This window comes from Heterocephalus glaber, unplaced genomic scaffold, assembly GCF_053883595.1.
Source record: "Heterocephalus glaber isolate CG9 unplaced genomic scaffold, H.glaber_assembly_v1.0 deba00001531, whole genome shotgun sequence".
Taxonomy (NCBI): domain Eukaryota; kingdom Metazoa; phylum Chordata; class Mammalia; order Rodentia; family Bathyergidae; genus Heterocephalus; species Heterocephalus glaber.
In genome coordinates, this window is record NW_028258329.1 from 13,233,910 (window position 1) to 13,377,780 (window position 143,871).

Sequence of the window (143,871 nt, forward strand, 5' to 3'; positions counted from 1 at the left end):
TAGCATCTGAGAACATTGGTTATCTAATCTGTGAAAATGAGGGCATGACAGCACAAAGGGCTTATAGAAAGTGTCTCACACAGGGTTCAGAACACATGGTCTAGCAGAGATAGTGGGAGCACTTCCTGTTCATTTTGTGGGGGTCCTGGTGTTCTTTCCATGAGGTAGGACTCCTCCCTACCTTGGGGGCCAGTGGGGTACAACTCTTCTTCCCAAGCACTCACACATTCATCCTGTTCACACAACAGGAGTCTACCAAATGCCTACTTGGTGGCTGGAAATGTTCCAACAAACATGCCAGTCCAGGCTCCGTCCTCATGTGGCATGGAGGGAGGCAGGCAACATGGCAGACAGGCTTTTCCTCCTGCTGCCAGCATACAACCATTCAGAACAGCAGCAGCAACAAACCTGTCAGGCAGAATAGGGCTAAGCTTGAAATCAAGGAAGGAACCCCTCAGAAGCCAGAAACAAAAGAATGACCTGAAACTGGAGCCCCAGTGGGGCTGCTGTGGAAAAGGTCATGGGGCTCAGGAAGTGGGTCAGGGTTGTGGTTCTCAGCAGTGCTGCACCTGAGTGTCACACTGGAGCTTCTAGAGATACCCTAGCCACACCCAGACCAATCACACTGGGATTCCTAGGGGCAAGACCTAGGCTCCAGAGGTTCCAATGTGCAGCTCAGGTAGTAAAGGTCTTTGGGGTGTGGTGGTGTTTTAATGCCTGGCCAGGCAGGGAAAGAGCCTCCTGTGAAAGGCAAGAGCCATGGCGTCCTCTTGAGTAGGGTCCTCTCCCTGGGACCACCTGTTCACCCAGGACTGGTTCAAAGGTGGTGTGTGCCTCTTGAGAGAGCCAGGAAGTAGTCACGTTATCACCTGTTGCAGTGCCCTAGGCAGACAATGCAATTGCCTTAGAGGAGGACCACTTGGGAAAGAAACCCCTATGGAAAACAAATCCCCCTTGAGCATTCTAGGGCAGCTGACAATAAACAAGGGAGGAATTAAAGCATATTTTTGCAGTTCTACTTATTTTTAGTTATTGTTTATCTCTTGCTGGGTGTAGTTTTTAAATCAAACTTCATCATAGGCATGAATGCATAGGAAATAGCGTTGGTATCATGGATGATTTCAGGCATCCACCGAGGTCTTGGATTTATCCTGCTTGGCTGAGGGAAGACTGTCGTTGGTAAAGACTGCCTACCAGATAATGTGAAATGTGATGGAAAGCGATTAGCTGAGGGAGACCAGGAAGGGACTCCCCGGCAGGTGACATTTGATTTGAAGCTTAAAGGGTGACACAGAGAGAACAAGCAAGGAGTGAGGAAGTGACTTTCTAGCCAGAGGGAAGAGCAAGAGCATAAGGCCATGAGACTAGGATAATTCTGAAAGTTCTTGGAAAGGGAAAAGGCCCGTGTGGCAGGGATATAGTGAGCCAGAGGGGAGGAAGAATCATGGCCCTCTAAGCTGGGTTAGATGCTTGGAGTTCTCTTCCCAGGGTGAAGGAAAACCACTGACAGGGTTAACCAGAGCAATAGCATGACCTGATGGCTGCGCAGAAGCCTGAAGGCTCATAGCTGCAGACCTTTCATTTGCTGTGTAGCACTGAGCCTCCGCTCTCCTCCCCACTCTATTCCCTATGTGACCCCTCCTGGATTTGCATTGTCACAATTACTCCACGCAGGAGATAGCTAGGTGTCTTCTCCACTGGACAGAAAATATCAGAGCTGAGTGGCCTCAACCATGTCCCCTGGGCTCTTGAATGACAGAGTTATCTGGTGTTTGGCCCAGAGCTCTTGCCCTGGTACAGCACTCACATGCACAAAACCCAGCCGAGCAACAGTTGGCCACCCAGCTGTTGTCACAGTGAGTTACATTCTCACTAGTCAGGGCCATTGGAACAAGAAAGCACAACCTGGCTTTCCTGTGCAAAGCAACTTTCCCAGTGTCTTGCCTGCGGCCCCCAACTTCTGGTAAGCAGTTTCTGATGAGCGAGGCATCCACGCCTCCCTTTTTACACTCTCTTTAGCACACGAAGGCACTTTGAGACACACTGGAGGGGCATTTTTCTGCGTCAACCCCAACTTCCCTCACCTCAGTATGCTGCATAAGAATCTGCTCTATCACTTGTGGTTGAGAGGCCCGAAGTGCTAGGGTTCACGAGGCAGTTTTCCCACTTCTTGGCTGTCAGGTCCTCATTTTCTGTTATTTCCCCAAGGATTGGCTGCTTCTAGTTGGTGCTGAGTCAGTTCCGGACAAACCTCCTTAATATTTGAAAATGCCCAGGCTGGGGCATTTGGGGTCTTTATATAATTCTTAGAACTTCTTAGTGACCCCATTTCCCATGCCAGGTCCTAGGAGAAATTGGAATGGGTGAAGAAGTGGTGGGAAAGGTAGAGAAAGGCCTCAAGGGCCCTTTAGTGCCCTGACTAGGTGACTTTATTGGGTTTTGGCTACATACAATGAGGGTGATTATAGACAAACTGTATGATCAGGGCTGGATGGTTCAATGCACCATATGTGAAAAACGGTCCACTGTCTGGGCTATTCTACTGTGAAGAATGGAAATTAATCTACCCTCACAATGAAGCCCAAGGAGATGAAAACATGTTTCTGGACTGTAACTATGGAAACCTCAGGTACCCAGGAGGAAGAGCCGCCTTGTGGCTCTCCTGGCTCACCTTGCCAAGTGGAGGGCTCCAGAGGCAGAGGAGAAAGGATGGGAATGAAGGTGGGAAGAGGTGACATCCAGCAGCACCGGTGAGAGACAGCGGGTGGGGCAGGCTGTAGGTGTCACTGGGGCTGCTATTAAGGGCATCCGTGAGGCAGCACACTCATCTGGAATCCCTTCTGACTGGCATCAATGAATGGCCCTGTTTCATCCAGTCTGGAGGGGGAGCTGTAATTGGGCGTGAAGAGATTCATCAAACAGCAGCCTCTTGGAGCTGTGGCTCTCTCTGCCATCTGGACCGATGATTTCCTACCTGGGACAACAGCAGCAGGCATGGTGGATGAGGTCCTACAGCTCCACCGCCTGGGTCTGAGAAAACCTAAATGGCTTTCTTTTGTCTTCTCCAGGAAGCAGTGAGATTCTGCCTGTGTTGATGGGCACCTATGTTGGGGTTCACGCTGAAGTTTGCCCAGCTCTGGGACAGCCAGGCCTGTGCTCAGGGTCACTTTTCAGTTTATAATGAGCCAACTACACAGACTAACAGCAAAGCCCTGGAGTGAGGATGAGAAGACATAGTGGAAATCCCGCTAGTGAGTCTGGAGGCTTAAGGCAAATTTTTGCCCCAATTTTCTGGCCTACACAAAGGGGATAATCATTTCTGCTTTGGCCCAACTCACACAAGTTTTTGGAAGTTCTTGTGACCTTACAGATACAAAATGGCTTCAGTAATGATAAAGCCCATTAAGGATTGAATCCAACAAACATTTATTGAGCAACTGCTGTGTGTTATGTACCACATCTACTGCTGTGATGGATATGAATGAATAAAACGGACCCTGCCCTTGGCGAGCTTACAGTCTAAGAACAATCATAGGACAAGTGCACAAATAACTATAATACAAGGCAGAATATGGTCAGTGCCATGAGAAAGGTACAAATAAAGTGCTATGGTGGTTCAGTGGAGGGAGAGAGCCCAGTGGTTAGTGGATCAGGGAGGGCTTCGTGAAAGACACAGTCTCTGCGTGGCCTTGGAGGAAACTCAAGAGTATCTAGAGGATGAGAATGAGGAGACCAAAGGCACAGAGACAGGAAGCAAGGGTGCTCCTTCCGGGATTGGCAACACTTGTAGATTGGCTGGTGCAGGGTGTACAGAAAGAATGGGACCTTACTGGGTGGGCTATAATGTCGGGTTAAAGGTTTGTGTATTGGCTGGTGGGCCAGGAGAACTTCGAAAGGCCTGTGAGGAGCAGTAGATATACATCATTATGCATGCTCAGGAGGGCTGGAGGATGTGGAAGCATGCAGAGGAAATCTGGGAGCGGAGGCTGCTCCTAAGCAGTCCAGGGCAGACGTGAAGAGGCGAGGTGGGTGCCGGTGGGAAGATGCAACAGAGGAGGATGTGGAAGAAGAGTTGAAGATGACAGCAGGACCTCAAGTCCTATGGTTGAGAGGATCATGGGTCTTCCAACAGAATAAAGGAGGGCTTGGAGGGGAAGGGGAGATACAGATGGTGCTCTTGGCATTAGAGGCGATCAGTTCATGGTGCTGCTGCCAGAGCAGATAGGGTGTGTCCAACATGCAGTCTGAGCTGGGGGAGGACGGGGATGCAGAGGGGGGTGCAGGGTTTTCCTAGGGAGCTGGTGGCCGGATCTAAGGAAGGAGTGAGCTTGCTGATGGGAGGGTGTACAGGGCTGAGGGGAGGACCCTAGGGAGGACTGTCTACATTGTGGGGCAAGAAGAGAGGGAGAGAATGGGCAAATCTACCTCAGCTCTGAGGTCAACGTAGGAACGTCTATAAATAATGCATAAATACATAAATAAATATATAAATAAGTGGGGAAAAGGGGGAAGGGAAGGGAAACCTATGAGGACATGGTATCCGCGAGAAGAGCCAGGAATGCCCAGGATGAGTCCCTAGAGTTCCTCTTTGAATTGGCAGGATGGAGGGAATGCAGGGCTGGTCCCAGGAATGGGCTAGATGTGGAAGCCACGGCATGATCAGGAGGAAAGGCAGCAGGGGGCGGGCACTGGGGAGCCTGCTCAGGCCCGGGTGCTGGGAGGTGAGTGAAGAGACCATGAGAGCCAGGCTGGGTATGGTCACATTTACTTGTGAGCTGGTTAGAGATGGCAGAGAGGGGCTGAGGGTGTGAGAGGAAATGTACCTGGCTGGAGGAGGAAACTCACTTCCTCAGAAATGGGAGGACGAAGGGGAAGGGAAAGGGGAAGGGGAAAGGAAGAGACCAACAGGTTTTGAGGAAGGACCTCATTTCAGACAGCTCCATCTCTCCAGTGAAGGAGGGGGTTGAGGGTGGGGTCAGAGGGGGGCTTGAGGCAAATGGAGGTGGTCCGAAGGGCTTCCGGCAGGCAGGGCCAGGCACACTGGAGATCTGATGGACAGAGCCTGACATATGCCTAACTGCAGCTACGAGGGGGTGGATCAGAGGGATGAGTGTGGGCTTGACTCCCTGGGAGCCTGGCTCTCAGCCTCCTGACCGTGTGCTCAGGTGGAGGAAGAGGAGCCAAAGCCCAGAGTTCCTGCCATCACAGTGCTGAGAGATTTGGCAGCACGGGACCCGCTGAGTTAGGGAATGGGCAGGTGTGGGTGTCCTGGACGTCCTGCCTTCTTCTGGAGAGAACTTGGAGGCACTTTACAACCGGCCAGAGACCAGGTTCTCCAGAGTGCTGGCCTCTAGCTTTACTGCATGGACAGGGTGCTGTCTGGCAGACAGAACTCAGGCCCAACTCCAAGGCCCGACCTCAGGGCTTGCCTCAGACCTCACCATGGAACATTCTGGCATCCAAGGTCTTGGCTAATCCACCAAGGCCTTGCTGATAATTCTACTTACTCCCCAGGGCACTGCAAGCTTTAGAAATTAAGTGTCTTCTAGGACCTTTGAGCTCCTCAAGATGAAAAGCTCAGGAGACAAGTAAAATATGACACTAATTATTTCCACTGGTCGTGAGGAACCCGGACCACTTGGTTCCCACTGAGGCTATTAGAGCTGTTGCTCTTTTAAAAATTCATTTTATAATAGAAATCCCAAATCTCAGACTTCAGGCAACAACAAGAAAGGGGAAAAATGCGGGGATGTGTTGTCGCCATCCTGGGCTTGGGCTGGGGCATTTGTGTGTGTCTTTAATGGTTCCGGGTTTCCTTCCATTGACTCCTCCTGCTTCCCATCAGATGTTAATTCAGAGCCCACGTTCGGTTCTGAATTGCCATTGATTAATTATGTCTGGTCTCATACACTCAGGAGCAGATCTTGATTACTTTCCTTAACTCTCTTCACCTTCAAGAGAATGGTTTTTTACTTATCTTTCAAATATGTTTTAAAACACTGTTAGTTATCAGGCGAGGGAATACATCTAACAAATCGAGGCGGGTAATGCTTCTCTGCAACTTGAGATTCCAGCCTCTAAGGGACTGGCATTGAGCCCAGGTTTTCCCAGGAGATTATATCCAGTGTTTGTAACTTTGTTTGGCCTTTTATTTCTGCAACAGTCTTAAATATGAACCTTAATAGGGAGGAAAGAAGGATTTTGCAAAATGCAACAATCATTGCTTCTGTGGGCAGGTGGTGGTGGGTGAGCGTGTGGTGGGCACTGGAGCTCAGTGAGGGAGAGTGTGACCATCATGGTGGGAAAGTGACACTGACAGAGCAGTCTGGCTGCAGGGGCCCTGCAGTGTGTAGGATGCAAAACCAAACAGAGCGAGTGGCGGCCAGACCTGGAGCTGGGTGACTGCCATTCTTTCAGGCCTCACACTCTGGGGTTCTGGCGAGGGCGCCCAGAAAGGCAATCATATATATTTTAAAGAGAATGACATTTATCTTGACAGTGCCCTTTAAAGCTTTTGTTGTGTCTCTCCTGGTGGCAGACGGGATAGCAGAGTCCCTCACTGACATTCCAAGAGGGCAGGATGGAGGTGAACATGCAGGGGAAGTCTCAGGGCCTCTTCCTCCTCGGCCGGCTTCAGTTGCTTTAAAGAGCACCCAACACAATGACCACATTTTGGACACTCTTCTGCCTTGTGCTGAGGCGCAGCAGCCCACAGGAGGTCTCAATTGCTCAAAGGCATGATCTAGAACATTCTGCCTCTTTAGGGTTATCCACCTGCCAAGGTTCCCGGTGGTTCTTGTTCACCCGGGATACGGGCTGCCCATTGTTTCTCTTCTAGTCTTCTCTCCACAGCTGTGCAGTCCTATCTGGGACTTGTGCGTCACCTGTGACTCGGGCCATCAAACTGTAAGTTCACGGAGCAAGGCCCTCCGCTCTGCTAAGGCCTTGGTTCCTTGGCTTCTTTGTGCTCCTTTACCCTACTAACCTCTCCAACTTCCCTCTCCTCCACAAACAGCACCTCTGCAGACCCGACCAAGTGTCTTCTCTGGGTCTTGGCCACCCGGAATCCACATATACCAGGGGTTTGGGCAGCTGACACAGGTGGCTCTCCATTCATCCGTGAGCCCAAGGATCCCTCCAACCCCGGAGGCTGCTTGTCGTCCAAAGCCATGGGACCGGCTTCTTTGCCTATCAAGTCCTTCTGCCCCCAAAGATGGACTGAGTCTCAATCTGGTTCAGGTGGGTTCTCCACGCCTTCTTCTTGTGGCTTATCTGCCTAATGCTAGATGAACACCACACAGTTATAAATACTCAGGTCAATATATATATGCAGGTATAGATATATATATTCTGGTCACTGTTTTACACTTTAACAAAGAAAACCACTAGCCTGCTTGTTCTATTGTCTGTGCCACCCTGACTCCCATCTGCCTGTGGTGTAGCTGGCAGGAAATGTGAGCCTTTGAGTCCCACGAGGTGCCCACCTTACGTGGCCCCATCACACTGGCCAACAGTCAGTTTCAACGCCCCCTGCTCATGCAGGTTCTTGAGGGCCTTGAACTCCAAGGGCATGGTGTGGGGGCTGGCCTGAGAGGTGTAGCCATACTTGAGGCTGTCATAGTAGTGGTACTTGACAGGGTTCTGGTTCTGATCCAGCGGAAAGGGCCAGAAGCCGTAGAGGTAGATCTGATTGCAGAAACGTGTGGCCAGTGTGTACATCAGGAGGCCAGTGGTGGGTCTTTTGATGTGGACTTTGTTGGTCAGCCAGTATCTGGAAAACAACAAAGTAAAAGGAGAAACAAAGAAGTAATGTGAGCTTGTGAATCATCCTTCCCAGGAAGAGGGGAAATTTTATCCCGCCCAGAGCAGCCCACCCCCTGCATTCCGGAGACCAACCAAGTTATGAGTCCTGATTCCCTCCTCAGAGGACTGACATCCACCACCAGTTAAGCAGCTGAACCCCTCCTAGGGCTGCTACACATGCATGATTTTATGAAATCACAGAAATCTGTCCTTAGCATAGATGCAGAAATGGGGCTCGGAGACAAAAAGTGACTGGCTGAGGTCACCTAGGTAAAAAGGAGCAGCGCACTGCCTTGAACTCAGGCCTGTGGACAGCAAAAACTGGGGCTGGCAGAGTTTACTTACAAAGGGCCAGATGATTGGTAGTTTTGGCTTTGCAGCTGCATGTTCCAGCAGCAACTACCTGAGCACTGTGTAGGGCAACAAAAAGAACCACCGACAGGTACACATGGGTATAGATGTACTCGGTCCTGACCTCTGATAAAGCACATTTTCTTGCATGGTGCTGGCTGCGCTGCAGACTGTCCTCTGCGCTTTCCTTTTTGCACTGCCATTCCTGCCTACCTTGCTTCTTGGGCATCTGGGGGGGGCTCACTTCCTGCTCCCACTCACAGGTGCCCCTCCGACCTCATGAGAGTCCCCAGAGAGCTGATGGGCTCTGCCTACATGTTCTTTTCCAGAGGCCCTCACTCCTGCTTGGGTTCCCACCTCTGCTAGAGAGTCCCTGCCTCCTGTCTCATGGAACCTGTCAAAGGGTCCCGGGGGGAGCCTGGAAGAGTGGGGAGAGCAGGGTGTCAGACTGAGGGGTCCCTGTGAGGGCTGAGCCCTGTATACGTAGAGGGTCTCTGGGTATCAGCCCAGAGTGTGGTGAGGAAGGGACCATCTCCATTCTACAGGCAAGGAAACAGGCTGAGAGGAGGGAGATATGAAACGGGGAGGGGTTTTGGGGGGGTACCGGGAATCAAACTGGGGATCTTGTGCTTGTGAGGCAGGCGGCAGAACCACGGAGCTAAATCCCCGGCCCTAAATGGGGAGTTTTATCACCAGCAATCTGTGTGCCTTTGGGCAAGTCACTTCTCCCTGCTGGACCTAATTATTCACACTTATGCACTGACAGAGCATGGCCCAGATGACCTCCAAGATACCCTCCAGGTCCCACCAATCCAAGAGAATCTAGAAGTGTCTCCACAAGTGAGAAAATGCCCATTCTGTGTGGTACCACTCTTGCTTTCTAGTGCATGGATTCAGAGCTCACCACGTGTGGCATACGATCCAGCTCCTATTTCTAGTAAAAGCTTCCACTCACTCTAGCCCCGTGTTGGCGAGCCTTTGAGAGACTGAGTGCCCAAACTGCAACCCCACACCCCCTCATTTTTTGCAAAGTGCCAACACTGCAGTTAAACCTGGATATTGAGGCTTGGCCGCTGGGGCAACTTGGCTTGTATGCCAGCAAGTCACGTGGAAAAGGCTCTGTATACCCGCCGTGGCACCCATGCCATGAGTTCGCCACCACCACTCTAGGCTGAATCCCTTCAAAAACAATGCTTGAAGCCTGGTAAAAAGATGCGATTCACAGATTCTGACCACTGTGTCTTCAGACCAGATGTGGTCCATGTTTTTCTGGCCTCAAGCAATCTTCATGGGACCCTATCTCATAGGGTCCCATTGACCACTGTAAGAAACATCCGCTGTCCAACCTAAGTGGAGGCCAGTGTGGTCTCTGGTGACAGGGATGCGTGGGACTTTATAATCAAGCACACCGGTTCAGTTCATGCCAGAAAGTGTGCCAGACAAAAACATTTACATTTTGCCAAAACATGAAACTGTATTGTATTGTTCACAGTGCTTTTAGCTAAAAGGTTGAGGTGGAGGGGGGCAGCCCAAGTACTTCCTTCTTTTTCCAAAAAGATTACTTCTGATGCTCAGAAAGGAAATCCCCAAAACATTGCATAAGTCAGCCTTAAAGCATTTCTTTTCCTTCCTTCCTTCCTTCCTTCCTTCCTTCCTTCCTTCCCTCCTTCCCTCCCTCCCTCCCTCCTTCCTTCCTTCCTCCCTTTCTTCCTTCCTTCGTTCTTCCTTCCTTCTTTTTTCTTGTTTGGAGGAAGCATTAGGCTTTGAGTCAGATGAGGTTAAAGATTCCTAATAATCCATAAAGTTTCAGTGCATATAATATTTGATCAAATACAATGCATTGGGAGGATCCCAACATTCACCCCTCCAACCCAACTATCAGTCCATGTGATTTAAATTTCCCTTCCACACTGCTGATGAAGTGTGTAGTCCCCGAGGCCAGAGCTGGCATGAACCCCATTCTCCTGGGCACACTGGGAGCCTCGTGGGTGGCCTGTAGACAACAGTGGTAACTCTGCAGCCTGTCTCTTGGAGACTCACTTCCTCATACTCCCTCTACTTCATCCTGTCTGGGCCGAGAGACTTCCTCAGCTGCTGAATTTCCCAACAGGAAATCAGAGGGAGGGACAAAGGCAGAGAAGAGGACAATGGCTCATGTGAACCACAAGCACACAGCAACTGAGAAATGATAGGAGCAAGTGTTTGTGGATGCACTGCAGACCTCATTATTTCTTCCTTGCCCTGTTGAGAGGTCTCTACGGTGACAGCCCGACACTGCCATTCACCCTCCACTTCGCAGCCCTCTGGGCTTTTCCTACAGGGACCTTTCCCTGCATCAGATGCAGTCTAGTTCCACAGCGCAAAGCACAAACTCTGTAAGATCTGCCCCACCACCCTATTCCATAGTGCACCTGTCTCCCTGAGAGGAATGGCTGGAGCCCCCCAGGCACTGCGCTGTTCACAGCTCCTTCTCCTACTGACTGCATCAACACTGCCTTTGCTCTTGTGCTCTGGTCTCTGGGTACCTGCGGTCACCTGTGTCCTGGTCTCTTGTGAGTGTTGTAGCCTCATCGAGATGTGGTGTGCATGCCTCGTCCGCTGTCTGTGGGCTCCTAGTGGGGTGTATGTTTTGCTTTCTGGGTTGAGGGGCCCATGAGTGCTGAAGAAGCAAGGGGCCATTTGGAGGGAGAAGGAATGGTCCAGAAGTATGTATGTTTAGTTTTTTCCCCTCTTGTATTTTTGGTCCCACAGGCCCATGGCCAAGTTTCCATGGTTTGGGCATGAGGAGAGGGGTGGGATGCTATTTGTCTACAGAAAAAAGTTCTGGGAATGTGCGGGGCAGCCTATGTGTCTCAGTGGTGTGCAGGCTGGGTCTGGGCCGCTGCTCTGATGATGTCCTTCAATGGCCCAAGGTTTCTGCTCCTTGGGCCCAGGGGGCGGGGAATAGAAGAAACCCAGAAACAGTGCACCTGCTGTTCTCCAGCATGGCTCTGCTTTCCAGAATGCTGACAGGGTTGGCACTGAGGTCCATTTTGCCCTCACTGCCTCTCTCCTCTAAGAGAAGTTTCTCCTGGGCCTCCCAATCCAAGAAGAGAAAGGCTGAATTCACAGAGAACCACACAGGGTTGGCCCAGCGCAGCCAGGTGCTGGGTGGAGAGGGCAGCGGGTATGAGCTGGACCAGCCTCAGACGAGGGAGCTCTGCTGGAACTTTGATGATAGGAGGTCCCAGGCTTCCCAAGGTGCTACAAGTAGATTAGAGCTGCCTGAGCGTTTTCCAGTGGCTGAACTGATCTCTCCACAAGGCAATGGTGCTCTCAGCTCAAGGGAAGGTTTAAGGGCCTGGTTTGAAAGGCCCATTCATACTTGTTTCTTCCTCTCCACGCCTCTTGGCTATACCCCTCCCTCCTGTCACCCCACTGAGGCCTGGCCCTGACCTAGGTAGCCATCCCTCAGGGACTTGTCCTTACCCAGCACTTTGGAGGCCATATATCTCACAGACTGAGGCCCCTGCTGGTGAGGGCTAGAAATGGGGCTCCCCTTCAGGCCCTCTGACTGCAAGCCCATAGTTTTTTCCTTTGGGGTGCAGCCCTGTTAATCATGGGGCAATTGGGAATGTGGCTGGCCTAGTGTGACTGAATCCCAGAAAAGCAGATGCTGATGACTGGATCCTCCCACTCACCCTGGCAAGGTGCTCACACATACCTTGGCTTACACACACCCTGTAACAGGGAGCTCATCCCTGCCAAGCTAGTCCACTGTGTTTCCAGCTTGGATGCAGAGGTTCTCAGCTCAGGCTGCAGGCTGGACCACCTGTAGCTTTAGGAGATGCCTGGGTCCCACTGCCAGGGGCAACCCGGACCCTGGGACTTCAACAATCTCCTTCAGTAACTCGAATGTTTAGTCACAGCTAAGAATTCCTGCTCTGCCAAAAGAACCCAAGAAGGAGATATATTGAGAAACAGGGAAAAAGAGGAAATGCAAGAAGAGCTGTAGGGTTTTAAAGATAATTGAACCTGGAGAGCTCATCTAGCCCAGTGGCATGGCAGGGGCTATAACTGAGTGGGCTGAAGCTGGGACAAGTATAAGGAAAACTCAGACCTGGCCTCATTGAGCCTGGGTGATAGGGAGTGGTGGGAACTGTGGCTTCTCCAGGGGCAGCCAGTTTTACTGTTTACTGTCAATGACAGTGCTGCCAGATGTGATTTTTTTTCAAGAGTAATAGAAATAGAATTTTTATGCAAATCCTCCAAAATTTTAAATGTTGGCAACTATTTTAAAAAGTTGGGGGTTTGGAGGTATAGCTCAGTGGCAGTGTATTTGCTTAGCGTGCACAAGACCCTGGGTTCCACCTCCAGCTCCGTCAAATGTCTTTTTCTTTCAAAAATACCATGGGAGATGTTATTCGGCGGACAAAGAGGCCACGTCTGTGGTTAAGCCAGGGCCTCCTGAACAGAGCTCATTCTCTTCCTTCAGTTTCCAGAGGTAAATGTGGGAGGCCAGAGCGATCATATCGGGAAGCAGCGAGCTTCACATGCCCCGGTTGCACAGAGCTTAGAAAAGGCGTGGGCTTCCCAACCCTTGCTTCTTGGGCATTTTCATCCCATGGCAATTCTGGGAAGCCAGGCTGGGATGGGCTGGGGGCTGCAGCTGATGCTGTCCAGGGTCATAGGAGGCACTGGAGGTGACCCCCACATAAGCATCCTGCTCACTCCTTGTGCAAATCTGAGCCCTGACACCAGCCAAATGCCATCCTGGAGATTTGTGGCTTGTTTAGTTTCTGATAATAATGCCTTATCAGGGGAAGGTTTTCAAAAATGAATTTCTTTTCAGGTCATCAAGGTCATATCCAGAAACGGGGGGAGGAGAATTTAATCAGTGTTGAGACATTCAAATTGCGTGTGGGTCTGAGGTGACAGCACGTGCTGAGAGCTCCCCTGCGCCTTTTCCTATGTGTCCCTCTGATGAACTCTCTCTGCACCCCCCCCACCCCGAAATAAACTCAGCGCGTGTAACACATCTTCCTGGAAATCTCTTTGTTGCACATGCTCCTCCTCAGCTCACACGGTGAGCACCTGGCCCTGATTCCCATGAGCTCCTCTGCTTTTTCTCTTACTGTGCTTAGCAACAGCCAACAGCTCCTTACAGTTGGGGCTGAGTTTGCCTCCCAAACCACTGAGAGCTGCCCAGCCCAGGGGCCATGCCCTACCCTCCTCTGTAGGCTCCAGAGGCTCCAGGCTCAGTGCAGCTGTGTCCAAGCCCTGTGTAGCGACAGACACCACACTTGACAAACACTGCACGCACTCTCCTCCATCTCGCTGCACCCTCGTGATTGGCCTGGGGTCAGTTTTGGCTGAACCAGTATGAACGGATTCTCCTATTTTCTCTTCTCCGGATTGCAGAACCTCCGAGTCTTCTGTGAGGATGGGTCGGCTTGAACAGGACGAGACCCTGATCCTTGAATCACGGCTGTGACGGGAAGCCCTTTGACAGCTCACATCCTACTTGGAGAGAGTGAGAAATCAGCTGCTGCTGAATAAATAAATAAATAAACAAACGGCTGCTAAACCACTGGGCTTTGGAGATTTATTGTTGTAGCACAGCCTGGAATTGATGATCCCCAGTTCTGTTGTGCTCAGCAACTGTCTGACTCAAACGCAACTGTAGTAGAAAAGAAGAAAGAGGAAGCCAGCAGGGCGTGTAGCTTTGTGACTTTGGCCACTGGGGACAGGAATTCCGTCTCCTATCGCTCCAAGGTGGCTCTCAGCTCTCTACCCAGAATGGCTGGCCAGAACTGAGGGCCCAGAAAGGACAGAGCGCTCAGGGGCTCTGGGTGGAGGGACCTCCTTATTTCCTCTTCTGCCTCTAAGGCTAAACAAGAATTCCTTCGCAGTTTGTGGCAGGGGCACAGAGGCGCTGGTTAACGAGCAGCTTGTAACAGAAGCTGCCCAAGCTATGTGGAAACAAATCACCCTGGATTTCCTTTCTGTCTCCCCAGTCACTCTGGCCAATTTAGAGATGTATGCAGCTGACTTGTGGACTATTTCTTCCCTTTGGCTAACAGCTGGGTGTTAAAACACAAACTAATTAATTTTGCCTTCCCAAATAAGGTTAGCTGGGTGCTTCCGGAACGCTGTATTGACGATACACCGTTAATATCCCAGTCTTGAGATTTTAATTAGAAGGCAAAGTAATTTCACAGAAGGCAGTAATTATTTTTCAAATTGGCCACCCCCATTGCCATGACGATTAAGTGTTCTATGTTTTGGGGACAGACCACAATCAGTGAGGACTGCTGGAGTTGTCTACACCACATCCATCGCTTTTCCTGGATCCTCATGTGCAGTATGTGACAAGTCAGTGGCTGCCACTGTTGGAAAATGGGACCAAGAGGGCTTCTCCAAGAAGCTAATAAGAAGTGTGACAGAGCTCATAACCATCTTCAGGAGCAGGACTGCCTCACAGGAGGTGGTCAAAGGACACTCAGTGACACTTTGTGCAAGATCAGTGGAGCTGGGGCCTGAACCCTTGGGCTCTTGCTTTCCAGTCTTCCATATCAGCAGCCTCTGCCTGGATTCAGGGCTCCACAGTCTATGTGGGCCCTTCCTTGGGAGCTTCGCTGAAGGCTCCTGTATGCTGTGAGTATTGCAGGATGCACCTGCCCAGCTTTGCAGTGATGGAAAGCTGCAGCTTTTTTTCAGAATTTGGGGCTGCCATGAAGTCAGTGAAGCCACCAGGGTGCTGGAGGCCGATTTCTGGTCCCCAGGTTTCCATCCTCTCCGATGCCAACCCTCTGGCGCAAGCTCACGAGGCTCACCTCCGATATGACGATATGACCATGCCACTAAAGGCTCCTCCATGACTCCAGGAGTCCCCAGGATAAAACCCAATGGCCTCAAGTGGGCAGAGGATGGCTTTGTGATATGGCCCTGTGATCTTCATCCCAGGGTCACAAGGACTTCTTGGTTTGTTCAGGACACCTCCCATGTGCTGGCCAGCAGCCCCTTCCTATGGGTGCAATGCCACTTCCTGCAGGGAGCCCCTGGGATCTTCCTAGATGGCCTTTGTCCTGTACGTTGTTCTCTGCCATCACAGCACTTACCACCCTACACTCGTTCCTTGTTTATCTGCCTTTCAAAGGTGCAGTTTACTCACACTCTCCCTGCGTGGGGAGACTGCAACTCCTATCAAGGCATCACCTCTGGCCCTAGAAGCCCAGCAAGACCATTTGTTGGGAACTTAAACCTTCTGGTGGATTCTGGAGTTTAAATTGATGCCACTCCAAACAAACAATTACATTCAACCTCATTTGTAATCAAAGGGATCCAATTTCAAACAACAGTCAGATACCATTTCTCACTGGATTGGCAAAGATAGCAAGTGTTGATAATACATCTTCTGGAGAGGGTATGGGAAAGCAGGCATTTTCAGTCATCAGAGGTGAAGACATAAATTGGTACCTGGCTCTAGGGAGGGCAATTTGGTGCTCTCTATAAAAATTAACAATGCGCACATCCATCTGTCATTTCAGTGAAGACACGTCTAACGAACAAGCCTAGAGATGTATATATGCTTGGCAACATCATAAGGGTGATCCATGGGACCTTGATTACTCGAGCAAAGATCAGAGACATCCTTCATACCTATCAATGGTGTCTTCAGTCACAGATTCCCATCCAGACACACCGTGGGCTGCCAGGCAGCTGTACTGGACAAAGAGGTAGTGCGTGTCGATACGGCCTAACTTCCAGAACTTGGCAAAGTGCAATGTGAAACATACTCCCTTATGTGTAAAGAGATATTTCTGGAAGGACACACACACAGAAAGCCAGCTTTACAGATTGTCCTCTGAGGACAGGGTGTCGGGTGTAGCCTGCTTTTCACTTTAAATCCTTTTATATCATTTGGATTTTTCTTTTTTATGTGCATTGATTTTTTTTTTTTTTTTTTTTGGTGCCGGGGATCGAGGGGATTGAACTTGGGTCCCTGCGCTTGCGCAGCAGGCGGCAAAACCACTGAGCTAAATCCCGGGCCCTATGCATTGATATTTTTAAAACACACACATACAAATGAGTATCCGTTAAAAATTAACAAATGCAAAGGGCGAAGACCTTTGCCCCCTCACAGGAGTCAGGGGTCCTTCTTCAGAGGGGGAATATGGCAGATAGGGAGCTTAATTAGATATATTGTAGGCAGTTAGACAGGGCCAGCGCAGGAGGAGCCAACAGGGAGGATAATCAAGACACATTCACAGAAGGCCAGAATTGTAAAAGGAGAGAAACCACGTGCCCTTGTGCTTCCCCTGGGGATAAATAGTGGTGATTGATATTCTAAATAGGTACCAATCACCTGGGTGGGGGGGGTCAGGGTCTTAACCCAGCCTTTCCAGGAAATATCCCTGATCCCCCCTTACTGAAAATCCTCCTAGGTTGCTATGTGACTTGCTCCCCCATTTGACCCCCATTTAATCAATATTGCCTGGGTGACTGTACTGTAATCTTATTGGTTGGTCATGTTTTTGTCCCACCTCATGCCCACCTTGTAAATTTCCAGTGGGTCTTATAGTTTTGTCCCACTTTGTACCCGCCTCACCTCATGGCTTTGCTGTATAAAACATCTTTGCAAAGTGGGGCGAGCGGGCAACCCACTTTCTGGTCCCCCTTCTGTCTCTCTTAGGCTGAAGCTTTCTTTCTCCCAATAAATTTTTCCTACTCTTAAAAAAAAAAATGCCACACACACAAATGCCAGTAGCTGTGTGTTAATATTACAGATATTTCTTCTTTTTAAGTTTTTAAAAAAAATATTTGTGGTACTAAGGATTGAACCCTAGCTCTTCACACTGAGTTATAGCTCCAGTTCTCTTCTGATTTTCATTTTGGGGACAGGGAGGATCTTGCAAAATCACTAAGTTGCTCAGCTTGGGTCTGAACTTGAGATTTACGTACCTCATAGTCCCAGGGTGCTGGGATTACAAGCATGCACCACCAGGCCTGGCTCCTTTTCTTCTTCATGGACCACACTTCCTGAAAGCTGAATCTAGTTCCTCTCACTCTCTGTCTATTGGAGCAGACAGGGACCATCAAGGAGAAGGGCGTGGGGACCCGCCTTTTGGATTGTGAGAGCCTGCCTGGAGGGCAGCCCACCTGCGCGGGTCTCTCCTTAATTCTTTGCACCTTGCTTATACTCCTCCAGGGTCTGCTCTCCTGCCCTCAGGTTTCTGCTCCCAGTACCAGGCAGAAGGGCCTGCTGTGCCAACCCGCCCCTTCCAGCCTTGGCAGACAGAGAGCTGAATCAGTGCCATCCTAAGGCTGAAGCTCAGCACTCCCAATTAGATGCCAATTCATAGTCCTTTTCCGCACTGGGCCAGTGAGCTGCTGTCCTGCCCAAGGGGCGGTTCTCTCTCTGGGCCACAGCCTCCCTCCTTGCTGTAATTAAATTAGAGCTATTCACTAGCAGCTGCTGACCAGCTCCCCACATCCCGTGCCACACACAGTTGCCCTGCCTCCTCCTCTCTGCTGCTCCCCTCCCTTGCCAACAGCCGGCCTGGGCCCTGGGCCACTCAGCAGGCTGCAGAGCCAAGACCCCGGAGAGCTGCCCAGTCTGGGGCTTCATGGGCACCAGAAGCTAAGCCCCACCAGCTGCCAGGTTCCGCACCCTGCAATTCCTGGGTCACAGCTTCAGATGGGCCAGAACCTTTAAGTACCCTGCTGAATCAAGGACTCCAAGTGGGAAGGGAGTCTGTCTAACCCATCTGTCCTGGGTTGTTATTTGACTTTATTTGTAGACAGGGTCTTCAGAGAGGTAACCACGTTAAAATTAGACCACTAGGGTGAGCCTTAATCCAAAATGACTGATGTCCTTATGAATGGGAAGTGTGGAGAGAGGTGGGCATACAGGCAGAATGCCATGTGAACATGAGGATGGCCACATACAGGACAAGGGGACAGGCCTGGGACAAACCCTTGCCTCACATGCCTCAAAGGGATGGACCCTGCTGTCTTAATTTTGGGCTTCCAGCTCCGGAACTGTGAGACAAGACATTTCTGTAGTTTAAGCCACCTGAGCTGGTTTCTTGTTATGACAGTCTGACTAATATGACAACTCTGTCCGTATGACACGCATGTCCCTCTCCATCATTCCAGTAAGGGGCTTCGCTGCTGCCATCATCCCCAAGGATGCTGAATTCCCCACCTGCCCTGCTGAAGGAAGACAGGCTCGGTTCAGAGGATCTTATGTGTTGGGCCATTCTTGCCAGTGTCCACATGGAACCTGGCTTCCTATAGATCCTCTCCCAAATCTAGTTCTACATCTAAAGCTTCATAGGTCAACTCTGCGCTCAAGAGCAGGGACTGTGTCTTACTGATTTCTGTATTTCACCAGCATGGAACACCCAGGGGCCTTCAGGTACCCAAAAGAGTTTTTGCTGAACAAAGGAAGATGGCGCTCATGCTCTGTGGAGCCTTCTTCTCGCTCCAAACCTTTCAACTTTCCAATTTCTCTGCCAGTGTGGCTCCTCTCCAGTCTGGTACCCAAAAGTAAATGTGACTCTCCAAGTGCAATTTGATCAGGTAGAAAAATCAAAGGCTGCCCTGACCTCCTTTTCTCTCAAAGATGCTTCACAACCCCGATGGTCACCTAAGACCACACTGTCCTGTGGGGCAGCTACACATCCACTGTTGGCCAGTACTTTTCATGTTAAACTTGTACCATTATTTTGTCCTTAAGTATTGAAATTGGAATTAATATGTATTAAATTTCTTTCTCTCAGATTGATTTATAGTTAACTTTGAGACACTGAATATTGAGAATTCCTCAAAACTCATGTCACTGGTGAATTTGCTAAGAAGACCAATGATGTCCTCATTTAAGTCACTGGCAAAAAAGGGGTTAGGGACTGAGCCTGGTGGCAGGTTCCTAGAGATCTCCATGAGGTGAAAATTAATCTAATTAATTAGTACTTTGGGCATCAGTGGTGAACAGATAGTGGTCAGTCTACCTGTCAGGATATGAAAAGGGGTGGCAAGGGGAAAAGCAGAGATCTTTGGAGCTTATACATTGGATTCCAATCCCAGCAACTTCTTCCTTCTCATCTGAATGACCTGGGACAATGTACTTAACATTTCTGTGCCTTAGTTTTCTTATGAGAGAAAGGGATGAAATCATCCTCTTCTTTTCCCTGAATTATCAATTGGGTCACTGTCACCCACAGAATACTTTGCCAAAGTAGTTGACTTAGGTCTAGATATAAAATGAGCACACAGATCCCAGCTCACCTGTCTGCCCCCTTGTAAAGGGACACTACTTTTTGAGTGTGCCCTGCTATTTCTCAGTGAGCACATTCTGCTCATGATGTTTACTGCTCCATCTTTAGGTATTCATGAGCCATTGAACTGATAACTTTTTAAAACTCTGGCTTGAGGTTGATGTCAAGCTCATGAGGGTCCACGGTGTCCCCATGTTTAGAAACTGGGGCAGCTTGCCTTCCTGGATTGCCCCTGATGGATAGCACCATCAGGAGTAGGTCATGGCCAGCTGCTCAGTGGTCTGATTGCAAATTTTTCCTGGAATGTTAATTAGTCCTGATTTTGTTAACGGCAGTGTTTCTCCAACATATGCCATGCACCAGAATCATCTGGAAGACCTATTAGGACACAGATCTCAGGGCCCCAGCCTGAGAGTTCCTGATTTCGTATGTCAGTGGGGGGCAGGAGAATCTGCACCTCCAGCAAGCACAAAGGAGAGGCCAAGCTTGGTGGTACAGGGATCATGTTAAGAAACACTGGCTTAAAGCAATGAGTTGGGATTAGAGATACAAAGACCTCCTTACCCCACCCAGGTAAAAGACGCATCCCTTTTGCTAAGAGAAAAAAAAAACACAGAACAAGAGCTGAGGCATTGGTTTCACCTCTGTCCTTTGTAACCTCATTACTCCCTTCTCCTGTCTTTTTGGGTTCGTCTTACCTGAAATATAATAAACATTTTTTTTCATGGCGCTGGGGACTGAAGCCAGGGCCCTACATGTTAGGGAAGTGCTCTGCCGCCGAGCCACAACTGCAGCCCTCTTTTATTTTTCTTAATATTTTCCTAAATTCAAACTTGTTTTGGCTTGGCCTTCCTGATGTCATTCTCCTAGGTCCCATCACTAATTCCTGGTTAAGTGAAAGAGAGGCAAACAGGTGGTGATAAGGAACAACGGGGAAGCTTGGAATCTGTTCCTTACCTGTCATAGGACTTTAAGCAAGTGACTCCCTAAGGTTCAGTTTTTCTCTCTTTAAAATGGAGATAATAGTGGTAGTTCTCGCATTACTTGAGGTAACACTTAGCACAGTATTGGGCACATAAGCTTCAGCTAGGATGATGTGTGCCCCTCATCTAATTTTCCTACATGTGCTACTTCAAACCCTCCACCGTAGCATTCAGAACAGGTGAATGCCATCTGAGCATGACTGCATTTTTTCTAAAAGATTCCTCAGATGAAAGAAAAAGAGATTCCTTGGATGCAAAGGAATAGCCAAGCAAGTCTGGGAGGGCTATGACAATCGTCTGTCTGGACAAGGGGCAAAAGGGTTTCGTTCAACAAGGTGGTGTTAAACCCAGGTGTTCTGTTCTTTTGGCTTTTTCCACCTGGTGGGAAAGCTGTCTCATACTCTGAGTAGCTACAGTGCGTATGTAGCGTCTCAAAGGACTGGTAACCAATGTGGTAACTCCCAGCCTACACAGCTCCCATTTCTCCTTTCCACTCCCCACCAACCCAGAAGTGGGTTTGTGCAAATTTCTGCTCCATCTGGTGCACTGCATGAGAGTCAAAAAATGTGGGTCTGTTCCTGGTTGTGCCACTTGATGGGTGGGAGACCTTGAATAAGCATGGAGTTCCTCATTTTCTCTAGCCCTTGTTTTTGCTGTTGATATGTAGGAGTTCTTCATATATCTTGGATGCCAATCCTTTAACAGATATATCACTTGTAAACATTTTCTCCTATTCTCTAGGGTTTTTTTTTTTTTTTACAATAACAAGATTTTATTATACACTCATTAGGGAGATGAAGTTAAAAGTTTTTAAAAGAACAGATGTCAGCTTAGGTGTGAATCAGTTAGACATTTCGAATACTGCTAATGTGAATGCAAAATGATTAAACCATTTTGGAAAATAATGTAGAAATTACTTGTATTACTGTTAAGAACCAATAGTTCTGTTCTTAAGTTTTTACTTAAGAGGAATGGAAACACATGGTCACAATAGATTTGTACATACAAGTGACTATCCCTTATCTGAAGTTCTTGGGAACAGAAATGTTTCAGATTTTGGTTTGAAATCCACTTGATGGGCAAAGACGATAGCTATTCCTGCTTTTTCTCGGGTTCCTGTCCCATGGAGTATTGTTTTCCACCCTTTAACTTTCAGTCTATGAGCGTTTTTGAATTAAGTGTGTTTCTTGTATGCAGCATATTGTTGGATCTTGCTTCTTGACCCATTCTGCCAGTGTATTTCTTTTGAATGGTGAATTGAGACCATTAACATTGATGGTTATAACTGATACGTATTGACTTATCATTGTCATCACTTTTTCTTTTTGTTGGGTTCTCCCCCTTTGCATTTAATTTCTTGTCACACCCAATGGATTCATTCTGCTGGGTTTCCTGGGGTTGTGATTCTTGTTGTGTTTTCCTAGGATATTGTCTAAAATTCTTTGGAGTGCTGGTTTGGTATTCATGAAGTTCCTAAGGTGCTCTTTGTCATGAAAGTATCTTATTTCTCCATCCATTTTGAAAGATAGTTTTGCAGGGTACATCAATCTGGATTGGAGGCTGTTTTCTTTTAGGGCTTGAAATACATCACTCCAAGCTCTTCTTGCCTTGAGGGTTTGCACTGAGAAGTCTGCTGTGATTCTGATGGGCTTTCCTTTGTATGTGATTTGTTTCTTTTCTCTTACTGCTTGTAGAACTTTGTTCTTCTGTTGGGTTTCTGGAATCTTAACAATTATATGCCTATGTGTAGATTTTTTTGATCAAGGCTATTTGGAGTCCTATATGCCTCACTTATCTGTATGTCAAGTTCTTTTCCCCTTCTTGGGAAGTTTTCTGCCATCACTTCTGTGAAGTATTTTTTATGTTATCTGCACTCTTTCCTGTTTCTTCATCGACTCCGATCAGTCTTATGTTAATCTTCTTTGCATCGTCTAGCAGCTGGTGGATTGATTTCTCGTGGTTCCTTGCAATTTTAAAGCAATTTTTCTTTTCCTGGTCACTAATTGCAATCTTATGTTATATATCTGAAATTCTGTCCTCACATTGGCTCATTCTGCTGTGTAAGCTTTCAATGGAGTTTTTAATTTCCTGGAAACCTGTTTGCATCTGTTTTATGGATTCCATTTGTTTCCTATGTTGGGATTCCATCATGTTCCTCAGCTCCTCTATTTTTTTTTTATCTGTGTCCTGTCTAGATTTATTAATCATGTCTTGCACTATGGGCACAATCTCTGCTGTTATCTGAGAAATTATTTCTGATTTCATTTTTTTCCAGATCCTCTTTTGTTGCCAGTTGAGGGAGTCCAGGTGGTTGAGTACCAGATTGTTCCATGTTGTTTCCCTTTGGGGTTGGTTGCTGTAGGTGATCTGGAAATCTGGTTTTGAGGCTTGTTTATGTGTCTTCTCATTTTTACCTGGGTGACGGGAGGGGTATGTGCTCTTGGCGCCTGCACGGCTCACCTCCTCTGTGCTGGGAGTGGTGCTATGGCGGCCTCTAGGTTTTTTTTTTAAACTCCCTTCAGAGATCATCTTTTATGTAAAATGCTTTCAATTGTATTCTAAGACTGAAATTTTTATAAATGGAATCTACCTCTAAAATTATTAAAATGGTGGAGCTGGGGATTTAGCTCAGTGGTTCTGCCACCTGCTTTGCAAGTGGAAGGTCCCGAGTTTGATCCCCAGTATCAAAAAAAATTATTAAAATGGTAAATTTAATTTTATGCATATTTTATGGCAAAAGTTTATCCTTCCACACATACCCTATCCATGGGGTTTCGTAGGCAATGGATTTTTAAATGAAGAAACAATATTTGTCTACAAGCTACAGGCCATGATTTAGGCTCCAAAGTGAAGAACTCATGACTAGTGTGATTTAGTCCACCGCTCTGACTCCTGTAGAGTCCTATAGTCTGGTACATTTTTCCTTGTGTGTCCACTTCTGCTCTAGAGTTACCTTTGTGAGTTATAGGACAAGTCTAACCACTTTCCCACATGGTGGCTGTCCAGGTACTTGGTGGCAGCAGCCATGGTAGCACCACTGACTGATCCCTCAGACTCCTTAGGTAGCATGAGACACATGATCTAAAACAGATAGGGTTCGTTAGGGAGAAGACAAAGAAAGCAGAACTTGGGGGCAGGGAGACACACAATGCAACCAAGCAAGTAATGGAGCTGGGATCTAAACCTTCAGAGGTGTCCATATTTTGGATACAAGGCCACATTGTCCCTGACCAGGTTCCAGCTTCCTCTTCTGCCTTCTCCACAATTCCTTGGTTTTCCCCATGTGACTTCCTTCTGCATCCCTCACCAGCCTGTTCCTTCCTTGCAGGGCACACCAAGTTGGTCTCACCAAGGCAGAAGCAAGCAAGTCCTTCCTCTCACTATGCATGCTCCCCATTTTTAACAGATACTCTGTTGAACACAGTGCTGTAAGGCCCAGTGGCCCCATGAAGAGAAAGAACATTAGCGGAAACACATTCCAAGGCCCCCCTTCTTCCCACCTCCTCCCCTTGCTGAAAGCAGGGCCAGCCCATCCATCTCTCCTGCAGTCTTTCTTCCCTGGAGCTCCTGCAAAGGAAGATGCCACAGTCTCAGGATTAACAGCCTGTTTGTTTAAAGGGCTTATTACTGGTGCTTAATGCTATTTTGACAGGTGAAAGTAAGTCAATTATAGCTAAAAATAGCTCTGGCTGTGTAAGTTTCTTCCAGGTAGTTGCCCATTCCCTGTCCATGGGACTTTTTCTTTGGTTACCAAAGGGCAGTATTTTCCTTCTGTTATCCCTTTGCACCCCAAAACTATCTCAAGAGTTTCTTCTGTCTAGGAAGAAACAACATTTAAAAACTAGAGCCTAAATCCATGAGATGAGGGCCACTGTGGCTGTCCCCTTCTGTGACAGGCATGAAGTGAAAAGATGTCAAAGGGAGCCTGACAGGTCAACCGATGTGGTCCAGGGAGGCATGTCCAGACAGATGTCATTCTAACTACATCAGCCATGAATGTGGCTGTCCCTTACTTAATTTCTTGTTAGGTATTTTTTGGGGACAGTGGGTTTCCTGTGTTTATACCCACCAAAATGGGTCCAGTATTGGTCCTAGGCTTGGGTACAGCAGAGTCATCTTTATGGGCACAAAAGTCCTCTGTGGGTGGCTCAAAGGGCTTCCTATTGTTAACAGGAGGCCCAGGGAGAGCATCCCAATGCCCCTCGGTTGGTGAGGCGTTGGTACACTGGGCTTTCCCACATCCCTGGGGCAGGGCTGTGGTCTGCCATGCGGTTGGATGGACAAGTAGGTACTTGGTGAAAGCGGCGGAGTTGAAGCATGGTGTATATTTGTAGCAGGCATCTCAAACTTATGCCCAAGAAAGAACTCTCTCCCTCAGTGCCCCGAACACACAGGCTTCTCTAGGCTCTCCTATCACAAGGCACAGCTCCACCACCCACCTGTTTGCTCACATTCTAGCCCTGACTCATTCTCGGTTTTTCTCTTTTCTCACATGTTATGCACCTTCTGTAGCCCTGTCAGCAAACCCTGCTGCTGCCCCTCTGCACTGTAGAGCAGATCTGACCAAGCTGTGATGCAGCCCACATCCCCATCCTTATTTTAGTCACAATTATTTCCTGTCTGTGCTATTGCAGCAGCTCCCCAGCCCCTATCCTCATTCTCATTCTTACCACAGGGTCTTCTGAAGACGTAAGTTCAGTCTTCCTGACTTCCATGACTGCCCCTCAAACCTACAATCAGATCGTACTCCTTACTGCAGTCCACGAGGCTGAGTGTATAAAGTCTCTGCCTCTTGCCAGCAGCTCCTCCTGTCTTTTTCCCTTGCTCACTCTGCTTCAAGCACATGTGTCTCTGCTGATCTCTGAGGACACCCTTCCACCTTGGTGGTCTTTGTACTTGAGCTTTCTCTCACCTGGAAAGCTCTTCCCCCAGTTCTGTGCAGGGCTGCAGCCTTCTCATTCCTCAAGTCTTAGTTCATACCAACTTATTTCCACAGACCAGCCTGACAGCACTCTCTGAAAGCCTCTTATTTTTTGTTGACTTATAGTTTGTCTTCCCCTACCAGAAAATTTAACTTCTAATGAGATCAGGGACTTACTTCATTCACTACTGAGACACAGAGTCTAGAATAGGATCTAGCACATGCTAATCACTCCATAAATATTTGTTAAATGAATGTGTGCAGGTGTTAAACCATGATGATTACTTGTTTGGTATTCTCCTATTGAGAAGTGGGATCTACATCCATTCCCCTAGACTCTAAGCCACCTTAGTGACTGGCCATTAGATTATATTAGAAGCGACACTTCTGCTTTGGTGCTGGGACCATGTCAGCAGCCTAACTGCCCTTAGGACACCATGCCACCATTTGACTAACCCAAATCTAGTCCATGCCAGAAAGACCACTTGGAGAAGCCCCAAGAGAACAGAGGAGAGGTACGGTTCATTCCAGCTGCTCCAGGCCCTGCTGTCCTACCGGCAGTCACTATCCGACTGCAACTGTAGGAGACCCTGACCATAGACCACCCAGGAGAACCACTCCTGAATTCCTAATCAACAGAAATTGTGAGAAATAACAAAATGATTGTTGTTCTCCCAAGTCATTAAGTTTGGGGAGACTTAATTCACTGTAACAGATACTGGAGCATGGTGAAAGAAAACTGAACACCCAACTGTTCTCTGGTGGCTGCTCTAGGGAGCATGGGGCTATTCCGGGACCATTCCAGAGTGGTCCAAGTGCCTGGGGGGTCTCTACTAGGTCTCAGGGATGGGAGGAAGTAAACAGGAAACTGGGAAGGAGCACTTGTTTGGCTCGGGCTATTGAAGGGCCTTATCTATTCGATAGGAATAGGCAGCACCTCCTCAACATCCTTCCCTTAATTTTGAGACACCTTTCTGGAATCAGAGACCCAGGCTTACCTAGGAGAACCTTCTCAAAGAGAGTGGGTTCCATTGCTTTAATTCTATTTCTTTCCTTTTCCTCGTGAAGTTTCCCCTCCATCTTAGGGAGAAGCCTTCTGGACAAAAACATATCCCACTCTGGAGTTCTCTTAGTTCCACTCGCGAGGTGTATTTCGCAGTAGAGAGCATTATACTGGGAAGAGGAGTTGATGGTGGTGACATCGATGATGGTGGTAACCCTGAGTGTCTCTCCTGACACTTCCCTCACTGTGCTAGGCATTTCCCACACTGTTGTCTCATTTAGTCTCCACATTGCCGAGCTCTTACCCTTTCTATTCCTATTTTACTGATGCAGAAATGCAAGGCTGGAGAGATTAAGGTGACGTATTTGAAGCCAATCCCCCTGATGCTGATTTCTTAGTAATCACCTACCTGGGATGGCCGATAGGTGACAGTGGCCGCCGTCTGCCCTCCCCCCTCCCAGCCTCTGTTCTGTCCCAGTGAGCCTGGATACCGCCGCAGGATCATTCTTCACACAGCCTTCCAGGCAGGCCAGGAAGCCTATCTGCCAGCTCCCTTCATTTCTCCAGAAACAGGCGCCCAGGAAGGGCAGGTGACTTGCTGAGGTCACCACAGCTGGGTTGGAAAGGTGGCAGGGACGGGAGGAGGAGTGCTGCCCACCCGCAGCCCACCCGGGCCCGGCTCACCCGCGGACCGCGTGCAGCAGGCGCAGTGAGGGGTAGGCGGTGCGGACGTTGACGTGGTGCTTCAGGATGAGCTCGTTGACCCAGTCCACGCGCTGCTTGCCACCGCGGGCCATGAAGGCGGGGATCCACAGGATGCTGCCATTCAGGCCGTGCAGCCGCTGCAGCAGCTTCTCCCGCCACGTGGCGTTGACCAGGTCCTCGAAGGCACGCTGGATGACGGAGGGGTTCATGGTCACCAGGTCTGTCTTGAGCCCCACATCCTGGGCGTACTCCTGCACCGGGGCCAGGTTGCACCTGCAGGAGACAAAGGCAGCGCGGTCCTGGTGAGGGCCGCTGGGCCGCTCTGTGAATGAACTCGGCGCTTCCCTCTTCTGCTTCCTCCTCCTCACCAAAGAAACCAGGGCACCTTCCCAGATCTCTCCTGTCGACCCTCCTCCCCCTGCTGCTGAAATGCTCACTGAGCCCCTACCATCCTAGACTAGGCCTTGGGGACACAAAACGCCTCCCTTCTGGAGTTTAGGATCTAGGAGAGGGGAAGGGGGCAGGAGGACCAGTTAGCAGCTCAAGATGACAGACGACCGACGACGCTGTTGACAGGTGTGACCTGGGCCCTTCAGTGACAGAGCCGGGCTCCGAAGGCACATTCCCAGGTCCAGCTCAGCTCTGACCCTCTCTACCTGTGTGATTCTGCTCCGTCTCTCTTTCCCAAGCTCTCCAGTTACTCTGGCTGTGATCCACGGGGGTCACGGGAGCCAGGAACACTGAGCTCAGAGTGGGCGGGGCAGGGTCAGAGCTGACAGATGATGAGTGCTGACTCATTCCTATGGGAAGGAGCAGCAGGTGCTGACCACGGAGGGACCTCTAGGGGGTGGGTGGATGAGTGGAAGTCCATTGGCGGCTAAGGCACAGGCAGAGCAGCTGCTTCCAGAGTCCCCTTGGGTACTGGTTAAAAATGCAGATTCCCTGGGTCCCTCACCTGGTGGAGGTCCAGCTGCAGTAGGATTCAGAGGTCAAGAATTTGTATGTGTGTGTATATATTTAATAATATATTTTTTGTTTTACAAGCTCTTCCTCTTCAGGCATGAAGCAGTTCAAGAACACCATACCATGCCATGGAGTATTGAACACTAGAAATGTACATAAGGACAGAGGCGAGAAACAGCCACGGGTGCTTAGAGGAAGGCAAGTGACTTGGTTTGCCTAGGGCTCATCCTGTGGGGGAGATGGGACTACAGAAACACCCCAGATAAGATATCAAAGGGCCTGTGTGTCAGGGACTTGGTTCTGAGGGTGATAGAGAGCTACTGAAGGTTCCTATACAGGACAGTAGTGTGGGAAGTTTTCATTTTAGGTAACAGACAATAAGGTGGAGTGGTAGGGGATTCACTCTGCTATTTAAGTGGCGGGCTGGCTTGTGGGAACTTGGCTGCCTCCAAGGGTCTGGGCCTGGGTTTGCACACCCAGGCTCCCTGCCCCTACTGAGGGCTGCTGGGGGGCAGTTGGAAGTAGGGAGTAGGAGCCTGGGTAAGTCACTGGACCTGAGGAAAGAAGTGTGAGAATTTAGAGTGTGTGCAGAGCAGAGATGGGAGACATAGGGACCAGCGCCACCCGCCATCACCAGGGGATGAAATGTGGGAAGACACCAGCCACCTTTGTCTGTGACATAATAAGCAAGGACATTCCGTCTTTAACTGGGGAGAAGCGGAATAATCAGAAGAAAGCTAACCTCGTGGAGCCCCTGAGATGTGCCACATCTTGCCGTCCTTTAACACAGGTTAGCTCATTTTATTATGACCCAGTGTCAAGCATATTCTCTTTATAGATGAGGAAAATGAGGCCGAGAGTGTGGGAAGCAATTTGTCCTGGAGCTACTAAGGAATCTGCCAGGATTCAAGCTCACGGGTGTCTGATTCAAAAGCCTGTTAACCATTTCCAATGGAACCCCCAAATATCCCTCACTATTCCTATCTCCAGGCCTTGCCATCTCTGACCTTGACCCAATACTGTAAGGTGACAGAACTGCCTGGGGACACCTTCAGGGGCCCCTGCCACAGGCTGTGGAGATTGGATGTCACTGTCAGTAACTGGCCAGTATGCGGCTGCTGAGGTCGCAGTTACCAACTGCCCCAAGCGAGGCTGAGCCAGACTCCCACAGTAGGCTTCAGGGTGGTCGGGAGGGCTGTGGGGACCAGGCCCTGCACACTCCTTGGTGGGGGCTTCATTCAGCACAGGACTTGGGCCTCAGTGGACGCTCCATGCCTGCAAGAGCACAGGAAGGAGCTGGAGAGGCAGGCAGAGTCCAAGATTTCCAGACTGTCTCAATAAGGATGCTGAGGGCGTTTGGGGGGGCAGCTGTGGTCACATTCCTTCCACACTAGATGAGAACTCCTTCATTTAGGGAGGACCGGAGGGCTGAGGTGGGTGGGGTAGAGGCACAGGGGGGACAGAGAAGTAACAATGTGCCGCTGCACCGTGGGACATGTGGCCTGGGTGTGTCCATGTACGCCATAGGTCTCTTTTAAGGCTCTCCGTATCACACTCCACTCCTCTGGCTGGAAATGCAGTCAGAGTGAGCCAGGTGATGCGTGAGCTGCTTCCCAACCCCCCCGGGGCAGGATGTAATGGCATGGCTAGCTCCTGCTGAAACTCACTCCTTGAAGGAGCAAGGCCTGGTCTGTATGTGTGACACTGTCAGGAAGGCTATCCTCAATGCTGCCTGGAAGCCAGGAGGTGACCTGAGCCCCCAGGAGGAGTCATTTGCCCTGCACCCTCATTTTTAATATCCACCCCACCTGGCCCTCACTCCTCACTTAGGATCCTGTGAACCTGCCTCACTGAAGGACTTGGAAAAATGGGGACTGAGCCATTGGCTCTGCCAGCCCCAGAGAGACCTGGCCAAAGCTAAGAACAGAAGCAGCTTTGGCTGCGCGCTTTGGGAGCTCTCCAGCCCCAGGGGACGCAAGAGTAATGCTCTGGGTTTCTTCCCATGTCCTTAGGTTCGGAGAGCTCTGTGATCAGGCTGCTTCCCAAAGCCCCAGAACAAGCGGCTCTTTGCTTCAGGACGGTCCCAGTAGAAACGTGAGCCGGGGTATGCAGTTCTACTGGGACTGGGAGCTGTGTGGGATGAAACTTGAGGCTCCAGGTGCCTAACTTTGCTTGTTTCTGAGTCTGTGTGGGGCCAGGAGTCAGGGCTGTGGGTAACTGCGTTCAGATGTGCCCCGTGACTGAAAAGTGAAAGCTGATATTTTAGAGAAAATGAAGGTCAAGTACAAGACTCAGGTTTTTCTTCGCTCCCTCACTCCCAGGTTTGGATTACCGGATAATGAAGTAGGTAGTAGAGCCCCACCTTCCAGGACTCTGGAATGAGCCCTGCAAACTTAAGACTAACAATTGGCCACCACGGGGGATTTTCTTAGCAACTTTCTGCACTGAGCTCTGTCTTAGAGTCAGGAAACTTCTGGAAAGGGCCAAAATCATGAACATTTCCAGCTTTGCAGACAGGGTGTTCTGTGTGTTGCTTTAGCAAAAGTGCTTTTCAACTCTGCCAGTCACTCTATTCTGCACTGTGGCTAGAAACCAGCCACTGACAGTATGCAAATTAGCCAATGGCTGTGTTCCAATAAAACTTCATTTACAAAAACAGGCTGAGGGCCATAGTCCACCTGTGTCTGCTCTGCATCCATGACTCTCGACCTCAGCTGTACATCAGAATCATCTGAACACCTCAGGTTACATAGGTCCTGCCCTCCCTCTGTCCCCCAGATGATTAACTTGGCTGCAAGTAGAGTCTAGACAAAACTCTCCAAGAGAACAGGTGCTCCGGGACACAGCACCTGCATGTGTGGTTACCTTATGACAAAGCTGTGCATGTCGATCTCCTGCCCGCAGCCACTGTTCAGCAAGACCCCTGAGTTGCCCACGATGGCACAAGTCCGGAAATGCTTGTTCTTCAGGGGTGAGGTTCTGGGCAGGAGTTCGTAGAGGTTCTGGGACACGTTCATTGTGCTGTCTCGGTCAAAGATGTAATGAATTATGTCTCCAGGCTTCAGAGTCCCCTTGAGGACGGAAATATCCTTCTCAGCATCCAGGAACTTTAAGATTTGTTTCCTATGAAAACAAATGCATGCGGAGAGACTTTTTCCAGATAGTCTTTGGCAACCCAGATTTTCCTGTCCTATGTTACCCTGCTGGGAGGCAGCAGCCCTGCAAAGAGGCCAAGAGTTTAAAAGCCCTGGGGAATGGATCCCAGGCCTCACAGAGGGGCCATAAGGAAGGGGACCTCACAGACAGGTGGCCTACTACCCTTGGTGCCTGGGTGTAGAACTGGATGTCTCCTGTCCAGGAAACCATTTAGTCTCCCCGCCCCTGGTACCATACCTGCTCTCTTAGCAGGATTCAGGGCCACCATCTGCTAGGGAGACCTGACCAGAATCAGCCAGCCAGGATGCCACATATCCTCATTTGTCAGTGGTTTATCTTCTTCAGGGAGGGTGCCTCTGGATGAGGGGCTACCAGAGAGGGTGAAGGGGAGCATGGCACTGAGGGGACAGCACATCCACCTCTGAGACATTAAGGGGCTGGTCCAGTCTGTGGGGCTGGTGCCCCCCCCCCCCAAGTTGCTTCCCAGTATGGGGTTTATGAATCTCAGAGTCTCCCTGGTCCTGTAGAAAAATGCTCCTTTGTTGTGTTGTTTCTGAAGAAAGGTGATCAAAGGACAGCTCGCTGGGCTCCAGGGCAATTTAACTTTGATTGAGGGGGAAAGTTTTGGAATCATCTAGCAAAGTAGAGAGAAGCAATGAAGTCATGGCAGGAAAGGGATCGGTGTTGTCTCGGAATCACCAGGGGAGTTTTATCCAAAGCTCTAAGCCAGGCCCCAGGAGCCTGAGCATCCCAGCTGGGGTTCTACTTAAAGGACTGCCTCAGTTACCCAAAAGATCTTTAGAAGTGATTCAAGTCATAAAGACCAAGGAAGTGGGTATCCAGATCAACCGGAATTAGTTTCACTTCCTGCAGTGATCCCCAACCCAGAGCTGACAATAGGACTCTGGTCTTCCTGTCCACAGAGCCTGAAGCCCAGCATCTGCACACACTTCACGTGTGGAAGAATCTGTGGGTCAGCTGCCCCATTGTACACCTGGCACGCTGGTGTCCAGGAGGCTGCTGCGCTTGACATGCACATTTCCCAGGGCGCTGCACATCCGATCCTGGGGAACTGTGAGGAACTCAGAAGCTGCGGCTGACATCTGAGACATTCCTGACTCAGGAGCTCCAGGTCAGGTGACTCTGATGTGTGCCTAGCGATGGAGGCTGTGGCACAGCTGTGGGGCCATTAGGACCCTCGGCAGAAAGTGGCACTCTCTGCCCACTTGTCTTTGCACACAAGTGAGCTGGATCTCTTGCTATGGTACAGGAGAAATCAATTTGTACCTCTTGGTGGAAAACAGAGGTGTTATTTTATTTACTCTGCTTTCCTAAGAATTATACAATGCGACACACTAATATAGCTTAGAAATTGCTAAAACCCTTGCAATTACTTATGCCAAAGTATTTAAAAGCAAAAAAAAAAAAAGGGCCCCTAGAAAGCCCATAAGTACATACTGTACTTTTGTGAGGGAATTAATTTCTAACTAATTATGAGAAATTACTATCAATTATTAAACATCATTCCAAATCATTTGCAAGATCTTTTGTCATGAATAATTTTGGTGATTAATTGACTGAGTGGAGGGACATTCCTTTTCCCTCTGGGTAAATGCACAGTGTTCTTGCCAAGATGGCTGGATATTTGCAAGCTCCTTATAGTGTTTTTCAAAAGCAAGGTGTGTGTGTACATGTGCATGTGCATGTGCGTACACTGCTCACTGTTGGAGGAAGGGTGAGTAGGCTGCAGGTGGCCTTGTGTTGGCAGGAGGATGTCATTCACAGGTAGGCACATGGTGACTGCACCTCCCAACCTCAGGAAGCTGTGAATGTGACCTTATTTGGACACAGCGTCTTTGCAGATGTAATTAAATTACAGATCTTGAGGTGAGCTCATCTCATTCCACGGGTGGGCCCTAAATCCAGTAACGGTGTCCTTAGGAGAGACGGAAGAGCAGATGGCACAGACCCAGGGGAGAAGAAGGCATTGTGCAGCAGGAAGAGACTAGGGGAGGAGGGCGTGCTCAGAATTTTGGCCTCCACATGATGACTGAGTAATCTGTGTTGTTTCAACCACCAAGATGGTGCTTATTTCTTATAGTAGTCCAAGGGGAAAATGGCAGTGGTCTCACTGACTTCACAGTGCCCCTCATGAAAGGGGGCAGCTGTCAAGGTGGCATGATAATGGTGGGGCCCCACCCAGTGGCCTTGGAAGAGTTGCTGAGTAAGGATTGGGGTGACAGATAGTGGCGCCCACAGACAGCTCCTGTAGATGGTTTCTAGGCCACCTGATCCCTAGGCCCACACCTCTCTCTTCCCATTCTGGACCCTTCATGTCCCCAAACCAAACCTCAAACTGCGTAGGGGCTTCCATGTCAACAGGGAGTCTTCCTGGGGACTCAACTCCCGTGTGGTCACACTGTCATCGGGTCTTCTCTCCATCCCTATGCTGATGGCTTTCCTCTCTGGAGCTGGCTGACCCCCAACCTTACCCCATGTCCCCATGGCCCCTCCTTCTTTGTGTTCCCGCAGCACTGGGCACATAACCAGATGTTAGGCTCTGCATGCAGGACACAGCTTTACATACCCGGGAAGCTTCTAAGTATCCTTCAAAACCCAATGTTCTGGGCTAGCCTTCCCTGACAGCCCTCTTAGACCCCTTACAGAGTGAATGACTCTCTCCTCAGTACAACCTCCTTATTTCCACTTTGTGTATAAATGGAATGCCACCTAATGTGTATCGCTTACCGCCTTGTCCTGTCTTTATATCTGGGTTTCCCTGCCTAACAGTTTTCACTCATGTTAGCCCTCTGGACCCGCAGCACAATGCCTGGAAATGAATATAGCTAGATTATACTGACTGATATTTGTTGGGTCAATCCTGGCTACATCAAAGCTGAGTGTCCAACATGGTGAAGTTGTTAATTCCTCCTCTATTTTCCCTGTTGCTCCTACCTCAGGATGATGGCAGCCTGAAAGCTGCTCTCTGTGAAGGTCAGGACAAGGGCTGTCTGGGTTCAGCTGTCAACTCAGATCCTGTATCTCCCATCTCTGGGTGCTCATTCACATGTAGGGGAGAGACAGCATGTCAAGCTACCAGGACGGTGGGACAGGGCAGCACTCCATGGACAAACTGGAGGACCGTCACAGAACCGGGAGAGGAATGCCAAGCAAGCCCAAACACAGAATGACTCCTTATGCCCAGGACGGAGAGGCCCCTGTGGCCTCTGTCTGTCACCAGGTGCTGTCTGCCCCTGACCTTCCGCAGGGGTTCCACCCCCTCCCCTGCCTGAGCGGCTCTGTCCACCTGCCGGGCCGCTTGGCTGGCCCTAGGTCTTCTTCCCACTGGATCACTTACAGATGAAACCTGCCTCTGTGGGAGGTAAACGTTTTATTTCTATCCTGCTTCCATAGATGATGGAGAGTGGCAATTTGCCGGCTTGTGCTGAAGAAGGCCAGGTCTGGCTCTTGTCCTACAGGTAATTACCAGTACCTGATCCTCAGAGAGAGCGTCTGGTTGTGTCTCCATTTGGACGAGGTCGGCTGGATGTTGTGCTTAATGCTTTCATTACTTCTGTCAACAACAGCTGGCAATGAGGAGCCATTTATTACCACTTCAGCTCTGGAAGGGGGAAAGAAAGATGAAGGTAGACACGATCTGCTAGCATACCAACGACAAGTCTAATAGTTTTGTTTTTGCTCAGGCTTGAATGTAAACTTCAGCAGAGCAAAATTGCAGTTATTACCTGAGAAGGGAAGGAAGTCTATTTATCTTCTAGAATGTACAAACTCTCTCCCTTAGGTATAACCAACATACATTCTTGGAGACAGGAAGGGTGATAAAACTATTTTTCTCTCTCTCCACCTTCAACGTTTCCTCCCAGTGAAACCTGGCAGTTACTACCAGAATAATAATATTTTCCATTTAAACGATTGATAAGAAACTCATAGGTAGCAGCTCTATTTGTGGCAAAGTATCCTATGATAGCTTGCAAACCTAATAACGAGAAAACAAAACCTCATCCCAGGACAATGTCCTTGCAGCCTGTGGGTTCTATCTCCTGTCCTCTATTCCCATCATTCTTGTTGACATAAGAAACCTCCACCTGTGACAGAATAATCCATGCTATGTCTCTCTCTCCTATGAGACTGCAAGCAGGGGCATCTCCCTCCCTCATTCCTACATTCCCGAATGGTCTAGTATAGCAGGTGCTCAATAAACAAGTGTTCATTGAATTTGACATTGAAATTGATCCCAGGGGAGCCTGGAGTGGATGAAGGAGCTGGTTGGCTTTGTACCCTGGGGCAGATCACAATTCTGGGTATAAACCATCCATCCACCTGACTCTGGTACACCAGACATTAGAGGAATCACTTGAATTCAGAGGCTTTAAATCTATGCTAGTAGGTTTCTAAGAAACTAGGCTACAATTATATTTTTAAAAGCAGTGCAAGAGCCAGGCTGCCTTCTGTCAGATGCAGGCACACACACGTGGGTCACATCCTGAGTTCCTTTTGTTTGTTCTGACAGCAGATTCTCTTGGTTAGAATGATAAGTGGATTTATGATGGCAAGTTCTGGAGCTTTAAAGAGTTTAAACCAAACATCTCTGTCCTTTGAATTTATCTTGCAATGGCCCAGTTAAGAAAGATGAAATCCTGTTAGCGAGGTCTAAACCCAATGCTCTATTTTGCTTTTTTTTCAGGTAGAGAAGAAATTAATGTAGGGGTATACCCTGTCTTTCATGAACCTCCCATCTCCATTCCAAAAATATTCCTGACTCCTCTGCTGATATCACTTGTTTTGGATTCAAATATACTATATATAACTGTACAGAGAAACAAAAGGGTTTTGAGTAAGGCAGATGGACTTCTCCTGACAGGCAGGCTGAGAGAAGAAGAAACAGAAAACTTGGCCCTTTAGGATTGCTACTATTTTCATGAAAGGAAGCAGAAGAGGAGGGGAAAGTTTTCCTAAGATGTGTGACTATGGCTACATCACTTTACCTCTCTGAGCTACAGTTTCCCTATGTATAGGAAGAGGGTGTAGAAGAGGAAGATATCTGGCTCGAGCTTCTAGAGTCCTAAAAGGACTGCTGATGTTTCTTGCATCTACTACTGGCTGCTGTCTTGTGAGTGCCAGGAAGAGCCGACAGATTGCATTCCCTTGGTACTGTCTACTTCTGCATGGCCCTGGGCAGGAACTTTGACCCAGGACCAGCTGTCACACACAAGACCCCAAGCTTCACTGCAGTGTACATCAGTAGGTGCATGTGATGGAAATGCTTTAATGCTTGTGATGAGGACTTGAATTCCGAACACGCTGGTTGGTGCTCTCATTAGTAACCAGTGACTGGTGCTTGTGTCTCATGCCTTCAGGTAGATTCAGCCCTCAGGGGCACTCCCCAGAGTGGGGCAGCCCCAGACTCACTCAGGAAATAGCTGCAGGGCTGGGCTCTCTGGAAGCTTGTAGAGGGGCTTGGGCAGAAGCCTCTGGACGTGGGTTCCAGAATTCTCTCAGACACAAGGTAGTGGAAGTGGGAAATGGAATGAGATAAATGCTGGCATGGACAGGAGTTAAGTTTTACCTTGGTCCTATTTGCACCACCATCTCTGATCTTACTGGACTTAACTCTGGCTCCTTGCTGTCTGGCTGGGAGCCTTGGGAAAGTCGCCTTGGCTTTCTGGCCTTGGCCTTCTTGTTTGGATGGATTCCATATCCCCAGGGACTGCCTCTGTTTACAGGTTTTACATGCTCCATGTTGCACAGAGACAGCTGGACTACAGAGGTGAGATTCTTCTCTTCGGTCACTGAACTCCTGGACTCAGTACTCTTCTTGCATCTCTCAAGTGATTCTACAGGTGTGTTAAGCGGCATTGTCTCCCAAGTCCTGAACTTTATCCTCAGTCACACCTGATGCCACAAATACATCCTTGGTGACAGTGACAAGCATGAGCAGTGTCTTGATCGTCTCAGATGCTAGGCTAGATAGACTCTGACATTCAGTAGTTCTAATCCCTCTAAGAAGCCACTGCTTATTATTCTCACCAAATGGAAACTGAGGCTCAAAGGGTGAAATTGCTCGCCTGAGGCCCCAACTAAGAAGCTCAGGAGCTGAAACCCGGACTGACCAGCACCCAAGACTGGCCTCACTTCTCATGGTCAATAAGACTGCACCATGGAAACAGGGGGGCTTGAGCTTGAGAGGTAGTGTCCTCTTTTTTCAAGAAAGAGCCTCTTTCCACAGTAGACCGGAGAGGAACTGAGGGATATATGGCATTCGCCTTCATTTCTACCATTTTTGCATTTGAGCCACAAGATAAGCTTCATACATAGGTCTGAGCAGGTCAGATGCCATTAAAGATCTAGAAGCAATGATGTCTAGGACAGAGGGGTTACCTTCTCAAGTCAGTCATGCGGGGCCAGGAACATACTTGACAGGTCTCATATGGTCAATAGACCTAAAAAATTATAGGAGGGCAAATGACAAACAGTCCTTTGAGTATTATGGGCCTCTCACTTACAGCATGACCAAAAGAAGATATGTAATAAAGCAAAACAAGGACTTCATTTTGACGAGTGGACTTGTCCGTATCAAGTGACTTGGCTCTTGTCCTCACTACTCCTGAACGTGGGCTTGGGAGACAGAAGGTCAGAAGTATGGGACACTCATTGTTGATCGGGAGTGGGGACTTGCAGGCATGGTGTGGCCGCAGCCAGTGGCAAGCCTGGGTCTGCCAGCTTGCAAAGTATTTGCATGCTCCCTTGCCCCAATCTGTCCCCTAGCCAGGATTGTCCCAAAGGCTTCCAGTGTAGCAGTGTCATGTTACATAAGATGCACATCTAATGATCAGGGTTAACATTACTGAGTTGACTCCCTATGTGTTCCAAGAGGCCTTAGCAAAAATTTTGAGTACTTTATTTTCATTTTAACCTCCTGGACCAGCCATTTACCACAGTGAAATTGGGTGAAAGTTTTGGCTTCCTTCAGGGCCTCCATGGCTCAGCAAAAGTGCAAGTTCTAAGCAAGTTTGTTGGTGGCCCATGCTTTACAAAGTGGGTGGGATCTTTTCCAGAAAGTAATTCCTACCCATTTGTGTTTTTCATCTCAGCAGCTTCTAGACCTTGGACTATTTCATGTGATCTTTCATTGATAGCTTCCCCAAAAAGTGATTCGGGAAATGCAAAATCAAAGTGAAACAAAACAGATCTATTTACTAAGTAAGAAGGGCATCATCCAGCAAAGAGGAGAAGCAGATTAATAGCTGCCTTACAGCAAAAACAAATGAACACAAAATGTAATTTACAAACCTATTAGATTTGCTATGTAAGCTGTTCACAGCTGATCTGATTGTACCTCTGCCTCCAGAATTCCTGCAAGACAAAGAAAATGCATTATTTATAAACCCGGTTCTTCCTTGCAAAGCCATCTTCAATCACCAAGAGACCCCACAGCTCATCTGGAGGACTATAGAGGGAGCAGGAGCTCTCAGTCTGGACTCTTCAGAATGGGCAATGCTCTGGTCCCAGCCATAGCCCAAGCATTTTACAGGGAAGTGGGCCTCCAGGATCCTCTCCTGCCTCCCACTTGAACACTTTCAATTAGCACCAAGGCTCCCACTTGTGACTCCCATTTGGGTCTGGAGATAAACCCCTTTGGGATTAGTCTCCCCTGGTTAACATTGCATGATAGCATAATTCAGCATGACTCAGCATCTGCCCTAGTGTGACTCAGCGTTTGCTCTAGTATGACTTAGTGTCTATTCTAGAGCCACTCAGCATGACTCAGATCCGCCTTAGCATTATTCAGCACTTGCATTAGCATGACTCAGCACCTGCTGACTGGCTTCTCTTGCATCCATCCATAGGTGGTGAGATGTCCATCACATTATTTCCAACTTTGAGACACCAGAAGTTCAACAGAGGCAGCAAGGCTAATTCAATCATATCTCTAAGCAAATGTAATTAACAGTTTGCTTTTTAGTGACAGGATAAATAATATTAATGGTGTTATTTTGTAGGAGCTGGGCAGGAGGCAGGTGGTAATAGGGTTCCATATTCCTTTCCCTGGAGCATATGCTTTTGGAGTAAAAGTGTTCTAAGGTCCTTTTCAAGCCCATCTTCTATGCAGTTCTGCCAAACTCTATTGTCTAGCCACAAAGTCCCATCCTGTTTTGCTATCACACAGGCTAGGGGATGAATGAATATATGTGGCCCTGGTACCCCACTTTGTGACCTGCATGTGTTTTAGAAAAGCTACAAATGAGATGACTATTTTCATTAATTAAAAAATTCTCACCCACTGATTTATAAAGTGTGTGGTGTGGGGAAGTACTCTACTTGTTTTTAAAAATTCAGTCTTTCAGTCAAGGTGCTGGTGCACTCCAAAGAAACAATTTAAATCACTGGGGAAGCTATGCATTTGAGGGAACCCTGTCATTTAATGAGAATTCCTTGGGGGAAAGGCTTATCTGCATAGTAGTTTTAAGTGTGGATTCTTTACCTGCTTTCCTTAGTATCAGTGTTCTTACATATGTAACATTGTGTGTATGTGTGTTTATATGTACATGTCCTGAAATACTGAAATGTTTTTCCAACAATTTGCCAATAGACAATTTTCTCCCACTTCATGGGCAGATGACTGGACCATCGGTAAGGCGTCAGGGCTCACCCAGTGTCTCACCTCAAGGGTCCCCTTAAGTCTCAAATGTTAGCCCTGCGAGTCTAGTTCTTCATGGCACAGAGTATCAGAGTTCTCATTTTAATTTCATGCCTGTACTCATTTATTTATTTTGTCTTTCTCCATTTCCCTTTGGAGGCAGAGCTCTTGAACTGCCCGCTTGCAATCTGAGAACATCCTGCCAGCTCCAGTCCTATAACTATAGCCCTCTGCAGCCCAAGGGGTTAGCAGGGTGCACTGCTCCCCACATATCACTGTCCTTTCACACCCCTACCCCGACCCAGCCCTCAAAATCAGCCTTCCTGTGGGACGGGAAGGCCCGCTGGGCCAGATATTAAGTCAAGCACAGTAATTAAAAGCACAGTAATAACTCAAGACTAATGAAAGATGAATGAGACAAAAAGGACCTTCTGGCATATGAGAACTGATGCATGATTTAAAAAAATCATTATCAAGGAGAAATGTATAAATGATTTGGAGTGGTTGGTTAACAATCTGGTGGTGTGATGGGAGGAAATCAGGTGAGTATCCTACCCTAGACAGCAAAATAAATTTCAAATGGATTTAACCAGAGTCTCCCAAAATTTAATCATCCTCAAATCCCTATCACCAGTTTTCCATATCTATTATGCAAAACCATCTAAATTTTAAAGTGGACTCATGTTTAAACAATTCTAAACAATACCATCTGGAAAATACAGTTTCGATGTTATGGTTACATATTCATTTAAAAACTCATCAAACCATTAATACAACAATGTTTACCAATGGAATTCCTAAAAACATCTTACATGATTATTGCACCAGCCTCTGGGAAAGACTGGATTAAACAGGTAAATATGTAAAGGCTGCAAACCATAAGAAATTAGTTTTTAAAAAGGAAGAGAATGTTTACCAAATTCTTGATAAGGACTCCAGAGTGTATTTGAGGGGCTTTTTAAATTCAGAAGGATAAGAAGAAGAAATCATAGAGAAGGTAGACAGATTTGACTTCATAAAAATCTAAAACCCTACTTATTCAAAAAGCAAACCTTAAAAAACCATCTCAGTGCATTTCATCAAATTTATGAGGGCTCCCGGTGAGGATAGCACATCATCTAATTTAATTTTCAAAAATCATTCGTTCAACAAAAATGTATTGCTAATATATTTGGGGGCTCTGTCAAAGCTGACACATGTGATTCCTGCCCCAACAGAGTACAGTTTAACAGATGGTACAAAGATTCATCCCTTTTCTTTTTGAGTCTTTCATCTCCTACCCACTTCATTAAGGTATAATTGTCAGATGGAAATTATGTGTACATTTAGCCCTCTGTATTTGTGGGCTTCAGATCCACAGGCTTAATCAACTTCAGATCAAAAATATTTTTTAGGAATGTCATTAGTACTGAATATGTACACACTTTTACTCTTGTCATTATTCCCTGAACAATACAATATAACAACTACTCACATAGTGTTTCTGTTGTATTAGGTATTATAGGTAGAGAGGATCACTACTTTACATGAGGGGCTTCAGCATCTGTAGATTTGGGGGGTTTCTGTGGCTTGTGTGTCCTGTAATCAGTCATCCACAGATACTCAGGACCAACTGTGTTTAGGAGATACAATGTGATGTTGTGATATATGCATACACTATGAGATGGCTGAGTTAATCTAATTAACATATCCATCACCTCCCATACTTGTCTTTTTTACGATGAGAACAATGAAGATCTACTTGGCAGCAATTTCCAAGTATACAACACAGCATGATTAACAGTAGTCACTATACTGTACAATGGATCTTCAGAACTTACTCACTCTGTCTGATTGACACTCAGTACCCTCAGACCCATGTTTCCTCTCCTTTTCCTCCAGCCTGACAGCAAGGTTTAGAGGGGACTACATGGGTTGCAAACAGCTGGCTCCCTGTCCTTCTTTCTTTCTGGCTAATATCCTGGTGAATATTAGGTCCTTCTGACTTGGGGGATCAAGTATTAGAAGATGTTTTCATATAGAAGAATGATGTTTTCATAACCATCGTTTTCTCTGAGGTTTCCGGCCTTGGCACTATTGGCATTTAGATGGGAACATTTCTTTGCTGGTGAGATTGGAGGCGGGAGCTCTCAGTGTGCTGTCGGATGTTGGCAACATCTCTGACTTCTATCCACTGCATACCAGCAGGACTCCCTCTGTCCTCCAAGATGACAACCAAAAATGTGTCCAAACATTGCCAGTGTCCCCTGGGGTAGGGGAGAAGAAGCGCTCTAATTCCTTTCTGTTTGGAGCCTCTCAGAAGATGAACAATCCACCCGCTACCCCATTACCATCAGCAGCCTGCTTATTCCTGTGACGGTTCTGTGCCAATCCCTAAACCCAACATCTGGGCCTCCTTCCGAACCAGCCTGATTTTCAGTTTTCTTCCACCTTTTCCTTTTCCTCCCAGAGCACTAGGTTCTGCTACAACATTTGCCACCTTCCTCTTGTATTTAATCGTTTCATGGAAGCACAGGTGAGGGGATCTACAGAAATCTCATGCTTTACACAGTCTACGGTCTCTTACAGTTGAGAGCCTGAGGCTTGGGCTTGTGGTCCAGTTCCAGCTTCCTTGGCTTCTTCCTCTCCTGCAGTGTAAGCCCCTGGAGGGTGAGATTAACCATGCACTTTATCTTCTGTGTTCTGACATTTTGACATCTGGGGTCCTGCTGGGTCTAGGGGCAGTGCCCCTCCCAGGGTTAACCAATTCCTGGAGATAGTAAAGCACTCACTTGGGAGTGTTTCCGTCAAATGCTTACCTAGCCAGAGCCAACATCCCACAACCTCATTTATTGGGCTCTTACTTGGGGCCGTTACTGCTTTACCCTCATTGTCCCAAGCCAGATACCAGACAACTAGGGACTGGTAGGGGCCTGTACCCCACAGTGCACAGAATTTAATCATGCTAGCCAAACAAGTCTGCTCACCATCCCCCGCCCAGTCCCTCACCTGGGAACCACCGTGCGGGGTTCTGCTGGCAACCCTCCCTCTGACTCCTGACCCTCCCAGGATTCCCTGGGTAGGCCCCCATGGTATAGCATGGTGTGCCCCATCCTCTGGACCCTATGAGTATGGCGAACAATCTTTTCCATGGCAGTTATCTGATCTGTTGGCCTCCCATACCTAAGTAACAAAACATACATTATGACAAGTGGGACCCTGTCTTGTTCACTTTCTTGGCCTTCCATCTGCCAATGAGGGCTCAGGGAAGCTGAACTTCAGCATTACATGAGATTTTTCTTCTAGACTCCTCCCTGAAGTTTGCATCCCTGGTCATATATATTCATTATGTCTGTACAAGACATCAATTGGCCTCTCTGTTATCCCGAGGATGGAGCAGATCATCATTTAAAGAAAGACTGCAGATGTTTGGCTCTAGAATGAATCTCATGTATTGATAAAGGATTTTTTTTTCTCATTAGGCTTTGTCTCAAATGTTACTCAAATAAGCTGGTGGTACCTGCTTGGTTGAGTGTCAGGAGAAGATGACTGGGTGAGAAAATTTTGCTAAAGATAATTCACAAAGTGCTGAAATCATAGAATCATAGATGCTTAGATCATACAGATGAGAGCAAATATGGGCAAGCATTTGGCACCCTATAAAGCAGTCTGTCAAACAAGGTCTAAGATTAGTAATAACGACTGTCCACTTGACCCCTCTGCAAGATTCTCAGCCACAGTGATGACAGAGGGTGACCACTTTAAGGATCGACATTTTAGAACACCAATTTATTTCCCACTGTGGACAGAATATTCCCTCCTACTTGAGTGTGTATAATAAACTAAGACAATAAAGAAAGATGGTTTGTTAACAAAACATGACAAAACCATGCACAGTTGGATCTGTTGAGTGAAAAGCAATTAGCAAATCTGAGAACTGCACTTGCATTTAGTCTCTTCATCCAAGCCCAGTTCTTCTTAAAACTTTTATTATTAATTTTTTTTTGTCAGTACTAGGGATTGAACCCAGGGAGTGCTAAGCTACATCCCCAGCTCTGTTTTTTCTTAAAATATAATTTTGTTTTGAGACAAGAGTCTTGCTAGTTTCTTATGCTGGCCTCAAATTTGTGATCCTCCTGCCTCGGCCTCCTGACAACTAGGATTATAGGTGTGTACCACCACACCTCACTTATTATTATTAATTGACAAGTCATAAATGTATACAAATGTGTTGTTCTGGTACATATACACCAAGCCCGATCTTTTATAGGCAAGGTCATACCACTGTCTAGCTTCGTTAGAATTTCTCACATCTGCAGGTTTTCACTGGAGATTCAGGCTCAGAAAATGAACTTTCGGGAGCTGACAACTTTAATTAAGAATCTGGACTCAAGCAGTTGATTAGTCTTGAGAGTAGAAGATTAAATGAAAGCACAATTCATGAATTTAGAGATGGCTTTTCCTTCACGTGCTTTTCTTCATTTTGTGCATAAAAACCCCTGGAGTGCCTGCCCACTGACACCCTAGGGACACACTGTAAGCAGGAGGCACCTTGAGCACACGGAGGGAGGGAGGGGAGGAAGAGGATAGTTTGGAATGAGTCACATGAACAGAACTAGGGCTTCCAACAGGGTCAAAAGTTTTGTTTCAAGGAGTTTCCCCCGCATTTTTTATTATGGAGAAACAGACACACAAGTCACCATCTTAACCACTTTAAGCGTACAGTCTGCAGTGAGTAAATGCATTCACAGCATTGTGCAATCATCATTGCTATCCGTTTCCAGAACTGCTTCATCACCCAAACAGAAACTGGAATCACTACGTACCCCCCGCCCCCATGCCCTCTCCTGTAGCCCTGACTCCACTACTCCATGGATTTGCCTCTTCTGGATATTGTATGGGATTGGAACCACACCATATTTGTCTTTTTTGCATCTGGCTCCTTATTTAGTGTCATCTTCAAGGTTCACCTGAGTGGCAGCATGTACTGGGAGCCTGGCATTTGAGGAGGCCAGCATCTCAGAGATGTTCTTTGGGGGGAGACTGCTCCTCTGCCCCCAGTGTTGGTGTCCAGAGCTGAGTGAGTATGACCCTAACAGGAGCAGAGGGCCTATGAGCTGACCAGCATGTGATGGTGCAGGGGCTCCCTACCCAGATCTTATGTGGGTAGGAGATTTCTGAGTTTGCTGCCAGCCAGTTGAGCTCTGTTGCCCATTTCCTCCTCCCTTGGAGTAACTGCCTTGCTTGCTCAGAGGAACAAGGAGCTTAGCTTGAGGGATCCAGCATAGATCATGAGGCTAACAGTGCTCATTTCACTGCCAACTGTGAGCGGGTGGCAGGAGTATGAGTCTAGCTATAATATTTGCAGTGCATTTTGGGTTGGTCACAGTGAGACCATCACCTGCCACCTGGATATGACAGTGGAGACTGGGTCCCAAGTCTCCCAAGGCATCTGATCCAAAGCATCTTCCATAGTCACCACTAAGGAGCCCTTGATGAATGACTTGTATTTTGTCCACCAGAGAGACAGTGGTGCTGTGACCGCTGGGGTCATCAGGAGACCTGAAGTTCGAGGTCAGACTTCCTAAACTCTGTGACCTGGCACGTCTCTGCCATTCATTACCTTCAGTTTTCCCAGCCACATTCCACAGTACCTCCAAGGTTCTGCACCCTCCAGGGTACCACTTGGCTCCCTTTTCCAGACAGCAAGTAATTCAGGCTTCATGAGCCAAGAGGAAAAATTGAAGCTATTATGCACATTCTTAAGTAACAAGAGAGAAAAATTTCCACAAATGTTTTATTGATGAAATTAAAATATAATAATTCAGAACATTTTTTTTGGTACTTAAAAATTTCATTAGATCTATAATGAGAAGAATGTAACTCTTTTTGGGGACTAAGAATTTGCTTAATTGGGTTCAAAATTAGTATTCTTGTCATAATGATGGAAAGGTGGCCCCATGTTCCTACCAAGCCTTCCCTCGACTCTCTGAGACATGTTATCTCCCCTCCTATGAACTCACTAGAACACAACACCCAAATCTCACCCTCTACCCTCACAGTGATAGAGAACTTTTCATATGGGGAAGCAGGTTCAGAGAGCAAGCTCTGGGAAAGATCCCTGGGTCTGGATTCTAGCTGAACTAATCATTAGGTGTTTGATCTTAGAATATTACTTAACTTATCTGGAAGTGTCCAATTTGTTTCCTCAAGTATAGAATGAGAATAGTGTGGACTTCACAGCATTGTTGGATAGATTAAATGAGCCATGAAATGCAAAGACTCAGAACAGTGCACAGCATATCGTAAATTGTTCTACATTAATGTTATTCTTTGATTTTTTCCCCAGTCTTGGTTGGAGGGCCACATGATAATAAGGGGCTGGCTAGATTTGACCAGAGAGCAACAGAACATTGCTGACTCCTGTTCTAGGGTTGAGAAGCAAGACACCTCTTGTTCCCCACTTGGAGGCTTATTTGCTGTATTTCCCCTTGAGGTCATCCTGTGGCTGAGCATGGATTTCTTCAACTCACAGCTTCAACAGGGAGGACCAAGCCCTCCTGCATGGCCAGCTCATTCCCAGGGTGAAAACCACCATGGGCCACACTGAAAGCTGGGACAGGTTGGTCACTTGTGGACTGCCAGCCAGGACCCAGGGTGACAACACAGGGGCCCATATAATAGCTTCAGTTTTGCAGGGAGCAAGCAACCCTTTTCCTATGGTATTTGCACCAAGTTTAGACTTATTCTTTGTGCCACCCATGCCAACTATTGGTCTCTTTTCTCCAGTTCCACACACACACACCTTCTTGCCCATCTAGTCAGGCCTAACAGCTTTACTGATATGCTCATCAGCATTTGGGATGTCTTTGCTATGCAGAACATCTTACCCTTGAGCCAAAAGCTTTGATCATCATAGCCACCGAGGCACCATTGAGCACAATAGCTCTGGAGACGCATGGAGGTTTCCGCCTTGCCAGTGGTGTCTCCGTGGCACTTAAGCTCTCTGGCTCTGGGCTCGGCAGTGCTGCAGTGGTGAATCAGCAGGCTCGCGGTCCTCTTTCTGTCAGCCCCTGATCTTTCATTATTGACTGCACTGCACTTTTCTTGCCACCTCTTCTTCTTTTGCTTTAAGTAGTAGCTTGATTTGATTTATCCATTTGCTTTGATTTTAGCAAACTTTTGCTTGTTAATCAGCTTTCATCGGTGTGCAGAAAGGTACCAGCGCACTCCTGCCTCTCCCCTTTGCTCAGCTTCAAAAAATATCTCCACGAACCCAGGGCTTTGATTATGTTCCAGCCAATTTTCCTAGCCTTTATATATAAGTACTTATAGGCATCTGCACATCAAAATGCAAGTAAACAAGTCACTCGGATGCCAAGAATTTCCCACCATGCTTATTCTCTTTCTCATCATGAAACTGTGGGTCACCTCCAACCAGAGGGGAGACAATATAACTTATCATCCAAACCAGAGCACTTTCAGAGCAAATGGAGAGGCACAAACTAGAGACGAGGCATGAACTGGGGCCACCAATTTATGTGGGACTTGTCCTCCAAGCTACCAATCTTTTTCCCCCCCAATTTTTCCTTAGTATATTATTGAGATCTATGGTAAATACATTCATTGTGGGGGAACTGATACGTACATGGATCCCATCTTAATCCTTTTTACTTCCCCTTCCTCTCTCCTCCCTCCCATCTTCCTCAGCCCCAGGTCCCCTTCTCATCCTTTCAAAGATCAGACTCTTTGATTCACTGATCCTTTGTATTGTTTTTTAGTCTGAATTATATATGGATGTTTAAGATAATGCTGCTTTATAAAATCTCTACCACTCAAAGACCCAGAAACCAAAGCATCCAAGTCTACATATTTATGCTGTTGGCTGGGCTGGAGCTGGTGAAAAGCTGGTAGAGAAGACTTCTATGAGGTGTTCATGGCCTTAGAGTCCCTTTTGGGCTTCTTGCATCCATTCTGCAGCCCATGCTCCACAGTGTGCCAGGGCCTCTTGTTCTGCTTTTGTGTCCTGGTCACACCTGCAACAGGGTGCTCCCTACCCCCAGCTACTATTGCTGCCCCGTGCATGTGCATTCAGCATCACCACTGATGTCCCCAGACCATGCCCATGTCCCAGCCACTCAGTATCGGGACAGGGGACACATTCCTTGCACATGCAGGGAGCTCTAGAGAGGACTGCTGAGTGAAGAGTCAAAATAGTTGAAGGTGGCTCCCTTGGTAGAGAAGAAGATTCAGTGTCCTCAAGGTGAAGCATTGCTTGGACAGGAAGGAGGGAAACCCAGTCTCGCTCCCACGGCCCATCCACCCACATCCATCGAGCACAGGCAGGGCCAAGGCTTTGTGCCAGGTGCTCCTGCTCCCGGGACGGTTTGTGCCATGGATATTCCCAGGGGACTCTTCCTTTCCTTCAAATCTTTGTGCAAATAGCATCTTTGTAGAGAGATCTTCCCTGAGGATCCATTTAAAATATCATCTACTGTCTCCCATGCCCTCGCTGTGGCTCTCCTCACCCCCACCTTCGGAACCCCCAGCTCTTAAACCTTTTCATCACCACGCTCATTTATTAAATGAATTGTCTGACTCTGCCACCAGAAGGTCAGCTTCATGATGGAAGCATGTGACAGTCTTGTTGCTGCCATCCCCAGTGTCAGGCACGGTGCCTCTGGGGGGGTCAGTAAATATTTGTTAATAGAAGGACTCAGCCTCCCTTCCATCTTCCTCTTATTAAAAGAGAGCAGCCAGCCACCTTCTTATCCAAACCCAGTGGCTCCACCTGCATCTGAAATGCATCCCTTCCTGCTTCCTGAGACTTTCTCCTCCATGAATTCAATAGCTCCCTTTAGCTGCATAATAATTTCTGATATTACCCATGGGCCTAATTTAGGTTGGGCTCTGTTCTATTGCATTAGTTTATTTGCACCTCACGATAGCCCTGCGAGGGAGGAATGATTATCCATTCTGCATGAGAAGAAACTGAGATACAGAGCAGGTGAAAGTCTTGCCTGGGGCCACTGGCAGCTACCGAGGAGGGACAACAGGACTGAGCCCAGTATGCTGGCTGAAGAGTCCAGCTTGTAATTGACATGCCATGCTGCTGGCTCACACCTGGTAGCATTTAAATACGTGCTTGCTTAATCTTACCTTAATCTTGGACAACCCTACTTCAATTCTGTATTCCCCTCAGCCTTGTCTCTCTTGTTAGGACTTTAGCAACTTTTTCCACACTCATCTATACCAGCTGTTTCCACACCCTGCCCTCTGCTTGTTTTACACCAATATGGTTCATGGACCCATTATCCTCTCAACAGCGTTCTTGCATGACCACTTCGCAATGCTCTTTGTCAGTCACTCTCTTACTCCAACTCCATTAGTGCTTGACAGTGGCGGCCATGTCCTTCTTCCTGGAGGAAGTGTCCAGGGTTTCCTAGGTCTGGTCCATACCTTCTCTGGGTTATTGGGTGACCCTGGACAGATCTTCTTGTCTTTAGGAAGGGGGAGGCAAATGCCCCTGTACACACCTTCTAAAGGAAATGTGCCATTGGGAGGAGACGTGATGGATGATCCCAGGGAAGGGATGGGACAGAGTCCACAGGGGGCATCTTCAAGATTCCTTCTGGCTCAGAAATCTATTATTTTAAATCATCTCCTGCCAACCCTTTAAGGTTCCCTTTACAATGACATGAAATCTCTCCATGATTCTTACTGTACTCCAATTAAAAGTCTTGCTTTTGGGCTGGGAATTTAGCTCAGTGGTTTTTGCTGCCTGCTTCGCAAGCACAAGGACCTGAGTTCGATCCCTGGTACCAAAAAAAAAAGTCTCACTTTTTCTCTATATTCACACACAGTAGGATTTTATTCTACATTACTTTCTATAGCTTTCTTACAAAATGATAATTTTACAAAATTCCTATATAAAATTTTGTTATGTAATACACATATTTTTTTCTTTTTTTTTCAAACGAAACATCCTCTCACTCCCCACCAAATTTACTCCTTTAGAATGATGCCTCTGTATCCCAGGTGAAATTTTTGTCTCAGTCATTACATGAGCTAAGTGTTACCTGGAAGGACATGCAGATTCAAGAAGACCAATCAAAAATATAACGACTTTATTCACTTGAGTCTTACTATAGGCCAGGCATCGTTATCAGGGCATTTCACTTTCTTATTTCTCTCTCATCTTTAGAAATAAGCCACCTACTGCTAAAAAAAGGAAAGCCATGGGATTTGCCCAGGATCACCTATCCAGGTGGACTGCTCAGAGCAGGGATTCAGATCCTGGTCCACATGTGGCCAAACCTCGTGTGCCTGCAGAACGCAGCCCCTGCACCTGCTAAGTCTTCAACTCCCAGTAGAGGAGGTACTGGAGGAGTCAGAGAGGCAAAGGCTGCTTAACAAATAGTTGTACAACATCTGGCTAATTGGGAAAATAGTGCAGTTAGTCTCCACTTACCCCACACTAATAAAGTGTGACCCAGCCATTAAAAGGATTGCTTGGGGATGGCTTCATATGAAAATTTAGTTGACCTTCCATGGCTCAGTATTTTAGGATCCAGTCTCGACGATCACTGGGCCTTGTGCTGCAGACACAGCATTAACCTCACCTGTCACTTCCCTATTTTTTATTGTAGAAGAAATATGCTACCACAAAACCTCAATGGAAAGGTTGGCAGCCCTGGAATCTTCTCATTTCATTCATGTTGCATGGTATGGATAAGTTCATGCTCTTTAAAGAGAAGCAGAATGCCTGTCGGACATGCCATGCTTTGCTCTTGAACCTGCCTGACAGGGACTTGAAAGGCTTCTGCCCTCCACCTGGCTTTCTTCCCTCCCTTTTGTTCCCTTCTTGATGGACCCACATTCAGTCACAGCATCCCTATTAATGCCAGCTTCTGGCTTTTCATGAGAAAATTCCCGGGGGTCACCTAGGCTGGGGAAGACTTTGAAGTTGGTTTTCTTCTGGGTGTTTGATGTGCCTCCTTCCTGACCCTCCCTGGACCTAGGGAAATGGCAACTCCCTCTGCTCCAGCAGCTGTCATGGTTGCTGCTCGGGAAGCCCCAGGAGCAGATGGAAGCAGGACAGGTGGGACTGTCAGTTGGGGGACCAGAGTTCTCTTTCCCAGTGTCCTCTGGTTTTGCAGCCCTGGATGCCTCTTGCCCTTGACATCCTTTTCTGTAAATCGAGGTCTTGCAGGACCTTGAGAAACCCTGAACAGATGTCCATGCTGTTGAAGGTAATGACCACTGCTCTTTGGAACAGAATAAACCAGCTGCTTCTGTGGAGCCTGGCAGTCCCCTTGGAGCTATGTCCTTGGAGAGTTTGCTGCTCAACAGTGCAGTCAGTTAGGGAGACAGTAAAAGCCATGGAAGAAAATGGTGAGTTAACTGTACTGGAATTGTGTTTCCTGAAGGGTTGCTGGTTTCTTAGGCACTGTGGCAGGGGCTGGTCCATAGAGGTCTGCCTGAGGTTAATCCTGTGCATTTCTCTTCTTCGAAGGAGAAGCACATCTGAAAGTGGCATGAATGGCTGAGAGCTGGGCGCGGTGTGCCCATGGTCCATGGGGCTGTGCATGATGGAACCCCAAGGAGACCTTGTGTGGAGACCCTTGCAGTGTGACCAGGTCCTTCCCTGAGAGGGTCCAATCATGCACTGGGCGCAGGCCAAGTCTCTTCTCTCTTCTCTGTCCAGTGAACTGAGCGAGATGCTAAAGTATCCTGTGGGCATAGACTGCCTCCTCCTCCATCCTGCAGTGACCCTTTTCCAGGCTTTTGTTGTTTCTCTCCAGTTTCACTGTCATCCATTCCCCTAGTATCTTAATCACTTTCTTGTTGCTGGGACACAATACCTGATACCCAGGTATTATTTGGCCTCACGGTATCTAGGGATTCAGTCCATGGTCTGTTGGCTCCATGGCCATGGAGGAGCATGGTAGGAGGGTCTGGCAGAGTAAAGTTGTTTATGTCATGGCAGCCAGGAAGCAGAGAGAGAAGGGAGGAGCTGGAGAGGAGATGCAGCCTTCTAGGCCAAGCCCCCAGTGGCCTGCCTCTCCCAACCAGGCCTTATCTCCAGACAGCTCTGGATTCATCTGTGGTTTAATTCACTGATGAGTATAGATCCCACCAAGATCCAATCACCTTCCAAAGCCCACCTCTGAACACATGAGACTTTTGGGAACACTCTTGATCCAAACCATAACACCTGGATATTGGAGCTGCTCAGAGCACAACTTTAACTTAGTCCATGTGCTGAACCCCATCCTCCACTACTGATCAACAAGCTGGTGACACCCAGATTTGCGCTTGTATGCCTCACGCGTGGCTCCAGACTCAGCGTGTCCTGTCTATATCCACACAGGCCACACACCCCACTTTCTCTCAGTGTTCCTTTGGAGAATGCCCCTTGAGATTATCCATTTACAACCAGGACAGTGTCTACCCTCCACACTTACCCTTACCACGCTTCTCCTTCGAGGGTCTCCTGTCTTGTTCCCACCTGGGGACAGCAGGTGCCAGTGCCCATCCCTCACCCTGGGTCACTGCTGTGACTCCCACCTTCTCACCCTGTGTGCACAGGCTGTCTGCCAGCCCCTCCCACAAAGGACTTCCCTTCTGCAATCCAGAGTGCAGCATGTCCTTCCCTACTATACACTCTTCGGCTTTCCTCATAGGTCCCCTGAGCTTTCAAAATCAAGTTCAGATTCTGTAGCACAGCACAGATGACCCTCTCTGAGCTGGGCCCCTCTAACCTGCTCTTCTTTTCTACCCATCTCCCTTCCAACTCTGCCAAGCCATGGAAGCTTCTAGGATGTGCCAGCCAGTTCCCAAGGTTGTGTCTCTAAATATTGAGCTGTTTTTCTAGAATCCCTTCTTCTCTTTTTCATCCACTGAATTTAGGGAATAAACAGGCAGCCTGAGGTCATATATGGATTAAATATATGCTGGAGAGCCTGCATCATGCTAAACCTTTTAAAAATCAGAGACCAATATTTGACTGGTTATCGGAAAACATTTTAACTTCTGGCTTCCAGGTGATCTGGCAACACTGGGCCATAGTAATTGCTGGGGCTGAGAAGCAGCGGAATTGCTTTGCTGGGGGCTCTGTGCTACCACCCCACTGTCTCCCATGTGACTGCGAGCTGCACTGCTTAACCAGGTGGCCTGGCTGGACCCGGAAGGCATTTGCAATAGACATCCCTGAGCTACCTCCTGTCAAGCAGTGAAACTCAGCCCTTGTCACTTTCTGCATCAACTTCTGTGACTCAGAAGCCCATCTCATGCCAGGTACAGCAGGCCTGCAGGACCTGAGGATGTGTTGGGGGTCCCTTCTCAGTGACAGCAGACAAGATGCCCACTGATGAACTCAAGCGTGTGCACGAGGAGGAACACCCGGGGCACTGTCTTTTTCCTTGTAACGGTCAGAAAACAGAAGGGCTGGAAACGAAATTGGAGGAGATCTATGCTCCTTGACTGCGAAGGTCTGTCTTGCTGGGCTTGCTGGCAGGCCACCTAATAGCACAGGAAGAGGAAGCTGGCCCTGGGCTCTGGAAGGACGCTCAGCCGAAGGTGTCTTCCGATTTGGGACCCATCTCCACCTCTCCCACCCCGTGCTCTGCAGGACCCCAAGGCTCCAGAAGGAACTGTTGGAGAGGGCTTCTGCTCTGAAGGTCCTCTCTGGAAACGGCACCCTGGCTGCCTTGGAGGAAAAGCCTAGAGCAAGGAAAAGGACTTTGCACAGCCAATGTCACTATAGCTGGCAGAGAGGATGGGGACCCCCAAGGCTGCGGGCACGCTGATGTTAGAACCAAGTGTCTGAGTGGGGACTTTGCTTGGATGGACGGTGTGGAGAAGAGCGACAGACTCCCTGCTGCCCAAGCCCTTCCCACGAGGCATTCTTCCTGTAGATTCATTCCTCCATGCTTCCAGCAACCATGGGAGGTGGGCATTTTTATGACTCCTGCTTCGCTGAGAGATGCTACGCATCGTATTCAAGGACCTACATGGAAGAGGGGGCTGCTGGAGGCAAGATTTGAACCCGGCTCTCCCCGACAGGTTGTCTCCAAGTGGGTAACTAGGTGCAAAGGTGGTGATGGTGGTATAGGTAGTCAGAACCAGAGCAGAGTCAAAACTGAGAGAAGCAACCCTAGCAGGGAACCAGAGGGCAGGGCAAGGCAATCCACAAACCTGGATCCCTTCAGCTGGTTCCATGCAAATGTGAGAAGCATCACCATCCAGCATGAATGGAAGAGGAGGGGTAGGAAGCCATGTCAGGGCAGGGGCAGTGGGCAGGGACGTGGGGTTGTCCCCTCTGAATTATGCCTACGGCCTCCTTCTGGGAGGTTCTGACCCTGTGCTTTGAAAGTTTCCAGCAGATTCAGACAGGAAGTTCAGCTCGCAGCAGAAGCTGGGAGGTTGCTTTCTGTCCTAAACACCCACAGGTGAGAGCCACAAAGATGGAAGGAACAGGAAGGAGCCCCCCCTTGGCTTTTCTTGTTGCCCTGAGTGTCAGCACAGACCCCTAGGCTGGGCGGGCCCGGAGGGGACAATGGCAGAGAGGCCTGTTGGGCCCCAGGGAGGAGGGGAGAGTGGGAGCTCTAGGTGGTGCCCGGGGACGACGGATCAAATATCATTGAAGGCGTCACACGAGCAGCTGCCTCAGAGCCTCCGCCCCTTCTCCCATCTCCCGCTATCAATTGCCTGTTTAAAATCTCAAGAAAGAAGACATGAGGTGAGCCCGGAGTGCGGGTGTGGGGAGCCTTTCTTTGGGGTTCAGAATCATCCGGAGCTAAAGAGAAGTCTTGACCTGCTGAGTTCCCCACGTGACCGCAGTGGGTGGGGGAGATTTGACCATATTTTCCTGGACAGATCGAATGCTGTGGTAGAACGTGCCAGTGCCTGAGGGGCTTCACTGGGGCACATGTGGAACTGACAGAGCTTTGGGTAGAGGATGCCCAGGAACTTCTGCCCCCTGACCAGGGTGCGAAGAGAGAGGATCCAGGCTCCCTGCTCTCCTGACACAAATCTGTCAAGAAATGAGGTCACAGAAGAGAACACGCGCTTTGGTGTGATCTCTAGTGCCACCTTAAGTAGCGGAGTTTGCAAAGCGAAGTTTCCCCATTCCTTAAAATGAGTAAACTGTGAAGATGGAGAGAGATGATGAACACAGATATGCAGCTTGGCAGATGCTGTTCTTATTTTAATTTTATTTTTATTATTGTTCTTATTAAATCGCTTCTGAGAAGCAAGTAGGTTATAGCTGTGCTCCTCTCTCTCCACCTTCTTTTTGTTCCAGTTAGCAGGCATTTATTGAGTACCTACTATGTGACAGGCTCTGAACTGGGCTCTGGGGTCACAGTGGAAAAGCAGACACATAGTGCTCAATTTGAAGGTGACTGAAATCTAATTTGGAGACAGATCACACACACACACACACACACACACACACACACACACACACTGATTCCAGCAAGGAAAAGAGTTACAAATACCTACCCATGCCTTGGGTGGTACTGAGAAGAAAACACATGAGAAGCAGAGAACATGCTAAGGGTGTCCTCAGGAGCAGGCAGGGACAGGCTGTCTTAGGGGTAGCATTTATCAGAACCATAAAGGATGAGGGGGCATCGTCCTCGCAAAGCACTGTGGGAAGAGTCTCAGGCAGAGCTTCGAGCGGCCATGATGGGCGAGTGGATCCCAGCTCGTCTTTCTTTAAAACTCATGAAGTCCCGGGCCACCTTCCCCAAAACATAGTCTCTGAACCTTCATCTAATCTCGTCCCCTCCCCTTGGTCCTATTTCCCTTCGAGGCTGTGGCTTTTTCCCAGAGCTTCTCCCCCTCTCCTGGTCTCTCCTCATTTCTTTCTCTCCTTTTTAGAAATTCACTCTTTTGTTTGTAGAATATTCTCCATCTGCCTGCCTCCACCCTGGCCTGCTTCAGGTCTCTATTTGAACCTGTGGCAAGGCCAGTGTCTTTTCTTCAGAATCTCACTCCACCTTACTCTTCTAAGAAAGGGGTCATGTGACTGTCACCAGGAACCTGCTGACGACCAAGCCCACGGGCCTTGAGTGTCCTTGTCCCAAAGGGCCCACTTGCCAGCAGTACTTGCCTACTCTCCTCTCAGCCCTTTGACCATCCTTCTCCATAGCTTTTGTTAATACTTCCAACTCCGAGTGAAGACAGAGACGAAGGCTTTTACTGTTGGGATCTTTGCTACTATGGGAGGTTCCTCTCTACTGACAGCTTCAGGTCTGTTAGTGGCTTCAGGTCTCCATCTCCAGCCCTGACTTCTCTCCTACTTTATTCTCTTAGGAATCGGTCCCCAGTTGCCCACCACCTGGGTGACCATGGAGCTGCTACTTCTCAGCCCTAGTCTTGGTTGCTGTACCTGTAAAATAAAAGGGGAGCGGGCCAGCTGACCTCTTAGGTCCCCATTGACTCCAGCAGTTGGTGACTCAATGATTTTGAAAGATCTTCATTTCCACACAGCCAAACTCATTTCTTAAAGTCATCATGCTTAAAATGAAACTCACCCAACAACCCTAAAACACAGCTGTCCCTCTGGATCCCTATGGTATCTTCCCAGACGTTACTGATGGCCCCCCGAGGACTGCAGTGGTGTCCTCCCTTTTCTGTAACCACAACTCCCCACTCATTCTGCTTTTCCATCAACCCCATCCCAGCCCAGACCCTCAACGCTGCCCCTGTGAGTATGGGTGGTCTTCCCGGCCCTGCTGCCTGCAAGACTCTTGCTCCTCGTCTGTACACAGTTTGTTCAAGCACTTCGAGGGGCCCAACTAGGCCGATGGACCTCATGTGTAAGAGGTTTGTTGGTGATAATGATTCATCCTGGTAGCCCAAAAAGAAGGCTTCCGAAGTCACCAGACAGCTGTGTTTGATAATAGCTGTTCTACATCTTGTTACATGCACAGGTGTTTTTCTAAGACATGGTCTATGGAGCACAGTTTATCCAGAGCAGCCACCCATCTTGTTACAATTCGGCGATTCTCTAAGTGGCACTGGGTGGTGGGGACTGACGATGCTGCTGACCCCATCTTGCCAGTTTATCGAGTGGTTTCGGTGAGATGCGGAAGTGTCCAGCGCAGTGCCTGGAATGAGCAGACACTGAGCGTGTCGGTCTATCTTCCTCTTCCTTTATACTAGACCCTTTTCTCTTTTCATGTAGAGCAGGTGGTAGGGGAAAATAGAGCCGCACCTATGTATTGCTTTGCTCTGAAGTTGCAGGGTGAGAAATTTAGAAGCACAGCAAAAGGATTAGCTATTTCCGGGGAGTCTAAACTCTACTCAACAGCAAGATGTGCTGGGACAGTTGCCCAGTTCCGAGGCCTCAGAGCTAGAGATGGCCAATGGGTTCATCCAGACTGCTCTTTGCAGGTGGGAAACTGAGGCACAGAGGGTTATGTGCCTGCCCTTAGGGCAATGGCACACTGGTGGCAAGTCCACAACAAGAGTCCAGGCTGCCATGCTCTCACCTGCAGACACATTTCTCATTGTCACACAAGAACTCTGTCTCCCCCCAGACCAGTCTCCTCGAGCACTTCTCTGAGCTGTGTCCAGCTTTGCAGGCCAACAGCATGTAGCACAGAACCGGTGAGCACTGGTGTAAAGTGAATCCCACAGCTGTGCGAAGAGACAAAATGCTCCCTGTTACAGGCACCAGGAACCGGGACCAGGGAGTCCTCCTGACACTTGCCCCCAGGGGAAGAGTTGGGCTTTCCCAGCAGACTGGCTCAGGGCACACCGTTTGTGCTGGTTTCACCGAAACGCAGCATTTGAGCGCTGTGTGCTGGGTATACAGAGACGAACAGACAGAAATGGATCCTTCCCCCATGGAGGACCATCAAGTGGAAGATGAAAAAAGGGAATGAGAACAAAAATATGCGGCTACCTCATCCAGACAGAATGAGGCTAAACTCTACCTATTTCTGAGACAGAAAATAAAAACAGCACCACACAATGGGACTCTGATGAAGACTAAGAATCTAAAAGTCAACACATCTTATTCTATTTCGTCTCAATTGATCTCAACTCCCAAATGTTTGAGCTTCAAAAGGTAAGATTAGGTATCATTAAGCCAGCCTGGCCAGCATTGATTAAAAAACCCTCTCCCATGCTCCAGGATCCAGGAGGCGGCAGACCCTCATTAATCTCCTTGTTATCAGGGAGATCTCAGTCTGCCAGCAGCCAGCTCACCTGATTCCCAAGTCTGGCCACATCTCTCTGGTCTTCCTGTGTGGTAGGAGCCATGAATCAGCCTGCTAAGAACACTGACTTAAACAGTGGTGCATTAATCACCTTTCCATTGCTGGGATAAAGTATTTGACGCATACCACTAAAAGGAGAAAGAGTCTATTTTGGTTCATGCTTGAGTTTAGGTTTCCATCCATGGTTGTCTGGTTCCAAGGCAGGAACGTGGTGGAGGGGAATGAGAAAGGGGATGTTCACTCCATTAGCTGCTAGAAGCTGACTGAGCTAGGAAGAGCCAGAGAGGAAGGCACCAGGACCAGATACAGTCCTCAAGGCCATGCCCTTATGACCCACCCAGACACAGGCAGAAGTGCACTCTACTAATCTCCTAGGCATCTCTCAAACCAGCCACACTGACAATCACGAGTAACCACCCCAGGTGGGCCAGTCTTTCTTTATGCAATAGGGGAGAGGCGCAGGAGGGAAATGGGCTTTATCTATGAATGACATAGAAGTCAATGGATTCCAAATCAGACAACTGCAGGAAGGTATCCAACACCTTTCCACGTCTCTCTGTGTTGGTCATGGAGAGAAATGTGTAAATGATTCCAGAATATAGATGACAAGGGACTTTCTGAGCCTCCTTCAAGAAATGAACTCCCTCCCCTTCCTTCCCGGCCTTCCTTTCTCGGTTCTCCTGAGAAGCATCCACTCTGCCAGGAACTGCGCAAGGAGTGGCACTAATGTGGCCAGTGTGGCCCAAGTCTCAAGGGGTCCTGGCTCTTGGTGAGGCACCATCTGCAGGCAGGAAAGATACACAGCGGGGCAGAAGGCCCTCTCGGACCTACATCACTTTTCCTCTCCCAGAGACATGTTGTGCACGTCATTTAAATCATCCACAAGATTGTTTCATTGAAGGCTTTTTATTGAAGTGCCCTGAGCAATTTTCCAAATACGGTAGTGAATTGTTTCTGGAACTCGTTACCTTCTGGGGGATGAACTCATTCATCCTCTGCAGAGGCTCCGCAAGTCGCGTTGGCTTTGTTACCTTCAGGGTAGATAACAGCCTTGGCCAAGGAGTAGAGCTGGCTTTTCCTTTCACAAACTTCATGCATTTTCCGTGTCTACCTTCGTATGTTTTGCTAACTTGACTTTATTGACTTAATATTTGTATTTAAATTGACTCAGTTAAAAGCTTAAATGAATTTATCACTAAAGCCATCTTTCTATCACTACCCTAAATAGAATACCAATATCCCTTGCCCCAAATAGAAGGTAACAGCAAGAATAAATACAATTAGGTTCTTGGCTGCCAGCCTGCCCAAAGGCCGTCTTTATGTGTAAGAGCAGACGGGTTTTAAAAGGTTCCCCCAAACTTGCTCCCTGTTTTCCCCAGAGGCCTCCCCTCTTGATTTCTCCACTTTGTAGAACTGATGGGGGCCTTTGGAGTGAGACTGCAGCAGGGGAGATCTGCTCAGGAATCCCCGGACTCAGGGAACTGTTTCTGTCTGTGCCAACTGTGAAGGGAGGCCGTTTGCCGTGTGCATGGTCACAGCCTCGCCAGGCTCGAGAGGGGGCTCACTGACACAGCTGAGGAGAGCTCTGCTGTCCAGCCTCCCCAGAAACATCCACAAGGTGCGGCAGGCCCGCATCAACGTGCTTTCTGGTCGCACTGCAGCCTCACTGGATTTAGCCCTCGGTTAACACTTCTCCTTGCTTCACGTCATGGACGCTCATGACCTTATCCTGAAGGACAAAGGAAGGGAAGCCGGCTGGTCCACATGGCTAAACTCCCGGCACCCGAGAACATGGCTGGCTAGACCTGAAAATCTTCGAGTCCTTTTTCTGTGTTTATGAAGCAGTTATTCTATTGGAGTCTCAGTTTACCTGTCCATAGAATTTTTTTTGGCTTTTAATATAATGTATAAATTAATACAGTATTTGAAGAGCTTCTGGTGCACACTTGGGCATTCTACAAGTGTCTTTAATAGGAGTTATTATTCATTTTTTGTTTGAGACCATTTAAAGGTCTGAGCTGGACAATGGAGATGTATGGGCAAGTTTCCCCTGGTGAGAAGGGCCAGGGACGCTCCTGGGCCAGGGCCAATGCAGAAGCCAGGGAAAATTATTACAGGTATGTGTCAGTCATTTAACGATGGGCTATGTTCTGAGAAGCATACCGCTGGGCAATCTGGTTGTGTGAACATCACAGAGTGTGTTTCCCCACCTTGACGGTGTAGCCTGCTACACACAGATGTCATACGCTGCAGCCTGCTGCACCCAGGCCACCAGCCCGGACAGCACATTAGTGAATTCTGTAAGCAGTGGCGCGCAGGGGGAAGTGTTCGAACATCAAAACACAGAAAAGGTACAGTAGAAATACTAAGTAATAAGCATTTCTCAGCACCATTGTCATCTTAGGGGCCACTGGGTCAGTGTGCAGTCATGGGATTGGCTGAAGTGTCCTTACTCAAGTACACAGGGGTGCTTCCCCCAGCAGCCTGTGCTTGCTCACTGCCTGGGTCTCGTTATCATGCATGTTTAGACTGCACGGGCTGAGGCTCAGCATGTCTACCAAAGCTTCGATGATGCCTATGTTGCTGGTCTGAGGACCGCACTTTGAGTATGGAGACTCCAGCCCAGTGGTTCTCAAAGTGTGGCTGTCAGAAGGCCTAGCAGTATCAGTCTCACCAGGAACTTGTCCAAGTGGTAAATTCTCAGGCCCCAGAGCACTCTGGGGTGGGGCCCACAGTCTGTATTTAACAAGCCTGGGAGGTGATTCTGAGGCTCTTTCAGGTTTGAGAGCCATGTTAGGGACGCCTGCCAGCTGCCACAGCACCTGCTCATCCCTGCTCTCTTGCATGCTGTGGGGCTGGGGCCTGGCTTTGCCTGGCTGTGCCAGAACCCGCTTTGGGGATCAGGATTTTGAGACTGTCCTTCTGGGTTCACCCTTGAGCCCCAAACGCAGTTTGGTTTTGAGGCTTCTGCTCTGCAGGCAATGAGGAAAGGGACAGTGGGAAGCTGGACTTGCATCCTCCCTCTTCCCTATCACTCTGTGCTTTCCACAGCGAAGGTGGCTGAGACCTTGCAGGGCCTTTCCTGAGTGCAGACAACATGGCCACAAAGAAAGTACGCGTTTGCACTTTGCACAGTGCAAAATCCCAGGTGTCGAGTGTCTGGGCCACTTCTAGCAAGTGTATCCAAACAGATTGGCAGCAAAGAAATGCCTTATCTCCCGCATTCCCTCCCTCCCATGCTTTTTGGCACCATATTATTTCTTAAATGAAATAATACTCACTTTGATGCTGCTTTGTTAAAAGCACAACTGTGCTCTTAAAATAAATCAACGCGTCTTGAGCACCTGCCAGGCATTCTTCTGGCTGCTTTCATTTGTGTGTGTATTCAAAAAATTGTGGCAAAATACACATATCGTAAAACCTACTATCTTAAATATTTTTCAGTGTGCTCTTCAAGGATGTTAAGTGCACTCACATGGTGCAGCCATCCCCAGAACCCATTCATCCCACAAAGCCAAAACTTCGTATGCACTACTTCCCCATCCCCCATTTCTCTGTGGATTGATGGCTCTCAGTACCACGTGCACCCAGCGTCTTACATCATCTATCCTTTTGTGACTGGTTCATCTTACTTAGCATCATATCCTCAGGTTTGCCCGTGTTGTAGCATGTGCCAGAATTTCCTTCCTTTTTAAGGCTGGATACTATTCCACTGTATGTATAGACCACACGGTGTTTATCCAGTCACCTGCCAAGGCACACGCTGATGTGACTATCATGAACAATGCTGCTTCAAGCATGGTTATAAACTATGTGGTCCGAGTCCCTGCTTTCTAACTTACTGGATATATACCCAGAAGTGAGATGTCTAGATAACTGGTGATTCATTCTATGCTAGATTTTCTGAAGAACTATCTTACTGTTTTCTGCAGTAGCTGCACCACTTTACATTCCTATCATTTGTGTGTAATCCTCAGAACACCATGAGTTGGAGACCATGAACCCATTCTACAGATCAGGAAACTGAGGCCCTGCAAGGTGAGGGTACCTGCCCGAGGTCCCACAGGTCCTATTTGTCTGCAGAGACCATGCAGGCAGTATCTGCAGCTTCTCCAGATAGCCTGTGTCCTGCAGCCTGCACAGTGAGTGGAGCTCAGGGATGTCTTAGTCCTTATGTGTAGAGGTAGGGCAGCCGGGAAGAGGTATGTGGAGTCATTCTGGTACTGCTGGGGTCAGAGCCAGGGAGGGAGAGCACTGGGAGGCTTCAGACAGGCCTGCTTTACCACTAAGCCTGGCCTTGCTGGCCTTTCCCTTGGGGACAGCTGATAGTACACACAGTCTCCAACGGAGTTTCTTTCTTTGCTTCTGCTAGGCACTAAACATTTGGATTAGGGCACAGTTTGGACACCATCCAGAATTCATCCGAGTCAAGTCCTAAATTTGGGGAACCTCAGAGGTGCAATAGGAAGGCCTTTGCTACTCACAGGACCACGGCAAACACAAGTCGCCAGCCCGATGTATCACTTTACCAACTCATTTACTGCAGGCATCTTCTGCCTTCATGATTTAAGCTAGGCTGGCGTTTACCAAGAAAGGTATGAACCAGCGCTGGTATCACTTCTCTCACTGCAGCCGATGTTCTTTTCTAGAAACCAGAGATGGAGAAACCCAATAGTGCGTGCTCACGCCTCATGGGCACAGTCCAGGTGCGCCTGTCCCTTCCTCAGTGTCATGGAAATGTGGCATCCAGTGACAATGGCTGCCACTGTGCTGGGTGGCTGTGCTCCTCTGGAGTCTTTTCTGTGCCTCGAAAGTTCCTATCACCTCTTTCCAGTGCCCCTGCATGGCACAGAAAGTGGAACAGAGTGGAGGGAGCAGGTGGGCAACAGGATGGAAAACTTTGGTAGCAACACAGCCCAGACTGGTGGGCTGGGGCCAGGCAAACCTGGTTGCAATCCCAGCTCTTCCTTTGCTAGCTGGGTGACCTTGGCAAGTGCTGGGTCCTCGCTGAGCCTCCATTTCCTCTTCTGCAAATGGGGAAAGAGCGTGGTCAGGAGGATTGAGTGAGGTGACAGGTGTGGGCTCTCAGCAGGCAGTTCAGCGCCCGGGAAATGGGGCTCCCTGGGGTGAACCATCTCCCGGCATGAGGCCTGTCTCCTTCAGCAGGCTTGCCTGGCTCCCTCTTCTCCCCTCTTGTCTCCTCTCTCTCTCCTTCCTTCTCTCTCTCTCTCCTTCCTTCCTTCCTTCCTTCCCTGGCCAGCCTCCACCAGCCAAGGGAAGCAGATAGTGCCAGGCCTTCTGTCTTTCCCCAGAAGAAAACACCTCCAGGCCTTAGTCATGTGTGTTGTTTTTCCCTTCTCTCAGTGTGTATGTGTCTTTCTCATAATGAGTTGGTCAAACAACTGCCATGCTCCAGAGCCTTAGCTGGCAGGAGGGACAGAGGGAGGCAGAGGCAGTGTCCTCACCCTACATTAAGGTGTTTTGGACCTGACATCTGCAAATTGTATCGATCTGTTCAGCTGCCACAACCCACTGTGGCCTGGGCTCTGACATGCTGTCCCCGAGTGTCCCTCAGCTTTGCTGCCTCCTAGGTTTCCCCCACAGACCCCTGCATTTATTTCCCAGGTTTGTCCCTGGGAGATACGAGCCTATGTATTTTCTTCACTGGGTATCATTTAATATGCCATTTCTGGATTGTTCTCCCTGTTCTCTGGCGCCTACATTCAAATCCCAGCCCTGCACCTTCTGAGCCAGTGTAACTTCAGCTGTGCTGTTTAACTGCTCTGTGCCTCAGTTTCCTCATCTGCAGTACAGGGACGATAACAACCTGGACCTCATCAGATTGCAGGGAGGCCTGCAGGGGTGAAGTCAGCGAACGTGCTGAATATCATGGGTTGCATGAGGGTGCCCTTGCTGCTATTCTCTGTGGGCAGCAGGCTCCATGGGGCAGGAACTGTGTGAGGGGCATGCTCTGCTTTCTAAGTCATCCCTCAGTGTACTTTGGGCCGGACCCCAGACGGTTGGTGACATTTCCAAAGCCTTGGGGAGGGGCAGCATCGGTTACCAACCTCTTCACCCAAGGAAGAGCATTACAGGCACCATCTGCCACCACTCTCTGCCTTAATAGGAAGGACATCTTAGTCTTTAAAAGGAAAGAGAACATTACTTCCGAACTAGAAGAGTTCTCAAGTAATTATAGCTGGCAACTTTAACTAACCAGTCTTGGCTTGGTGTGCTTCTTCTCCTTGTCTTTCTTTGCTTTTCCCTTCCGGATTGACACCTCTCTGCACATCAGTAGTGGGGGACCACAGACCTGGTGATTGTTTCAACCTCCAGCTACTGACTACGAGGCAACAGGAGGAGGAATGGCAGCCTTGAACTTCCAAAAGGGACCAGGAAGCAGAGCTCTGGGTTCTTCCACTAACAAAGCACTGGGGAAACCACCTGACAGGGAGAGGGTCACTCTACCAGGGGCACGTTTGGAACTCAGACAAGCACAGGCCTTCGTAGCAAGGCAGATGCTGGGCTTCCACGGGGCACGAATCAGGACCCCAGGGGCTTATGAGAGTGTCTGGGAGAAGCCAGGGCTGCCAACGTGCAGTACAGACCTGTGTCAGGTCTGGATCGCTGCTCTTCCGGCTGGAGCCGTGCTTCACATCACTGCGAACTCAAGTCAGTGACAGCTGAGGGTGAGCAAATGCTGGGACTAACAGGTCCCGTCAGGACACCGGGCAGCTTCTGAGCCGGTGACGAGTTGCAGGCGACTGGGGAGAATTTAAAACCAGCCCAGCTGCCAGCCAGGGGAGTGGCTAATCTCAACGCTTAAGGACAAAGCCCAGCACCAGGGAGACAGCAAGCTGGCCCCAGACCGGCAGTCAGCCAGCCACAGGGGACAGCGGCTCCCTGCAGCAGGAGACGGCCGCCTGACTCACCCGGGCAGTGGCGTGCATGCTCCTGTGCGTCCAGCCATCCGTCTGTCTGCCTCACGTTTGCTAGAAGCAGTGGAGAGAGCTGCTTCTGAGCTAACCTAGGGCCCACACGGCTATCCCTGTCTGGACAGGGGATGGCCAGCGTCTCAAACTAAAAATGCCACTTTGGATGCCCCATGAGGGACGTCCTGGGGCTGTACACACTTCGAGGGGCCCTCACAGTTCTCACGTTCACTGTGCCTCCAACACTCCCCTTCCCACACCCTTTCTGGGGACCGGGGCCCTTGGCAGCAAACAGCTGGCCCAGGTCCCAGCTTTCCTCTGTGTTGGTACGGAGGTCCCTGGGGTGGCAGTGACAGAGCAGGACAGGGCAGCACAGCCACAGTGGCACTCTAGGCAGTGCCAGGGCGAGCAGAAGTTCCGAGTCCAGACTGCGCATCTTTGCTTTTTATTTGAGCTGGCAGCGACCAAACACACCCTGAATCCTCCTGTTTCACAAACTGGAGTGGGGCTTTCATTCCCATTGGCCTGCTTCCAACACTGTGAGCCAGTGAACAGTGTCACAGCCAGGATGTCCCTTCCATGTTGGACACGGGAAAAGTGGTGGCTTCTGGGTCAAGCCAGGGATGTTTACTGTTATTTGAAGAGCACTGGGTTTTGGGGAGCAGAAAGATTCAGTGCTTATTTTTGCTATGCCCTAGCCCAAGTTTATGCATCCAGAAAATACTCTATGGGCTTCACTGTGTAAACTGTGTACTTATCAACAGGCGCCAGGGTTGAGGGATAAATAAAGCATAATTACGGACTCCATCTCCATAGGATGTTAGCCTGATGGGACACTAAGTGTGCACATGGAGGGGCAACTAACCCACACTGAGAAGAGCGTAGGATCTGGGAATGCTGCGCACGAGTGATAATACCAGACTTCAGCCTTGAAGGAGGAGATATAGCAACCAGAGGAAAGGACTGGAGACACGGCAGGGGCAGCAGGAAGGAGACTTTGTGTTGGGGCCTGGGGGGGAGACGGTTGTTCCAGAAAAGAGAACCAGCACGTGCAAAGGGACTGAGGTAAGAAATCATGGTACAATTTACAGAACCCTGAGCAACACAATGGTTGGAGCCCACAGAGGCAGGAGAGAGAGGCAAAGGCCAGGTGCAAGTCTTTGTATGCCTCGCTAAAAGCAAAGAAAGCCTTTAGAATTGCACTCTCTCTGAGAAATATTTATAATTTGCAATTTACAACACTCCCAATTTGTAAAACCTAAACAATTTTAAAACCTAGCAACCCTGCTTTACGAGGGGGAAAGACGCCCTGAGTTCTGAATTGGTTTCTAGGATGTATATCTATTTACAATTTAAATTCGATGCTAGGAACAGTTGGCAAGTGAGCGAGTGAGTTAAAACCAGACCTTCACTCTCTATTTTATCCTCTTATTGTGTTTATACTTGAGTGACGTGTATCAAGACGAGGGAAGAAAATGGGCTTTTTCCAAATTAAAAAACAACAACTTGTATCACCTTGAGCAAACATATATTCTCCCTACAAAGTGCCAAGACTGCAACTGCTCAGGGCCACCTTCTTTCATACCCACCTGTTCTCACCCACCTTGCCTCCCTCCCGGCTGGGGGCTGTAGCTGCTGCCTGCTCACCGATCTGGCGGTGGCTGACGGTTAGAGCTAGCCCCTCTCCACTTCTTACTTTTCCACACAAGGCTTGCCGAGTGGCAGGGTCCTGGCCATCAATGCTGACTGGTCAGATGTCCACTCTAACAGACTGGAGCCAGACAGGGACCAGCTATTGAATAGCTGTACGATCACCCTCGCTCCAGAGGCCTGGATGCCCAACTGCATGGCGCAGAGAAGCAAGGACGTTCCACTCAACTGACTTGGGAATCAGCTTTGCAACGGGATGGGAGCTTCCCCTCCTCCAGAAGATTTAGGCCAAAGCTCGGCCCGAGAGCCTGGGATGCTCACCCTCCTGGCAGGCTGGGGTTAGCATGGCACTGAACTTGGGCGGACCAGAGGGACATCTTGGGGGAAGAGTCCTGAGTCTCTCTTCAGCCCACTTCATTCACCTTTTCTCATTCTAAGTCACTGGGAGAAATGAGCCCTTGACCATCCTGCTAGCTTGCCAGGTCCTCTGGATCATTCCTTCCTGGACTGCTTAATTCTTTTTCCACAGTCAAGAGAATGGGTTTTGGCCTCTGTAGGGGTGGGGTCAAGGACTTCCACATTCCATGAGCTCTTTGAGCCTCTGTTTCCTTATCAATGAACTGGGGATAGCAACAGTACCCAGCTTGGGGGTTTGGTGAGGACTCAGTGAAGTAGTGCTATGAGTAATTAGCACAGTACCTGGCACACAGGGCTCAAGAGATAGTAGCTCTTGGTGGCCCTGGTATGTGGCCATTGGGTTGCAGCAAGAAGGAACAAGCTAATGTCTCCCAGGATCTTGGGGTAGCGCTCGGCTCTCAGCAGGCACTCAGTTCATGCTAACCATCACTGTCATTATCATCATTGTCACGAGTGCTATTATTATCACTGGCTGCTTATTTCTTCTTTAACCAGAGCTCTGTAGCTCTTTGATGATGACAATAGTTCATTTGGGCACGAGGGGATTGGGTTACAAAAGAGGAGGCCTGTCCAATCTGTCCTGCTTGTCTCCAGCCAGGGCGTGAGCTTGGATAAGTGATGTTATGTCTCAGAGTAAAGCAACCCAAATGGATAACAGAAGGGGAGATTTCTACAGCAGGAACCCTTTCTGTCCTAGGGTTTATGAGTCTCACTTTGCCTGAAGATGCAACGTATGACCAGTGTGAGTGAGACACAGGAGGGATACTCATCTTAAACATTTTTTTCCAGTACTGGGAATTAAACCCAGGGGCCCTGAGCTATGTCCTCAGCCCTTTAAAAAAATCTTTATTTTGAGACAGGTCTCTCACTAAGTTGCCCAGGGTGGCCTTGAACTCGAGGTCTTCCTGCTTCAGCCTCCTGAGGAGCTGGGATTCCAGGCATACACCATCATGGCCAGCCCAACAGACCTTTATTGAATGCATTCTGTGTTGTGTCCATTCTGGGAACACAACAACCACGCTGCACACGTGCCTCACGGAGCTGACATTCCAGACTAAAGCTCAGGGGACAACCAGAAGAGTTCAGCCTACATCCGGGGCCCTACTGGTTTTAAAACTTGGGAGGTTGCATGGATTGAGCATGGCATTCACACAAAGCCCCCTCCAATTTCTGGTTGGATTTCAACATGCTCCTTGACTGCCAGGCAGGCCTCTCAGGTGTTCCGCAGAGAATTTGTCTTTGTACATTTCTTTTCCACAGTCTGAGCTGTACAGAAGCAAAAGAGTCAGAAATGGAGCTCTGAAAATAATAGCTTAGGTAAAGAGATGTGTCTTGAGCAAAGCCCTCAAAGAAAGCCTGGGCCTGGCCACACAATGTATGATTCCTTGGGCAGGACAGGACCTCTGAGGCCAGCACATCAAAAGCCTCATTTTCTAAGAAAGGGAATCAAGAGCTTCAGAAAAGTGGACCTCAGTTTTATTCCTGCAGACAAACATGTGTAATTTGCTTTCTTCTTTCACTTTTTATTCCCTAATCTTGCCAACATTTACCCCAAAAGTGGTCCCTCCATCTTTCCTTTCTACCTCGAAGATCACAGGGTCCCTCTGTCCATTGTCCCCCAGACACAGCCATCCTTTTACCGAAGGAAGCATTGTTCTCTCCCAGGGTGACACTGGCAGGTAATCTGGGATCCTGCCTAGCACAGGCTGGAGCAGGTAGAGAAGGGTGGGTAGGGTGGGCGTGAGCACCAGGGTTCAGGGTTTCCCAGGAAGGCAGACAGGCAGGAGGACAGCCCTCTTGACAGCTCTCGATGGCCTCTATGACAGGAACTTACTGGCACCAGGCCTGGCTATTCTGAGTTGGGGTGGCTCCAGGGCTTAAGTGACTATGCTAAACCTTACTTGTAAGTGGCTAGAAGGTGCTGGAGGGATTCTCCTCTGCCCCATCCATCTTTCCTCTCCCAGCCATGGCGAGTCCTAGGCGAATTTCCTTTCCTCTGGGTCAGAGAGAGGTGGGGCCCACTTGGGGTGGGACTGGAGCATTGGTCCTGATCTATCCCATGGCATTTAGGGTACTGGCCCAAAGCTGCCACATCGGCCTGGAAGAAGGTGGTGTCTCAGGCCTGGGTGGTGACAGGCCAAGCCCAGGGTCAGCCTGAAGACCAGAGGCAACTGAGGGAAGACAGATGCCAAATGTCACCTGCTTGGCAGTGTTTTCCTAGGATCCGCCCAGGCAGGGGCAGCATAAAAAGAACCCTCCCCCAACTCTGGGGCCCAAGTGAAACAGGTCTCAGGGGATGCACTCAGAGCAGCAGGGTCCTGGGTGTTCCATATGTACTCTGACTGGAAATGCCCTTCTCTGCTCAGGCCCTGGAGTTCTTTCCTCTATACCCTGCTGGAAAGGCTTGATGTGGGGAGTGGAGGTTTCAAAAGCATGTGCATCAGGTGCAGTGATCTCCTGATTGCACTTCAGAATTCAAAGTCCCTGGGATGTGGAAGGTATTCAGGAAAAGTTCAGGGAAGGGATGAGCCAGGGATGCCTGCATGAAAGGGGCCTTACAATTTTATAGCAGAACAATAGGCAGCTGCTGGTCCCGCCCCCTCACACCCGGAAGGTCAGCAAGTGATGGGGACCAGGCGTAGCCCACACTGGGGAAGACCACCAGGCACAGCACCGACTGTCTTGCCAACCCCCGGGCTTGCCTTCCCTTCTCCTCTCTGACCCACGAGTTCCAGGCGAGGGGCAGGAAAAAGTAGCTCGTTTCTCCGGCTCTGCGTGGGAACCGGTGGCACTTTGCATATTAACTCTCCAACATTTCGGAAAGTTTTCCGAGCTTTTGGGGAAACCGAGGACAGAGAGGAGGAAGCGGCAGACAGAAGGATTCTCCAGGCACTATGGGGCCCACAGAAGGAATTGTGAGGTCGCGGAGATGGGCGGGGGCAGGGAGAGAAGGAGAGAAGTGGCACCTGCCCCAGGTCAGAGTCCTTAGGGCCTTGGCATCATGGACTCAGGACGGCGTCTCCTTTTCTGGGGACTTGACAGAGTGGCGGGGCCTCAGTGCGCATCGATAGCGAATGAAATGGCACGCGGGACAAAGGAGGGGCGCACGAGGCGCGGGACTCTCAGGCGTTCAGCGCCACGCTGTCCCACAGAGGAAGGGGAGGAAGCTCCGCGCGGCTTCGGAGACGTCACTCTCGGATCCTCAGGCCGCCCCAGCACCCTCGCGGCCTCCCCACACCTGTCCACCGCCCTCGGGAGGCTCCAGAGGGGGGCCGGGCTCGGCTGTCAGGCTGCGGGTGGGGCACTGAATCAGCCTCTCGGACTCCGGGCGGGCGAGAGCGTCCCGCGCCGCAAGTGCGCGCCCGGGGAAGTCCCGAGCGGGAGCAGCTGGGGGTCGCGGTGCCGCCCCGCCTCTGGAGAGGTCGGGAGAGCCTGGGGGACTACCGCGCTCCTGGGGCCCCCAGAGCCCACCCGGCGGCCGTACACACTTTCCCCAAACGTCTCCGCGCAACGAACGCGCGGCAACCCCGGGGTTGCTCGGGACGACGCCGGGTTGGCCGAGCGTCCAAACCTGGGGGAGGGTGGGGGGCTCCCTCCAGCTCGGCGCGCCCTGCATCCCGCGGAGCCGGTCCCACACCCGAGGGCGGGCGGCGCGTGTGCCGGGTGCCGAGTGCCGCGTGGGGGACACTCCCCTTCCCCGGAGCTCGTGCACAGTCCCCGTCCTCCGCTCCGGCTCGGGCATCCCCTCCCCCGCTCCGAGATCCCCGCGCGGCCCCTGCCCACTTTGCCAAGGCGAGAAAGCGGCCGAGCCAGAGACAAAGAAACTCCGGCTTCCCTCCACGCTCGGCCCCTCCGCCCGCCGAGACACTCCCCGGCGCCCTCCCTCGACCCGGCGATACTGTACTCGGACCCCCGGGGAAGGGGTCGGGCGGGCGAGTCAGGTCCCCGGCGCGGGGCGGCTGGAGGCTGCGGAGCACCCCGCCCAGGGATACCCACGGCAGCCGCGCCCCCATCACCTGCTCCCCAAACCGTCCCAGGTCCCTAGCATCGCCACCCCCAGCCCAAGGCGTCCCCCACCTCTCCACGAAGGGGCCGGGGGGCGCGGCGCACACAAAGCGCGGGGGGGGGGGGCAGAGCAAGGGTGCAAAGGGGGATCCCGGCAGGGCTCCTGGCCGGAGCCCAGGAGGGCGCAGCTATTTACCCGATTTCTTCTTCGATCTCCGAGATGTCTGCGAAGATGAGGAAGACCACCAGCAGCGTGAGCGCGGCCAGCATCCAGCTCCGGAACTGCAGCTGCATGGTGGGCTGGAGCCCGCCGGGACCGGCGCGGGCCGGCGGAGGAGCGGGGCTGGAGGGCGCGGCGGCGGGCGCGGAGCCTCGCGGGCCACGCGGAGCCCGGCGGACCCTGCGCTCCTGCGAGTCTGGGCCGGCAGCAGCGGCGGCGGCGGCGGCGGCGGCGGCGGCGACAGACCCGCGTTGCTCCGGCGCTGCGCTCCCTCCGGGCTCCTGCCCGCCCCGCCCCTCTCGTCCCCTCCCTTCCCCCCGCCCCGCGCCCGGCTCCGCGCGCAGTTTGACCGCTTTGCACCGCGCCTCTCTTCGCCTCCTCCCACCAACTCCAGCGTCCAGCCGCCAGCCTAGGCTGCGCCCGCCTGGCTTCTTTCAGCTCCGGAGGGCGCGGGGAGGCAGCCGCTCCCGGCCGAGGAGGGCTGGGCTCAGCGCCCCGAGCGCGACCCGGGAGCGGGCGGGCTGAGCGAGGGAAGCGCGCGCTGTGCTAGGCGCGCCCCGCAGGTTGGCAAACGCCCTCCTCGCCCGCTCTTTGTCCAGCGCCCTCGCTTCCTCTCAAAGTTTTCCTGACACAAAAGACCAACACCCGGGGACAGCCCCTAGCGCGCGGCAGGAAGGCGGTTTCCGCCAGGCAGACGTTTCAGCAGTTGGCGAATTAGGAGAGGGGGAAGAAACGCCAGAAACAGGCCAACTTCGGTGGGGCTGCTGACTGCAATTTGTGAGCGAGGGGCTGACAGAACCCGCGAAAACCTCCTCCTCCAGGCAGTCGTCTTGCGCCGTTTATAGCCCGAGACTAGGATCTTGAGCTCTGAGTTAGCAAAGGGGTCGAAGTCCTGGTTAGGAACCTGGGGGCCCCTGGACTGGCGGTGGTACCTACAGTGGCAGATTCAGTGCCCACCCTGCCTCTGTCCTGAGGGTGCTGACTCTGGATGGGCTTTATTCCCGCCCCCAGCAAAATCAGTACCTCCTTCCTATCTTGATCAAAGGCCTTCCAGAAAAATATGGCTCCCACAAAGGGTGATGTCCCCGTGCAGAACATTTTATTCTTCTCCAACCTCAGACACTTTAGCTCAAATTACATTTTGCACCAACCACTAGCCTGGGGTGGGAAGGGCCCCATTAAGTTTTACTGGAATTGGATAATTACCTTTAAAAAATTTTTTTTCCCCTGGCTCCAGTTGTAACAATTCCTGAAATCAAGGAATGTAACTTTCCAGAAATGATGATTTGGTTTATGAAAGGGTCCTAGAGGTTTGTTGCGGGGAGGACAGTCTTAGTGGAGAAGCTATACGAATGTCCTAACTGCCTGGCCAGCTCCAGCAGGTGAGCGGGAGTAACAGGTTGGTGGTGTCCAAGACAACGCAGAGGGATTCTGGCTGGTAGCAGCCAAGTCTAGCCAGGGCTACATGGAGACATAAGAGGGCTTTTCCCACTTCCCACCGAAGTGCTGCCTGTGCTCAGGGTGCTTCTGCCTCTGTGTACGAAGGGGAAGCAGAGGGAGGCTTCCCAGCTGGGGTGAGCTGGGCTTTGCAGGCACTGGGCTGGGAGGGAGGATGAGCTCACCTCTGCAGGAGGTGGGACCAGGAGCAGGGCACAGAGGGGTGAGGCGCTTCTGCATCAGCTTCCAGACGAGACAAGAGCAGATGCCTTGTTGGAACCCCCAGCTTGCAGCACAGCACTTCCTTTCCTTCCCAGCCCTCTGCAGAGCCCATGCATCTTTGCTCCTTATTGCATCTGGGGGTAAGACTCACGTTGCACTCAGTGTTGGACATCACTCTCCCTGCCAGTGAGAGGCAAGGGCAAAACATCAAAGAGGGTTTCCCATCAGTGTGGCTGCCCATGTGGTCTGGCCAGCCTGTCTCCAAGTTTTCTAAGCTAGTTCTTTCCCGCTATCTTGCTTGACCTGTGGCCCAGGAGGTGTGAGCTGTTATCATTTTGTGCTGCTTTTCTGAGATGAGTGGCTGGATAGCTGACAGGGAGGGGTAAGAATGGAATAACTTGTTCCAGCAGGTCACCACCTCAGCCACTCCATCCCTCCATAATGCTTATTGTGCATCTCCCTTGTGCCAGATTCTGCACTAGGGGCTAGAGATACCAAGAGATACCTCATTTCCTGCCCCCTAGTGGCTCACAGTTCAGGAGGAAGATAGTCAAGTAACCAATTATAACATGGGGTGTGAGCTACAGCAGAGCCAGGTTCCCCTGACTAGCTTGTAATTGCTTAGTAAGATCACCCTAAAGAGCCAGAAGAAACCCACTGGCATCTTTTTTCCCTGCTCTCTGCCTTTCAATCGGCTACATTCTTGGTATACAGGATGTCATCAAGGTATTGCCATGATCCTATATTCACCAGGTCAGACAAACTTCATCGATACAATGCAAAAGAAACCATTTCAGTTTTCTATTAGGTGCCTCATGTTCTCATCCTTGGTGTTCAGTATCCCTTGCATCCACCAGGGGAGAGTCAGTATGAGTGGACAGGGAAGGGTTAAACTTGTTTTTCCTTTATGGAGAAATCCTTGTAACCGGGCCCTCAGAGCACTGTCCGTCTAGTGTACCTGCTGGGAATCGAACTAGCAAAGTAACATTGAGGCTCTTCTTGCAGTGGGAGCCATTGAGAAGGTGATGGGGACTTTGTGTTGACCATAGCTACTGTCTTTAAGCCCTTACCTTGGAATCCTCTTGGGCCAGATACTTTGACAGTGATCTTTGCTATCTCTGAAAAATGTGTTTGTTCCTGGAATATGGAAAGAGGAATAATCATCACCCAGACTGGCAGCAAATGTTAGGCTGGTGATGCAAACTGCCACATGGGCCCCACAGAGCCTCTTCTTCCTCCCAAGCCCTCTGCTTATGCAAATCCCTTTTCTGGATTAGATTTCCAAAGAAATGGGGAGTCCACCATAACCATTTCTTTAGACGAAGTCATTGAATGCTTGGGTTAAAATGTAGGAGTTCATATGGGAGTGGCAACAAACTAAAAGTCATTACTACCCATTAACATTTTAACTGGAATTAATAGAGTATATTAGCTATTCAGGCAACTAATAAAAGACCTGGGAAGTTTGTATTAATGAGGACTAGGGGAGCAGGGGCCCTGCAGAAGCCGGAAAGGGCCCAATGGGGTCAAATAGAGCAGTAGGATGGCCCTCCTCTGTCTCTGCCACTGGGTTGTCCTGCCATCTGCCAGCTTTAGGGGTGGAATCCCACCCAGAGCCTGAGTGCATGAGAACCCTAAAACTTTACTGCCATTTACATATCTAACTAAACTCCTCCAACCCCACTTCAGCCATGTAGAATTTCCAGCTGAGCCTTCTTGCGAACAATGAGATCTAGAGTGATAACAACACGTTTGAGTTACAGGCTGGGGAGAAAAGGCAAGTCCAAAGTGCATGGAGGGCTGGCATATGTGAGCACACACAATGGTAAGGCACCAACTGGGGCTATTTCTTTTATTTAGTCCTCATGGCGATCCGTTCATATAGATTCCATCATCATTTTGCATTGGAGCAAACTGAGGCTCAAAGAGGCTAAATTGCCCAAGGTGGCTCAGATGGTAGAGAGGGAATTCCAATTCTCATGGCTTCCCCTGGGCCTCAGCAACTTGTGGGATCCTGGGATTGCCAAGATCCCCTCCAGCAAGCTGGGTGATTCGAAGCCAGTTTGCAAACAGGCACCGCCTTTGATTCTTATTATATCCCTTTAGTTCTGGTATGTCAGGATTCAGGGAGCCAGTCTATCTCTCCTCGCTGCACACCCTTCATCATTTGTGAGATCATAATCATCAATCTCCATTCTCATCTCTCCATGTGGAAAAGGCTAGTCCTTTCAGTCAATGCCATCTTTTTCAAAAAATTCAACAAGAAATAATAATTATCTGAAATTCTGACCTACTACCTGACACCTTGAACTCTCTCAGAGAGCAATTTAGAATGTTAAGAAACTACAAAGAGATGATGGTTTTGCTTTTCCAGTATCTCTGAAGAAGAAGCTGTTTGTGTGTATGGGGAGTACAGGATGCAAGGATTGTGGAAAGAAGTAGATCATAGGTGGGATAGTTTCCTAAGCTACTGTATTTCTGCACCTTCAGTAACTCAGAGAACCCCTTTTTCTTTTCAATTTTACATTAAATTTGAGTGTTCTCGCAGATGCAACATTTCCCCCTTCCAAATCAGAACGAGAGTGGTGACAATATGGAAAAGTAAAGGGGCACATTTGCATTCCATTTGTTAACTTTCATAAATAGCAAAATTGTAGTTTAGCCAAAGAAAGAAATTATACCCAGGCGGTAGCTGTAAGTGTTTCTGGAATTATCAGCAAGAGATGTTGGGAGGGATGTGGGAGCGAGCTCCACAGTGAGTTGGAGGTGACAGAGGAGAGAGTGGTGGCTTCATTTTTGGCTGTGATTTTGACAATCTCATCAGCTGGGATGAAAGGCAGTTTAGACCCCAACTGCAAAGTCAGGTACCAGACAGCAGAGAAGGATGACTATCATTTTGAGCTCTGAATCAGACTTCTAGGCTTGCCCAACTTTATCCAGTCCACCACGATGCCCTCTTCATGTGGCATCTGAGGAAGCCGGCCCATTCTATCCATCCCTGGCACGCAGTCTTTACTACCTCTCGGCCTTGGTTCAGATGACGGACCTCTACTTTCCAAAAGTTGGTGGACATCATGTTTTTCCTGCCCATTCATTCCTTTGACAAGTATTGCTTTGTCACCTCTCGTGTGATGAAGTCTGTGTGGTTGTACATCATGCCTTCCCAGCTCCCTGTTATATTTCTGGGACTATGGTAGAGGGCTGGAATGTAGTGGTGAATGAAGTAGGAAGAGTCCTCCCTTGGAGGAGTTTGGGATCCAGTGGGATTTTTCAGATAAAGAACCTATGTCCAAGAATTTAAGAGATTTACCCATGGTCCTACTGCAGATTTCAAATCTGAGAACAGATTCTGGCTATCCTGCCTTTGAACTGAGTTTCATGTTAGTTCTTCCACAGATACACATTTTTATTTCACTTCTCATGACATTGCAGTGAAATTGGAAATTCCTAAGGGATAAAGAACTTTATTCCTTTTTCAGCCCTACATTGTCTATCACTGTAGAAACTCAACCAATACCTGTCCCCACTGTGGCCACATTTAAGACATCACCATCAGGGGCTGGGGATTTAACTCAGTGGTGCCGCCACCTGCCTCGCAAGCACAAGGTCCTGAGTTCAATCCCCCATACCAAAAAAAAAAAAAAAAAAAAAGACATCACCATCATCCTGCTGAAAGCAGAGTCAGGGAGGGATGTGAATGACACACTGTAATAGACCATTTCAGCTACATAGGCACAAGAAATGAAAAAAATCTCAAGAGCATAATGATGGTAGAAGATAAAAAACAAAATCAGGAACTGATGAGTTCTCAGTATATATTTTATTGCTTTTGTTTCTGGTACAATTCACTAAATTGTAGTTTATATATTTGAATATTTCACATTTTAATTTTTAGAATATATTTTCAAATTTTTTGGTATTGGGGATCAAACTCAGGACCTTGTGTTTGCACAGCAGGCACTGGAACCACTGAGCCAAATTCCCGGTAATATTTTCATTTTTAATAATGACTGTTGAATAAGTGATATGGGTCATCTCCAGTACAACACCAGTGTAGCCAAGGGCAGTAGGAAATGGCCACAGTCACAAAAACTTGGCCACAGTCACAGAACCTTGGCAGATGTGCTTAGTGAAAGACTACGTGTAATGCAAACGCCGGATGGGTTAATCCCCAAAGGCAAGACAGGATTCACTAGAATGTTGACCTGCAGGTTTGTTAGCCCAAATACTGGACAATTGAGAGAGCTTGTTGGCTCCAAGTCAGTTTCTTGTAAAGTGTCCCTATGCGGGTTCTTGTCCACCTTTCCTGCTTCAGACGGAGTCTGTGTGCCTATATAAACTCTTCCCAGGCTCCCCACCAGGCTTGACAAAGCAGACCCAGGAGAACTGCAAAAAGACCAAGGGACCAGTACTTTTGGTTGCAGGGGCATATTAGTTTGAGTTATGTTTGAATGGAAGGAACAATAAACCCAAAATACAGTGGCTTATTTGAAACAGTGTCTCTTGTTCTTATGCAAGTTCAAGCAGGCAGCCAGTGCTATTTTAGTTGTGGTTAACCCCTAAAGTCCTTAGAAATTCAGGTCATTCTATATTTCTCCTTTACCATTCGTAAGGTGAAAGCCTTTCTTTCCTGGCCTATCACATCCAGGTTCCAAGAAATAGATTAGAGAAGAGATAAAGAAGAAAGAGTAAAGTTCATGAAAGCTGCCCCATGATGCTTCTGCTCACATTCCTTTGTCAGAATGCTGTCAAGTGGCAACAGAGCTGCAAGGGAAGCAGAAAACACCTGCTTATTCTGGGCTCCTATGTGCTCAGTTGAGACTCTATTATGGAAAAAGGGCAAATGAGGGACAGCTGGTAGGGTCTGCCACAGTGTGAATGGAAAAGACCATCAGAGGTTTGTTGTGTTCCATCTCTAGCTCTGCATGGCACATCTTCATTAGTTCTGCTTATGACTGTGTGGAGCAAAGATTGCCAAAATCACTGGTCACAAATGAGTGAGTTCATGGTAACAAAGCTAATCATGGAGCTGAACTTCATACCATTGTGTCTTCCTATCTCTTTTCACTCTACTTTGCTACATTTGTTTCATTGTTTCCATTCTAGGGAAACAGCATAGTGGTTTAGAGAAAAGCTCCTGAAGCTCTTTCTGGAGAAGGACCAGACTTTTTCCCCCCAAAACTTCCAATAGCCTGCAGACCAGCACATGTCCTCCTGCATGTCTGGTATGCAATTCACACCACATACAACTCACATGCAACTTTGACACCCCAAACCCTCTCCACTGATAGGGATCACTGATTATGTACATGACTATATGAAATTGCTTCAAAGGTTTCTAAATTCTTGTCTTCAATTTCTGTGTTTATCATAGCATGGACCAGAAATATACAGTTCATGGACCAAGCACTGGGCCAAAGACCACTCTGAGTAGCTTTGGTTTGGAGTTGGTTTTGAGATGATGTATGTCAGGGCTCAGAACTTAGCTTTCTCTATGGTTATTTATGTGCTTTTGGTCTCTCTAAGCTTCAGTTTCCTTGGTATTAAATGGAGATAATAATAAGACTTAACTCTTGGTTTTTAGTAAGAATGAACTAAAATAATATATCTGAAGTACTTAGAATACTAGCTGAAACTAAGTGCATATTACATACATACCTTTATTATTTAGGATAATGCAAAAATAGAAAGGATACACACACACACACACATATATAAAATTGTGGCTATCTCTGGGTAGTGAAATTTGGGTTGATCTTGATTTTTCCTCATACTTTTGTCAATTTTCTACAACATTTATAAATTACTCTGTAATCAGGAAAAAAAGCCATTAAAATTTGTTATGCCTATTTTCTCTGCACTGATTTTTTTTGGGCTGAGTTTAATATTCTTTCTCAATAACCTAATATAAACACACATATTTAGTAAAATTGGTTTTGCAAACAATTTTCAAGTTTCCTTTGATGTTTTAGAAGTGTCTACCTCATCATCTTCATATTGCAATTTCCAATGGAAGAAAACTGTCTATAAAACCTTTCCCCACTCAGGTAGGAAGCCCTGGAGATGCTAGAGTACTTCTGTCCTCCACCCTCCCCACCTGAGGCAGCCTCATCATCACCCTGCCTGGACTTCTCTGTTCATTGCTATGAGGCACAGAGAAGCTCCACCTTTTGGAGAGAGGGAGTGATTCAGGGAGAGAAGGTGCCCCAGTTCCACTGGCAAACACAGGCAGTGGGACTGTGTCCCCATGGCTGATGTTCAACTGCTGGCGATGGTATAGATGATGGTTCAGAGGATGCATTAGACTGAGGGTGGAGAAGTGGGGACAGAAACATCAAGCTCATAACCAAGATATCTTCCTTCCAAATCTTTACAAATAAAGTCCTCCCTAAAACTTCCAAGTCCTTACACGTTGCACAGCTGTCTTTAAGAAGAATAATCCTCACCTTGAATGCAGCTTTTGGAGACCACTACATACTTAGAAATAAGTTCTTTTTTCTTTTTGGCTAGGAAGAAATTTATTGAGATGAAAAAGACAGTAATTTAAGTTTCCCTGGATACCTTTTAAAAAGATTTGTAAAATCCAAATTGTCTCAAACTCTTCCAAATTGTAAGAGGGCATTATGATAACTTAACATTTATTATCATTAGTATTTGTTTGGAATGACTATCTTTATGACCTAATAGTATCGTGTGCTTTTGTGTTACAAATATTCTTTAGGGGACATTGGAATTCCATGTATAACCGAAGCTTGGAGTAAATGTTTACTAACAGGGAGATAATTTTGGCAATTCTAAATGATTATAGAGATTTGTGGCTGTGTATCTGCCTTTATGTCAACATGTTACTGGTAATAGCTATGATTTATTCACTTCCAAGTCCTTGGTCAGTAACAGAAGCTCCAGTGATAGCTTTAATCCAATGGGGGAAATGTAGTCCATTTTATAGTTTTCTGGAAATTCACTGAGATGATGAGAGAGTTCTGGGTGCTCTTTTGTTCTGAAAGCAGTTTAGTAAATTTTTCTGAGTGGCTCTGAGATAAGCTGGGGTCTTGAGCCATCCATCTCCCTCCCTGGGGTAGATTGGGTACATGGTAGCAGCCCTGTGAGCATCTAAGTTTTTCTCATACTGAGTCACAGAAAGAGGTGTAATCTCAATATAGTAGAAATGGGTCTGAGAGCAATGAGGAGGGTCAGAGCCATGGTCTGGACCAGCATTCCCCAAAGGTGCATGTGTTAAAGACTTGGTGGCCCGGGTGATGGTATGGGAAGATGCTATGGACTTTTAGGAGGTGGGGCTTAGTGGGAGGTCCTCAGGTCATTGGTTTTGTGGACTGTGGGCCCTGGTCCTCTCTATCTCTATTCCCCTCTCTGTCTCTATTCCCCCCTTCTCTTTCTTGGCTTTTGTTGTGAGGAGAATGCTCTTATACCAGCTCCCTGCCATTGCCATTTGGGCCAAAGCAATGAGGACACCCATCTTGGACTGGAACATCCTGAACCATGAGCTGAATAAACCCTTTCTCTTCATAAGTTAATTGCCTCAGCTATTTTTGTCGTGTAATACAAAGCTGAGTGATATAGTCGGCTTTAGCTTTTTGTTTTCTTCCAAAGGAAAAAGGCTGGGGGCCTCAGAGACAGAAAGGCTGTATAGGGGGGGCATTTATACCCATCTAAGTTCCCATAAGATCTTCAGCCAGACTCTCTGAATTTTTCCCGAGAGACTCACTTGCTCAAGTCCATTAATTCAGCTCTTGGTGTGAATTGAGGTTCTTAGTTGTATGAGAAGAGGTCAGAAGGAATGGAAATCTAGCAATAGCTGTAGAACTTAAAGACTTTCTTGACCAATATCCTCCCTTTCCCTTTTTCTTCACGTGAATAATTCCTATTTGGGGTATTTAGACAAGTTTGACAATACAGTGGTTCCAAATCTGTGGATTTGATCAATTGCAGATAAAAATGTTTGCAAAGAATTGTGTGCATTGGACTTAACAACTATTCACACTGTATTTACATTGTATTAGGTATAAATAATCTAGACATAGTTTTAAGTATATGGGGGATGTGCATAGTTTTTGTGCAAATACTATACCATTCTGTATAAGAAGCTTGTATATGCTCAGATTGTGGTATCTGTGGAGGTCCTTGAAGCATTCCCCCAAGAATATCAAGGCACAGTTGCATTTATTTTCAAGTTTCTGTGGTCTAAGCATTTCATCTGGCATTTTATAAAGATCTCCTAGGTTTCCAGCATTTTCTTTCTACCTTTCCAACTGGATCGTTAACTTTCTAGCTCCCTCGGATTTTATAAAGCTTTTATTTTCTGTAGTGCAGTTCATTTCAAAGGATGATACTCAGCAGTGGTTGAGGCCTGGTGAAAGGGAATACATCCTCCCTCCTCTTCCTTCCCTTCTGCTTTCTGGCCTCTGAGAGGGGCAAGTCCTGCCTGCAAGACCATAAGTACCCTGCGGCTGGCGCCACAGCTGGCCTCTGGCAGAGGTGTGCCAACACAGGGAGAAAACAAAAGCAGAGCTGCATTCATTTCAAGCTCCATTAGGGGCATGTGTTGGGCAAGGAAATCAATGGGAAAAATGAAGCTGGCAGCAAAAGAACTTCTTTTTCTCTGTTCCTAGAATGGCACTGACCATAAATAATGATAGGGTGGAAATCACTGAGCACCACCCATTTAAAAAAACAGAAAAATTTTCAAAGATTACATCTAACAACATCAACAAAAAATTGTTTTGGTCATTTCCGAAGCACAGCTAAAAAAGATAATTGTTACTTTATTCCTTTATTCAATGCATGGCACAATACCAGTTTGGACCCAGGATTACAGTACACAGCTAGCCATTGTGAGAGCCAGATGCTTTGAATGAAGTGGGAATTATCATTCTGAATTTGCTACAGTCATTTGAAAGAATAAACTCTTAAGTGTCAGTTGTATTGATGATTCATCATAATTTCCAAGCTAGTGGAAGAGCATTTTACAGTTTTGCTTTCAGAACCCAGTAAAGAGAGGGCTTCCCTGACAAAATACAATATAATAGGTATTTTGAGGAAAGATGTGGACAAGTATATATGGTTTTCATTTCTGAAAATAGTCTTGGAAGAATGGATTCTTTCTCTGTTTTCATAAAATCTGTGAATTTATAGCAAGTTCCACAAAAGAGAAGTTTATTTTTCTTTTTATCAGCCATTTGATTTCCTTTTATGGTTAATCATTTCCTCTGATTTTGGAACCTGTTCCTCTTTTTGTTGTCCTGATGTAATAGCTTAGGGGAGCCACCAGGTGGCACCGTGCTAGTGAAGGGCCCAGGAATGAAGTAGATTCTCTGGGGCTGATCCCGTGTTAGGTAAATTCTGCGCCAGAGGAGGGTCAAAGGAGAAGGTAGGAGAGTGAGGGTACGGATTGCAAGAGGATGCCACGGCCCGGAGGGCAAGAATCTTGCGTCTTGTTTAGTGACCGATCTGTATTAGACCATGTAAGACACAAAGCTGGCAAGGGGTGTGTGGAAATCAGTATTCAAGGCAAACAAATCAAGGGGAGATGTGCATGGATTACCAAATATTGGTTGGAAAATCCAGGTAATCTTTGCAGAGAAGTCCTTTCATTTACAGTCCTTCTAGCTTGGTGAAGAAATTAAAATGTGAGCACTTCTTCAAATAATCAGTAATGAAAAGCAGTAACAGATCAACACCTTGCACTAGCCCTGATTTGGGCTCAACCAGAGTAAGTGTGCTGTTTTGATTTAAAAGTTTAAAAATATAAATTGTCTCCACTCTGGTCAGTTATCCCGATACATATTTAAGTCAAGAATCATTTTCTTAATCCCCCTCTCTGATATAAAGCAGCGGATCCACGTCCTCAGGCGAGGAGGGCAGTGTGATTTGGCACCTGTGGCACCTGTGTCCTCAAAGTTTGTGCATGGGGTAGCTCTGACAGACCTCCCCTGCTGTGCCTAGTTAAGAAACTGAAGCCATAGCTCTCCCCAGGGCCTTTTGCAAAACATTCCTGACTCACTTCTGAGGTGGTACTTGTCACATGGTGCACAGAGATAGCTGTGCCCAGCCCCTCATCACCTTAATGGATTCTTGTAGTCAGTTCTCCGGGGATGAGGAGTCGAAGCTCTGAGACTCGAGGGAAGGGTGGGTGTATTTATAAATGTGTCTCCCATTACTCGTAGGTTTGAAAGCCAGGGAGTGCTGCTCCTGACGCACCCACAGAGAAAGCGAGCACCGTGTTGAGGAGCTGTCTTTGTTCATTCATTTATGTTCTTATAACACCTAGTTTTGTTCCCGAGAAGAGAGAGCTGATTAACTGCTGAGCCCTGTGTCCATCCTGCATTCCTGCTGGCTCCGTGACTCTGACTTTTGTAGCAAAGAACAACTGCTTTCAGGTCCCCAGTATAGGGCAGTTGTCTTTGCTTAGGGGAAACTTCTGCATGTTCAAAGGCAATGACTCTATTTTTACCAGCTGTCTCTCAAGAATAATCGCAGATTATAAATGCCCAGTTCAAGTTTAGTCTGAGCCACAAAAATATTTTCTTGGGGCAGCAAAGTGTTAAAAGTGTTGTTGAATCTGAAAGTCATTTGTGGGTCAACGATATTCCACTCCTCAGCCGTGTCGGCTGCACGTGATTCACATGCCTGTGGTTTCTGTGCCGCTCCAGGGGCACCTAAGAAATGGATCAGTATGAACCCCAGGGGTCTGTAATCCAGAGAATGAGGAGCAAACTCCTCTGGCTCAGCCCATGTGCCTGGCCACAGCAGAGGGTTTTCCTATGATGAGGGGTGCAGGGCTCTGGCTACACTACAAGGGCGATCAAAAGACACAGTGAACATTTAAATGAAAAAAATGATTATAGCAAAAGACACTGCCACCACCCCCCCTCAAAATACTTGGCCTCACTTATCCTGTCGTTCTTGCCACTTTCTGAAGCAGTTCTGGAAGTGCCCCTCTGTGAGGGTCTTTACAAGGTGTGACTGAAAATGCTGAGGCCTGCAGCCACTTGACACCAACCAGAAGGCAGGCTCACAAAACATCACAGTGTGTCCTCACCGTGTGAGGACTTCTGGCTCTTCCCCAAACCGAAATGACCGTGGAAGGTCAACGTTTTGATCCATTCAAGACATTGAGGAAGACACGGTAATTCAACTAAAGACAGAAAGAGCTTCTGCTTCAGAAAGTGGCAAGAACAATGGGACAAATGTGTCGGAAGGCAGGGGTCATATTTTGAGGGAAATTAATGATGATGTGTCTTTTATTGTAACAAATTTTTAAAAATTGTAAACATTCATCATGTGTTTTGATCACACCTCATAACAAAACCGTTAAATGGAGGAAGATTGAAAGCATTTCAAAAAATAACAAAGGTCTTTTACAAGGACATATCCTGCAACCCAACAATTCTCCCATGTCTAGGAACCGCCCCCCCAAATCTGTATATCTATATCTATATCTCTATCTATCTTTCTATCTATCTATCTATATTTGAATGTGCAGGTGTTTGGATACAAGGGCATCCATAACAGCACCATTTATAAGAATGAAAATTCAAATAGCCTAGTGTCTAACAATAAGGCTCTGTGGATCAATTATATGAAAGCTATACAGTGGAATACTACACAGTCATTAACACTGACATACAGATGATTCTAGGGATATAGAAGTCCATTTGCACTTTAGTTAGCTGAAGATTTTATAACAGCAGTGGCACCCAGTGATGTCTGCTCCTGGAGTTCATAGCCTTGAGTGATTTGTTTCTAACCAGTAGAATACAGCAAGACTGAGGAGAGGCCAACTTCAGGACTGGTTAAAAATTCTGTGATTTCTGCCTTGCTGTCAGAGTATCTCTCTTGCCTTCTTGGTTGCCTAATTGATGAAGCCAGTCTCCATGTTGGAAAAGGCCCCATGGCAACGAACTGAGGGTGGTCTCCAGGGAACAATCGTGGGGAAACTGAGGCTCTCAGATCCTGCCAATAATTACGGAGCAGGCTTGGAGGTTGATTTGCCATGTGTGTGTATTCAGGTGAGACCCCATTTCTAGCCCGTGCCTTGATTGAATGCATGCGAGAGACCTTCATGACAAGAATTCAAGCTGGGCACATGCCTGTAATTCCAGGACTCTGGGAAGCTGAGTCAGGAAGATCGTGATTTTGAGCCTAGCCTGGGCAACTTAGCAAGACCTTATGTCAGAACAGAAAGTAAACAGGGGTTGAAGATGTAGCTCACTGTGAAGGCCCTGGGTTCAACCCCAATACAAAAGAATAATGAGAAGGAAGAGGAGGAGGAGGAGGAGAGGAAGAGGAGAAGGAGGAAGAGGGCAAGAAGAAAAAGAGAAAGAAAAAGAAGAATTCAATTTAGTCATGCCCTGATACCCACCCCAAGAAGCTATGAGATAATCAGTGGCTTGTTTTAAGATGCTAAATTTGCAGTAATTGGTTACATAGTAAGAGAAACTAATAGCCAAGGTTAGAGTTCTTGAAGCCTATCTACTACAAAATATCGGGTGTCTTTAGGTCTGGATGGCATAAATGTAGCATTCTAAAATGTTTGAGGAATACAGATCACTTAAATGTGGTACTGGCAGACTTTTCTATTTATTCTGATGAAAAAATGGAGATTTTGACACTGTCATTGAATAAACAGAAGGGTGACTTAACAGTTTACAATTTATTTGGCTGATTTCATATACTTACGGCAGAGCTGTCTTGTCTCCAAGGCACATTCTACATTTATGGTGTGTAGGGAGGATGTTGTGATTTAAGGTGACTTTAATTCACATTTTTTTCTTTCTCTTTATTGCAGGTCAGGTTCTCTGGGAGCATTGGAGTTTGGATTTCAAGATGCTTACTGTTGTAGCACTGGGGATGGAGCCAAGGCCTTCACACTGAGCTACAGGACCTCATTAAGTTGCTCAGGGTGGGCTAAAACTCACCGTTGTCCTGCCTCAGCCTCATAGAGTGCTGGGATTAGAGGCCTGAGCCGGGGGCCTGGCTCAACACAGTGTCTTAAGTGGCCAAGCTCTGGTAGCCCTGCCTTGCTCAGCCCCAGGACCTGGGCTGCCCCAGGAAGGAAGGGGTTTCTGTCAGCAGCTGGAGGTTGCCTGCTCACCATACCACTGCACCAGGCAGCATTTCCCTTGTGGAATGGGGTTGTGAGAAGCTCACGTCTGCAGGAACCAGAGCAGAAGGGAAGGAACGAAAGCTGGGCTGGGCTGAGGGAGGAGTTGAGTTGCTCTGCGGCTGTAACGAAAGCTCACCTGACTACACAGGGAAGTCCCGAGGATATTTGACCCATTGAAGTTTTCCCTCATTGGGAGGAAAGGACCAGATTTTCATGCCCCTCTGTGATGGGTTCCTGTTTCTGCATTGGCTAAGGGAGGGCAAGCTCTTGGGTGAGATCTCTCTGCATGGCCAGGGCCAACCTGAAGGAGCAGATGGCTAGCACTCAACACCTGCAACAAGAATCCTTCCTCCCATGGGGACCTGGGCGGATGTCTTTGTGCCCACCACCCACTACTTGAACCTCTTGGATCCTCTTCTTTGTGTGCATCCTGGGATCAGCTTTGGTGAGATTCCAGGGAGCCTTCTCCATTCCCAAGGGAAACAGAAGAGAAAAGTTCCTGAGAGGAACTAAAGCCCAAACACTATCACCCATCTCCATACATTTCCTGTGGTCCAGTCTCCTCGAATGCCCCTCACACCCTGATCCTCCTTATGATAAATTCTGGTCACAGCTTCCTATTGCCTTCAGTAAGCCTTGTTTTGGACCAGTTCCTCCTCCATCAGCCCTGGCTTGCAGAGGATGGCCCCCTCTGGACATTTTAGTGACACTGGTGCCCTAAAGCCTGGCCTTAGGAAATGGTGTCTTGTTTGACTCTTCCTTAGAACATCTGTTAAACATTAGAACATCCGTTGACTCTGCAGGTGTCCCATGGTATATCCTCTCCAGCAGGCCCAGTTCTCAAAGCCTATAAACCCATTCGGTGGCATTTTCCCTAGCAGTTCTAGCAACTTTGCTTACTTAGCATGAAATGTCACTTTTGTTCTATGCCTCCTGGTGTCATCTTAGTTGTAACTTTGCATCATTGCTTGAGGTCCCCAAAAGAGAATATTTTGGGAGAGAGCTCCCAAATCAAATTCTACCTGATCCAATCTTATGTTCTGTACCCTTGATCAGTGCCCATGAATAGCTTCTGACTCCTATGAGCATTAACCGGCTAGGGCTTAAGGCCTCTTTGCGGTAGAACTCCTTTTCTCCCTTACCTGGTATTCTGATTTAGACTAAAATGTCCCTCCACTTCCAAAATCTTTTGTATTCAGAGTGGGATTTTGGGAGGTGATTGGATCACAGAGGTGCAATATTCATCAGTGCACCATGAATAAGTTCATGGTTGAATGAGCTGTTAGGAGGCGGGGCCTGGTTGGAAGTGGGTCACTGAGGCCATGATCTGGAACGGTTTATTCTTGTCCGCAACTCCTCCCTCCTCTCTCTCTTTCTTGGGTGCCATGAGAGAGAGCTTTCCTCATTCAAATTGGCCAACCATAGACTGAACCCACTGGAAACTGTGAGCCAAATGATCCTCTCTTCCTTTACGTTGTGAGTATCAGATATTTTGTCCCAGTGACAGGAAAGTGACTGATATACCAGGTCCAGTATGTCCACAGTAGGGTTATGACTTAACCCTACTAATAGTCTTAATGGCAGTAAAGAGGGGGAGGTGGATCCTGAATGTGGTATATGTTGTATGGTGGAGAAATAGCTTCTGCATTGGACTTTACAAGGGAGGGTTAAGATTTTGCTGTAGGCTGAGAAGTTTCAGAAGCATCTGGGAATGAAAATCCCAGAGGCATCTGTCTAAATATCTCCAACTGGGCCTGATTTTTTTTTTTTTAACCTATCTGGGATCCTGACTTTGACATTGCAAAGCTGCACTGGTTGGGAGTTGAACATCTCTGGAGCTTGCCTGCTCCTACCATGAAGACCTGAGCCCCAGCCTCTTCTTTCTCTGCCCTCCTGTTCCAGGAGGTGAAGGCCTCTTTACTGGATATTAGCAAAGCCTTCTCACTTTCACACTTGCCTTCAATTGCTAGCTTTTCATAACTCTTTCTTAGAGTCTCAATGGTACTAACAATAGTCACTCAATCCATTGTCACTGTAATAACTATCCCCCTCACCCCAATGGACACTTCTGATTACGGCACCAGCTAACACTTTCCCTTTCCACTGCACCATCCCAAACACACTGGCAATGAGAATTTTAATAAGGTTTGTACCTTGTGCCAGAAGCCATCTGCATCCACTTACCAGTAATGGAGACCACATTGACAGCTGGCAGCCAATGAGCATGCCTCAAACTCCATCCCAATTCTCTTTCCTGGAACACTTGCTGTCCTGTTATCCGTGTTGGGGTCTCCAGAAACAGGCATTACATTGCCAATGCCTGTAAAAGGGAAGGGGAGGCAAAGGATTGTTCAAAGGAAGGAGTAAGATGATGCAGATTTGACAAAGGCTTGGCTCAACTCCTGGGGAGCTCTGAAGGATGCATGGCTCTTCAGAATATTCCTCAGGGCTGAAATGGCCTCACATCAGTGCCGGGTCACTGCACATGGGCTCCCCTGGGAAGGGCTTGCTCTGGGTCGAGTGACTCAGGAACCAGACAAATGCTAAAGAAACCGACAGCTGGAGCCATTTGCTGGCTCCATCTCCAGCAGTGGAGACAACAGGCCTTTCCATAAATGATACTGTGGTCTGCATGTGGTTTATTCCTGCCAAAATGCATGTGGAAATTTGATTCCCACGGTAGCACTACTGGGAGGTCATTTAAAGGTGATGAGGTCATTAAGAGGGATTAATGAAGTTCTACTTGCTTTCAAGGGACTGTATTAGTGGCCATGAGAGCTGGGTGTTCTAAAGCTAGTTCAGCTTTTTTGGCTTGCTGTCTTGCCGTGAGATTTCTTGGGCACACACTCACTTGTCTTCTGTAACCCTACCTCGGCAGAAGCCAACCAATGCCAGCGTCCTGCGCTTTGACCTCCAGAACTGTTCAGTAAATAAAACTCTTTTCTTTATAAATTACATAGCCTCAAGTATCTTGCTATAGCAACAAAAAATAGACTAAGACAAATGGGAACCTGGATGATGCATCGCCATGCCCACTGCACTACTGAAATGTAATTTCTCATCTTTTCTACAATGTCCATGTGTCATTTTTCTAAGTAAATAAAGAAAATAAAAATGTGTATTTTATTTCACAGTGAAGTTCAAAGCAGATTACCCTTCCTTAGTTTATTTGTTTCATGAAAAGATTGATTTGGTTCTAATTTCCAGCATATAAGGTAGCATGTATGTGTGTGTGATGATTCCAAGCATCTAGTAAGAAAGAGGACAAATTCAGTCAAACCAGTTCAATAGTAGATAATTTTAACACCTTCACGGAAACCACTGATGTTTTTCAGCCTCTTTTGGGTTGATTGAGTCAAATACACCTCTTTTTTTTTTTTGGTACCGGGGATTGAACTTGGGACCTTGCGCTTGCGAGGGAGGCAGCGGAACCACTGAGCTAAATCCCCGGCCAAATGTACCTCATTTTCACCCAGGCTGAGTCTACACTTCTTGGCCAGTCAGATGGCCTAGGTCCTAGGAAGGTAGTGCCATTATGAGAGTGACACTTAGAGACAGTGAGTGGCAGGAGGTCATGTTGTTGTCCCAGTGCACTGTTGACTTGCCCACATTGCGATCATTTTTGGAGTTATCTTTTTTAGCTGCCTCAGATCCATGTAGGCCCTGGAGTTGTTCCATTTACACAGTCACATTTATTAACTTGAAACAATCAGAGGGAAAGGGTGTCAATCTTTTTTATCCTGCTTATCTCTGAAAGTTTTCCTTCTGTGAAAGTGCTCACAAGAGGGGATTAGTGGAAGGCATTTGCTTTTGAAGATGTAAAGACCAGCCTCAGGCTTCATCATAGCTCTGTCTAATAGCAGCTCTTTTCCAATAAGAAAAGTTACCTTTGACAAGAGGCTTTGAGAAGTAACTAGAGAATTTAATTTCTTTCCAATAATTACGAGAAAACAAACCCGATAAAAGAACAACTTGAAAAATTGTGGAAGGCCTGTCTGGGGGAAGGAGCTAGAATAAGATGTGGTGGCAGTCACCCTCAGCAGTAAATGGGTTGAAACGCCACCTCTTCATATGAGACCTTGGTCAGGTTATATATAAACTCTCTGAAATTCATTTTCTTCCTCTAAATAGCCCAAATCTTGGCTATGGCTCTTTTTCCTGTCCTACTTCATACCAAAAGTCCTTGGATGGGCCATCGTGTCCTATCTGTACTTCCTTCATGGTCATTCATTCCTCAGTCTGAGACAGTTGACCCTCATTCCTCCAAAGTGGCTCCCACTGACCTTGATACTGGCCTCCATCTTGTCAGATAATGGGTCCATTTTACTGTCTTTATCTTAGAACTCCCAGGAGCACCTAACTTGGCCAGACAGTGCCCTCTCTCGGTGGCCCCTTCTCTGGGTTCTTGACTGCCTGTTCCCTCTCTGGCCAACCAGGGGCCAGAACTGAGTGTCTCTTCTCTAGCTCCACACTCCCTCTGGTAATGTTACCTGGGGGTTCTAAGGCTTTCAATGCCGTCTATCAGCTGAGGATTTCTGCACTGAGATCTCCAACCTCAACGCTGGGCCCGAATTCCAGTCTCAGATGGTCACCTGCCTACCTCACATCTCCACTTGAATGAGCCACATGCACCTCAAACATAGCTCTGACATTTTTCCTGACTGCTAGAAGATCTGTCAATACCATTCTTCCTTTTATTCTCTTTTTCCTGCCACAGGGACTAGGAATTATGTTTTCGAGAACCCCTATGGGTATCCAGTTAAATTCCACCAACAAGCTGTACTCGTATAAGATTTGGAGAGCAGAGGAGCAACAGAAGTCAAATGATTGCTATTCCTGGACTTTAGCAAGTGATAGGCTTTGCAGTGGCCTCCAGCAAGTTCCTATGACTCATCTACCTTTGAAGCTGAAACTATCCCAAGAGGTTTTGTGACACCCTGCAACTTCCATCCTCTCTGAAAGGAAAGGAATGAGCTAGTAGGGGCACCTCTTCTGCCTCTGCTCCTTTCCTCTTTCAAAGGCGTTATAAGCACCTACTACCTTCCCTACTTAAAACTCTCAGAATCGTTTCACCTTTGGACATTATCCTCTAAATCACTGGTCCTCAAACATTTCCCTGTTTCAGAAATGGAAGTCTGTTAAAAGAGACTGCTGTACTCACCCCAGAGTTTCAGAGTCAGTAGCTCTAAGGCAGGACCAAGCGGTGCTCATGACATGGGCCCAGGGGCCTCACTTTGGGAACCACTGATTTAAACTTTTGCCAACTCAGCTAATGGTCTCATCATCTATGTAGTTTCTTGGATCAAACACTCAGGAGTTCCTCGTGACTCTTCTCTTTCCTTCATGGCCCTGGCCAAGATCTTGGTTATTTAAACAAAGAAGCAGAATTTCAGAGAATTTAGGTAGCTTGACCAAGGTGTCATACTAGTAGGTGACATGTCAACCCATTTTTACCCCTAAGGCTGACTGTCACCAGACCCTGTGCCAGCTTTCCCTGATAGGCAATGTTTTAGTTGGAAAAATGACATTGTATGTGCATCTCTTTTTCAATGAAGCTTAAAGAAAGATCTCCAGCTGAGAGAAGTCAGAGGCTTAACAAGTGAGGGATTGGGAGGTTGCCTTTCATCAGCAAGCTATCAGATTAGGGAAGCGAGATAGAGAGGTTGGGCAGGGTTGAGATACCTGTTTTGAGATTTGTGCTCACAAGTTAAAATGGGTCTAATCTGCACAGATGTGGGATTTTTCTCCAGCAGTGTTTACATGGGCCGTAGTAGCTCTGGGATAAAGTCCCAGGGACAATGTACACTTTACATTACAGTGGCCGGTGTCAAAAAGCTATGCCAAGATGCTCTCCCATCCCAAATGTTTGTCCGTAATTACTAATACAGAATAATATCAAACGTGTTCTTCTTTGCCGTCTGCTAGGTGGGAAAAGATGGTATTTTGTCATTTTTAAATGGAAATTATTTCATTATGCGTGAGAGTGAGTATCTTTTCCTGTGTCTCTTCTGTGAACTTTCTGTTCATGATGGGGACTTCTTATAAATTTTAGGATAGTCAGACTAAAGGGAAATACATATTTTGTCCAAGATACTGAGAAAAAAAATAGAAAATGTTGAGGAGGAGATCTGAATCCCCGGGGCTAGGGTTTAAACACTGGCATCAGAGGAGTGGCTTTTTGGAAAAGAAGAATTCCGCTGTCATGGCTGCAATCATCATATTGGGACCATCACTCTACACAGAAACCCCCCCATCCCACCCCATCCCACTGCCCAACCTGTGCCCTGTGCCCGGAGTCCCAATCCCACCCCTGCAATCTCATATCGAATCATGAACGAAATTTTGCCTGTGGCACAGTCCTGGGGAAATGCTGAAAAGAAAGGAAAAGCAATGAATAAAAATGAAATGATAAAATAAATCCTTTTGTTTATAGGTTCAGAGAGAACTGTGCATCAGAATTATGCATTTGGCAGCCTGGAAATGATACTAATGAACACAAAACTTATGAATCACAGACTTTTCCACCTACAGTACAATGCCTCAGGAGAAAGAAAGACTCCTAAATCTAGTAAATTTGTCTAAACTGAGACCCACAGTGCGTGCATGCACCAGTCCACACTTACCCACCCACCTGCCCACGCACACATTGTACTGTTCCAAATTTTTAACCTTGAGTGTGAAAGAAATAAATCTTTCGGATTTTTGAGGCGGTAGCATACACACAAGATCTGTGGAAAGAGGTCTCAGGAAACAGTCAAATGCCATACTTGGACTGCTGGGTATGGTACCAATGCTGGAGAGAGAACATAGGGCATTAGGATAAGATGCTGGTGCGGAGACAAAGAGAACTGTTCTGAGTGTGTGCATTTGACCCAAGGAGTCTGGGCTTGCCAGAGGTGTGATAGTGTCTCCATGTGTGACTGGATGCCTATTTTATCCTCAGGGTTCTTGAAAGGAGAATGGGAATGTCACCCAGCAGGTACAGTGGTGTGGTAGCAGATGCTTGGTGTTTAAATGGTGCTTTGTGGAGCCCTGGCTGCTGGTGAGGTAGGTGAGATCCAACTGGAAAGGTACCCTCAGCAGAGCAGTTTTTCTGTCATTACTAATGTAGGTTGTGGTTCTGTCTATGAAGAAAAGTGATTTGCGCCAAAAGCTGTTCTGAGGCACCTCCTACATGTACTATGTTGAGGCGCTTGTATTTAACCTCATTCATCCTTGACAGATATGTGAAAATCTCCCTCTATTTCAGATGACAAAATTGTGGCTTCCCCATTGCTCTAGCTAGTGAGCAGCAAAGCTGGGTGTTGTGGCCTGAATGCTTGCGCGAATTCACATGTTAAAGCCAGACCCTCAGTGTGACGGTATTGGGGGAGCAGCTCTGGGAGATGATTGAGTTTAGATGGGGTCAGGAGAGTGGATGACTGACTTTAGAAGCCGAGGCACCACAGAGCTGGCTTCTCTCCACCTTGTTAGGGCGTGTCCAGAAGGTGGCTCTCTGGAAGCCAGAACCAGACACCGTGGCACGCTGATCTCAGACTCCAGAACAGTGGCAGAATAAATCCTTCCTAAGTCTCCCCAGTCAGTGAATCTCACGTGGCATGGTGTGACAGCTTGGGCTAAGACACGGGGTGATTAGACAGCAGCACCTCTGCTCCTTCTGGGTCCCACGTCATTTCTCCAGGACAGTCTGTGATTCCACCATGCTGCTCTGCTAAGATGTCACACAATAATGGTAAAGTGACTGGCAATGAAGCCCATGCAAATTTCCCTGATAAATCCGCAATGTTTTCGGGTACTATGTTTGGAATTTAAACTTGTTACAAGGGTCTTGTTCAAAATGAGACATCTAATTCCCTTCCTTTGAAAGATCAGAGCTCATGGTCCATGAATCCATCATCCCCAGAATTTCACTGTGGCACTGTGGTCCTGGGTTCTGCAAAACTCTGTTTCTTAGAAATGATAACATCCTCCACAGTAGGAATTTCCTCATACAGAGAAGCCGCTCTTTCACCATTTGCCAATTTTTGCCTTTGAGAAATAGACTTGGTTGAAAGTGCACACAAGGCTTGTTCTAGCTGATCACACATTTGTTGAACACCTAGAGACTAAGCCATATTGAGAGCTTCTCGGGAATATATCAGCTATGAAACATCTACTGACAAAAGGAAATTGCTCCTGATTCTTTCCCTTGTGGGTAAAAGAGGACCAAGTGCCAAGTTCACTTTTTGCCTTCCTTCTGGAGTGGCCTTGGTTTGAGACCCTTGTCTCCTGGTGGCCCATCTTTGGGCTCTAACTCAAGGTAGTCTGGCCACAGAGGCCTCTGGACTTTAATAGTGAAACACCACCTTATTTTTGGTGCTAGCTACGACACTTGCCAACCCTCCTAAACTGTCTCTGCTCAGCACCTTCATGCTTGGAGGACTTTGTTTTCTGCCCCAGTGTAGCCCTCCAGGCATTGAAGAACCCAGTGAAGTTAAAGATCTCAGGGGCTTTCTCTCTATAGGTAAAAGAGGTAACTTTCCCTTTGAACAAGCATATTGATTTTTAAAAAGCACCAAACATTTGTAAATTGTTTTTAAGGTATATTTAAAGTTATTTAAAAATCTATCACTCAATTCAATCACTATGTCACTTTGGTTTAGATGAATGCTTTTAAGAAAAATGTAAATATTAATTAAGTACACTTGCAAATTTGTATTCTGATTTTTATGAAACATGACAACATGGTATTTTCCAGGTTTTAAGGGGAACTTCATATTCTGTTTCTCAATCACTGCACAGCCAATGAATCGAGGCAAGTTGCTTTCGAGGGAAGACTAAACCCTTTATAGCCAGAGTTGTCTTCAAATGTCTGCAGTCATTTTGCAGTTGATTTAGTTTCTTTTCTCTCTTTGTGCCTCTGTTTCCTCCTTTCTGAAGTGAAGTAATATCATCTACCTCTGATAGCTATGGTGAGAGTTAAATAAGAAATTAAATCAGCTCCCTATGCCTGGCTGCCATTTTTATTATGATTAAAGCATGGCTGTGTGGTTCTTAGTTATCCTCGCCTTCTTGAGGATGCTGTACCTCTTCTCTTTAGATTCATGTTAGCAGGACCAATGTTTCTGCATGAAATTTTGCTGGAAATCTGTTTGCTGTCTGAGCCACTGTACCTCTCAACAGCTGGTGTTGCTGTTAAACAGATAATGATGAGAGCAAAGGTCTAAGCTCTTGGGACTCAAAGACCAGCTGGCTTTTTGAAATGTTCTGGGACATTTCAAAGGTGGACAGCAATGCTTGATTCCTACCTGTGACCCAAAGAGAAAGGACATTAATTCAGTTTGCCAAAAATCAGTGCAACAGGAAATGTTTACAGAACACCTTCTACGTGGCAGGCTTTACCATGAATGGGGAACAAGACTAGGTTCCCGATCTCCACATAGATGGAGGAAACTGACAATAACTACATCTCACAGAAGTTCAGCATTAGTAAGTGATAAAAAGTGAAAAGGAACTGGGGTGAGTATGTTTTGGAGGTGGTCAGAGAAGGCCTCTGTAAGGTCATCATGGAGTAGAGACAGAAGGCCATGAGACTGGCCCTGAGAACATGTAGGACTGCAGGCTGGCCAATCCTCACCTGTTTTGCCCACAACTGAGGGATTTTCTGGGAAGAAGGTCTTTCATTTCTAAAACCAGGACAGTTTCAGGCAAAGTGGGAGTAGTCAGTCACTCTGGTTAGAGTGCCAGGCAGAGGAAACAGAAATTATACAATAAGAGGTGTGTTTTGGGGTTGTCTAGGAGGCTAACACCATGCCATATGGCCCAGTAGAAGAGAAGGAAGGAGTCCAGGACAGAGAGGGAGGCTGAATCAGGCCACATAGGGACTTGCTGGCCAAGGTAAGGGCAGGTGATGAATGATCTGCCCCCCCAAGTGTTCAGGTGCAGAGAGATAAGATAATGAGGGTAGGCAGTGAAGGAAGGTACCCACACAGGCAGGGTTCTGCTGCCTGAGGGAGACAGGCCGGTGAGTCCTGAAGTTCTGCTGTGGTATGGGCACACAGCTGTGCCCTAGATGATCCAGAAGACTGGTTGTGTTAATGCTTTTCCTTTTTGTCTCCATGACAGGGAGAGTGCTGTTACTAGATTGTTCTATTACCAACAGCAAGCAGTTGTTTTTTCTGGGGCTGGGAGGGCCTTCACCTGAGCCTGTCATGAGCACACTTGGGGAAATTGTCACCTGAGCTCTCCTGGCTATGACAGAGCTTCTCTGGGGGCCACTCTCATACCTGCAAAACCCCATACTCACCAATGTCAGGTCTGGAGGGCCAGGCTGACCTCAGACTCTGCTTTTTGCACAAGAAGAAGCTAGGACTGAGAGAGGATAAGTCGATTTTGTCCAACAGAGCTTGGGGAGTCCAAGGCAGAGTTGGGAGAAGACCCTAAAGGAGAGCAACTGGCTGAGATTGCCTTCGACTGGAACTGGGGTGGCTGTACCTGCCCTGGGTGGACTGGTCTGTCCCCTTCCTGGTGGCTTCACTTGGGCTGCATGAGCAGGAATTTGTTGTTAAGGACAAGGGGAGAGCTGTCTGATTTTGTTCCTCTCAAACTGAGGCCATAGAGGGAGCACTGTGGGACATTGTGGAGGACTCAGATTTAAGAGGCACAGGTCAAGAGGTATAGAGTACACTGGGATAAAAGTGCAGAGGGTGAGAATTAAAAATGCCTTGTGAACAAGGATCAGAGAATCTGACAGTGGAAAGATCAGAAAAGGAGTTTGGGTCAGCGGTATAGAACATGATCCCTGAGTCCAAACATTTGAAGGGTGACACCCACTAATAATATGCTTTGCTGGATCTTTATGATTTTTCTCTACCATTAAATTAGTCATACTTTGGCCACCATGTTTCTTCTCCTTTTTTTCCCCTAAATACAGCACTTTAATTCTTTCACATGGGGCTGAGTGTTTATGGGCCTGGGGCCCGAGTCACCTTTAGAAGGAAGAGTTTCAACCTTAGCTGTACATTAGGGGGGCTTTATCATTGTTTGGAGCCTGCCCCAGAAATTTTGATTTAATTTGTCTGCAGTGGAGCCTATAATAGTTTGGACCATTGAGCAGAGTATTTTTTTTCTATCCTGTTGATACTGGGCTTGGCCTCATGACTTTCTTTGGCCAGTAGGATATTCCTGGACATGATGTGAGCAGAAGCCCTAAATGTGCTCTGTTTGTCTTGTCCTTTGCACTCTAGTGGTCCATCCTGAGAATATCATGCCTTGCGAAGCTAACATTCTAGGAGAATGAAATATAGTAAGTCCTTGACTTACAAACGAGTTATGTTCTGGGAGAATATTGGTGAGTTGCATTTGTTCCTAAGTCTGACAAACTGAGTTTTATACAGTACACCTGTGAAAGTTGACAACTCGAATATTCATAAGTTGGGGACTTACTGTATATGTGAAGCTGACTTGAATCCAACCTACAATCTTGAGCAAAGCCACCCCCTGAGCCAGCTTAGAGCAGTCCAGCTCTAATTACTCACAGACCTATCAGTGGAGAATAAATACCGGGTCTTGAGATATTTGTTACACAGCACTGTTGCAGCAATATCTAACTACTACAAGGCCTCTGTCCAAAGAGATCTCAATTCAGTTGGTTTGGGCTAAGGCTCAGTGCTGGGGTCTGAATGTCTGTGTGTCCTCCAAATTTGTATGTTGAAACCTAAGCACCAATGTGATGGCATTGGGAGAAAGGGCCATTGGGAAATGATTAGGTCCTGAGTGTGGAGTCCTCATGAGTGGCACGAGTAGTTTTATGGAAGGAGGCTCAGAGATCTGCCTTGCTTCTCATACCATGCAAGGGGCTGGTGAGAAGATGCTTTCTATGGACAAGGAATGAGCCCTCACCAGACACCAAGTGTGCTGGCACCTTGATCTGGAATTCCCAATCACCAGCATTTTGAGAAATGACTTTCTGTGGTTTGGAAGTCTACACATCTGTAATGTTTTATTATAGTAGCCCAAATGGTCCAAGACACTCAGGCATTAGTATTTCTTAAAAATCCTTTCCAGATGATTCTAATGTGCAGCCAGGGTTGATTACTGCCAATTGGCAATATTGCTTCCTTGGTCCAAGAATCAAGCAATGATACCACTGCTTGAACTTGTGTTTCTTAAAACCTGGCTCTGGAACTGTCTATATCCAAATCTCTGTCAAGATGGGGCACTTCACTTGTTAAAAATTCTTGGGTCCTACTCAGACCTTCAGAATCAGGCTTTCTGGAGTCTGTCTGGGTCAAGGAATCTGCATTTTAACACATTCTCCCTCTGGCAGCTTTCAAGTAAATTAAAATTTGGGAAAGGCCAAGTGAGGGATTATTTCCCATTTCCCATCACTCCACAGTAAGACAGTTGATGATAACTGAAACTTTCTTACTAAAATTTGAAGCCACTTCTGCTTGCCTTTAGGAACATTCGAGTTTGAGTCTCTTAGTCTTGATAGCGAAGATCTGGAGGAGGAGAATTACATCTTGATCTGATTTCATATAATGCAGGAGGTTGGACTAAGTTATTTCCAGCTCTAACATTGTGATTTTACACCATTATATCTGTCATTATAATCTATGCAGCACCAGTATGAAATGACTCAAACTCTAGCTACTGCAGACCAAAGGGTGGATAATCACCTTAACAGGAAGTTGGTGCTGCCTCAGGCACTGAATCACACTGACCAGTGGAGCTCCAGATGCCTTTGGCCTTTAATTCTGAGCTGGGGCCCACCAGGCCACGGAATATGCAGCAGCCACTGTAGATCCTGTGGCTCTTTTCTTTTTTCTTTTTAGTTCTGTGCCCCCTTTCTGCCACGTTTTATTCTCTTGGGATCAAGTCTAGACTTCAGTCTCATTGTTGGTCCTTTGGACTTGAGGTTCTGAGAGTGAATCTCAACTTCTTCTGATGGACCCTGGCTTGGCTCAGCTCTTGGCCCACTGGTTCTCTCTCACCTGAAGGACTTGAAACAACCCCAAATCAGGCTGCTTCCTGATAATCCCATCAGAACCTCCCATCAGAGGTGCCAGGTTTTTCACACGCTTTTCAGGGGATTCCAGTGGGCAACCAAGGTTGACAACCATTCCCTGGCAGAAACCACACTTCCCTGTAGTCACTGTTACCCTTCTCCCCACAGCCCGGATTAGACATGTGGTACTGGAGTGCTGCTTCCACCAAGAGAATTCAAACATGGTAACCATATTTCTATGCAATAGAAGAGCCTTTTTATGTCTGTCCCAAGACAGTAGTTACTCCCTACCCTCCAGGAGTACAGTTTGAAATATGCTACCGATCAACAAGATGCAGGCTGAGAGTGTAGGTAGCTGGCCAAAGAAAACAGAGTACTCACTGGAGAGAGGCACAGACAGAAGGCTGCAGGGCCATAGAAAGTAGGGAAAGAAGCCATTCCCCATAATGAGTAACCAGTGGCAGGCGCTTTGCAGAGCAATACAGTTGATAAATTCTCTGTACTTAAAGTGAACTTTGAACAGATGCATAAACAGAGATTGAATGTTTTTTGCAAATAAAAGCAAGCATCGGCTTGATACAAAGAAGCCATGTCCCAGACTGAAGAGGACCAAGAATGGAGTTGGAGACAATGGAAGTCAATGAGCAGAACATAGGCAGTAAAATACACTTCCAAAAATCCTCATGAATCAGATGGTGGGCAAGCTTCTAGTGACACTAAAGAGGGGGGCACCATAGTTCTTAGTGAGAAGAAATTGGAAATGTATATCGGAATCTCACTGTGTGGTATTTATAGTTTTCCGCATGCATCACCGTTTAAACTGACTATATAATAAACACTTTATCATTTTCATTCCAGAGGGTGGGTTCATCATTTTCAATTAATTTTTTTGTTCTTGCCAAGAAGTCTTGGCTAAAAATGCTATCAAGTTCTTTTACAGAGACATAGAGTGAGAGGTTGAGGGCCCAGTTTGACAGCAGAGCAAGTGAGTAGAACTCCCTAGGGAGTGGGACTTGAGCACTGGAATTTTTCTCTATGAATCCTACAAGCGATGTTAGCACCATCAGGCCCTGAAATGGAATCGATAGCAGTCACGAGAAGGAGGAATGGAAAAACTCTGGAAAGATGTGGTTGGGACATTCTTTAATGAGATGGGGCCAGAAGGATCTGGAAGGAACACCAGTTGTCAAACTGGCAAGGTTGGGAGAGTCAAGCAGAGTGTTTCAAAGTGGCCATGCTTTGCTTTTCATCAAGATGCAAAACCAGATGTGTTTTTCCCTCATGCCGAGTGCCAGTGTCCACACGCTCAATATGGAGCCCAGGCTCACTCGCCCATGGGGTCCAATGGATATGTGTGGGTGAGAACAGGGCCAGACTCTCTTCATCTGCCAGGACTGGATATTGATTTGAGTTTCTAATGGAAATAGACTTTGGTTTTCTCAGTGATTTAAACAGATCTGCGTTAGAAAGAAAAACAAGGCTGAAAGTCAAACGCTTTGAATGGACTTATTCACTCAGCCTTCGTGTCTTTCCCTTTCCTCCCTGGTCTGCCAGGGTTGCAGCTCTCAGCCATGCTACTCCCGTGACTCTCTGTGGAAGAACTCATGGAAACTCAGCTGAGGAGGGGTTAAACCACATTGTCACTGAGAACAGATTAAAAGTGAATGATTACTTGGAGCTGAGCTGAGACTGAGCCCAGCCCTGGCAATATGCTCCTGGTAACAGGATGCAGTTCCATGGAAGGTCTCCTTAGATTTCCTCAGAAAAGGGTAGATTAAAAGGAAACAAAGGGATGAAAAGCCCAAACCTTAAATAGCTAGAGAGAAGCTGAGTGGTAGGAAAAACCTTTGCCAAGTCCTGTCTCTTGGGGTCTTCGGGAAAAATCCCATTTCACACAGATTTAATGGAGGATTCCTCTGAAAGTCCAAATCTGTCCACTGCCTTTGAACATCTTCCTTTAAGATGGTGTTAATGAGCTTGGCATCTTCAGGACCACAAGGTCTCAGAGCTGCCCCTACAGGGTTGGTGGCTACCTGGGGTCTGCTGCTGGAATTCTCTCATCTAGAGATTCAGTTTCACCACTGATTTTTCCCCTATTCCTTTATCTGAGAAGAAAGGAATATTTAGACATTCAATTGGCACATAACAAGATAACTATAACAAGTTAATTAGCTCTCAATTAAGTTGGATTTACCGTACTTCCCGAATGTGTTCTTAGCAATTAGGGACATCTGATGAGCTTGGAGTACCACTTGGCTTCCCACAGAAAATAGGAAGACAAGAACACCTCTCTTTGTGGCAGAGGCAGAATGGCATTGTTTTCTTGAAAGCCAGCATCAGGGTATGCATCCAACCTGTCTAAAGAGCAATTGCATGTAGCAGCTGGTCAATTAGGTGAAATGGTAGGCTGAATCAGTTATGTGGTGCAGAAGCAAAGAGTCATAGAATTAGTACCATGTAAAGAGCTTTGTATTTGGAGTCCAGTGGATATGGGTTCAGTGCTAGCTAATGATTTCTAGTTATGTGAGCAGCTTAGTCTATTTTGTGTTGCTATAACTGAATATCTGAGGCTGGGTAATTTACAAAGGACAGAGATTTATTTAGGTCATAGTTCTGGAGATGAAGTCCAAGAGCATGGCACCAATATCTAATGAGTGGCTTCATGCTGTACCATAATATGGCTGAGGGCATCAGTGGTGAGCCAGTAGGCAGCCAGAGAGAGATGCTTTTATAAGAGAGCCACTCTTGACATAACTCAACAATTTATTCCTCCATTAATCCACAAATGGATTAATTCACTTATGAGAGCAGAGTCCCCATGATCCAATCACCTACACATACTGTCAGCATATCAATTTTGGAACTAAGTTCTCAACATATGCAACTTTGGGGACGCATTCAAATCAGAGCAATGACTTTGGACAAGAACCTAAAATTTCCAAGCTTCAGTTTCCCTGCTGCTGGGACAAAATACCTGACACCCATACCTTCAAGGAGAAGAGGTTTATTATAACTCATGGTTTTCAAAGGATTCAGTGCATAGTTGTTTGGATCCAAGGCTAAAACAGTATGGCAGAAGGGCCTGGTGGAGGACAACTGCTCATATGGTAGCCAGGAAGGAGAGCGAGGGAGAGAGAGAGAGAGAGAGAGAGAGAGATTTGCTAGGGACAAGAATATGTATACAATTCTAGGTCATTCCCTCAATAGCCCACCTCCAACCAGGTCCCACCTCTTAACAACACATTGACCTACTGAACTCATCAATGGAAAAGTCCACTGATGAGAATAGCACCTCATGATCTAATCACCTTCTACAAACATGAGGCATGATAGCTAGTAACAATACAGACCTCCTTAGGGTTGTTGTATAGACTGTGGAGAGAATGAAGGGTAAAACCCTATGGTTTCCCTACACAGTAGACATGGTTATTAGTTGATAAATGTGCATCTGTGGTCTCTGTCATCTGGAAGGATTTGGTAGAGGAGTCATCTGGCTAAGCTCTTGGGGGGTTAGTTGTCATTTGAAGTCATTGCAGACTCCCCTAATTCAATTTTATTGCTTTGTTAGTGGTGAAATCCTCACGAAGACACTATCAGAATATTACAGCATGTCTAGGGAGTATAGAAGGGTAAGGTTAGCTATTCATTTTACCTTGTTGTTTCCCTTAAGATCACATCATTCAGTGTGCCTGAAATCAGAGAAATGATTGCGTTTATCAGAAGAATGAGTATGAAACTGGCCCCCAATGGGGAGAAAATGGAGCTCTGCTGGGGTGAAGAAGGGGTGAAGGCTTCCCTGGGAGCTTGCACCCCACTGTGAGAGAAGGCCTCCCAGGTTCTGGCTCCATCCCTTTCTTTCCAAGGGCTCACCTCTCCTTCAGCACCAGCTATGATTAAAAAGCCACGTTGAAGAATCATCAGAAAGTGGGAAAAAATTTACAAACTAATTTGCATTTTAATGAATTTTTAGTTGAACCAAAATCTGTTGTTTCTGTTTAAAGATGCAGCACTGACTCTGTGGTCTCTGCGGCTGAGGGCCAAGTGGGAACTTGATGTGATAACAACAATGATAATGCTAAGCTTAATTAGGTTTGAAAACTTGTCTGAAAAGGCTGGGAGGAGTCTGGAAATGGTGAGCATTTGCTAGCAGTAGACTAAGAAGCTGGATTGCCTTGGTAGATGCTTTCTCCCCAAAACCAAGAACACAGCCCAAATCAGCCAGGTTCTCAATGATGGTGACTTTGGGCTTATTTGGCACCGGTGCCTGCTAAGCCTAGACAGGGGTAACTGGCTTTGGTGTTTTGTTGCCACAGTTCCTCTTCTTCCTTAAATTACTGAGCAGGGTCTTAGTGGAAGTCACGTGTGGCTAAAATACACAGAGTGGTTAAGGTGATTGATGGGCCTTTCTGTAGAAGGCATGGAGAAACCTCCATTGAAAAGAAATGTCAACAGTGTTAGTTTTATTGTACTTGGTAAAATGGTGTGAGTTTTTTCTGCACCATTCTACCCAGGTCAGAGATAATGGACCTTATTAGTCACAGCAAAATCTATAACCAGAGTTTCATGATCTTACTGGTTCCCCATGACCCATGGGGACTGGGGGAAGTGACATCGGTTGACCTAGATGGATTTCTGCACAAGCAGTAGCTTATGTTACAGGAGAAGAGCCCTGAGCTTGGAGGATTCATCATCTTCTTAGGAAGGGGGTGAAAGCCAATCCTTTGTCTGAGGAAAGAGAGATACAGGAAGTGGCCCAGATAAAGATCAGACTCTTGTACATTCCTGGCACACCCAGCAGGGTCCATTCTCACAGTCCACAGCAGTTTCTTCTCCCAGAAAATGTGGCCATGTGCCACTTTCAAAGAAAACGTCTCAGCTGATTGTGTTGTTGTCTGTGTAGCAGGTACGTTGGGAAAGTGATTTGTTCGACTGGAAAGAAGTAAGATATTTATTGAAATCACTGCTCTATTCTGGAATATTTGTGTGTTGGTGCTGGGAACTCTAGTAAGTACTTCCTTCCCTCAATTGCTTACTGTTGAAGTTAGGGTGGTGGAGTTTTAGCTTGATGAACTTTGGGCTCTGCCAAAGGGATTGGTGAAGTGCACTGCTAGGTATGTCTGGGTGGGTCATGGAGGCATGGCCTTGGGGTCCATATCTGGCCCTGGGCTCACTCCCCACTGGCACTCTTCCCCTGCTTTGCGTCCTTGCCACCATGAACTAAGCGGCTTTTCTTTGTTGCATCCTTCTGCCTTGTCCCTGCCTTAGAGCCTTTTGATAAGAGACCAAACGCTAAGCAAACTAAGCCTCTCCTCCTTTATGCTGTGAGTGTTGGGTCTTGTGTTTCAGTGATTAGACTTGTCAAGGCCTGTTTACCATTCTTCCATTTTCCCACGTCTGTGCTTCTGTCCTCCTCCACCCTGGCAGTCTGATGTGAGCCTACTTCCTCCCAAGACAAATACCACGGCAGAACTGGAAGAGAAGAGACATTGCATACTTAGTTTTACAAATCAAAAAGTCACTTCTCAGAAATGTGGCTGAAGAACTCTGAAAGATTATTTGCTGAGCAGATGTTTTACTTCTGTAAACACAAATTAAATAAAAATCCTGCAGGCTGAGAGGAGAAGAGAATAGTCAGAAATTAAGAAGTGATCTGTCCCCGCAGGCTGAGTCAGGAATGTCTACTTGGGATAAAAGTTCTAGATAGATGTGAAGATAAACTCCAATGGGAGAAAAATGATAGCCTGAAAATGTGGCAGGGAGAATCTGAGGCACCCACGAAATTTTTTATGGTGTGCAAGAATAGCTGGATCTTCCCCATGTCCCAAGGGCAACAGCTGTGGGCCACCTGGACATCAGTTTTGACACAGGGGTCCAGTCCTTCTAGTGGGCTCCAGCTTGCCTTTGCTGTTTCTCATAGTGCATCTGTCTTCCCTTCCCAATTGTCTGCCTCGAAGGCTTCAAGTCCAACATCAGATGTGAAGACAACAGCAATATAGCTTAATATAGTTGTGTAAGGGCAAATCTCTGTTTGATAAACAAGTCTGTTTATTTATCCATCCATCTACCCACCCACCCATCCATCTATCCACCCATTCATCCATCCTAGTGGTTTTGTTTCTTGTGGCTCAGAAGGGTTGCTTTGGTTACGTGGAGGAGGAAACTCCTGGAAGGTGGTGAGTCTGTGAGCATGGACAGAAGAGAAAGCATTTAAGAGAAATTCCACCTCTGGTCTCTCTTTAATTACTGGACTCTTCTCTTTGCAAGTCCTTTGGAATTCTCAGTCCTTTCACCCCATGCAGTTCTAACAGAAAAAAGAGAAACCAGGCCATTTTCATCATTGCCCAAACCAGGGGGCCAGGGCAAGGCTACAGGGCCAGAGGCTCCTGTCAGGGACAGGATTTTGTCCCAAGCAGGGGAGGCTGAGCAGCCTTTCTGATCTGACAACTCTCTGAATACATCTCTTATGATAATGACCCTGACGCATATGGATCATGTCGAACAAACCTAATTTCGTCTAGCAGTTCTTTCTTTCTAAAAGTGATAGAATAAATTTCTATAATGGCCTTTTCTAAGGGTCCACTAAGAATTTTCAAGGATAGGTGTAGAAAATATCCATCTTTTAAAAATAACTAAATTAGAATTCAATTTAGGGAAGGAAAAAATCTAAAGATTTGCCAGATGAGGTCTGAACACTTTGCTAAGATGAGATCTTGGCTGTCTGTAAATAGTAGTTGGTCACCTACTTATCAAAATGACTATAAAACATCCCCAAATGAGGTACACTTGTAAGTAACTTTTGTTCTTTCACAAGTGATGAAGCTTTTCTTTCATTTTGTTTAAGGATCATGAACACAATAAAACCAACATTAAATTCAGAAAATTATTCTGATGAGGTACAGAATCTTTGCTGTCTAGGACGATTACACAGACAGTAGAGGATATGACAAGGAAGCTGGACTTGGAAAACTGAGAGAACTTTGACAGAATGTTAACATGTTTCATGCTTTTTCAATTCAGGTATTATTAATTGAGGAAAATAAATTCATTTTCCATTTTACATACCCTCTTTCATGTTCTGGAACAGGTTTGCTTGAAAGAAACAAAAGCACATGAGCTTTTATATTTCTCCAGACTCCTACCATATTCTCAACCATTCATATTAATTGACTTTTAACTAAATTGACTAACTTCTATTTCACAGAGAAAATTAGGGAGTAGATAATTGGGAACTGTGTGAAATACATAAACATTTTAACAGACTAACAAAGCTTGTGATGCATACAATACAATTTCTTTCAGCAACAGACATTACTTTTACACTTCAAAATCAATATGTTCATTAACATGACCCAACATACAGCCACATAGAATATAAATGTAAGAAGCAAAAGCACATAAATTTAAAATTATTTGTAGTAACCAGTGTTTTGTTATTCTTAGAAAATACCTAAGGATCTAAGATCTATTACAGGTATTCCTTGTTTAACAACCTCCCTGTTTAATGACTGTTTGGACTTATGATGGAGATGCACTGTTCCGACTTATGACCCACTGCTCTGACTTAAAACCTGCATTTGGATTTACGATGTAGGAGTATGAGTGGCAGTGTGGCCTTATGGTGGCTTCTTCTACAGAACAGTACTGTAATTTTTGGTGATTGTACTGTACAGTGCAGTATGGTACATAGTTTTATGTTCTGTTATACATTACAGTACTCATGTAAGAGTTATGCAAATCAAAAGCAAAGTCATCAAGTTGGAGTTTCTTTTGATTATTTTTTTGTTCTTACCATTGTAGATGTACATACTACATGCAATTCCACAGTTAATGACCAATTCATTTAACGACCTAGCCCCAGGAACAGAACTTGGTTGGTGTCCAGTTGTTAAACTAGGAATGTCTGTAATGAACTCAACTTAATATTTATCCAAGGTCTTAATTTACTTAAAGATTCTAGAAATTATATCTGAACTGGTCCAATATAAGATATAGTTACTACCTATATGAAAAGTTTGTTGGAATAATAACAATTGAACACAAATTTCATAATCTTAAACATAATGTAGGAATAATGTTGGCTTACTTGATTGGTAAATCTGTATACATCCAGGAGATCTGATTACTTATTTTTTCTTGAAAAAACAAACCAACATAAAATAAAATAAAATTCACTATTGTGTTATACTTAGCATACACATCAGAAAAATACATAGCTAGTTTTTCTGAAACTATTGTAATTGGTCAAAATTTATTTTAATATGCGAACTTGATTCTTAAAATGTTTTTGATCTAACAGTTTGTGCAAGGAGGAATTTTTCCTGATCTTGCATATTAAAGTATCATATATTCAGTGCTTTTACTTTCTGGAAATTTTAGGAATGTGCTATTTATATGAGTATGTATGTATCATTATAAACTAGAACAGAGCTCCTTAATTTAAGAAACATTATAATACAGTTTATTAATACCCTCCGAAGGTAAGAAAATTTTTTATATACCTACAATGAGAAGTCAAGACCTTTCTCAAAGACAAGCAGAGAATTTGTAATCTCGGTTATTCAGAAGTCAAAAGTAGACACAGAAATCCAAAAGTCTACTGGTCCAGATTCAGAGTTAATCTTTTTTCCTTATTGGCGTGGAATTCTTAGTTAACTTGAGCACAAAATAGACAAATAGACCAAGCAATAAGAAAGAGTAACTTCTTACCAATGCTCACCCAACAGAGACTAGGTCTCTAGCATCCCTTTACAGAGATTACCAAATTGTCAGTGTGTTAGTCAGCTTTTCATTATTATAACAAATACCCAAGACAATCAATTTATAAAGAGAAAAGGTTTACTTTAGCTCATAGTTTCAGAGGTTCCAGCCCATGGTCTATTGACCCTGTTGCTTTTGGGTCTGTGATGAGCAGTATATTATAGAAGAGAAAGTGAAAGAGAGGAGGAGGAAGAGGAGGAAGTGGAAGGGGCCAGGGTATCACTATTTCCTTTAAGGCCACAACTTTAACGATCCAAAGAGCTCCCACAAAGCCCCACCTCCTAAGGCTCTAGTCCCTCCCATAATGTCATGCTGGGACTCAAGCCTTGAACCTATGAGCCTTTGGGCGATACTTAAGATATGAACTATAGCAACCTGACTACAAAACCAAATTAATAATTATTATTGCCCCTTGGGAGATAAGTTTATTGGTTGCATGTGAACCAGAGGCAAAACCAAAAATACCAAACCTATAGAGCTGAAACTACTTCTCTCTGCCTTTTTCTCAACTGGCCCTGCTATTCAGAGAAGCTTCCTGCTGCCAAGGTGCAGGTGGCCCAGGCAGCCCTGGGGCGTGCAGATGGCCCAGCGTGCCTCTTCACTGATGAAGGCAACACAGCCGGGCGACGGTCCTACAGTGACATGGAAGACACAACCTGGGAGCTAATTAACACATGTCTGGGACTTGAGGCAATGGAGAGAGCTGCACCATTTCCCACAAATTTTAAGTTAGAAGGAGGCTTAACTGTCTGCCACCCAGTGCCCTCATTCCTGGAAGGGAAACCAAGTCTCTTGGAAGGCAAGACTCTTGCACTGGGCTCTACAGTGAGTTACAGGTAGAGCTAGGACCAGAAAATGTGGGCTTCTGTATTCCAGTTTCACAATCAGTGATGTTTATGGAAAGTTCTGTCTTGTAGCTGAGGATTTTGTTTTGGTTGTTTTTGGGGTTTTTTGGGTTTGGTTTTTGTTTTGATGCTGCAAACCTATGAAAGTCTTCATTCGGATTCAGCATCCTAGTCAGTTATTGCACTGCTTTTGTCATGTTGATGGCTTTAATCTGTTACTGCAGAAGTTTCAGAGAAAAGTCAGGCACTACATGATCAGAGTGCCACTGTTTTGGATCAAGTTAAGGCAAGTCAGAGATTTGGAACACAGCTATGCTCATAAATATTCATTTAAAAGATACCATTGGTTTATCAGGCCCATTGGACCAGTCAGTTCAATATCCCTTGAGCCCCTGATGCACGCTGGTTTATGTGCGTAGATCTGTGATGGTGTACAGGGGATGATGAAGTGGGTGACAAAGCCAACTCCAATACTGGACACTTTACAGGTTGGCACCTCATACCCTCATAGCAATTCTACCAGAAACCTCATTCCAACCTGTAGACAGGGGACAGATGTTTTTCCAGTGTCACAAAGCTAGCCTGGGGGGAGGGGTGTTCAAACCTGCTTGGCTGCAGAGTCTGAGCTCATCACAGTGCACCAGGGGGCTTCCTCAAGCCTCTCAGAGGGGTCAATGGTGTGGATGCAGGAGTCACACTGTGAGGGATCAGGTTGCCCTGTGGATGTTGAAACTGATATGGGAGGAATTTGAAGGACAGGCCCTAGTTCTCTCAGTTGGGAGGGGTGAAGAGATGCCAGGGAGGCTGAATGTGGTAGCTGCCCTTTCCTGGTGCACTGAATAATGAAGAGTTTGGATGTATGGAGATGGGAAAGAAAGGCTGTGCCACAGGAACGTGCTTGGAAACTTGGACCCCTTGGGCAATATTTGGGAAAAGGCAAGAAGATTGATTGGAGTGAGGCATAGGGTTTTGGAAAGGGACTTTAAAGATAATCATAGTGACAGAAATTTAATTCATTGAGTCCTTTCTTGTAGGCTACATACTCTACTATGGGCCTTGTGTTCTATAATTCATGTAAGTCTTTAACAATAACCCTTCAAGGTAGGCACAGTGACTGCCCCTCGTAGATAAGGAGCCTGTGGTACAGAATCAGGTGGTCACTAGGCCAAGGTTATACACTATTACATGCCAGTGCTGAGATTTGAACTTGGATGGAGCCTGGCCTTTAAACTATTGGAGAAGAATAATAGATGAAGATTTTGGGAGGTTTTGAAGAGTTTGGACAATAGCTTCTCCAGAGTGCATCCTACAAGATCTCATCTTTAGATTTTAGTAAATGTTTCAAAGAGCAAAGAAGATATATTCCTGTAGTCCAAGAGAAGACCAAAGAAACACAGGAAACAATTCTACATACTCCCAGTAATAGTCTAGTGTGTTGTGAACTGCAAAGAGGGGATCTGGTTTGCAGCATTTCCTAAACTTTCCATGTTCCCATGCTCAGAAATCCATCCATAAACAAAGCACACCAGGCTGAAGTGAAGATCTTCAGACAGTTCTGAGCAGCAGGCTGCATCACGGCCAGGTCAGGTCTGTGTTTATGAAGGAATCACAGGCTAAGGACAGACACAGTAGTGTAAGTTTTGAGAGAGGGAGAACAGTTAAAGAGGGGCTGATCCTACGGGGTGGGGGGTAGATATTACTCATTCACTGCTACCGAACATTCTGAGCTCCAGGGAGCCAGATTGCTAGAGTGTCTTCAAATCCTCATTCAATTAGAAAAAACTATTGAGCTTGGGCAGTCTTGTAATGCAAAGCGTAGGACTTGAGGTTGTGTAGTCGTCATGCAAGAGAAATGGGGAATCTAGAACTCTACACGAGCACAGTTTCTGGTAAGAAAGACGTATTAACACTTGGAAACTCAAACCATGTACATGAAATTTTCAGATGAGAAAAAGGAGACAAGTTAAAGTTTTGGTGTCTTTGGGTTCGGGCAGGGGACAGTGGAGAAAGGAAAAAGAGAGTGGTGAGACAAGAAAGATAAACAAGTGGTGGATAGACTCCTTTCTGGTATAACGAAGAATGGGAAAGGGCAGTTGTAAACAAGGAGACTGGATATGAAGCAGTGCTTGGCAGTGAAGCCATTTAGATTCAAACAGGTCTGGATTCCAGTTCCGGCTCTGCTTAAGAGCTCCATCACCTTGTCAGGTTCTTCACCTCTCTGTACCTCAATTTCTTCTTCTATAAAATGCACATGAAAATGCCTAGTTCATGGGACTCCTGATAGGATTAAATAAGTACATTTATCTGAAAGCCTGACCTAGGCAGCTCTTACCAGCTCATGAGAACTAATCATGTACTTTTTTCTTAACTCCATGATCAATCCTCTCATGAGAGTTTCCAACCTTAGTGGAAGTATTTGCACCATGAAATTGGCAAATGCTACCAATCAGGACTAGCTTTTCTTGGAGAGCCAACAGTTATGCATATTTACCAGCATACCGCTGCATAGACAGCATAGTCATGGAAGAGTGTCTTACATGAGTTTGAGAGCAGGAAATCCAGGATCTCTCTGACATGAGCTGAGGTCTTTTTTTTCCCCACAGGAAATGGACATCTTTCAAATTCTTACAACTTTACCTGAGACTGACCTTCCAGCTCTTTCAAAGGGTGTGAACTAAGGAAGGCCATGTGCAGAAGGAGGTGTTGCTCTGTGAAATTTGGAGCAAAGCTTCTCAGAGGGAACACTGCCCTTGACTCTAGACTACATTCGTTAATACAGGGCCCCACATTTTCATGAAGATTTTGTGAGAATCACCTGAGATGACCTTATTCTGATGCTGTATACTCCTAGAGGATTTACTAATCAAGGTTAGGAATATTTTCTTACAGAACTAAAAAATGTTAGAGCTGGAGGAAGTGTCTCATCTGGCATCCAGCCCCTGCCTCCACCCCAGACAGTCCTACTATGGTGTAGCTTTGACTTGGGTTTCTAGAACCACAATGTGGGGACATTAGGATGAGAGGTCTAGAAATAATTTCCCTCTTCAATTTCATATGACACGTCTCTGAAGCTAAAATTCAGTATAGTGGAAAGAGTGTAAGTCTGGGAAGAGAATGAAAAAGAAAATTTGTGGACAGCCAGGTATTCCACATCTATTAACCCATTTAATTCTCATAGCAACACTGTGAATTAGATTCTGATTTGATTTCTAGCTATTGATGAAGAAATGGAGACTCAGGAGGGCAAAGTAACTTGCCAAAATTTCTCTAGCTACTGAGAGAACAGGGTTTGGACCTAGCGAACCAGACTCAAAGAACTTCAAAGCCTCTCTCTTACTCTGTGCTACTCCCGTGGGTCACAGACCCCATTATCCATCCAAGATGTGCCATTTCCCCATCACTCATAGGCAGTTTCTTCATTGATTAAAAAGCAGATGAAAAGATGTGGGTCAGGTGTGAGTGGGATTTGGAAACCAATCTTTTTTTTTTTTTCATTTGCTGTGGTTCAAATGTGTCCCTCCAACACTGATTTTGAAACTTGCAATAGTATTAAGATGTGGGACCCTTAGGAGGTGATCAGCCCACCAGGGGTTGGATTAGTGGATCATGGCTGGGATCTGTGCCTCAGAAAAGGCCTTCAGAGGGTAAGTTTGGCCCTTGCATTTTTTGGCGAGTACTAAGTAGCATTTGTCTCTCTAGAGGACAAAGCATCAGGGCACCATCTTAAAACAGAAAGAGACCTTCACCAGACACTGAACCAGCTCTTAGGCTTCCCAGCCCCCTGAACTGTACGAAGTAAATTTCTGTTGTTTATAAATTACTCAGCCAGCGATATTTTGTTATAGCAACACAAATGTACTAGAAACCATTACCAATTAGTTTGAATCTCCAATAAAGCCATCCTGTCTACCGGTGAGCACTTTGAGAGCCGTGAAGAGCTACACACAAATGAAGATTAGCAAAGACTAGACATCAGAGACACAGTGTGAGTGGGCAGACAGACTTGAGCCTCAGCCCACCACCTTTGCGTTGATGTCAGTTGGAAACACACAGAGCTCAGGGATGTTGGCTCCTATCCATGGATCCGGCCACCTGGCTCAGGGTGGACATTCCTCTGCCCTGTGGCTCACAGCTTCTGTTTATGCCAAGGCTCAGGGAGCCACTGATGGACAAAGTCCATGGTCTACACCAACCACTGCTCCAGCACAATGGAAACACTCCAAGCAGCGAGAGGTCTTTGGCTGCTACTGGGCTCATGAATTGACACCTTCAGTTCTTGTTTTTCTTGGTAATTGCAGCTGGGTGTGCTTTGCTTTGTTCTTTGCATCTCATTGCTCTTTCCATCATCACAGGCCTTTAAGGCCTCTCTGGATCATCAGTGGATGCTATTAAAAACATGTGTAATTTGGGATATGAGTCTTTTGACCCTTTAGGATTTCTTTATAAAGGATCTGTCAAACCAAAGTAGCACATAATGGCTATGTCCACCACCTCCTTTCTAGTACAGAGACACATCATGGAGGGGACAGAATACCTGCCTTACATTGAGACAGAACAGATGGGATTCCTGATCCCATGTCTTGCTGCCTGTCTGACCTTGGACAAGCCACCAACCCTCCCTAAAGCTATTTCCAAACATCAAAATGGGAATGGTTTCATATTACTATGTTGGATATGAGGATTCACAGAGGCTGAAACGCTCAGTAAATGTTAGTATTCAGCATCTGCCCACAAAGAGGACTTGGTGAGTGAGTGCAGTTATCATCTGTCATTGGCATAAATTTCTCTCCCGTTTCACTTTGCTTTTGCTTACCAGTGAGTACCTATTCAGGTCCAGTGGTTCCAACAGCCAGGCAATTGCCTTTGCTAACTGATCCAGATGCTCCAGTTCTAGCCATATCTGATTTATATCTCCACATTGGGGATTTAAATGAAAATGGCTCTACTGTTCCTCCCCAAAAGAATATGTGTCAGTTCTAGCAACTGTGGAAATCGCTGGGCTCCAAAGCCTCCCTCGAGGGAGACATTTAGCAACATGGCTTGGATTATAGTTCAGCTAATTTTTAGTGAACACCTGCTAGGTACTGGGCTTTCACACAAGTTATCTCACTAATGCAACAGAAAATGACTATTATTTTATGATACCATCAAAAGCTTGAGGATATACTTATGTAAGTATTTATACCATTTTAGTAGAGGGAAACATACCTTCCTTCTAGGGATGATGTTCAAAGTGTTTATCAATGAGTAGGGCTCAGATACCAACCAATCGGGATTAGGCATTGTAGGATGGCGCTAGGGGTTTTGGGGACAGAGGCTCTTGAATCAATGAGAGTGGAAATACTTAAACAGTTCAGTTTTCAACATTTTAACAATTGGTGGATGATCTGGACAACCTGGGTGAATAGGGACCCAATCTTGTTTCTCAGTGGGTTGGACAATAGAGTGATGGTGAAATATTCCTTCATGTATGGAGAAAATGTAGCACTGGTCATGGTGGTGGGGGAGGGAAACCCAGGATTTTGGCCTCTTGGATTTGGGGACAGATAGAAACTGGATGGGCCAGTTAAGGCAGAGCAGTATGGGAATTAGGAGTCCAGGCTCTGAATCAGAGGGAACTGGGCGTGAGGCCTCCCTCAATCTCCACTGACCCGTGATCCCTGCATGTTATTAGGCTTGTTGAACCTCCACTTCCTGACTTATAACATGGTGATAACAGTTCTACTTCATAGGTTGGAATGCAAGTGTTTGTTTTTTGTGGATTTCTTTGTTTTACAGTGCTGAGGATTGAGCCCAGACCTTTCCACTAAGCTACAGCCCCAACCCTTTTATTTTTTATTTTGAGACAGGGTCTTCCTAAGTCACCAAGTTGCTTGGGTTGGGCTTGAACTTGTGGGTTCTCCTGCTTTAGCCTCTCAGAGCACCAGAATTATGGGCATGCACCACTATGCCTAGCTGTTTTAGCCACTTTCCCATCACTGGAAAAACTACCTGATACAACTAAAAGAGGGGAGATTTATTTTGGCTCACAGTTTTTAGAGGATTTAGTCCACAGTCAGTTGGCTCCAAGGCAGAAAGATCATGGTGGGAGGGTCTGGCGGAGAGAAGCTGCTCAAATCAGGGTGACCAGGAAGCAGAGCAAGAAGGGAGGAGCTGGGGTAGGAAGAGCCGGGCACCCCCTCCCACTTGCCATGAACTTCCTCTTCTGAACAGGCCCCTCCGCCAATAGCATGTTTAGCCATGGATTAATCCACTGATGAATATAGCATCCCATGGTCCAATCACCTAAAACACTTTCTGAACACATGAGGCTTTTGGGGACAGGCCAGATCCAAACCATAACATTGGCTTTTAATGTGGTTTTATGATATAGCATATGTAATTTAACACTGTTATTGGTTATTCATGTAATTGGGATATTATTTTTCTAAGAGCTTTCCAAATTTCTGTCTTTTCAGCAAGCCAGTTTTTTTCCTTTGACTTTTCTGCCTTTATTATCTAAGGGAAGGGAAGGACAAACATACTAAGAAAGGAGGAAGATATGTCGCAGGAACAGCTCCTATCAGACAGGAAAAGGCCATAGGAAGTCCTTCTATGCTGGGAAAGAAAAGAGAGAGTAGTGAGAAGGGTAAAGGGTCAGAATGTCCTCGCTTTCTTTCCCCTCCACCTGCCCCAGATGGCTGAGAAGAATCTGTAGAAATATCTGGATCATTTGGGTAATTCCCAGAAAAAGGTGGCTTGTTCCTTGTTTCTCAGAGGTAGCTCAGAAAAACTCACCTTGGCATCAGAACAGATTGGTACAGTCTGGGAGGCAGATGAGGAGGGGCTGAAGATGTCTGGCTTTGAGATTGTGCCCAAGCTCCCTAAGCCCACCTGGCACCACAGAAGTCCTTGCCCCTATGGGGGACAGGAAGTGCTGAGACATCTTGTGTCTGGTGTATAGTTGGGAAGTAGCTCCAGCATGTAGGGACCTCCTGGACATCAGACTTCCCCTTGGACCTCTGGATCTCAGCAAGGTACCTGAGAAGCAGATGGTGGCAGGGCCCCTCACCTCAGCACAGGAGGTGGGCAGAAGGACGACTTAACAGAGAGCATGGCCAGAGGACAGTGTGTGGGCCTGTCACTTCTGTGGCTTTGTTTCCCTCTGCCCTCAAATTCCAGCTTGGGATTAAGAAGGGAGAGAGGAGACCCTTGAAGTGGAGAAAAGAGTCAGGCAGGAAGCGTGGAATTTGAGTTAAGAACAGAGAAACTGCACCTTTAATAAATGGTGATACATTTTCCTCCTCTTCCACCTTGCTCTATTGTCCTCTAAAATGGGGCTCAGATGAGGATGGTTGTAGATACTGACTTTGTCACATCAGCTGTTATTAAAACCATTGACAATGAAGCAAGCATGGCTTTGCTGGGCTAGGTCTACTATGGCAATGGTCACATGCAAGGTAAGGGGAGCCATCATGGGACAGCACCAGGCAGCTCTGAACACTTCATGCCCATGGGCACCAGCCACACCCCTCTGAGGGGAGCCCCCAAGGCCAGGGGCCATTCTGACAGGAGCCATCACTGCAGAAAAGCTAGGTGGCCCCAGCTCCTTGTGTGCCCTGTTTTCGCTCCATGGCTTTGCCTGGACCAGTTTGTACAAGTGGCCTGAATTCATACTCTTCCTTGACCAGATACCGCCTTTGAATGTAACTAGTCATCTTTCATCGCAATTCACCTCTGCTCCTGTCCCATCAGGGGTAACAAAGAAAAAGATTCACCTCTAAAATCATGTTTCCCGTTCTCTGATTATGACCCTGTCTCTTTCACATTTGTCACAAGTTACTCCCTTCTTACCCCCCACACCCTGTCACTTGACCTCTATTTCTCCATGTCCATCAACAACCTTCCATCCTCCACACCTTTCCATTTCAGCCAGGAGTCTGGGTTCCAGGCACAGTGTCAGCCACTGTTCTGCCACTGTCCTCAACTCCACCCCTTTTAGCTCACTCTCCTGGCCAAACTCCAGCTCAGGACCACACCAGACTGACACACCAGTCCGGTGAGTGGTACGGGGACAGGTGGAGGCACACAGCTGCATAAATCAGGGCCAATATAAATTCCCAATGTTCCCAATGTGACACTACCCAGGAACACTTCTACTTTCTCCACTCGGTTCTCATCCCATTTTTCATAATGGCTTTAACCCAACCAACCCTGGACCCATCCAGTCTCAGCAGATGATGTTCCCTCCATTACTAGAGAAAAGCAACATTACTGGGTATGATCATCCTGAAAATTCTTTTCTTCCTCAGACCTACAAATTTGCACTGAATTTGTTTCTCCTTTCCCCTAGTAACCATGGCCAGTCCACTTCCTGTGCATTAGATTCTGTGTCTAGGGGACTCCACACTGTTCACTGAGCCCAGTAAGCACGTTTCAGACCTTATCTTGTTCGACTTTTTGGGCAGGATCACTCCTTTTATAAACAATAAAATCAAGGGCTGGGAATTTAGCTCAGTGGTTCTGCCACCTGCCTCACAAGCACAAAGTCCCGAGTTCGATCCCCGGTACAAAAAAAAAAATGATCTTAAGTTCTATAAACAATAAAAACAACCAAAACACTGTCCGCTTTGCATGATAGTTCATCATATTTTCCTGGACCTCTGTACACCTCACTGGCTACTTGTACAAAATTCCTTTAGCATGGTATGATTTCTTTGTTTCTGAAACCCCTCCTTTAACCTAGTGCTTTTCAAATGCACCCAAATCGCCTTCAGGGCTTTTAACATTATGGACTCCTGGGCCCCACCCCTAGAGCTCCTGACTCAGTGGGTCCAGCACAAAACTGGAGAATTCAGCTCTATCAAGTTCCCTGATTTGTGGGTTCCGGAACCATACTTTGGAAACCAGAGTCTGAAGTGTTTGTGTTTGTCCCCTTTTCCTCTCTGTATCAGTGGTTGTTGACTCTGATTGCAAAATAATAGCAATTTCAGAGCTTTAAATAACCATGAAGGACTGGATGCCACAAAGACCAAATTAATTAGATTCTAGGTACTGGGTCTTAGTCACTGGCAGGTACAAGAGCTACCCAGGGATTCTAACATGCTGTGGGGGCTGAAAACCACCATGCTGCACCTTTTCCCCAGGAGTTCCAACCACTAACCTGGTTTCAATCACTCTCTGAATGCTAATGACTCACAAACTTCAGACTTTGGCCTGGGTGTTGGCCTTGAGTTCCAAACCTGTGCAGCCCCCTGTGGGACATTCACCTTCCAGAGACCCCCATCAACATGGTCCACTCTTTCCTACCTAATCCTCCAGGGTTTGTGGTCCCATAAAAGACAACTCCTCCACACATACATAGTTGCCCAAGATAGAAAATTGCAGTTAGATTTTACTCTTCAGCTCTGCATTAGTTTTTCACAGCTGCTGTGACAAATTCCCATGGTTTGGTAGCTCAAAACAACAGAAGTTTGTTTGGTCAATTTCAGAGTTAGGAAGTCTGAATCAGTTTCACTGGGTTACAAAGTGTCAGTAGGACCACTTTCTACCAGGAGACTCTCAGGGAGAATCTGCTGTCTCTCCCAGCCTCTGGCCAGCATTCTGTGGCTCGTGGTCACATCACTCCGATCTCTGCTCACATCCACGTTGGCTTCACCTCTGTGAAGCAGTCAGATCTTCCTCTGCCTCTTCCTTGTGAGGGTCCATGTGACTGCATTTCAAGCCCAACTAGATAATCCAAGGTAACCTGCCCATCTCGAGATCCTCAGTCACCTCTGCCATGTCTTTATCATATAAGGTAACATTTACAAGCTCCAGGCATTAGGGCTTTGCAGCTTTGAGGGCCATTATTCAGCCTCCCACAAGATCTCTCACCCTGCTACCCCTTCTATCAACATCCAAATCTTGTCTGTTCTGCTTCTTAATTATCTCCAGTCTTTGCACTTCCTTCTGACTCCACTGCTACCCTCAAATCCATGTTCCATCGTCTCCTGCCCAAACTACTCAGTGTTGAAAACTCCTTCAACGAATTAAATTTAGTGGTGCTCATTTGATGAAAACAAAGCAAAATAAAGATGACTCATGAGCTGAGCAGCTCCCAGAACCAGAGAAGTTTCAGAGAATTCCAACCAACAATGTGATCTGACAGTATTGACAGAAAAACAGAAACGAGGCATAGAAAACAACTTCATTGGCTATGGCTTCATCAACCCATCAGTTGGCTACAGCTTAACTAGTTAGCTGTTTCAGCTTAGTTAATTATTTAAAGAGGCCCCTGTGATCAACCAAAGCCAGCAACTGTAATTAAACACTATATTGGTTTGGTCCGTTGGGCCCAGTTGAGGGACCCAGTCCAAGTGCACAACCTCCCACAACAGTAATCTCTAAGTGCTGTGCATGTCTCCTCTCTTATTTACCTTCTCTACAAAGCAGATCAATTTATCCAAAAGGGTAAATTGAATGTGATCAATTTACTCTTGTGTGATTTATTGTTCCCCTGCTTTACTTCTTCCATTGGCTGCCCATCATTTCCATGTGGAGCCCATTCTCCTGATCATGGCTTTGGAAGCCCACTCCTGCCCATGGGTGGCACGTGCCTGCCCCAATGCCTTTCTGGTTGCTCAGATGTGTCAGCTCTGCAGGATCTGACACTAACTCCAGGTAGGTAGTGGCAGGATGGAGTTAAACTGTATGACACTTCATCAGTGTCTCCTGGAGAATTGGTAGGTTGTTCATGGGGAGAAATCCTCCCATATATTTTGGTGACTGGAGGTGAAGAATTCTATACTGTGAGTGCGAAAGTAGAGAGAAAAATCAGTTTCCTTTTTCTTTCAAATACCAATACTGGCCTGGCTCCCCCTGAAGCTTACAGTTGAGTTGGGAAATAGAAAATTAAACCTCAGTTACAATTGACCTGTGCCCAAGTCTGTGATTGTGGAAGCAGAGGTAGCCATGGAAACCTATCCCTGGGACCAAATGAGGGGCTGTGAAAGAGGGCCCACTAGGGAATGAAGTCACAGAGACTGGCGCTCAGACTGTATTTCACCTAGACAATCTAGTCCTTATGCTCTGGGAGTTCCTCGCCTTTCCCAACACTAGCTCCTGGATACAGCCCAGGTCTGACAGTGTTTGACAAGAAATGGATCTCAGTTCTGGGTGAGTAGAAGGGGGTCAGGCCACCTCACTAACACAGCACAAGGTGCGTGTCCATAAAGAGCCCCGGCAAGGCGAGTCCTAGGGCCTCTCACAACCACTGGTACCACTGAGCTTCCTTCCTTTCTCTCCATTCCTATGTCAAGATTTTTGACTCCACCTCACACTCCCAGCACCTTTCCTTCAGCACTGATCTCTGAGTTTATTATTTGTTCTCTGCCTCATTCACTGGATATTCATGCCTGCTAATCCTGATATGTCAATTGGATTGAAATAAAAGATGCCTAGCGCATTAGCTAAGCACACTTGTGGATGGGTCATGCAGGTGTGATCTGGGAGTCTATATCTGGTCTGAGACCCTTTTTCTCTCTGGCAGTGTTCCTCTACTCTGTTTTCTGGCCACTGTGAACTAAGGATCTTTGGTCCACCATGCCCCTTCCACCATGATGTTGTTTACCCAAGAACCAGCTGAACAGGGCCCGAATCCCCTGAAACCATGAGCCAAATTAAACCTTCTTTCCTCTAAACTGTGAGTGTTGGGTAGTGTGTTTCAGTGATGAAAGCTAACAAATACATTAATTATACACTCAACTTCTAGAACTTTACCATTGTGCTAGTTGGCCACGCCAAGCCCCACCAAAATGGGCACAGGAAAGGCACACCTGTGCATGTCTGCCAGAGAAGTTAATGATTTTGTTTATTTGTTGGTCTACAAGCCTTCTCTCTCCCTTGCCCCTGCCCAACACTGTCAGGAAATAAGATTCTCTTGCTCGCCCTTCTCTGCTCGCCTCCCTTCTCTGCATGTTCCTCTGTCTGCAGCACATTTCAGGACTCTACTTCATGCTGTTCCTCTCCCTGGAACCACCCCTCCCCATTCCTCTGCCTTAGAAGCTCTTCTCCTTCAAGAAATAGCCATAGTGCCCCTTCCTTTCTGCAACCTCCCTGCCCCTGCAAGCAGAGTCAGGCATTTCCTTTGCACACACACACAATGGCCACACTAATTCCTAGGAGAGCAGTTGCCAGATGGCATGGCCGTGGTCTGTTTGCAGGTCTGTCTCCTCCATTACCATGTGAACTTGGTCAGCAGACCTCATTGAACTCTGGATTGCCCATGGCCGACGTAAAAAGCCTAGCAGATAACTGATGCTCAACATTTATCTGCTGCAATAAAGCAGGACCCAAAGAAAGAGCTCCTATCCTGCAAGGCTGGAATAGCCTCAGGCAAGTGGGGTGAGTGGTGCCCAGAGAATCAGCAGCAGAGGCTCTTCTCCTTCCCTCTCCACTTGTTCTTCCCTTGCTCCCACTTCTTTTGTGATTTAATTGGGATTTGCACTTCAGCCTCTTGCCTGGCCCCTTAGACAGAGAATCATCAGCAATGAAAGCTCTTCACATTGCCCGTTGAACCTACAGGGCCTGCTGAAATGATGACCTGGCCCCTCTCACTCTCTAGCACCTGCACAAGCTGCCCAGGGCCCCTTTGATAGGCTGGATTGGTGAGCTGAGTGCTTCAGAGAAGTCCCTGCACCTGGCAGAACATTAGCCCAGCAGCACAGGAGCTTAGGAAATTAATGAAAAGCAAAAGTCTCTGGGATTTTAGATTTACAATCAGGGGCTCCTCGACCCCTGGAGCTGGCAGTATTAAGGGAGCTAATCTGCTGACCGCGAGAGCTCAGCTGGTCTCTGTTTGCTGGGCTTCCTTTGCAGTGGGAGCCAGGCACTTTCTCCTTGTGCCAGACAATGAGACGCTGGGGAGAGGCAGCAGGCACAGCGTTGTAAATGCCAAGCAAGGGCCATGTGCCAAGATTCAGAGAGGCAGATGATTCCCTGGCAGCCCACAAAGCTGAACCCATCCAGCAACCCCCACCAATTCAAGAGGAAATCTGGAAGGAAACATTATCACTGGGTACGAGCCTCTGCCAGAGGGCATTTCGTACAGTTCGCCTCATTTATCCCTCCCCAAAATTCTGGGGCCCCGGACTGCCATCCCAGCCAACAAAGGAGAAAGCCAGGCCTCCTGAGGTCACAGTAAGGCCACCTCTTCCAGGGCTTCAGGCCGTGCCCCACATGAGGGCTCTTGGCCAAACAGGTAAATAGGCTGCCTATACTCTTGCAGGGAGTGGGGGTGGGGAGGATATGCCAAGAGGAGGCATCCTTTTTAATTTGCAAAGTTCTCCTGGAGACTGGCCAGCACCCTGCTGCACAGCTGGAACCACGATTCAACTCAAGTCAGTCCAAATACTCGACTCCTGCCTCCCTGTGTATCTCACCCTTAATTGCCAACCCAAAGAAGGTCTAAACTCAGATAGAGCAAAACAAATAGAAAATGCCAGAGACTCAGTGATTGACCAGTTTTTCCCCCTAGCATCTACTTCTGGTCATGGACGAATTCATTTGGGTTCTATGCAGATGCTTCTCATTTTATAAAAACTTTGGGCTGCGGTTGGGTAGGGTAGGAAGATGTAACATCTTAGCTAATTAAAAAAAATACTAATCATCAGTACTCACACTCATTACCAGGGCTCTTCTGGGCATTAAGTAGGCAGTTTGATTGTTTTTCTCACAGCTGATAAGGTTGGGGCCTGGAGTTCAAAACCTTCATGGAATTGCCATAAATAATGCCATTAAGCCTAGCTGAACATATTGCAAATTTGGGCATTATTGCTATTTTCTTTCAGCATCTGCCTTTGGCCTCTATCTTCCACCGACTCTGGTGCATCTGTAGACCTTTCGCAGAGAAGCCTTCTATATATGATCATCATTTTTCTTTCCAACTCAGAAGCTGTCAGGGGCCCGTGTTGCTGAGAGGATAGAGCCTTAAATTGGTCCAAAAGTGGTTCTCAAAGTGTGATTTCCCAGAGCAGCAGCATTAGCAGCATTTTGGTGACTAGTTAGAATTGCAAAATTTTAGTGTTCCACCCTAGGAGTACTGAATCAGAACACTTGGCATGGTGACCAGTGATCTGTATTGGAAGAGTCCCTCCAAGTACTTCTGATTTTGGCTAAATTTGACCTCTCCTGAATCTGACCTATCCTACATCTTTATTTACCTTCTTTTCATTACCTCCCATTCCTGCTAAATTCATCCTTTCCCTGCTCTTGATCATGGGCTGCTCATTTGTCCTCTGCAGTTGTCCTTGGGGTCCACTGTGACAGAGCACCTGGTCCAGTCTTAAACCTCCATCCTCCTCTTATTTTTTTAAAATTAATTTTATTGGTACATTTTAGGTATACAATATAATGACATTCATCATTGGAAATTTGCACCTTTACATAATCTCTCTTGGTTCTTATTTTTTCCCCCTTCCCCTGCCCTCTCTTCAACCCCTCCATCCCTCCCTATTTACAAAAACTTTGTTTCCACTTATTCATTTTCTCATTAATTCCATTCCCTTCTTTCCTTTCCCCTACCCCTCCCACTTGCCCTTCCCCTTTGTCCTTTTCTTCCTATTTCACATTACCCATTATACCTTTTAGTCCTTATTTACACTTTCAGTTTCTCATACTACAGAAACTATTTGGTATTTACACATGTGTATCCTGTTTATTTCACTTAAGAGTATCACCTCAATGTACATCCATTTTGGTATAAATGTCTCTAATTTCTCATTTTTTATGGCTGAGTAGTACTCCATTTTATTAAAAACCCCCACATTTTCTTTATCCAGTCTCCAGTTGATGGGCATTTGGGCTGTTTCCAAGTTTTAGCTATTACAAACTGTGCTGCCATGAACATGGGTGTGGTATAATTCTTTTAATTCTTTGGGGAAGATACCCAGCAGGGGAATAGCTGGGTCAAATGGGACTTCTAGTCCTAGTTCTTTGAGGTATCTCCACACTGATTTCCACAGTGGTTGCACCAGTCTACACTCCCACCAGCAGTGGAGCAGGGTTCCTCTTTCCCCACAGCCCCACCAGCATTTGTTATTGGTTGATTTCATGATAGCAGCCATTCTTTCTGGAGTGAGGTGGAATCTCAGCTTTGTTTTCATTTGCATCTCTTGAATGACCAGTGACGTGGAACATTTTTTCGTATGTTTATTTGCTATTTCTACTTCTTTGTGTGAGAAATGTCTGTTCATTTCAGATGCCCATTTTTGGATTGGGTCTTTAAATTTGGGAGGTCTGATCTTTTTAAGTTCTTTATAGATTTGAGATAGTAGACTTTTGTCTGAGGTACACCAGGTGAAAATTTTTTCCCACATTGTGGGTTGTCTCTTCACACTGCTGGTGGTTTCTCTTGCTGTGCAGAAGCTTTTTAACAAGAAGAGATCCCACTTGTTGATTGTTTGTGCTAGTTCACAGGAAACTGAGGTTTTGTTCATGAAATCTTTTCTACCCCAATGTTTTCAAGAGTTCTACCCAACCTCTGTTCCAGCCGGTTCAGCGTTTCTGTTTTAATATTTAGATCTTTAATCCATATCGATTTTAGTTTGGTGCATGGTGAGAGATACAGGTCCAGTTTTAATCTTTGGCAAGTTGAAGCCCAATTTTTCCAGCACCATTTATTAAAGAGGCTATCTTTCATCCAGTGAGGGTGTTTGGCTCCTTTGCCAAAGATGAGGTGACTGGGTGTGTCTGGAGTTGTTTCTGCATCTTCTAATCTGTTCCACTGGTCCTCAGGTCTGTTTCTTTGCCTGTACCATGCTGTTTTTATCACAGTCATCCTCCTCTTCTTTGTTGCTAATAGCTGTATATAATGGAGACATCACTGTATCTAGTTGATCACTTCACTTCCTTTGCAACTAGAGAGACCTCTGAGAAGGAAGAAGGGAAAGTTAGGGCCAGACCCATCTTGTCTTCTCAATTCTGCTTTCTGATCTGGCACCTTGCAATTTCTGACTCTTCTCTAAAGTCAAAATGACCGTGAAAGGTAAATGTTTTGACTTGATTTGGGATGATTAGGCAGATGTTGACAGCACAACCAAAGAGACCCATGAAAAGGACTTCCAGAACTGCCTCAGAAAGTAGGAAGAATGATGGGATAAGTGTGTTCAAAGTTAGGGGCGTTAATGACAATGTGTCTTTTACTGTAATAATTTTAAAAAATATTAAACATTCACCATAGTTTTTGATCATGTGTCATATCTTACACATTGCCCAGCTCCTTTGCCTTTGTCTCTTGAGGGGACCTCTCTGATGGCCCCAGGTTCAGCTCCTGAGCCTCCCATCCCAACCAACAGCAGGGCTGCAGGTGAGCAATGGTGCAGCTCCCTTCCTGGGTTGAGATGACATCAACAAGCTGGTTGCACAGTTCAAAGTGGGAGCCTTAGTGACAGTGATCAGAGTGTGTGATGTCTCCTATGCAAGCCTGTTCTCAAATGTTGAGAAAGAGCAAGTGTGGGGAATGCATTGCAGCCAGTTTTCTTGGCTTTTAGATCTCAGCATTAGGATACGATCACAGCCAGCTCTATAATTCCACCAGTCATCACGAAGCATTTTGCTTTCATCTAATTTGCCATTATTGGTGGCTGTCCATGGCAAAACTGCACTTTGCTGCTCAGAATAGCCAGGCCTGTCTTCACTCTTTTCTCCACAATTAGCAAAGGTCAGCCCTGTGCTTCTCATGCACAGGCTCCTAGCAGCGCCTTCTCTGATAGGAAATCTTCCTGTCCTTGTGATGAGAGCAAAATATATGTCACCTTCTGGCTCCGAGATAGCACAGCATTTTCTGCAATGTGAGTCTTGACCTGTGGTGATGGCTGTCCTCAGACCATGGCCTGTCCTGGGCAACTGGATGCAGGGCCTAGCTGAAACAATCACAAAAAAACACTGGAAAAAAGGCCACTCTATAAACAGACCCAATCTGGTCTTTTAATCTCTTTAGTAAATGAGTTGAATCAGCACATGCCTAACCCAAGTGAATGTGATGGAATCCACATAGCTTGCTGTCCCCACACTGTTTCTAGGGACTGATGGGATCCCCAGTACAGGGCCCATATTCATATTTGGGGTATGTGTGTGGGTGTGGGGGGGTACTAGAGATTTTCACTGAGCTACATCCCTAGCCCTTTTTTTATTTAAGTAGATAAGTTGCCAAGGTTAGACTCAAACTCATGATCCTCCACCTCGGCCTCTCAGAGTGCTGGAGTTACAGGTATGCACCACCAGGCCCAGTTTATCTGACTTGTTTTAACTCAAATTTCTTCCCTATTCATTTCACCTACCAGTTCCTCCTGAAGCTGAACATGGGCCCTGATTCTCTAGGGTACTGGTTAGAAGATTCTAAGTACAAGAGCTGCATTCCAAGTACAGTAATCCCTCTGTTGACTGGCTCATCACAGGTTCTAAAGGGCAGCAAGTCTGATGAGACTAAACCCATACCTTTATCATATCTTATCTCACCCATACAGCATGGGTGCTATTAGACTTGAACTAATAAGGAGTGGATGCATGGATGAATGAACACACTCTCCCTGGATCCAGTAGATACAACCCAACTCCTCTCTGGAGCTCATGCCTTCCTAATTATCATGCTCCACCCAGCAGATAAGGGAAGAGCTGCTGTCCCCTGGGTCTCAGGGTTGTCTCATCCTCAGAGAATTGTCAGTCCTGGCATGTTCAATATCGTTTGCTTCCCAGGATTTCTCTACTGTAGCCCTTGGTAGAGAAACAAGCACTGTGTGCCTGGGTGTGCACTTGCCTGCAGCACTGGTCTTCTCTCTTGTTCACATCATTGCTGCAGTGGCCAGAGCTGACTAGGGAAAGAGGAGACAAAAGTGTAAGTGTCCAGATAGTCAATGCCTGATTTAAGCTTTGTACTCAGTGAGAAGCTGTTAACAAAATAACGTTTATAGATTTCAGTTTCAAAAATGAAGGGAAAACCTTCATATCTTCTTACCAGTGTGGGCTGTATAACCCACTCCAGTTACAAATGACTACGGAACAGACTCCTGGCTGATGGCTGAGATGTGGTTACATGGTGTTTTGCATGTGGCAGCCTCTGAGGAAGAAGCCAAGGCAAATATCAGAGAAATGTTATTGTTCAGTTTAAATGCTGTCTGGACAGATGTTATTATGGGCTGAATAATGGTCTCTCAAATATGTGCTTTGCCTAATCCTTGAAACCTATGAATGTTGTGTTATATAGTAAAAAGGGCTTTGTAGCTGTGATTAGGCTAAGGCTCTTGAGAGGGAAAAAAAGGGTCCTAAATTATGCAGGTGGGCTTCATTCAAGCACGGTGGTCCTTAAAAGAGGCAGGCAGGAGTCAAAGAAGATGTGGATGGAAGCAGAGATGAGAGTGATGCACTTGAGGATGGACAAAGGGGCCATGTGGCTGTTAGGGAGGAGCATCAACTTGTTTGGCTTTGGGATCCACCTGGGGGATTGGTGGAGCGTACTTCTGGGTGTATCTGGGTGAGTCTTGGGGGCATAGCTTTGAGGTCTGTCTAATTCCTTGCCCCTTCCTCTGTGGTCTTGTTCCCTTGTTCTGCTTCTCAGGCACCATGATAAAGCAGCTGTGTTTCACCATGCCCTTCCACTGTGATATTTCTGCCTTGGAGTCAGTCAACCATGGACTGAAACCCCTATACCATGAGCCAAATCAAGCCTTTCCTCTCTTAAGTTGTGGAAGTCCAGTATTGTGTCTCAGCCCCAACAAAGCTGATTAATACAGATCAGAGCCAAGAAAAATGCTAGATCTTGGAAAGGGTAAGGAGGCAGACTCTCTCCTTGCAGTCTCTTAAGGAGCCAGCCCTGTTGACACATTGATTTTAGTCCAGTGAGATTGATTCCAGACATCTGATCTTCCGAACTGTATGAGCCTGTGTTATTTTAAACCACCAAGTCAGTAGTAATTTGTCAGAGGGGCAACAGGAAACGAACATAGAAGTCAACCCTGCATTTACTGCTGATTTTACAGTGATCAGTTTATTGTGGGTCTGCCTTGCAACCAGTGAAGGGTGTACCAATGAGGAAGAGTCATTTGGCATTTAAGTGATTTGTATAAAACATGTTAATGATTCAGACGTGTGAAGGAATTTGTGGAGAGGGGCAATGCCTTGCTTCCAGTTTGCAGAATGTTCTGCGTTTCTGTTACCTGTGGAGGTGAACCTCTCATAGCTAAGGGTAGTTTCCACTTCCCAAGAAAGGTTTAGAAAGCAGAAATGTGTTATGTAGAAAATAGTCTTCTTAGGTTGGGCCCTTCCGAAGTACTCATCGTAGGCCCTTGAGATATATTTTAAGTTTTCATAACTCAGTTTTCATACAGCACTTAAAAGTGTGGACTTTGGGATTAGAGACATTTGGGTTCACACCTTAGCTCCAGCTTTTGACCTAGGGCTAGATAATGTTATAGGCAAAATTTCATCTGTAAGGCAAGGGCAATCAAAACAACTCCATAATGTTAAATGAAATGGCGTATTTGAACAGGCTAGCCTGGGGCCTGGCAATACTGATCATTTAATAAATGGGTGTTACCATTACTGACTCATCCATGGAAGGGTCATGATAATCATCTACTTTAATGTCATAAAAACTAATATGAATCCATCTTGGGAAGCACTTGTCATCTTTTGGTTAGCCAATAGGTAAAATAAATGGGCAAATTCTTGGTCCCACTTCACAGCCCTCGCTTGGATCATTAGACAATAGGAATATGTGGTGTGTCATGCTCTGTTTTCCCTGACTACACAGTAGTGGAAGCACATGTCAAGTGAAGTCTCGACCCCTGAGTGGCTATGATGAACAGACCTCCTTCAACCTGTAATAGGCATGCGTATTAGTCTACTTTCTGTTGCTGTAACAGAATACCTGAGACTGGGTGATTTATAAGAATAAAGGTTTATTCAACTCAAAGTCCCGGAGGCTGGAAGGTCCATGCTTGAGAAGTGGCATCTGATGAAGCCCTCCTTGCTGGTGGGGGCTCTGTCAAATCACAAGGCAGGGCAGAGCATTGCATGGTGAGAGGGAGCCTATGAGATGCAAGGCCAGGCTGCTTTTATAGCAAACCTACTCTCATGGGATTAATCCATTCATGAGAGCAGACTTCTTATGACCTCTGCTCTACTTTGGATCTTGAATGTCTCCCAAGGCCCACATGTTAAAGGCTTGGTCCTGAGTTTGTGGTGCTACTAGGAGATAGTGGAACCTTTAGGAGTGGGGCCTTGTGAAAGAGTTAGGTCACTGCACTGTGCCCTTGAAAGGGGTGTATGGAACCCACCCTCTCTCCTTTCTCATTGCTTTCTGTATGGCATGAGGTAAGTGGCTTCCTCCCCCATGCCTTTCCACCACGGTTCTGCCTCACTACAGCCCTCAAAGCAATGGGGCAACCAGTCATTCAGCTAAGCCTTCAAAACTGTGAGCTAAAATAAAGCTTTCCTTACACCAAAATTGGAACAACACAGAGAAGCTTGCATAGCTTCTGTGCAAGAATGCCATGAAAACTCATGAAGCAGTCCATATTTTAGAAAAATAATAAAATAAACTTTTCCTCTTTATACATTGATTTGTCTCTGATGTTTGGTTATAGCAGCGGAAAGCTGACCAATGTAAACTTTGAAAGGTCCCTCCTCTTAATGCCTCACAATGGAGATTACATTTTAGCATGGGCTTTGGTGGGGAAATTCACACCATAACATCATGTAGCCTCGTAGCACCAGGGAGTTCTCAAAGCTCTCCAGAACACCAGCCTGGCATTTAACAGTATAAGGGACCCCTCCATTTGGATACAACCAAAGGACAGCTCAAGAGTAATATGTCCACACTTCCCAAGCCAGATTCTTGCTTTCCCCCATCCTTAGACTTGCTCCTCCACAGTGTTGCCCATTTTAGCATGTGGCACCACCAACCTCCCAAGTTCTTAAGCTAACACTAGGGACCTTGAACTCTAGGGATCTTCCTGAACTCTTTCCTATAGTCCCTTCAAACATTCCCCTAGTAAATTAGTTTTTTCCCCCAAACAGAATAGAGATTATTCACTTTTATCCACCTCTAATACTCTCAGCCCAGACCCATCCAAATACCATTACCTCCTGCCTCACTTCTTATGCCTCTCTCTCTCTCTCTTTTTTTGAGGCAGGGTCTTGCTTTGTAGCTCAGGCTGGCCTTGGACTCATGGCAGTCCTCTTGCCTCAGCCTCCCAAGTGCTGGGACTACAGGCATGTAGCACCACACATGGCTATTACGCCTTTCTTTTTATACCCACTTTGAATAGCAGCTAGTGTGACTCTTTAAAGTCAGGAAATATATCTTGACACTCTCCTGCTTAAAGCCCATTCATTAACTCCCTAATACACTTTTTTTTACTGAGAACTTAAGTGCAACACACTCCTGTATACTGAGGATAAAAAGTCCTTTCCTCATGATAGGCTCCTGATACAGCTACTTACACAGCAGACTAGAAGGGCACAGGTGCAGGTTGGTGGAGGTTCAGTGATGGGAATATGAGGACCTTCTGTGAGGAAATAAAAAGCGAAGTCATGGCTGAAAGTAAGGTGGAGGGAAAAGGGGAATGTGGCTGAGGTGAGAAGAGAAGGTTAAGAAAGGTCAGTATGAAGAGGGGACAGTAAAGTGACCAGGGAACGAGAGGAGAGTTGCTGGCAGTGCCAAAGCTTCCCTGGAGTTGTGAACAGAGACTCAATGTCAAATAAGTTGTCTGTGTGTTTCCAGCTATACCCAGCTCTTTCAGAGCAATCGTGGAATGGTTAGCTGGGTTGGAAGTTTTTAAAAAGTCCAATGGTGGGAAGAACCAGGGAGTTGAGAATATAGACAGAAAGTGTTCATACTGAAGGGTCATGGATTTAAGATGAGAAAGAAGAAGAGAGGATACTTGAGGGGGTAATGAGTCAGAAAGTGGTCAGGTCTCCTGGCCTGGATTGGTGGTCTTTGTGGGGCCATGGAGTGAATGGTTGGAATAGAAGGAGGAGTGCTAGGGGGATGGGGAGGGGATGCATGATTGCTCAAAACGAAATCACGAAATCCAGTCCATGACGCATCTCCCAGCTTCGTCCCTACCTTATCGTACGATCTCCATTTCAGTCTGGCCAATCCAACCTCACTTTTCTTCTTTGAACATTCTCAAACTCCCCTCTCTTGCCCTCCCTGTTCGGTCTGCCTCTCCAGCTCTTTCTTCAGATAGTTCACAAGCTGCTTGCCTCTCACTACTCATGCCTTCTCTACTCCCCGGACTAAAGTAATGACCCACCCTAACCCTCATTCAGGCTAATTTTGATCATAGCAACCAAATAGTACTTAGCTCAGTTTGAAATTGTCCCATTTGTTTGTTGAGTTGTTTATTGTTAGTCTTTCTCTCCCCAGTAGAAGGCAAGCCCCATGAGGGCAGGGAGCTTGTGTGTCTTGACCCCTGTGAATCCTAGTATTTTTTTTTTTTTTTGGTACTGGGGATTGAACTCGGGTCCTTGTGCTTGTATAGCAGTCGGCAAAACCACTGAGCCAAATCCCTGGCCCTAATCCTAGTATTTGATTAGAGCCTGGTGCCTGTCTGAGAAGAGCATAAGAGTTAGTTAATGAACAAAAGCAGAAATAAATAGATTTTTTTCTGAACAAACTTTCACTTTATCATTTAAAATAGTGTTAATGTATAGACTTTTTCTTCCCAAGGAGGCTCAGTATTTTTGCTGAAGTCACCTGGAAACCCTTTCTAGTAGGGACACTGGTTCTTAGCTTAGGACAGTTGTGTCCTCCAGGGACATTTGGCAATGTCTGTAGATGTTTTCGGTTATAACAACTGGGGGCTGGGGAGTAATACCTACATCTAGTGGGTAGAAGCCAGGGATACTAAAGAATATTGAGCAATGTACAGTACAAACCTCCACAACCAAGAAAGATCTGGCCCCTAATATCAATAGTCTAGAGGCAGTGAACCTTGTGAGGGGCTGAGAGCAACTCACCCTGTAAGAACTACTGGCCAGAGTAAACCTGGGTGAAACATCACTGTGACTCCACGGTACCCTGCAGCAGTTGCATTCTCCCTCAAGGTTGATAAACTCTGCCTGCAGACTACATTTTCAGAGTCTGTTCAGGGAGCCACTAGCCCTGCACCAGCCAAGATCAACCATCCTGAAGATATTCTTCCCATTTCTTCCGGGAAAGGACACAGCCCCGAGGGCAGACCTGCATCTCTAACTGGTTGTTATCTGCCTACCAGGGCCCTGGCTGCATCAAAGTGAACAAACACCCAGTTATGAGGAAGCGAAAGAACGCATGGCAGCTGGGATGGTCCCTGCATTGAGTGAGAGTTTCTTAACTCCCAAAGCCCTTTCTGTTCAACAGAAGAGACCCCATCTGCAAAACATGCATTCAAGCTTAATTACTAATAAATCCCTGCATGGAGCCCCACTCCATTGACAGGCTCACAATGGCATGGTCTGGTAATCAATGCCTCATTCACGACTCATCAGTGGAGAGGAATGGGTGTGGGAGAGCACTGCCCAGAGCTCAGGAGACTCCAGTCTCCTCTCCAAGCTCTGTCTAACTAGGGCCCTGTTCACATGCTACTCAGTGCTGGGATGCCTGGAAGTTAGGGAGAGCCCTGATATTGAATCCCCTGTTCCATGTGAGCCAGATGCCCTGAACCACAGGGATCACCTCCAGCCTGAAACATCAGCCCTGTTTCTTGCCACGTGGTGTTCTGAGTTCCGTTTTTCAATAGACTGGGGATTATGCCTGTGCTGACCTCCATCCACACAGGTCCAGTGTCATGGGTCTGACCATAGGGCTGGGACCTCCAGCTGCATTGGTCTATTTAACTCTTACTACAATACAGGGCCTGGTTTCGTCATTAATTTCCTGATGATAGAGATGAAAGAACAAAGGTGGACTGGCTCTCTCTGAATCAGAGAGTGAATAAATAGATCTGGTCTCCAACTTATCAATGAATTAAGCACTTATTTTTGGTACACATGCACACAATGGGGGAGGCAGAAAAGTAGACAATGATTATGTTTAACACAGACCCTTGTGAGAGGGGACGGTGGTGACTTGGATCTGGATGTAGACGCAAATGTCGAGGAGCCATCAGATTCTTGAAAGGAACAATTATTAATGCCTACAGTATTAAGGTTACTCTAGGTAAGGACAATAGGAAGAAAGAAGTGTATGGTCCCACTTCATTTACTAATGTAGATCCAAAAAAATCTTCCACAAAATATTAGCTGGCTGAAACCAACAATGTATTTAAAAATATACAAGGAACTCCTTGTAGATAAACCAGACAAATATCTACCCAATAGAGAGATGGTCAAAGAATGTGAACATATAATTTGTGGAAGAGGAAACCAAAAGCATCTGAGGAGATGGTCTGAGTTATGAATAATGGAAGAAGCCAAGTTACAAAGTGTCAATATCCAAGGAGGTGGACAAAATCAAAATGCGGGATAATGCCAATTGCTGGTGGCGTCCAGGAGAGGAGTCTCTGGGCACTGCAGCTGAGTGGGCATTCTGCAGGGTGCAGCTGAGTAGAAGACAAGGCATGACTCAGCAGTTCTATGCCTTGCTCTGCAGTCCGGAGAAATCCTTCCCCAGCTCCCCCAGGGGTGTATCTCAGGCCCTTCACTGCAGCCTTCATTGTGGTGCCAGGAAACTGGAGAGCAGCTGGGTGTCTGGCTCCAACCCCTGGATAGATAAACAGGGTGGGAAAATGTAGTGGAGTATGGGGCAGCAGTGTAGAAATGACAGATCAGCTGTAGCCATAGCAACATGCATCAATCTTTTAAGAAATTATAATTAGTGAGAAAGGTAAAAATCCCAATGAGATGTATAACTCAAAATAATTTTGGAAAAATTCAAATAGATGCACACAAAAATATTTATTTGTAAGAATACACACACAGAAGATCAGAGCACATAGGGATGGTTTCCATCATGGGAAGGGGACAAGGAATGGAGTCATGGTGCCAGCAGGAAAGAGCTGCCACACTCAAAGGAAGGTCATGCAAGATAAGTGTATTCAAGCTGGGTATGGTGGCACATGCCTGTAATCCCAGCACTCTCTGCCTCTGAGGCAGGAAGATCACAAGTTTGAGCACAGCCTAGTCAACTTAGTGAGACCTTCTCTCAAAATAAAAAGGGCTGGGGAAGTAGCTCAGTGCCAGGGCCCTGGGCTCAATCTCCAGTACTGCAGTGCACAAATGAAAGAATGAATGAATGATAGGTATATTCACAAAGGTTGGGAGATGTGTGGGGAAATCATGAGAGGTGGTCCAGAAACCCAGGCTAGTGGAAGTGGGGCTGTCACTTCACCCTAACCTGCACCAGGCACTGGAGGAGGGAGCAGTTACTGGGAGAGTTGGGAGAGGAGAATAGCAATGGTTTGGGGCACTGAGTGATGCAGGAAGAGGCTGGATTCACTCACCTCCCTGCCTTGTTCTCCAGCCAGAGCTCCCCATTTGCCCACTCAACAGAAAGCCAAGGGACAAAGGGGGCTTGTGGTATCTACACAGACCTTCTTTTCACGGCAAGAAGAGGGAAAAATCATGCAGTGTGTGTGGGTGCTCTAGAGGGACAAATGGCTGCTATGTGAATAGTGAGCTATGAGCAGAAAGGGTTCTAGTTATTAAAACAAAACAACACAACAACAAAATCCAAACATGGCTGGGCTTGCAAGAAAAAGCAAGGCAATAAAGACAGTTTCCTGTCTAGGAGTCTGGGCCAGTTATAAAGGAAATGAAAAAATTTTTTCCACCGCATTCTTGATATCCTACGTTGTGTGAGTTTAATAGAGGTAAATTTATGATTGTCACTATAACAATGATTGGTTATTGTATAAATTAAAGTACTAGTGGACTCCAAAAATAATATAATTTTGGAAACATAATCTTTGAATATGCAAGACTTTATTAGACTTTTGAGAAGTAGTAAAATGTATAGAATTTCTGAGCCAAATTTTTATAGAATCCTTATGGCCCCAAATCATTCCCATGGGATCCTAGTGTTAGAGGGCCAGAGTTTAAAAATTACTTTCTTGATTGAGTGCATATCTCTCTGTGATTATCTAACCCAAGCAATCAATCTCCATAATGTGTCTTCTTTTCCAGCTCCAACCTTTGATTAATCCAAATTTCTTCTAGTTTCTTTTATTAGAGTATTAATGTTTAAAATACCAGCCTATAAGAGTGCAATTAAGTGGCCTCTGGAAAATTCCACTCCTTCCTGTACTTGAATGATGAATCTTTTAAGAATGACTCAACTATAATATGATCAGAGACAAGGCCTTTTTTTCCTGCTCTATATCACAGTTAGAAGTTATAAATGGTCTTTGTGTGGAACAGAAATTTGTTAGGTGAACCACAGGCTTTCCATGAGACCTGGGACAATGGTGAGAAAGGCCAAGGCAAGATGGCTCCCATTAATGTTACTCCCTTGGACATTGGAGGGAGGGACTCCTGTTCAATAAAACCCATGCTAGAAAGTCTGGCTTTGTTCAAAGCTAGAATTTGGCAACAAAATAGTTAATAGTTGTGACAAATCAAATGCATTAAGTGAATATTCCAAGAAGAGAAGACTGTCCTGAGGGTTGTAAACCATGTGAAACAGATGTAGAAGTAAGACAGAGGCCTTGCAAAGGGGCACAAGTTGACCAGAGTCCAGGGCATGGCTCTTTGGGAGTAAATGTGAGTGGGCTTTAGAGAAGCCAGAGAGAAGAGCAGCTGCATGGAAATGCTAGGAGTTCTGAGACTGGAAATACAATCCTGGCTCAAATTAGGATGGGACGAGGGCTTGGGAGAGACCTGCTTCACACCAGATTTGAGTAACCACTAGCACTTCTGTTCATGGTTGGAGCAGTTGAGAAATCTAGGCTTGGCTAAGGTTATCATGCTCACAATTCTATCCAGCTTATTTGGTTGCTTTACGGTTGCTGTGAATCAGTTTTCTGTTTTTTATATTCTTGATAGAAACATTATTTTTGTGTCTTAATCCATTTGGGCTGCTATAACAAAATGCTATCAACTGGAAGGTTTAGAAGCAACAGATATGTATTGCTCACTGTTCTGGAGCCTGGGAAGTCCAATGTCCAGGTGACAGCAGATACAGTATCTGGTGAGGGTTACTTTTTTGTTCTCTCATGGCAGCAGGAACAAGACAGCCCTCTAGGGCACTAATCCCATTCTTGGGGGCTCCACCCTCAGGACCTAATTATTTCCTAAAAGTCCCACTTCCTAATACTATCACATTGAGGATTAGGTTTCAGCAGAGGGATTTGGAGGGGGACCTAAATACTTGGACTGTTATAGTCCTTAAAGTTTGCAAGTCTTCCCATGCGATGGTATAGATGAGATGGAAACTCTCAGGGGTCTTACTGGCATGGCGATGGGAGGCTCCACAGCACAGAACCCAGGAAGATCTGAGACTACGGGGCCTGACAGCAGGAACTGGCAGAATCTTCAAGGGACCATGGCTGGTTCCCAAAGGTGAAGTTAGGTCCTGAGAAGCATCATCTTGGCTGTGTCTAGCTGGACCCATTTCTCTGGTAGAGCTCACTCACCAACCATAAGTCACTTAAGATAGTTAAGAGCAGCTATTGTCTTCAGGGAACCTCGCCTATAAAACTTTAATGTGTCAGGCTTGTGGAAGAGGTGGAGTGCAAGTCACAGCATATCTTGCAGGAATCATGGACCATCCTCATAGTCACAGTCAATCTCACAGGGGAAGTCAATCTCACATCGCCATTGAGGATGTCACATTATCTGGCATATAATATATGCTAAATAAATATTTGTGGAAAGAATGAAAGAAAGAAAGGAGAGAAGAGGAAAAGAGATGAGGAAAGGTAATCAATTTAAAAACCAGAAGAAACATTCTTCAGAAATTACTTTCTAAGATTTTAGAGATTTACTTTTATTAGTTTGGTGTTATGCTTAATCATGATATTGATTTATTAATACTTGCTGGCAAAATATGTCTGCAGTAGGAGACATATTTTCCAAAGAAAATCTTTGGAAGAAAAATTTAAAACAGAGAAAATTCCCATCTCCTCTTTCAAATTAGAAGATCTACTTTTATTGCTTCATTTTTACTAGTGCTCCATTCTGATTAGGTCAAAATTGAGTATTTTCTGGGCAAAGCCTGGGAACTGTTCACCATAGATAAACTGGCAACTGAGAGGAAGTGAGGCTCCATTTGTCTGTGAATATCTCTGCAGCACTTGTGTTGAGTAAGGGAGCTGCATCGCTAGAAGCACAGGGGTGGAAGTTGGTGTAAGACATTCCTAACCACATCTATTTATCTTTTCACGGACCCTTCCTCCCATCCATCCATCCATCCATCCATTTGTTTATTCATTCACTCAACAAATATATATTTAGTTACAGACATAATGATAAGTTCCAGGGTTGCAATATAATTAACTCGAATGAAGTCAGTTGAAAGCTTAAAATGGCTCCAGAGCAGGTGTTCATAACCTTGGCAGCACACCAAAATCACTTGGGGAATTTAAGAGTGCCGATCCCTGGATTCCCATGCCTGGAGGTTCCAATTCAGTTGTTGCAGGGTGAAATCTGAGCAGGGAACTTTGTAAATGCCCCCCCCCGCCCCCGAGTCTAATGTGCAGCTAAGGTTGAGAACTGCGCTCTAGGAGGATGTATTTGAGATGGCTGGGCAGATAAGGAGGTGGAGGCAGTTCGCAAATAAGCATTGTATTAGTTGGTTTTTCTGTTGCTGGACACAATACCCAAGAAACACAACTTAAAGGAGGAGAGGTTTAATTTGCTCATGTTTTGAGGGGATTCAGTCCATGGTCTAGGAGATGCGCTGGGCTGCTGTGGCTGATCCTTCAGGTCAGGATTTGGAAAGATGCTTAGAAAAGATGCGACTTAGGTCTCTCCTGTGAAGGACAGCTAGGATTTGACAGGTGGAGATGGGGCACAGTCTCTTTAGACAGAATAACAGAAATAAAGTTATCACATTTCTGGGACAGCTGGAGCCTGGAGTTCCCAGGAAAGGAGTAAGGAAGCAACAGGATGAAAGGTTAAAGTAGATAGCAAAGTTAGGTTCCAGGGTGTGGAGTCTGGATTTCAGCCTTCAGGTGATGGGGAGCCTTTGTCAGTTGGCATTTGGAGGCGGGTGACACCAAGATGAGGCTCAGAGTTAGAATCTTGTGCTGTAGGGAGGAAGGCTGGCAAGTGAGGGAGCCCTGAGTGAGGCTAATGGATAATTCCAAGGCAGTAGACTTTGCATGTCTCTAATGTGGTTAATGGGCACATTATTCTAGTCTAAATGAGTCAGAGACATTTTCTTACCCTTTAAAGCTCAGAAGCTTATTTAAGTGAAGAGTCATTTAAAAGATCAATTTTGAAATTGTTGTTGGTAGAAAGTGGCTTGTGGGGGCGGAGACGAGAGTGACAAGGTAGAAATAGAATTGGGTTTTTATGAAAGTCCCACTGCCTAAAGAAATGGAGCAATTAGCAGAGGACAAGTAGTGTAATTTACATGCTACCTGTTCTGGGAAGGGGCGGGGCCCCAGAACTCACCTGTGCCGGCCTCTTTGGCCCCATCTCCAAGTGGAAAACAAAAGGCAGACAGCTCCAACCCTCCCATGTCCAGGCTAGAAAGTTGGAAGAAAGAACATGGGAGGAGCGGGTCAGCTCTGCCTCTCGGTTTATAGGCACCAAGACCCTGCACCCACTTCCGAAAAGCTGGGAGCTTCGGGGGAAGAAGAAGGCTCACCAAAGGGGCCCTGGGCTCAGCCTCCCAAGTAGCATTCAGGTCTCTTTCCTGAGCCATCCGGAGCAGGGTGGCAGCCCTTTGCCAATGCTCACCCACAGGGGAGATGGTGCGGGTCTGGAATTAGCTGGTTAGTGCAGGGCTGACATTCACCCTAAAGGCACTTTTGCGGATATGTGATTGTTAAGATACTGAAAGGCTTTTTTAGCAATTGGAAAATTGCTACTGCAGCCTAAATGCTCTTGAATTTTCTCTGGCTGTCCCACCTCCTCCTCTTGGATACCCTCTATCTACCTATGCTCTAGCAACTAAAAGGTTAGTGTTCGAGGCACAGTAGGGGGCTCCAGAAGCGCAGCTACCTACTAAGTGCAACATTCCTGGCTGTGCCATATATTGAACATCACCTATGAGGGTAAGTCTAGGGTCCCTCCTGACAGCTTCCTTCTTGCTTTCTAGCTGGTAGCTGGATGGGAGCCATCTCTAACCCTAACTCATCCCTTATCACCCCGCTCATCCCTGCTTCTTTTTCTATGGTCTGTGCTCTGCCACTGCCTCCCATTCCCATCTGCTGACTAGGATCTTGCTTTGAATTTAATGGCTTTCCCTTCTTTCAGTACCACTACTAGTACTCCTGTGGTGTCTCAGATCTACTGCATGACTTGGGCCTGGTCAGCATCACTGCATGTATACGCTTCTTCAGGACATTCAACTTTGGTCTTCTGGTTGACCTCCCATTGATGATTCCCCCATCCAAGCCCTGGCTTGTCCCAGCTCCTACTCTGAAAGCATCAGCTGGTTGCTGCCAGAATCCCAGGACACCCTCAAATACCCCTTGAGGACAAATGCAGCATCACATAGGACAGATCACTCAGTGGTGAGGAGGGTCCTCTGCTCAAGCAGTTGATGAAAATCTGAGAGGCAGAGGGGTCTGTGTCTTCCTGGTATGGCTTTTAGCCCCTTTATGCTTTCTTTTTTACTTTTGGCCAGAAATACACATGAGAAGCACAAAGTAGAACTGTCATGATCTCATGGCCAAAAGGTGAAGGCCATGATGAAGCCTGAGAGAGTGACAACACTGTGGGCCGCTGTATCACATCTAGGCAACCTTCCCTGGTCTCTTTTATGGGGAACCATAACACCCATTTGGCTAATCTATACAGTCATTGAGTTTCTGTAGTTGAATGATGAACTCTGACTTGTATCCTGGCTCCAGGACAAGGAGGATTGTCACATGGGCTCATTCACAGCAGTGGCCTTTTGAGGACACAGTCTGCTTCAGGTTCATGTCCAGTGGCTGTGGAGTGGCCTCTCCAGTGACCCAGTTGTGGGACTGTTTGTCCCTGCAGTGAACTGAGAGAACTTGAGTGTCATTACAGCTTTTCCCAAGCCACTCCAAAGTAGCTGTTAGTGATGATCACGGAGAGGCTCCATTAGACCTCTCTAACCTGGCCAGAAGATACTGGCTCCACTCTGTCTGCCTGTCTGCCTCTGAATGCAAGAGAACATTGTAGGCAGTGTAGAACCTGCTTAATGCAAGATAGAAATGAGAAGAGAAAAATCAGGAGGATCGATCTAACAGAGCCTTAGCTAGGAAAACAGATTAGCTACAGATATTTTCTCCTAATTATCCAGCATGACAATTTAGCACATAGTGCCTGCTCAGTTCATTTCTTTCATTAATCTTTTTACATTTATGGGCAGAGAAGGGTAAAAGGGGTCCATCGTGGACACACTAAATTAAATGTATGGGACAAAAAATATGAAAGTATAAAATCACTTTTACTTTTGGTTCTAGTTTTCTGTTAGCCAGTATTTGCTATTATGTGTCCCTTAATGACAGGGATATATTCTGAGAAATGCATGTAAAGCTATTTTGTCATTATGTGAAACTCACAGCCTGTACTTATACAAACTACATTAGGGGCTATGATCATTTTCTTTTTTTGGTACTGGGGATTAAACTCAGGACCTTGCGCTTGCAAGGCAGGCAGCGGCACCACTGAGCTAATTCCCAAGCCCTAGGGGCTATGATCTTAAGGGATCAAGATTGTATATGTGATGGGTTGACTGAAATGTCATTATGAGGCATGACTATATTCTTTTAGAAGTAATCTATGAATATATTAATGTAATCAGGAAGAGTAGAATAGGCTGTATCAAGCAGTAACACAAACAATAGTGGGTCAAGATTAAAAATGAATATGGTTTATTTCCCATTCATGACCATCATGGGTTAAAAAGGGACTCTGATTCTAAAAGTTGCCGGTCACCATGGTAGGGGGAGAGGAAGCATCAGCAGTTAAATACTCCAACTACAAATAATAGCATCACTTCTACTCAAAGCTTGATGGTCAGAACCAGTCACGCGTCCCCTCCCAGCTGCACCAGAACCAGAAGTCCAATCCACTATGGGCTCAGAGTAGGAGATCCAGAGTCTTCTGGTGGGTGACATGGTTCATGACACATGTACTCTCCTGCTTAGTTTTTGTTTGTTTTGTATTTTGGAGATTTGTAAAGTGCTCAGAACACTACCAGGCTCATAAAGAAGTGTTTGGTATTACTATCAATTTTACCTGTATTATTTCCAATATAAAAACTGATACATGAGATATCATTTGTACTTCATGAGGCCTCTCATTAAACAGATGTCTCTTGGATCACAGCATAGAGTTTAAGCCTGGTTTGCTGTTTGTCTGATTGCTACAGAGAATAAAGAGGACAGAGAAGCTGGAGTTTAGAGACTCAGTAAGTGCAATACAAAAACAGCTCTGCAAAGTCTAGGCCAGTTCATGGGAGAAAGATGTGGTTATCGGCCTTTCTGGCAACATTCCCACTCAGTGCTGAGCCACAGGACCCGTCGCCAGCTCTGCAGTTGGGGGCCTCCTGGGCCCACATAATGATGAGCACTGGTGGGATGACTTGTGTTTTTGCCTGGGAAAGGACAGAAATTGGCTCCCCACCAAAGCCCTGCCTGCCTCTTGGATCAAGTTCCTCCAACCATGCAGGACGATCAAACAGGGCCCTTTAAAAGGCACTTGTGATGATTTAATTAAACCTGACACATTTTTAAAAAACCACTAACTGGAGACCTCAGCCATATTTCTTGTCTGTTTCTTTTTCCTGCTTTGAAAGGTTAACAGCAGGCTGGCTTAACTCCTTCTTGCATCCAGAACTGTATTTGTAAAGAGCAAGGGAACATCCTTTCCCTGCTGTGAGTGAGACTTCTCCATCTACTTTGCCAAAAGTGGGGAAGGATCTGCAGGCAGCAATCTGTCATTGTCTGGGTGGACAGCTCCGAATGTCTCTCAGCATGTGCATCGGCCTCTAAAGCTGGTGTTTAGCTGGTGTTCAGTGGCAAAGAGGCTGCCATTTCAGCTCCGAGTGGCCCTGTCATGAGGATCTGGGCAACTCCCTGGGTTGCAGAAAGGTTCATGAGCAGAAACTTCTGGAGCCACCAGCAACTGGCTATGGGGCTGGCTTGAGACAAGCATACCACAGAGTTAGTGGGCCCTGTTTGGAGAAGAGGTTAGGGGCGGAATGATAGAAGAGCTAAGCTCTATCTAGGTGGGATCCAGCCTGGCTTCCTTGTCCCGACAGTGACTGGGTTGTTAGTAACAGGGTCTGAATAAGGAAGGGGGTAAGTGGGGAATTAGCATGGATTGAGCAACTTAATATGGATACATCACCCCTAATTACCTGGAAGGTATGGCTCAGGCTGCCTAAGACAATACTGAGGTTCTGTGTTATTAGGGGACTTGACCAATACATGGCTTTGTTAGCAGCAGACCCAGGGCTCAAACCAGTGTCTTTTAAACAACTTGTCCAGTGATTCATGTATTCTTCCTTATCCATACTTTGCCCAAGGCTTCCTTAACACCCATATTGCCACAACATCTCTGCTGTGGGGATTCGTGAGGTCTATTCTTTGCTCTAAGAATTCCTTCAGTCCATCTATCAACCTCCATGGCAATGCTCCAGATTTATCCATCCAGGACCCTTTCCTCAAGACCTTGTTCTCTAAGTCTAAAGGAATATTTAGTATTTTATTTTGTTTTTGTGTGTTTTGTCTTTGTCCAATGCTGAGAGTCAAACCTAGGCCCTTCTGCATGCTAGGCAAGCCCTTTACCACTGAGCTACAGGCCTGGACATTTAGTATTTAAAGCCTCAAAGCAGGGCTCACCATAGGGCAAAGGGGAGTGGTATGCCTCCCTAGTGGGGAGAATTAGAATCCTCATGGCGTGTGTGGCGGAGAGGTGTACATTGGAGACATGTAGTCAAAAAATTACAGATGTTCCTTGATTTATAATGAGATTCTATAAACCCATTGTAAGTTGGAAATATCCTATGTCAAAAATGTGTGGAATACATTTAACCTCCTGAGCATCACAGGTTACAACACAGCATTCTTTCCTTGTGATTGCCTGGCTGATTGGGATCCATGGCTCACTGTGCTGCCCACAATAGCCAGAGAATTTCTAGCCTGGGAAAATATCAGAATTCAAAATTCCAAGTATTCTTTCTGTGTATCATCTACTTAATTTCACACCAGCAGAAAGTAGAAAAATTGAAGGTCAAAATCGTCATGTTAGGGATGATCTGTGTTCCTTTGCCATTTTTCAGCGTGGTATTCTATTTACTTTGAAATTCCAAATCCCTCTAAGGAAGGCCATGAGAGTTTTATGTTTGTCTGTAGATGACTTGAATTTGGAAATACAAGTGCAGATAAGACATCCGTAAGGTTTCTGTGGCTCCTGTTGGTGTCCATCTTTTAAAGAAGGTGTACTGGAGATATCAGCCAGGGCCCTCAAAAGAGGTCTCTAAGATGAGATCTGGGGCTTCCTTGGGGACAGTCTTTAGTGAGAGTGGTTCTCTCCTTTCCAGTGACACCATGGATTTTGGTCTTTGGATAGAAGGAGGCTGAGCCCAGCCTTCTTCTCAACGGCCCGCAAAACCCACAAAGGGACAGTTCCATGGTGAGGTATGTTCTCTCATCTTTTATTCCTTTATGGGAATTTCCAGAGCCAAAAGATCTTAAATGTGGTAGGAGGCTAAAAACCAAAAACAAAACAAAAAACTGATGAAAATCGAGAAAGACTCAGAAAGGATCAAAACATATGTGTGTCAAGATGACACTGAGAAATGCATGGTTCCCTCCATGTACAGTTCCTGTGCCTCTCTCTCCACTGCTGCCAATAGACAGGCAACATCTGCTGCCTCCTTGCAGGGGCAGCCCAGAAGCCAGAAAACAGAGATGTCAAATCCCTGCTTTTTAAAGAAAACAGACAAATGAAAAACTGTGGGTCATACCCCAAGGAAGAGGATTGGCAGAATAGCTAACAAAGATAGCATTTTCCCCACCCAATAAGAGTTCAAAATATCTCTGGTTGCAGGATAAAGGACAACTGGTTTGGGGAGGAGGGAGGAAGGGACTGTACATGAGTTAAATTGTGTTTCCCCAAAAAATATGTTGAAATTTTAACCCCTAGTAACTGTGAACATGGCC

General features: G+C 46.7%; 1 protein-coding gene, 1 long non-coding RNA gene and 2 other non-coding genes across 4 annotated transcripts; 2 read left to right on the forward strand and 2 right to left on the reverse strand.

Annotated features, from left to right (window-relative positions):
• Positions 1 to 3,402: 3,402 nt before the first annotated feature.
• St8sia2 (ST8 alpha-N-acetyl-neuraminide alpha-2,8-sialyltransferase 2) lies at positions 3,403 to 71,318 on the reverse strand. Its single transcript, XM_004852721.3, has 6 exons — positions 71,221 to 71,318; positions 38,458 to 38,520; positions 34,640 to 34,768; positions 30,856 to 31,113; positions 27,007 to 27,300; positions 3,403 to 7,771 (listed from the first exon to the last, which is right to left on the reverse strand). The coding sequence occupies exons 1-6, from the start codon at positions 71,316 to 71,318 to the stop codon at positions 7,486 to 7,488; spliced, it is 1,128 nt and encodes a 375-aa protein (XP_004852778.1). The 3' UTR covers positions 3,403 to 7,485.
• LOC110350734 (uncharacterized) lies at positions 28,710 to 32,576 on the forward strand. Its single transcript, XR_002397522.2, has 3 exons — positions 28,710 to 28,780; positions 30,003 to 30,094; positions 32,070 to 32,576. It is a non-coding gene; the product is annotated as an uncharacterized LOC110350734 (long non-coding RNA).
• On the reverse strand, positions 50,426 to 50,564 carry LOC147824870 (small nucleolar RNA U109). The gene has a single exon (XR_015441885.1). It is a non-coding gene; the product is annotated as a small nucleolar RNA U109 (small nucleolar RNA).
• A 57,733-nt stretch (positions 71,319 to 129,051) lies between the features above and the next one.
• On the forward strand, positions 129,052 to 129,156 carry LOC147824871 (U6 spliceosomal RNA). Its single transcript, XR_015441863.1, has one exon. It is a non-coding gene; the product is annotated as a U6 spliceosomal RNA (small nuclear RNA).
• Positions 129,157 to 143,871: the final 14,715 nt, after the last annotated feature.

Bases quoted from the DNA above. Each gene is read 5' to 3' on its own strand.
- St8sia2 (XM_004852721.3), bottom strand. From the start codon at position 71,318: ATGCAGCTGCAGTTCCGGAGCTGGATGCTGGCCGCGCTCACGCTGCTG. The intron at 34,769-38,457 runs GTTTGTAAATTA...TCCCCCTTCCAG, and splicing joins TTACATAGCAAATCTAATAG to AGCTGAAGTGGTAATAAATG. The intron at 7,772-27,006 runs GTGAGCCGGGCC...GTTGTTTTCCAG, and splicing joins CTGCTGCACGCGGTCCGCGG to ATACTGGCTGACCAACAAAG.